At 43.9% G+C, this 126,042-nt stretch overlaps 5 protein-coding genes, 1 long non-coding RNA gene and 1 other non-coding gene across 18 annotated transcripts; 5 read left to right on the forward strand and 2 right to left on the reverse strand.

Annotated features, from left to right (window-relative positions):
• Nucleotides 1-678: 678 nt before the first annotated feature.
• On the forward strand, nucleotides 679-10,409 carry rnf115b (ring finger protein 115b). 3 transcript variants are annotated; one of them, XM_029735817.1, is made up of 10 exons: nucleotides 679-782; nucleotides 1,451-1,509; nucleotides 1,777-1,837; nucleotides 1,941-2,173; nucleotides 7,897-7,965; nucleotides 8,066-8,138; nucleotides 8,244-8,337; nucleotides 8,638-8,753; nucleotides 9,070-9,202; nucleotides 9,403-10,409. In XM_029735817.1, the coding sequence occupies exons 1-9, from the start codon at nucleotides 705-707 to the stop codon at nucleotides 9,193-9,195; spliced, it is 909 nt and encodes a 302-aa protein (XP_029591677.1). In that variant the 5' UTR covers nucleotides 679-704; the 3' UTR covers nucleotides 9,196-9,202; nucleotides 9,403-10,409. The 3 variants fall into 3 exon arrangements, with proteins under 3 accessions (XP_029591677.1, XP_029591676.1, XP_029591675.1); XM_029735816.1 differs by having other exon boundaries at nucleotides 9,070-9,196; XM_029735815.1 differs by having other exon boundaries at nucleotides 9,070-10,409.
• A 1,517-nt stretch (nucleotides 10,410-11,926) lies between these two features.
• LOC115176059 (histone-lysine N-methyltransferase ASH1L) lies at nucleotides 11,927-58,164 on the forward strand. Of its 4 annotated transcripts, none has more exons than XM_029735819.1 (27): nucleotides 11,927-12,106; nucleotides 13,082-13,175; nucleotides 17,803-18,577; nucleotides 19,363-24,097; nucleotides 25,838-26,510; nucleotides 26,690-26,863; nucleotides 26,997-27,091; nucleotides 27,217-27,290; nucleotides 27,550-27,595; nucleotides 27,729-27,837; nucleotides 28,074-28,280; nucleotides 38,137-38,283; nucleotides 39,761-39,869; nucleotides 40,197-40,400; nucleotides 40,706-40,776; nucleotides 40,955-41,118; nucleotides 43,574-43,726; nucleotides 44,115-44,169; nucleotides 44,388-44,520; nucleotides 45,305-45,580; nucleotides 46,095-46,181; nucleotides 54,592-54,682; nucleotides 54,973-55,111; nucleotides 55,225-55,397; nucleotides 55,504-55,670; nucleotides 56,034-56,478; nucleotides 56,619-58,164. In XM_029735819.1, exons 3-27 carry the CDS (start codon nucleotides 18,014-18,016, stop codon nucleotides 56,708-56,710), a joined length of 9,183 nt encoding a protein of 3,060 aa, XP_029591679.1. In that variant the 5' UTR covers nucleotides 11,927-12,106; nucleotides 13,082-13,175; nucleotides 17,803-18,013; the 3' UTR covers nucleotides 56,711-58,164. The 4 variants fall into 4 exon arrangements, with proteins under 4 accessions (XP_029591679.1, XP_029591681.1, XP_029591682.1 ...); XM_029735821.1 differs by having other exon boundaries at nucleotides 40,197-40,352; XM_029735822.1 differs by having other exon boundaries at nucleotides 40,197-40,346.
• Nucleotides 58,165-64,730: 6,566 nt separating this feature from the next.
• On the reverse strand, nucleotides 64,731-86,298 carry lrrc71 (leucine rich repeat containing 71). 7 transcript variants are annotated; one of them, XM_029735825.1, is made up of 19 exons: nucleotides 86,229-86,298; nucleotides 85,958-86,052; nucleotides 85,511-85,611; nucleotides 85,291-85,329; nucleotides 84,854-84,988; nucleotides 84,010-84,129; nucleotides 83,614-83,689; nucleotides 83,306-83,380; nucleotides 81,403-81,471; nucleotides 81,151-81,310; nucleotides 80,910-80,993; nucleotides 80,605-80,679; nucleotides 80,135-80,239; nucleotides 76,993-77,080; nucleotides 76,830-76,909; nucleotides 76,713-76,739; nucleotides 74,192-74,303; nucleotides 65,863-65,954; nucleotides 64,731-65,684 (listed from the first exon to the last, which is right to left on the reverse strand). In XM_029735825.1, the coding sequence occupies exons 3-19, from the start codon at nucleotides 85,584-85,586 to the stop codon at nucleotides 65,562-65,564; spliced, it is 1,536 nt and encodes a 511-aa protein (XP_029591685.1). In that variant the 5' UTR covers nucleotides 85,587-85,611; nucleotides 85,958-86,052; nucleotides 86,229-86,298; the 3' UTR covers nucleotides 64,731-65,561. The 7 variants fall into 7 exon arrangements, with proteins under 7 accessions (XP_029591685.1, XP_029591686.1, XP_029591689.1 ...); XM_029735826.1 differs by lacking the exon at nucleotides 86,229-86,298 and having other exon boundaries at nucleotides 85,958-86,053; XM_029735829.1 differs by lacking the exons at nucleotides 85,291-85,329; nucleotides 85,511-85,611 and having other exon boundaries at nucleotides 86,229-86,297.
• A 12,469-nt stretch (nucleotides 86,299-98,767) lies between these two features.
• rps27.1 (ribosomal protein S27) lies at nucleotides 98,768-101,252 on the forward strand (the record flags this gene model as incomplete). Its single annotated transcript, XM_029735976.1, has 4 exons — nucleotides 98,768-98,827; nucleotides 99,838-99,946; nucleotides 100,198-100,308; nucleotides 100,991-101,252. Coding segments are annotated over 4 exons (309 nt in total), but the record flags the coding sequence as incomplete, so codon positions are not given.
• LOC115176331 (small nucleolar RNA SNORA35) lies at nucleotides 100,570-100,702 on the forward strand. Its single transcript, XR_003872226.1, has one exon. It is a non-coding gene; the product is annotated as a small nucleolar RNA SNORA35 (small nucleolar RNA).
• A 338-nt stretch (nucleotides 101,253-101,590) lies between the features above and the next one.
• On the reverse strand, nucleotides 101,591-114,900 carry LOC115176062 (small conductance calcium-activated potassium channel protein 3-like). Its single transcript, XM_029735832.1, has 9 exons — nucleotides 114,367-114,900; nucleotides 113,746-113,841; nucleotides 113,161-113,442; nucleotides 112,298-112,419; nucleotides 104,020-104,161; nucleotides 103,267-103,377; nucleotides 102,913-103,040; nucleotides 102,591-102,660; nucleotides 101,591-102,275 (listed from the first exon to the last, which is right to left on the reverse strand). Exons 1-9 carry the CDS (start codon nucleotides 114,820-114,822, stop codon nucleotides 102,045-102,047), a joined length of 1,638 nt encoding a protein of 545 aa, XP_029591692.1. The 5' UTR covers nucleotides 114,823-114,900; the 3' UTR covers nucleotides 101,591-102,044.
• Nucleotides 102,610-103,424, forward strand: LOC115176063 (uncharacterized). Its single transcript, XR_003872148.1, has 2 exons — nucleotides 102,610-102,718; nucleotides 103,327-103,424. It is a non-coding gene; the product is annotated as an uncharacterized LOC115176063 (long non-coding RNA).
• Nucleotides 114,901-126,042: the final 11,142 nt, after the last annotated feature.

Consider the following 126,042-nt stretch of genomic DNA (forward strand, 5'->3'; position numbering starts at 1 on the left):
TTAAGGGCCAGTTTACCCGATGCCTAATCCTGGACTAAAAAGAATGCTCAATGGACAATCTCCATTTTAAATAATTTTTTAGTCCATCACTACTAGGCTTAATCAGTGACAGGTAAAACCATTTTTTAGATTACCAGTATATTCTGTTGTTTTGGATAGTCACCTTGTTGTAGCCTACAATTGCAGATTTTGCCTCAACTATTTATTTCTAGGTTCAGTCCTGTTGGTAATTTGCAATAACTGAAATCGTTCAGTTTACACAGTAAGGCACTAAACCTATTGAGCTATTTATTTGTTACATTAGTCATACTATGTACATTTTGATAGGGAATCATAGCCCCATTACTCCAATATCAACCAAGTGTTGCAATTTTAGATAATTGCAGCAGTCTACTAATCAATGTATAGGTTAGAAGATCGCTGCAATAATCTTAAACAGCAGCGCTTGGTTGAAATTGGAGTGGTATGCATTTATAACCTCGGCGAATTATGATTAGAGCAATAAGAAATAACCATTTGTTCAATAGCAGATACATTATTTTCAAATCAGGAAAATATATTGAATACATGTTTTTCTTATTTAAAGTAAAAAGGTGCCTATAGCCAATGGGGGACTGACATGACCCTTTAGACAAGCGCCGCTACGCCTTCCGTTGGCTTGAGCGACAATACCGAAGTCAGTGACTGACTATGCTACCGTGAAGATGGCGGAGGCAGCAGCGGCACAGCAACACCGCTTTTTCTGTCACTGCTGTAAAGGTGAAATCGACCCTAAATTCCCAGTGAGTTGGTTCAAGTGCTTTTCTTACTTATTTTCCCGTCCGGTTCTGGACCGACGTTTCTGTATCATAAGTTGGCCTAGCTAGCAACGCCCCCCGAAATACATTCTAAGAAAATACAACATTTGTATCTGAAACTGAATGTGACTGATATACTGGAATATTTTCGTTATTAGAATAAGACTTTATAATTGGTATTGCATGGAGAGCGCGCCGTTAGATTCATTGTTGCGAAGAAATATGGTGATCAAAGTTTCGGGTTTGAGTCTTTGCCATATTTAGAAGCGCTACTTTGTCGCCAACTGCATGTGAGAAACATTATTGCTGCATTCATGTGCTAGTGGGAACTAGGAAACTCGAAAACGTACGACTTGCTAACTGGTTGAACGCGGCACGTGTAAGTCTACTGTAACCAGTTAGCAAGTCGGAAATGTCCGGGTTTCCTAGTTCCGACTGTTATATGAACGTGGCATATGCATGAAAAGGGGATGGGTGCTTTGGCAGGGTGTCCCTTGTCCGCACACCACTTGAGCGATTGACGAGCAGATGATACAAAATAAATAAAAAGAATTGACATTGACTTGAACGCGCATCTTAAAGTTAGTGGACAAGTATGTTCCTTTGTATTTTCATGTCATAATGATTTGAAATATGCATGTTTCCCCCTCAAGGAATTCACGTGCCCCAGGTGTGAGTCCGATTTCATTGAGGAGTTGACAGAAGACTCCAGGTAAAATGTTAAAATATGTTACGTTTGTTTGCATGCTGTTCTGCTTATAGTGGGCCTATACTGGAATTGCAATGCCATAACTGGAGTGTTTTAGGTATATTATTATGTGCAGTTGCTGATACATCTGATATAATATACATTATATATATTAAATTATAACACGTTTCAATAAAAAAATATTGTATTTGCATTTCTCTTAATGTGTTAATTTACAATAATTCAAATAACTCTTACATTTATGAGATTTATTATGTCTTTGTCCTTCAGTATCTTGGAGAACAGCCGCGTTGCAGAGGCCAATGATGATGCAGGCGCACTATTTTCAGAGGTACCTACCTATATGTCCTCCCAAGTTCTCTTGCTCTTTTTCTATCCTTTTCCTTATCTTCAACTTTAATCTGAATTGACTGGTCTGCTCTCCTTCCTCCAAGCTGTGGCAGCTGCTGTTTATGGAACGCTCTGCCCTTCTCTCGGACCCCTCCGCCTATGAGTCTGACCAGAGCCACCTACAGGCTGCCGCAGCCAGTGATGCAGTGGAGGAAGAACTGGAGGGCCCTTCTGTGGACCCTGTGGGAGGCACAGAGCCTTTGGAGCCTGAACCGGAACGCCCCTCTCACCCGCCTAGCCAGGGGAGGCGACCGTCCCGCGCGCCAGCAGTGGAGGGGTTAGTGGAGATGCCCAATTGCCCATCACTGATCTTGATCTGTCTACAGTGTGACGTTATTACCTTTATCCACTCACTCTCTGTTATGGGTTTGCCCCATGCTACAAGGTCCAGGCAGGTATAGCTGATGGCTTTTATTTCAGTTGGACCTAAAGCCACCTTCGTGGCAACGACCACCGATTTTTCACAGTTATCTGCCATGGCAGTTTTTAGGAAGCTATTCTCACTCTACTCAAGAGCCTGTATTGATACTGTTGTATAATAACATCTCATAACACCAATTCACAACTGGTGTTATATAATCACAGTTGTCCAAAATAAAATCATTCCTTTCAGTTTATCACACACTATCATTTCACATATTAACAGCAATATACTGTATTTCAAACACTAATATACTATTTTGTCGTAAACATTTATTACACTGTAATAACATAAGGGGATCCCAAACGTTTTTGGCCCACAACCCCATTTTGATATCTGAAAATTCTCACAACCCCAATCGTGAAAAAAAAAAAAATACATTTAATGTGGGGCTATGGCAGTCAATTGAAAAACATTCTTACAGTATTTCTGATTGTCTTCTCAACTCACCATCACATACTTTTAATGTGGGGCTATGACAGTCAATTGCTAATTAGTCTGACATAATGTATCTTATCTCACCACCACTAATTAGATGGGTGTGCTTGATGCATGTCGACAGTGCGCACCTCATCGCTGCAGTCACATCCAACCTGGATCGATATTTGGTTTTAATGCAGACGAGAGCACTGAATCCAGCTTCACACAGATATGAGCTCGCGAAGGGTACCACGAGTTTTATGGTGCTTTTAACACAACTGGAAACTCAGAAAAATACGAGGTCAAATCATGACGTCAGTGATCTTCAGGTTGGGAAGTTTGAGCTCTAGAAACAGACCAGAGTTCCTGAGTTGGAAGTCTGAGTTGGATGAGCGTTGAAAATAATTTCCCCCGTCGGAGCTCATTTTTTCCCCCCATTTCCCAGTTGTCTTGAACGCTCGGAAGTCGTAGATTTCCCAGTTCCGAGTTCCCAATTGTTTTGTGCACGGCATTAATGCTCAGAGGGAGATGGCAGGGTATTCCCTTTAAGTCGAATCCCCGAGCTGACAAGGTACAAATCTGTCGTTCTGCCCCTGTACAAGGCCGTTAACCCACTGTTCCTAGGCCGTCATTGTAAATATGAATTGGTTATTAACTGACTTGCCTAGTTAAATAAAGGTTAAATAAAAAATAAATAATTTAAGTCTGGAACCAAAACTCCTCCATAGTGACCCGTGAATGCTTTCGGTCACTTGACAACTCGATTTCACTTACCAGCATGTCAACTGAGCCAGGATCACAGTCAAACGGATTGGGAAGTAGGTCCCAAAGTGCTCTTCCAAGCGTTGGAGGTGAGCAGTCATCACTCGTGTGGGACTCTTACTGATGCTGTTTTCTGTTTAGAAACATGCACAGCCGAGGATAGGGGGCATGGTTTGCTTTTCTTCTAAATCCACTGATTCAGGCACTCATCTGTAGATTGTTTTTGTATTTCCCCTGCATGCTTGCGTTCAGTTCGTTCAGTTTTCAAAATATGTCTGCTACATAGGCAAGGAGACACACTTCCTTCTCATTACACAGAAAGTCAACAAAGTCTTTCCAACACTCCCCCTCGGAAATCATCAAGCCTCATGTGAAATAGAATATTGTCATCCTCTGATCCCATATCTCCACATAGTTTTGCGAACAGGCGTGCACACAGTGGATGTGGGTTGATGTAGTTTACAGGGGTGATTTTTAGCATGTACATCTTGGTGGGGCAAACTCCCCCAAAAAGTTTACATGCATGCCAGCAAAGCCACTATACAACACAACACTAAACAATGCATTAATTGCACTATAACAGTGACAAATGGTATCCACAAACTGTTAGGGCATACATAAAGCTGTCCCAACAGCAGAGTCCTAACACCTTACCACTGCTACACCTGGCTATCAGCGGAGCCTTGTCTGGCAGCGAAACAGTTCATTCAGCCTCATTTATTGCCTTTAAAAAACATTGCTGACATGGCTGACTTGCTTAAACAAATGTGCTTTCTACTGACAATTGAGATATACAAATTGGCATAAGGGTACAACGAACGGATAAGAGGCAATCCGTAATTTCGATTAAGACACTAATGAGCGAGCTAGGACGGACGTAGTCAATATATCTATTTGTTCAGCACTTTTGAAATGTACAGAGACAGAATTCAGAACATGGGCCGTTCTTACAGTGTTCTCCCTAAAAAAAACAAGTCAGAACCGTAGGATAAATAAAGGGGGCATATAAGCAGACAATGAAAGCTCTTAGAATATTCAATGATGACATTTCCCTAAAACAGGCTATAGGCTAAATGTGCACCACCAAGTCAGAACAGTAGGCTAAGTTATGAGGGGGAAAGGGAGCACATTTTTTGGGTGAGGCACATGGGCTACTAACATCTTACTACACAACATACACTGAGTATTACTTTCTTAGCTACAGTATACATATCTCCCTGGCATACTGCATTTATGCAGCAGCATACAATACATTTTGGACTCAACTTGTTGTGCTGTGCTCATTTGAACAGGAAGGTGGCGCGGAGGTCCTTCATGGCAAATTTTGTCATAAAACTTTGGCATCAAAGTCTGGCATTCTCTGGTTTTATAGTGCTTTCAAGACATCTGTGAACTCTGAAAAAAACAAGGTCAAATCATGACGTCAGTGATCTTCAGGTCAAAGCTCTAGAAAGAGGCCAGATTTCCCCACTTGGAAATATGAGTTGGATGACCGTTCAAAACTTATTTTCCCAGTCAGAGGTAGTTTTTTTTCAGAGTTCCCAGTTGTCTTGAACTAACTGAAGTCTGAGATTTCCCAGTTCCGAGTTTCCAGTTGTTTCAAACTCGGCAGAAATCATGCTGGATTGACAGCATGGCCAATGTTGAATGTTTATCCTTTTAAGCTTGGAAAAGACACCATTAAACCCAAACTTGGACCACACATCCACTCCACTGAATTGCAGGCTAGTGGTTGCTTTGCAATGCTTGCAGTTAGCTACTGATTCTTTACAAACCACTCATTGTTGAATTTGTGATTTTCAACTTGTTGTGTAATGTTTATGTCCAGTGCTTGATGAGCACCGATATATTTAATCTATAATTTATCTGTGACCAATGACCTTGAGCCTTCTTGGTTGGGCACTTCAAATAAAATGTTATTGGTCACATACACATGGTTAGCAGATGTTAATGCGAGTGTAGCGAAATGCTTGTGCTTCTAGTACCCGACAGTGCAGTAATATCTAACAAGTAACAAGTAACAGTTCCACAACAACTACCTAATACACACAAATCTGAAGGGATGGAATAAGAATATGTCCATATAAATATATGGATGAGGCGATGGCTGAGCGGCATAGGCAAGATGCAATAGATGGTATAAGGTACAGTATATACATATGAGATGAGTAATGTAAGATATGTAAACATTATTAAAGTGGAATTATTTAAAGTGACTAGTGATCCATTTATTAAAGTTGCCAATGATTTGAGTCTGTATGTAGGCAGCAGCCTCTGAGTTAGTGATTGCTGTTTAACAGTCTGATGGTCTTGAGATAGAAGCTGTTTTTCAGTTTCTCAGTCCCAGCTTTGATGCACCTGTACTGACCTCGCCTTCTGGATGGTAGCGTGATGAACAGGCAGTGGCTCGGGTGGTTGTTGTCCTTGATGATCTTTTTGGCCTTCCTGTGACATCGAGTGCTGTAGGTGTCCTGGAGGGCAGGTAGTTTGCCCTTGGTGATGCGTTCTGCACACCGCACCACCCTCTGGAGAGCCTTGCGGTTAAGGGCGGTGCAGTTGTCGTACCAGGCTGTGATACAGCCCGACAGGATGATCTCAATTGTGCATCTGTAAAAGTTTGTCAGGGTTTTAGGTGACAAGCCACATTTCTTCAGCCTCCTTTTCCACACTGTCTGTGTGGGTGGAGCATTTCAGTTTGCCTGTGATGTGTACGCCGAAGAACTTAACTTTCCACCTTCTCCACTACTGTCCCGTGGATGGGCGGGTGCTCCCTCTGCTGTTTCCTGAAGTCCCCAATCATTTCCTTTGTTTGTTGATGTTGAGTGAGAGGTTGTTTTCCTGACACCACACTTCGAGTGCCTTCACCTCCTCCCTGTAGGCTGTCTCGTCGTTGTTGGTAATCAAGCCCACTACTGTTGTGTTGTCTGCAAACTTGATGATTGAGTTGGAGGTGTGCATGGCCATGCAGTCATGGGTGAACAGGGAGTACAGGAGGGGGCTGAGCACGCACCCTTGTGGGGCTCCAGTGTTGAGGGTCAGCGAAGTGGAGATGTTGTTTCCTACCTTTACCACCTGGGGGCGGCCCTTCAGAAAGTCCAGGACCCAATTGCACAGGGCGGGGTTGAGACCCAGGGCCTCAAGCTTAATGATGAGCTTGGAGGGTACTATGGTGTTGAATGCTGAGCTGTAGTCAATGAACAACATTCTTACAAAGGTATTCCTCTTTTCGAAATGGGATAGGGCAGTGTGATGGCGATTGCATCGTTTGTGGATCTATTGGGGCGGTATGCAAACTGAAGTGGGTCTAGGGTGGCAGGTAAGGTGGAGGTGATATGATCCTTGACTACTCTCTCAAAGAACTTCATGATGACAGAAGTGAGTGCTACGGGGCGATAGTCATTTAGTTCAGTTATCTTTGCCTTCTTGGGTACAGGAACAATGGTAGCCATCTTGAAGCATGTGGGGGCAGCAGACTGGGATAGGGAGTGATTGAATATGTACGTAAACACACTAGTCAGCTGGTCTGCAATGTTCTGAGGACGCAGCTAGGGATGCTGTCTGGGCCAGCAGCCTTGTGACGTTTAACACGTTTATTTTTTCTTACTCACGTTGGCCAAAGGAGACAGGGGGCCCGCAGTCCTTGGTAGTGGGTCGTGTCGGTGGCATTGTATTATCATCAAAGTGGGCAAAGAAGGTGTTTAGTTTGTTTGGGAGCAAGACGTCGGTGTCCGTGACATGGCTGGTTTTCTTTTTGTAGTTCGTAATTGCCTGTAGACCGTGCCACATACGTCTCGTGTCTGAGCCGTTGAATTGCGACTCCACTTTGTCCCTATACCGACATTTCCCTTGTTTGATTGCCTTGTGGAGGGAATAACTGCACTGTTTATATTGAAACATTATTTTTATCCTAAAGACTCCCTAGTCCTTGCCAATGACAAGCATGATGCAGCCACCACCATGCTTGAAAATATGAATAGTGGTATTCAGTGATGTGTTGTTGGATTTGTACAGAGATGAGCTAGTTGTTAATAAATCATGTTAAACACTATTATTGCACACAGAATGAGTCCATGCAACTTATTATGTGACTTGTTAAGCACATATTTTTTACTTCTGGACTTATTTAGGCTTGCCATAACAAAGGGGTTGAATACTTATTGACTCAGGACATTTAAGATTTTCATTTTTAAAAATTAATTTCTAAAAATGTCTAAAAACATAATTCCCCTTTGACATTATGGGGTTTTGTGTGTAGGCTAGTGACACAAAATCTCAATTTCATCTATTTTAAATGTTCAGGCTATAACACAAATTGTGGAAAAAGTCAATAGGTGTGAATACTTTCTAAAGGCACTGTAGGTGCAAAAAAGATTGAATCTCTTTTCCCTTTTCTACAGTATTGTGCAGCAGTTTTTGGCTGGTCTGTTTGCCAACAATGGAAATCCAGGCGTCGCACCAGCTGCACTGTAAATAAGTATTTTCTTTACCTCCATAATAATTTTTTTCATTACTTTGACTCTTAATTAAGTAATTCTAAACATCTCTCTCTCTCTCATTCACTCTCAGGTCTGGCATGTTCCATTCAAATCCAGGGGACTATGCCTGGGGTCAGGGAGGTCTAGACGCAGTTATCACAGAGGTCAGTGATGTCACCAGGCGCAAAATCTTAGATTGCGACTCAGCGTGCTGGCATGATTAAAGCCATCTCTGTTTCTTCATTTCTCAATTCCCTCCACTCCTCTAGTTGTTAGGTCAGTTTGAGTGCACAGGTCCGCCTCCTGCAGAGAAGGAGATGATCTCCTCCCTCCCCACAGTCAACATCTCTCAAGAACAGACAGGTGGGTTTCAACCAAGCCGTAACAACAAACCCATAGGCTACCAGTTACAGCATCTATGGGAGAAGAGGGTGTGTATCTTGCTGGGTAGTAGTGTGCGGTATACCACCTGTCAACTAGATTCTCAAATTTGTGACAATATTTTGTTGCATTCTGAAAAAGAAAAGGTGATGGCTTATTTGTTTTTTTCCTAAGGTGGTCTTTACCCAGATCAGGCACCAATGCGGGCACTACTAGTCAATGTTCTCTCTCTTTATTCTAAAATGTACACAATCAATGAACCCCCGCGTACCTCTTCCTCAGACAGCAGACTGGAGTGTCCAGTATGTAGGGAGGAGTACTCCGTGGGAGAGTCTGTCAAACAGCTGCCCTGCCTCCATTATTTCCACAGTGACTGCATAGTGCCATGGCTCAAACTGGTAAGCAGGGGGAGTGTTGGCTGCCAGTCAATAGGGGTTACAACACCACTATTTAATTTGCCATGGAAGGTAGGTTAGTTATTTTTTAATTGGGGTCACATATCTTGACTTGAGGTAGGGTATTTGGTTATATTGCTCTGGATGTAACTTTGTGCCACACACAGGGGCGGTTTCCTGGACACAGATTAAGCCTAATCCTGGACTAAAAAGCAAGATCAATAGAAAATCTCCATTGAAAGCACTTGTTAGTCCAGTACTAGGCTTAATCTGTTAAGCATGTTTTTCCAAGTCTCATTTTTGTGTATATCTCCCACAGCACGATACCTGTCCTGTGTGTCGTAAAAGCCTTGACGGCGTCGACCAGAGCATCCAGCCCCCACCAGAACCCCCAGAGCCCCCCTCCATCAGGACAGACACTCAGGAGGAGAGACGGGCTATTTGAGGTTTAGGTCTCCCTCTCTTCTACCTCTCTGGCATCTCTTCTTCCCTTTTTTCTCCTGAACAAGGCTCACCTCTCCTCATGCCTCATCATCCATCGCTCCTTCTTTGACCACGCATTTATTGAAGAGACAGATTTCAATTCAACTGTGCCTCATTGTCAAAATTATACTTGCTTCGAAAAATCACCTCACAATGCTTTCACCCACAGATCACTATACATTTCCTGGGGAACTTTGATTGAGGTGAGAAAGAATCACTATGCCTGCAATATAACCTCACCTGCAAATGGTTCCAACTGTTTTCTGCCAAAATGTTATGGATTCAATTTGTCGCTTTGTAGAGGCATTTCCCCTGTTCTGATTGGCTTTCATGTTTTATTAAAACCAAATGAACTGACATCCTTGAGCCAAAAGGACGTGACAAATGTGATGAAATTAGGAGAGTTTTGGAAAATACTGAAAGGTGAGCTGAACTCACTCTCTTGCATTGTTGATCTGGGTAAGAGAGTTTCCCTACTCTGTTCTCTCTATCTCTTTGGTTGCATCGCAATAATCTCTGCTTTCTCCTGAAGGGTGCACTTGTTCACATCATGGATTTGAAAGGAAATTACTGGTAAATGGAAACTCCTAGGCCATGCCTATACCAATCCAAAGCTTTTACATTTGTGGAGAGTAGTGAACGAATGCAAACTTCGGGAGGAAGGAGAGGTTATTGGGAATGCAACCACAGGGAGAATCTCAATTGCATACTTGCGTCCTCTCTACTTCTCAAAATCCGTTGGAGGAGAGGATCAGAGGGGCGGGACCTCTGGCTTTCTCTTCCAATGGGTTTTGAGAAGGAGGCGAGGAGTATGCAATTGAAACTCTCCCGTCTCCCACTTCCTCTTATTCGTTAATAATGTCCACCTCTCTTTATGGCCCCTATTAAAGCCTAATGCTGTGTTCTTCACACTATCCACCTCCTTCCTGTTATAACATTATGCGCTTTCCTAATGCATTAGTCTTTTACCTCTTTCTATCATTTTATTTTGAATAATAAGTACAAGTCACAGCAAAAAACAAACATGTTTTTAATATTGAATATATTATGATTCACCTATATATGTATATATGTATAGGTATGTATATACATGTAAATGTTTGTTAACGAATATATCTGCTTGGCAATGAGGTGATAAGATTGAAGATAATAATAAAAAATTGTCAAATTCATAAAGCAGGAGTGAAAATCAGTGTCATTGAATGACAAAATGTCCAATTGAGCACCTTGTCACATATTATGTCCCAAATGGCACCCTATTCCCTTCAACAGTGCACTACGTTTGACCAAGATCCATATAAGGAATAGGATGCCATTTGAGACGCACACCCAGACTCTCAAGTAGATCATTTGGAAAAAACCCTGCATCCTTGGCCATTTGATATTCTGCCAACTTTCTGCTCATGTTCTCATTTAAAGACATATTGTACATTCAATAGATAGACAGGTTAGATTTGCCTAATACTCATAAGGGCTATCTACCATTCCCGCCTATTTTAAGACAATGACCAATTTATGCAAGAGTTTGCATGATATAACTAAATTGACAAATTCAATTGGAGTTACAAACGTTTCCTGAATTTTAAACAAAGGCAATTGTATTATAATTCTGAAGACAGATTTACATCCCGTCTGTCAATTTTATTCCCACAGGAGTCTAGATCCTTAACATAGCCACGATCACACACAAACACATTCGTTTTCTCGTGTAAGGTTGTCCATTATGCATAATAATAGGCTATTACACAGAGAGCATGAAAGTTGAATCTCTTCTGCCAGTTCATGTAGTGCAATGCTACGCCTTTGTTGCAGCAGTTCTTCATTTCACTTCCAGTATCAAAAGACAACAATAAGCTAATAATAGGGCATTTTGTGTAACACCTACTGAAGAAAGTGTCCAGTAACCTACCATACGACATCTGCCTCCTCCCCCCGGGTTCCCACTAGATAACACGGGCACAAAGTCAAAATTGTCTGTATTGTAAAAAATCATGAAAAAAACAATTATATTTTTGGTATACATTTAAGGTTAGGGTTAGAAGTGTGGTTAAGGTTAGGTTTAAATTCAGATTTTAAGAATATCAATTGTAGAAATGTATATTTATAGGTGGAGTTTATGACTGCGGCTGTCTTAACTAGTGATTACCCCCTCTCTCTCCCCTCCCCTTCTCTCCTCCCCTCCCCTTCTCTCTCCCCCCCTCCCTTCTCTCTCCCCTCCCCCCCTCCCTTCTCTCTCCCCTCTCCCCCCCTTCTCTCTCCCCTCCTCCCCTACCTTCTCTCTCCCCTCCTCCCCTACCTTCTCTCTCCCCTCCCCTCCCCTTCTCTCTCCCCTCCCCCCCCCTTCTCTCTCCCCTCCCTCCCCCCTTCTCTCTCCCCCCCTCCCCCCCTTCTCTCCCCCCCCTCCCCCCCCCTTCTCTCCCCCCCCCCTCCCTTCTCTCTTCCCCCCCCTCCCTTCTCTCTCCCCCCTCTCCCCCCCTTCTCTCTCCCCTCCCCTCCCCTTCTCTCTCCCCTCCCCTTCTGTCTCCCCTCCCTTCTCTCTCCCCTCCCCTTCTCTCTCTCCTCCCCCCCTTCTCTCTCCCCCTCCCCCCCTTCTCTCTCCCCCTCCCCCCCTTCTCTCTCCCCCCTCCCCCCTTCTCTCTCCCCCCTCCCTTCTCTCTCCCCCCTCCCTTCTCTCTCCCCCCTCCCTTCTCTCTCCCCTCCCCTCCCCTCGTGTGACTGAGAATGCCCGTGTTGAACTGACAGAGACGATACGGGCTTAGCAGACATGGAGGCCCGATTAATGACCGAGCCCCATTACGACACGTCTCGGCTCAGCTAACGTTGTCTTGGAGAAGAGTCCATTCGTGTTTGGAGATATCAAGGATACCATTGCTGTGAGGAAAAAAAAACAGGGCGAGGGACAAGAAATAGAGAGATCCATTTCGGGGCTCTGTTGATTCAACGCAGCCGCCATTTTGTTGACAGTTCGTCTTTTTTAAATAACGCTGCATCTATTTTATTTAAATATCTGCTTCCTTAAATTTTGCTATTGCATTTGTCTCTACTCCTTCGATAGCTAGTTCAGCCATGCCTTAGAATACTCTTCTAACTCGCTAGCTTGCCTGCTAAATAATATTGCATCGTTAGCCGTCATAGTTTAGCTTTAGCTACAAAGCTAGCACGAGTCGCTAGGCGAAAATGACAGGTTATTCCGTTATTTGGTTTAGTTTGTATTTTCTTATTTGTGAACATTATGCAAATAAACGCAGACTATCAACTTATGTAAAGCTGTCAGATGGATACATTTCCCACAAGTACGGCCACGTTGCTGGAAATGTAAGTTATCCCAGCAAGGCAGCACAAATGATGGCTTGCTAGCGAGCAGCATTGATACAATGTAGCATAGGTTGTTATTGGACGACCCATAGTTTGTTACAAAATAAACACCGTCCTCCTATGAATTAATACATTGTATATAGTCGCTACCGCACCGGCGATATTTTGTTGCCTCGTTCCAAAAATGCTAATTCTAGAATTGGCAACAATGTAATAATTTACTTCTTTTTGGCGTCTGTCTAACTTTCTGTTTTTCGTTATATTTCTCTCGTAAGCAATATTATCGTGTTAGGACGTCGGTTGGGGTCACTGCTAAACTATAACGTTAACTAAAATATGAATGAGCAGTTTAGCTATAGCTGACCACTGCTTATAACAGCAGTACTATTATCAAGTCAAATAGTCAGTTGATGCAAAATACTTCTAAATGGGTACTTTTTTGGGACATGTCAGAATTCGTAATTGAAATTCCAAAATCGGAATGGATGTATAATTTTGAAATTTCTCTAATCTTTGCGTTTTTGGCAAATCAGCAGTGGGGCATATACTGTGGCGACCATGTTGATATGCACGAAGGGGGGATTTCGATCCACATAATGTGAACACCGTTTTTGGACTCCTACCGAGGTGAGTGGATGCATAATCTGAAAGATATACGCACTATTGTAGCTGTTGATATTGTCAATCTTTATTATGAAATGTATTTTGATGGATATATCTTGTGCTCACTATGCCCTGCATCCATCATTACAATGCATGACGATCAAACGTTCTCGCATGAGGTGATTTGATATTGTAAAGAGATGTTGTTCTCCAGCGCCAAACCAGTTTCTACATACACTACGTGACCAAAAGTACATGGACACCTGTTCGTTGAACATCTGATTTGAAAATCATGGGCATTAATATGGAGTTGATCCCCTTTTTGCTGCTATAACAGCATTGACTCTTCTGGGAAGGCTTTGCACTAGATGTTGGGACATTGCTGCTGGGACTTACATTTACATTTTTGTCATTTAGCAGATGCTCTTATCCAGAGCGACTTATAGTAGTGAATGCATACATTTCACACTTTTTTTTTCGTACTGGTCCCCCATGGGATTCGAACCCACAACCCTGGCGTTGAAAACACCATGCTCTACCAACTGAGCCACACGGCACCATTTCTCCCATTGTTCTTTGCAGATCCTCTCAAGCTCTGACTTAATTTTATTCAGCCACAAGAGCATTAGTGAGGTTGGGCACTGATGTTGGGCGATTAGGCCTGGCTCGCAGTCAGTGTTCCAATTCATCCCAAAGATGTTCGATGGGGTTGAGGTCAGAGCTCTGTGCAGGCCAGTCAAGTTCTTCCACACCGATCTTGACAAACCATTTCTGTATGTATCTCGCTTTGTGCATGGGGGCATTGTCATGCTGAAACAGGAAAAGGCTTTCCCCAAACTGTTGCCACAGTTGGAAGCACAGAATCGTCTAGAAAGTCATTGTATGCTGTAGTGTTAAGATATACCTTCACTGGAACTAAGGGGCCTAGCCGTCCACCAAACTTGACACTATGCATTCGGGCAGGTAGCTTTCTCCTGGCATCTGCCAAACCCAGATTCGTCCATCGGACTGCCAGATGGTGAAGCGTGATTCATCACTCCAGAGAACACGTTTCCTCTGCTCCAGAGTCCAATAGCGGTTAGCTTTACACTACTCGAGCAGACGCTTGGCATTGCCAATGGTGATTTTAGGCTTGTGTGCAGCTGTTCGGCCATGAAAACCCAGTTCATGATGCTCCTGAAGTTTAGTTATTGTGCTGATGTTGCTTCCAGAGGCAGTTTGGAACTCCGTAGTGAGGGTTGAAACCGAGGACAGATGATTTTTACGCGTTACGCGCTTGTGTGTCCTACCACTACGTGGCTGAGCTGTTGTTGCTCCTTGACATTTCCACTTCACAATAACAGCACTTACAGTTGACCGGGGCAGCTCTAGCAGAGCAGATATTTGACCGACTGACTTGTTGGAAAGGTGGCATCCTATGATAGTGCCACGTTGAAAGTCAATGATCTCTTCAGTAAGGCCGTTCTACTGCGAATGTTTCACTATGGAAATTGCATGGTTGTGCTCAATTTTATTAACACCTGTCCGCAACGGTTGTGGCTAAAATAGCCAAATCCACTAATTTGATGGGGTGTCGACATACTTTTGTGTATATATAGTGTATGTGAAAATGGTGGGAATCTATTGTCTGTGGTTAAAGACAAGGTAAAAAAAAAAATGCTTCTCTTACATCACAGGCTTGGATTAAAAGTAGAGATTTTCAAAACCTGTGACTAGTTGGTTGCCCAAGGGACGGTATTTTCTTGCTCCCCATGTCCCTGCAAATCTGTGTTTGCACTGTTTTTAAAAGGTTTTAACTTTTGATGTCATCGGCTAGAACTTTTTAACTTCATATTTTTTGTTACAAAATATAGAAATGTGCCTTTCACATATGTTTACACTGGTTTTGTGCTGGCGATAAAGAAATGAGGTTGGTAAGTGGTAGAGTTGCCCTTTAAGTTAGGGCAATACAGCTGTTTGGGACCTGATTTATTATGGTTCTTGAGACAAATCAGAAACTGTAGCTTATTTAGTTTTGTCACGTCAATCAGTAGTTGTTGCGAGTTTAGGAAGCAAGCAGTCTAGCTACAACACATGGGTAAAGATCGAATCACCTGTGGTTGAGGCTTTGGTCTCTTAATGTTATATATATATATATTTTTTTTTAATTGAACCTTTTATTAAACTAGACAAGTCAGTTAAGAAAAAAAATCGTATTTTCCAATGACTGCCTACACCGGCCAAACCCGGACAAGGCTGGGCCTATTGTGCGCCGCCCAATGGGACTCCCAATCACGGCCGGTTGTGGTACAGCTTGGAATTGAACCAGAGTGTCTGTAGGGGCGCCTCTATCACTGAGATGCAGTGCCTTAGACTGTTGCGACTCTCGGGAGCCCCCGAGTCAGTTATAACTGATACTAATAACAGTTTGAAAAGATTTTCAATAATTGAGTCAGCGGCCTATGATGGTTTCGTAATGAAAACGTTTTAAGATCAGTCCTCCTATCCTGAGCATGCTATTGAGGCTGCTTTAAGTACGAATCTATTGAGAAATCAGAAGTTTGGAACAACGTGTGCAAAAGTTAAACGATTATTTGATCTCCAACTTCTCCTTTTTTTTGAGTCGGAATATTCCCCACATGACTTTACCAAACCTCTTTATGTACATATGACATTGGCTCTACATTGAAATGTAACCTAATAGAAATAATGTGACATTTCCTTCTGTAACCTCAGGAGTATTCTCTCTGAATGTTAATTGTATCTCTTGAGTAGTAGGCTAACGCATTATTTCACTGTCCTGAGAATAACTCTCCCACTGACTTGAGAATGACCATGAGTGTCGGGGCAGACGAGGACGCTTTAGAGCTGCTCTCCATCAGCGTTTTGATATATTGAGATGTAGCCCTGATATGGAGGAAGAAAAAAATAGTACAATCTTTGGTCAGTTTGTTTGGAAATATTGAACGAGGTAATTGGCATAGTGTCATTCTGTTCAAGCGAAACACCTTTTTAGACTGGGAGAGATGTTTTGACTCAATGTCCTGCTTAACTCTAGTCTTGTGTCAGTAGCCATTTACATCCCTTGCTACTACAGCCAATTACTTTTGGCATACCAGCACTCAGATCAGCGGAAGCTACACAATTAATTTGCACACACACTAACACTTTAAGCAGTGAGTATAGAAGAAATAGGGGAATGTTTGTCACAGAGTGAAACAAGGACATGGGGAAAGGAGAGAGAGAGAGGGAGAAGGGTGGGGGGAAATAAATGTGTTTTCGATTAGTAGGAAACCAGTGACTAGTTTGTCCTCTGTTCCTAGAGCTTTCCAAGTGAGTAAAAGAGAGGCGAGGGATGGAAAGGGAGAGAGAAGGTAGAAAGAAGAGTGGGGCAGAAAGGAGGGAGGTGTGATTTGAGTGGTATGTGTAACGGGGGGAGCATGGTGGAAGTTAGAGGCGAAGTGGAGTGAGTAATTGAAGTAAACATGGAGAAGTGGGCGTGGGGAAGCACAGGCAAGACTCCCAAGTTCTGGCCCACAGTTGTGATTCTGCAGAAAAAGCTTGCCTCCCCCAAGCCCTAGAGGCTACAAGGAAAACAATCCAGAACAAGTATTCTCTCAAGCTTCCGAACATGGTTGATTTTAGCACTCTGACTGCTTTATCGGATGACTTGGATGACTTTCCTTAGGCACGCTCTGGCTCCACTAAATTAATCTGTTAGTGCTTTCTGCCACAGTAGGGCAGGCACAGAGAAACCGTCAGCATGCTGCTCTCTCATTGGCTGCTCCGGAGTGGCTGGGAACAGCGGCTGGATCCTCTGTCCCCCAGAGGGCCCAATGTGCTGAGGTCACAGTTCTGAATCGCCTCCAAATGACTTCACCCAGAGAAAGCACCTGCTTTGGGCGAGCCCGCATTAAGTCATTCAGTGGCCGTAGGGAGCCGGAGCGGACCATTTCTTTCATACGAACACGTCCGTCCTTCGAGAACACAATTTGGAACCTTGCCGCAGCGCTAAGCTCGGAGAAATCTGAGAGACATTTTCACAAAAACTAATGAGAGATCCATGGGGGGTTGGTTCATTTAGCAGCTTATCACAAATCACCTGGGTGCTGGGGTCTGTAGCATGATGCACTACAGTAGCCATAATGCTCTGTAACCATATCTGAGGGTCAGAGCTCAGAGTGCTGTTCTACGATCAGGTTCCCACTGTCGACGTATTCTTATTCGTTGTGATCTAAAAGGCAGAACTGATCCTAAACCAGTACTCTTACTCAGACACTTGATAGGGACATTATAGACCCTGTACCTTGGACCTGGAGGGTTATTGGGAATTGTAGTTCTCAGGTGGATGGATGTTATTGAGTCCTTGAGCATCAGAACTACACCTCTTGTCAAATACACACCCAGCTGTGTCAATAGGTCACAGATTGAAGGAAGCTGTAAGGATGAACACATAAAAAGTCAGAGGAAAGCCGCTAAGCATATAGATGTTACAAATATTTCACCTCTTGTCTCCTCGCTCATTTACTATGCTAAAGGATGCCTCGCAGTGATTAGTAAAGTCAGTGTTTTTGTTCAGTTGACTGACTAATATCAAACTTTTGTATTTTCTCTTTGCTATTCCCCACCTTGTTCTACCCCCTCACATCTCTACTTGTAATTCTCTCTACAGCTTGAAGGACGGAGAAAGAGGGCTGGGCAGCCAGGACGGGAGAAAAGACACAGAGCAAGGATTGCTTTTTAGCTTCCCCAATATCCCCATCCCCCTTCACCCCTATCCCGTCTCTTCCTGGACCGCTTCCTGGACCGCTGCCTTTTCCTAGAAACTGTACCTGCCGTCCAAAACATCCCTCCCTAGTCACCCCTCACCCCCTAAATCTCTGATGGATCAGAGGACTCAGGGGGGGCCTGCTACTCCACCCCCCCTCCCCATCACTGCTCCCCAAGGGGAGCGAGAGAAGGAAGGAGGGGGTGGGAAGAAAGACGAGGAGGAGAAGGAGATAGATGGGTCGCAGAAAGACTCCTCTTCTGCTGCAGGTGGAGAGGGCTCCGGTGACCAGCAGCAGTCACCCCAGTTTTCTGTCAAAGAGACTAGCCTCCATGAGGGCAACGTCAAACTCAAAATTGGCCTGCAGGCCAAACGCATGAAGAAGCCGCCCAAAATCCTGGAGAACTACGTGTGTCGGCCGGCTTTCAGGGCCACTGTGAGACCCAGCGGGCGCGGAGGTGGCCGCGGGAGCCGCGGAGGAGTCGGAGCAGGTGACGGGGTCAATCAGACCCAGAGCCCAACACATGGCAGGGAGAGAGAGCAGAGTCCTGGCATTAAACGACCCACCCCACCGGCTTCATCTCCCTCTGCTGTTGCTGCCCCCACACCTCCTCCACCTGTTTCTTCGTCTTCCACTACTTCACCCAGTCGAGTGAATGGGAGTACTCCAGCTAAACGGGTAAGCAAGGCAAGCATGTACTAGGGTAGGACTTTGATCGAGAAACCATATCCCTGTCAAACAAGGTATCCTAACTAAAGAGGCTGCTAAGAATTCCACAAGACCTGTCTGGCTTTGGACTGTGCCAAAAAGAGGCAAAGCAATACTCTGTTAGTTCACTCATTTCTCTTCCAGCATTGTTTCGCTGGTATGAATTCAGAAGTTATACTTGTAAAGCTGATTTTTGCTTCATATTTTGAACAATCATCTGTTTCTTTGTCTGTATTCTCTTTGTGTCCCACTCTGGCTTGTCTCCCCTTCCAATCATTCCCTGCTTCTCAACTCCTTACTCTCTCTCCTCTGTCCCAGTCTGACCCTAATAAGTGTTATTGAGTCTAGAGGATCTTTTCCTCGAGGCAGAATTGGGAAGCAGTATCGGACAGAAAATCCCATCAATGAAGTGCAATTTACATGGGAATAAACAAAACCTGATTGGATTCCATGTACACCGTCTAGGTTGACTTATTGACAGGGTTGTGCTTTAAGCCTGCTTTATGTGGTTGTCAAATGCTTCTTTCAGAGCTTCATTTTCTTCTAATAGGTTTTCTACTCTAGGTAATTACCAGAAAGCATAGCCTGGGTTTGGATACATATCAGAAGATTACAAATGTCAAAATAGTTATTCTAGAAAACAGATTATTTTGTGTAACACGACCATACCTTTCTAGGAGCTACCTTTCTGGTAGGCCTTATCATTCTGCAATCAATGTTTTTTTTATATTTTAATATTTGTATCCTCTTCACAGGGTCCTCCAAAGCTGGCCTGCAAGTCAGACAAGTCGGAGGCAATGTCGGACGGGAAATCCGCCATCTCGACGGAGAGACCCCTGAATCTTCACCGCCCTTCTGCAGATGGCAAAATGCACCACGCCTCTGGGAAGAAGATGCCCATGCCCCAAACCAAGTCTCCGACCTCCTCGCCCTCCCCTCTTGAGACCCTATCACAGGAACCCAGCGATGAAGGCGTTACCAATCCTCCTGGGTACATTTATAGCAGTGAGGGTCTGGAGGAGAAGGACCGGGGCGTTCCTAGTTGGGGCGCTCCTACTGTTACTGAGAAACTAGCGCAACTCATCGCCATCTGCCCTCCTTCAAAGTCCACCAAGGTGAAACCCCCCAAAACAACTCCCTCTCCCACCACCCACACCACTTCTAACTTTATGGCCCCCACCCCAAAGCAGCGAGACCGCGCTATGGTCAACAGGGCAACCTATTCTAGAGCAGTCCACCTAGCTCCACCCCCTCCTGTCTCGCGCCCTCCTGGCCGCCCCTATGGCTCCAGGAACAATAAAGACTGTGTTTCGGAGAAATCACCTACCCCACGTGGGAAAGAGGAGGCAGATGGAGCCGGCAAGTCTGGCAGCAGTAACAACAGCAACAGCAGTCGCAGCAGCAGCCCTGTGCTAACCTACGCCGGCGGCAACAGCCGCTTGGCAACAACTTCAAAGGACAACAACGACAGCAACAGTAATGGCGCGACGCCGCCACAGTCCCGTCTCACTCACTGCCCACCACCCCACTCAGTCTCCTCCTCTTCTTCCTCCTCACCCTCTTGTTTGTCATCCTGCTCCTCATCAGAGAAGAGGACAGTGAGCCTGTCATGTCGCCAGGGCTCCCAAGCCTCTCAAGGACACCACTCCAGAGACCGAGAGAGTCCCTCCCAGGCAGAGGAGAGGGACAGCAGTGAGAGGGACAGCAGTGAGAGGGACAGCAGTGAGAGGGACAGCAGTGAGCGTGACCGGCACTGCCCCAGAGACATATCCAAATGCCCCCCTCCTTCAGCATCCGGCAAGCAGGAGTCCAAGACTAAGGGGGCTAATCAGTCACTCAGAGGGGAGAGAAGCAAGAGCTTGAGCCCCAGTAAACACAGTCCCAACCCCAGTAAACGCAGTCCCAACCCTAGTAAACGCAGTCCCAACCCCAGTAAGCGCAGTCCCAACCCCAGTAAGCGCAGTCCCAACCCCAGTATGCGCAGTCCCAACCCCAGTATGCGCAGTCCCAACCCCAGTATGCGCAGTCCCAACCCCAGTATGCGCAGTCCCAACCCCAGTATGCGCAGTCCCAACCCCAGTATGCGCAGTCCCAACCCCAGTATGCGCAGTCCCAACCCCAGTATGCGCAGTCCCAACCCCAGTATGCGCAGTCCCAACCCCAGTATGCGCAGTCCCAACCCCAGTATGCGCAGTCCCAACAGGGAAAGGGATGGTCGCACCAGCGGGATCTTCAGTCCTCTGGAGGCTGTGAGACGGACTGCCTCGCCGCCAGAGCCCGCCGGCGACCGTTCACCCCCTCCTCTCAGAGACGAGTCACCTGGAGAAGAGTCACCGGGCTCGCCTCCAGGGCAGGACAACAAACCCCTGAAGAAGCGGCGAGGCAGAAAGCCCCGCTGGACCAGAATAGTGAACCGGTCACAGAGGGCGGGCCAGGGCAGCCCAGTTGACCAGCGCGAAACCTTTGTGCCTTCATCCTCAGGCCTTGATACTCCCCCACCTATACGCAGGCCTGTAGGACGGCCGCCTAACCCCAATAAGGTCAAGCCTTCCGCCGTGTCTCAACTCTTTCCACAGCCAGCCAGGAAAAGGGGACGGCCCAAGTCTAAAATGCCCAGGCTGGATGCCCCCACTCGGGGACGTCCCCCTCACAAACTGGTCCCCTCCAAGGTCTTTTCTTCACACAAGTCGAAAGAGGAGCAGGACCCCCCTGTTCTCCACCCGGAGGTGGACCTAAATCCTCCCAAACCTATGCCGAGGAAGCGGGGGCGACCCAAACGCCTGCCCCCCACCTTGCCGCAGGAGGGTCAACCCCCCACTCTGGCACCGGAAGGGGGGGATGGGAAACAGTTCCGGTCCAAGGGCAACGGGCAGCTCATCATGAAAACCATCATAGGCAAGATCAATAAGATGAAGAGTGTGAAACGCAAACGGTTCCTCAGCCAGATCCTATTGGGACCAGGGTCTGGACCAGAGCAGGAGCCCCCCAGAGGAACTGCCAGTGGGGTGGTGGGCCAGGTAGCAGCTGCAACCCAGTCTCTATCTTCCTTGGCTGCTTCTTTCGGTGGCAAACTGGGACCCCAGATCAACGTAAGCAAAAAGGGGACAATATACATGGGGAAAAGGAGAGGGCGCAAACCTAAAGCATCAACAAACCCCTCATTGGCAGCTTCAACACCACCCCCGGAGAGGCCTTTCCTGTCCCCAAACACCACATCGCCCCTCCACCACCATCAGTCCCAGTCTCAGCAGCAGCACCACCATCTCCCCACTGCTGAGGTGTTCCCCTCCCCCTCGCTCTCCCAGTCCAGTGGAGGCCAGAGCCCCATCAGTGATGCCTGCTTTGTGGAGCCAGGGGCAGTGCACTTCCTGACACACCCACACTTCCACTCCCACCACGTCCACCACTCGTTCCCCTTCCCTCCCCCGACGTTCTCAGCCCCCTCCCCTCGCGCTCTGGTCTCCTCGGCTGCCGTGGCCTCCCAGAAGAAGTCGTGCCGTGGCTACCATCACCACCACCACCATTACAGGCAGCACTACCACTACCGTAAGCTATCCCCTCCCAGGCCTCTCCACCCCACATCCCCTGCACCTCTGAGTGAACTGAAGGAAGCCACCCCCTCACCCGTCAGTGAGTCTCATAGCGAGGAGACTGTACCCAGCGACAGCGGCATAGGAACAGACAACAACAGTACTTCTGACCGGGGAGAGAAGGCCTGCGGTGTGGGGATGCCACCTGGGATGGCCAGTGGGCTGCTAATGCCAGGGGTGATGGGCTCAGCTGTGGGGGTAGGAGTTGGGCAGAACTCTCATGGTGGACTAAGACACTCGTCCTCAGTGCTGCTGGAGCACCCCTCATCCTCTCCGTCACCGCTGGGGGTGAGGTCCTCACCCGACCCCCGCAGGCCCCACCCGGCAGCCCCTCCCTCTGCACTAGTGGGCCACAAAGAGAAACACAAGCACAAATGCAAGCGCCGGAGCCACGGTTGCCCGGGCTACGACAAGCTAAAGAGGCAGAAGCGCAAACGCAAGAAGAAGTACCTGCAGCTGCGCTCCCGGCGCCAGGACCCCGACTTCCTGGCCGAGCTGGATGAGATTGTGTTGAGGCTGAGTGAGATCCGGATAGCGCACCGCACCCCCGCTCACAGACTGGGCAGTGGGCTGGGGATGCCCCCGGGAGCTGCAGGAGCGAGCAGAGTACCAGGGTCGGGTGGCAGGGCCGCTGGGACCATGGGAGGCGCTGGTGGCCCCCCTCCGCATCACTACCTGCACAGAGACCTGCTCCCCACAATTTTCAGGATCAACTTCAGCGGCTACTACTCCCCCCACCCCTCGTACCCCTGTGACTCTCTGCACTACGTCCGCAAGCCAGACCTGAAGAAGAAACGCGGGCGCCCTCCCAAGCTGCGGGAGTCATTGTCAGACGTACCCTTTGTTCACGGGTTGGGATTCCCGCTATCTAGCGGCGGGTTCTACCACCCATCCTACAGTGTTCCCTACTCCTCTGGTCCCCTTGGTCTGGGCTACTACAGGGGATACCCCCCAGCCAGCGCCCTGTACCCGCATCACCAGAACCCCCTTTCTGCCCCGTCCCACCACTCCCATCATTCCCCCTCCTTCCACCCGCCGCCTCCCCCTTCCTACGTGCACCACCACCACCCATCACACCTCCTGCTCAACCCCTCCAAATTTCACAAAAAGAAACATAAGCTGCTGAGGCAGGAGTTCCTGGGTGGGGGCCGGTCTCCCGTGCTCTACCCTACTATGTCCTCAGAGCTGTCTTTCGGCTGGCATCACAAACACAAACACAGACACAAACACAGAGAGCGCTGTGCCGAGGAGGACGGGGAAGAGGGAGGAGGAGGGAGCCGAGGCGGAGTGGGAATGACCGAGAGCCCGGGATCGGGAAGAGGAGAACACGGAGCCAGCGGCGCTGGAATGGCCGAATCTCTGCAGCGCTGCCGCTTTGGAAGAGACTCCACCCCTACTACCACCAGTGCCAACAACCAGGCCACGGCCAACTCCCCTTCCTCGTCTTCCTCTTCCTCAGCCGAGAGGTACAAGCGCAAGGAGACATCCCTGTCCTGCCTGGGGCCCTCTCGCCTGACCCAGGGCAGTGCCGGGCCCCGGGGCCACCATCCCGTAGAGTCCTGGTTCAGGATGGGAAGCTCTGAGGCAGACTATGCTAAGCTCTCCCGGATCCCTGCAGGGGCTGACCAGGGTCCGTTCACAGAAGGCCAGGGAGAAGACCCGGCGGGCTGCTCAGACAGTGAGGAGGAGGATGAGGAGCCCCTCACGCCCACAGATGAGATGGACCCCAACTCCCAGGACCCCCCGCACCATACCAACCTGTTCGCCACCGCCCTGACCAGCACATCGCTGAGGGGAGTTGGAGGCAGGAAGGGAGTGGCAGCGGAGAGTGCGAACTTCTCCCGGATGGAGCTGATGCTGAAAAAGGACCACTCCACTTCAGCAGAGAGGAGAGAGTTGGGTGAGTCACTGTAACAGGGCGTTCTGTTAGAGAGGGATGTTAGCCTACAGGATCAGTGTCTAGAGCCTGAGCCTACAGTACCAGTGTCTTGCTGAAATCTAGTGTGAATGAGTCCTCAGCAGTTTTTAGGCTATTTGCTTTGATGGAAATTACTTTTTTGAGAGCATTCAAAATCCCTGTGCTATTTATAGCGCCGACTGTGATTTCTGCACCAAAATGTATCTTTGTACTACTTCGGAATTCGACCCAAATTGAATCTGACATTGTGAAGGTTATTTAATTGTGCACCAAGTTCACTTCCAAAAATAGTTCCGCTGCTGGTGCTTCAAGAATTCAGCGGTTTCTGTTTGGATTGAATGATGTCGCTTAGCTTAATTTCTTGGCAATAAATAGTGAAATTGGCCTGGTATGCACAGCCATTAGTGGCAGTATTGATTCCAGGGTTATGTGTCCGTGCAGTGACCCCTTTACAAACCACCATATGGCATAGTGAGCACTGAGCACTCTGTCCCAAATTTCACCCTATTCCCTTTATAGTGCACTACTTCTGACCAGAGCCTTGGTTAAAAGTAGTGTGCTATAGAATAGTGTGCCATTTGGGACATGTCCGTTATCTCTGCTGAATCGCAGCGTTCAATGACTCAATATACCCTTTAGAAATCCCTTGGCGGGACACAATGCCATCCCTTGTACGTACGTCTACCCTCCACCGGCCCTGACATTAGATAGCCCTAACCTGTTATTAAGGACTTGGCAGAAAAAACCCATAATTACATAAACGAGCCCTGCTTTGTGTGTGGTTGTCATTGTAGCCTTGTACAATATACAGCCTGATGTTTTGTCCGTAACAATGGTAAGAAAAGTCTTGTCTTGATAGTTGAGCTGGATGTTTTGTTACAGGCTATATTTGGTAGGCTTCCTTCCCCATCAAAGCTGTCAAACTGAAAGGCTGCTTCTGTCTGTCTTAGATCCCTGTGTACACAGCTAATATAGCTGGACAGGTAAGTCTGAGTGCTTTGGGTAATGATTCTGCTTCATCAAGCTGCCTTTGACTGAGAGATGGGTGGGTTACTGTGCATGTGTGAGGAGGCCAGGCCCGCTTGGGTGGAAGGCTCCTGGTGAGGTAAGCAGGCAGCATGGTGTAGTTTGAACCCAGCCAGGGTAATCCAGGATTAGAGCTCAGGACACAGGGTCGTCCAGCGGTCAGACTGCACCACCACCATGGAGGTAGCCTAGTCGGCAGGGAGGTGGAGGGTGGAAGAACCTCGCACAGGAGTGTGAACCAGAGGAGAGAAACGTGGGGAGAAGCAGCAGAGGGGATGGGGAGCGGTGGAGTGCCCAGGTGCTGATTGGGCAAACTGACACTTTCCCCTTTTAGTGAACGGTGCTACTATAAGTAATGTGAGTGGACTAAATGCAATAAGCTGAAAAAGTCTGACTTCATTGTTCATTACGTGACGTTGCGTTTCAGTTTGGTGAGGTGGGCCTAGCCTATGTGTCTATCTGTAATAAACGGCATTTTGGTGAGGGATTTGGCAGTGGATGTGAAAGATTTAAGATTTAAGCCTTGATAATTTTTAGGCAGCATTAAAAGACGGAGGCTAGTTATCGGCCTAACAGTGGAAGTAAGCTAGGACTTGGAATAAATACAAGTTCAAGTGTCACGTTGCAGCTTATTCCTATGTTTATCATCTACTTCTCCCCCCCCCCCCTTCTCTGTCCTTGTCTGTTTATGTGCAGGCAATACATCAGGTGTCCAGACCCGAGGCGACCACTCTGCCCCTGAGGACCACCTCATGCAGCACCACAACCACCACCCTCTGTTCCACTCCCTTTCTTCCTCCTCCGCCTGCCTCTCCCACTGCAGCCACGACTCACCCTCCCAAGGCTGCTGCCTGGACAAGGATGCCTCCCCGCAGCACCACTCCCACCGGGCCCAGCCCTCCAAACACAGCCTGCACCACGTCAACAAGATCCTCCGCGCCAAGAAGCTCCAGAGACAGGCGAGGACAGGCAACAACGTGGTCAAGAAGAGGGGCCCCGGGCGCCCCAGGAAGCATCCCCTGCCCTCCCCACCCCCATCGCCACCCCCTCCGGCTGAAGTGACCCAGACCAGGCACCGGGACCGAGGAGGAGGGTCAGGGGGAGGAGCGTGCAATGAGGACACGGTGACAGACGCGATCGAGTCGGTGGTCCAGGGCCAGCGCAGGAAAGGCCAGAAGAGGAACCACTGGGAGAGAGATGAGGATGAAGAGAAGGAGGAGGAAGGGGAGGGTGAGGAGGTAGGGGAGGGTGAGGAGGTGGAGGAACGAGCGCTGGACAGGGAGGTGAACCTGGGAGGCCTGGGGATGAGGTCCAGAGCTGGGGGAGGAAGAGACTGGCTCACCCAAGAGGAGCTGCAGCGCTTTCGCAGGTAAAACCACCACCACCGCAGGCCAACACGTGATTGCAGCCTCAACAGTGAGCACTGTGATCATGATGCTGCTTACTTTCATAGGCAGTGCTAATCTTAGATCATAGCAGCTGTGTGTATATATAGGAGAGTCTATCAAGCCAGTCATTACTTTAAAGTGAGTCTTGATTCTATTTCAGTGCTTTGGAGGGGAAACCAGATGGCCCCTCCTCCCCGGAACCTCCAGGCACCGTCTCCATGGAACAAGCTCCACCCATGCCTATAACCAGCCTACGGGAGAAGAGGGCAGCCAGGCCTCCAAAGAAAAAGTACCAAAAAGCGGGGCTCTACTCTGATGTGTACAAGACTGCGGAGTGGGTCCCATAATTGTGCCAGACTTAAAATTTGGATAACCTGTTTGCTTACCAAAGGTCAAACCAGTAATATTTAGTGCATTTATGGACATCTCACTCGCTCTTATTTCTTTTGTCCCTGTTTCTCTTTCAGTCCTCGCAGTCAGATCCTGCAACTGAAGAAAGAGAAACTGGAGTACACACCTGGGGAACACGAGTACGGCCTTTTTCCTGCCCCCATCCATGTCGGTGAGTGTCCTTTGCACGCAAAAACACACATTTTGTCATGACATGTTACTGTGTCTTAAAATCAACTCCCTCGTTCCCCTCACGCATTCTGTTGTTTTCTGACCCCCCCACCCACCCTCTTTCAGGAAAGTACCTAAGACAGAAGCGCATTGATTTCCAGTTGCCTTACGACATCTTGTGGCTGTGGAAACATGACCAGGTGATCACTTATGTTCACTGCTAAGTGTTGTTCCTTCAGAGTCGACAAACTATAATAGGAATTTGTTCAATCTATGTAAGGGTTTGTCTCTTTTACGACGTAAGGCCTGCGATAGACTAGCGTCCTGTCCAGCAGGTGTACTTGAACATCAAGCTTCCTCACTCTACAAAAACAGGAGATAGGCTCCTGGATTATGGGCAGTTCTGGCTCGGACAAGGCTACTTATGATGTAATAACCTACATTTCTTGGTCATTTTAGCTCTACGAGAAGCCTGACGTCCCCCTTTATAAAAAGATCAGATCAAGTGAGTTCACACTCTTTCAAAGGTCCAGTCAATAATAACGTAACCGAACACTATTTCATGCTGAGCATTAAGGCAGCTGTAATCTGGTCAAGCTATTGTGTATCTGACCTTGTGTAACCTGTGTCCGCTGTAGATGTCTATGTGGATGTGAAGCCTGTCTCAGGTTATGAAGCCACCACCTGTAACTGCAGGCCTTCCGGGGAAGCCATAGACAGAGGCTGCCTTGACGAATGCCTCAACAGGTATAAACACTGGCATTGGAGATAAAAATAGACCCGCACACTGGTATATGCTCCATGAAGTGCTATGTTTATCTACAAGGAAAACTATTTCAAACCTGCGTGGGTTTTCAATTTACATCAATATTCAGACACCTGCCTTGGAATAGCATCTCACGATGTGAATTGAATTCAGTATGATTAAAGAATCTTGGTGTCTCGCACTTAGCAGTAATAATTATTTTCTTCGATTCCCTCAGGATGAGCTTTGCCGAGTGCTCCCCCGGCACCTGTCCCTGCGCGGAGCAGTGCGACAATCAGCACATCCAGAGGCATGAGTGGGTGCAGTGCCTGGAGCGCTTCCGTGCCGAGGGCAAGGGTTGGGGCATCCGCACCAAGGAGCCCCTCCGCTCAGGCCAGTTCATCATCGAGTACCTGGGAGAGGTCGTCAGCGAGCACGAGTTCAGGTGAGATAGATTTGAATGCATGTATTAATACACTATATATCCAAAAGTATGTGGACATCCCTTGAAATTAGTGGATTCGTCAATTTCAGTCACACCCGTTGCTGACGTGTATAAAATCGAGCACACAGACATGCAATCTCCATAGACAAACATTGGCAGTAGAATGGCCTTACTGAAGAGCTCAGTGACTTTCCACGTGACACTGTTATAGGATGCCAACTTTCCAACAAGTCAGTTTGTACAATTTCTGCCCTGCTAGAGCTGCCCTAGTCGCAGTTTAAGTGCTGTTATTCTGAAGTGGAAACGTCTAGGAGCAGCAACGGCTCAGCCGCAACATGGTAGGCCACAAAAGCTTATAGAACGGGGCCGCCGAGTAGCGGAGCGCTTATAAATCGTCCTCGGTTGTAACACTCAATACTAAGTTCCAGACTGCCTCTGGAAGAAACGTCAGTCCAAGAACTGTTTGTTGGGAGCTTTATGAAATGGGTTTTCATGGCCGAGCAGCCGCACACAAGCCTAAGCTCACCATGCGCAATGCCAAGCATCGGCCGGAGTGGTGTAAAGCTCATCGCCATTGGACTCTGGAGCAGTGGAAAAGTATTCTCTAGAGTGATGAGTTCAATAATTACGCTTCAATTAATCTGGGTTTGGCGGATGCCAAGAGAACCCTACCTGCCCCAATGCATAGTGCCAACTGTAAAGTTTGGTGGAGGAATAGTGGTCTGGGGCTGTATTTCATGGGTGGGGCTAGGCCCCTTAGTTCCAGTGAAGGGATATCTTAACGCTACAGCATACAATAACATTCTAGATGATCCTGTGCTTCCAACTTTGGCAACAGTTTGGGGAGGGTCCTTTTCCTGTTTCAGCATGACAAAGTGAGGTCCGTATAGAAATGGTTTGTCAAGATCGGTGTGGAAGAACTTGAGCCCTGACCTCAAACCCATCGAACTCTTTTGGGATTAATTAGATGCCGACTGCGTGCCAAGCCTAATCGCCCAACATCAGTGCCCGCCCTCGCTAATGCTTTTGTGGCTGAATGGAAGCAAGTCCACACAGCGACGGTCCAACATCTTGTGGAAAGCTTTCCTAAAAGAGTGGAGACTTGTAGCAGCGAAGGGGTGATGAACTCCATATTAACGGCCATGAATTTCAAATTAGATGTTGACATACTTTTGGCCATGTAGTGTATGTGTGTATGCATTAAGGGACAAATCCTAACTTCCACAAGTCACATTTTCACTTTGTGCTCTATTTTATTAACAAACATAACGCAATGGTAAATCTTAGCGCTGGGGGTAGCGCTATGTTCACAACCGGAATTATGAGTGTAGTAGCTGGCGGTGGCGGGTAAGGGCTGGGTTTTGATAAATAAACAAGTTGTAGGTGTGTCGAGGCTTGACCCCTCGCTGACCAATCAGAACATGCTTCATGGCTAAATATGTGGTTGCTTCAAGTTGTGTATTTAGGCATGCCTTAGAAATTAAAGAATGTATGGGCTCCATGATACGACTACAGGCTATTGATGATTTGAGAAAGTGGCTAAAAAAAGCTTGGACTCTGTTCCTTGTCTCAAGCTGCACATGCTGTTCTCTCATCAAGTGATCATATTTTCACCCATCATACTATTCTCAATTTAATTTTCACTTTACTAATATGTAACATTTATTTCGATTTGGAATGGCCCATTATTAAATGGGCAAGACAAAAAGACTTTCGGGATAGTGAATGGAGGCCACTTTCCCGCCAGTACGTTTTTAACTCATGTCTGGTCGTCTACTCCGGTAATTTTGCTGCGTGACAGGGGATATTCCGCCCAAACTCTGTAAGCCATGGGCTCTCCAACCCTGTTCCTGCAGCTACCCAGTGCTTAATTTTGGAAACCAAGTGAAATCTGTTTGGCAACATCGATAGTAACATGTTTTAACAATGAAACATTTCATTAAACTGTTGACAGCCCCCCTCTCTGAGTGCTGAAGAAAGGAATGAAGGAGAGAGGGGAGGAGATGGAAACTCACGGTGGTGAGATATTCTGTAGCTAAAGGTAATGTGTCCGTCTATTAATTATGAAATTACTAAGCTAGTCAAAATAAAATGCACTAATTTGTAGGCTAAATCTGAATTTGTTTAATTTAGGCTAGACCATTATGTACCAAATATCTTAAATAGGTATTTCTTAGTTTTTCTGCCATGTGTAATATGCAGTAGGCTATGTATCATATAATGGCACAATCATTTTAAATCAGCTTTTTTTGGGGGGGGGGGGGGACTTGGGCTCATATATACAGTGTGTTCGGGAAGTATTCAGACCCCTTGACTTTTTCCACATTTTATTACGTTAGACTTATTCAAAAATTGATTAAATAGTTTCCCCCCCCCATCAAGCTACACACAACAACCCATAATGACAAAGCAAGAACAGTTTTTACATTTTTTAAATTATTTTAGCAAATTTGATCAAATAAAAAAACTATCACATTAACATAAGTATTCAGACCATTTACTTAGTACTTTGTTGAAGCACCTTTGGCGGAGATTACAGCCTCGAGGCTTCTTGTGTATGATGCTACAAGCTTGTCATACCTGTATTTGGGTAGTTTTTCACATTCTTCTCTACAGATCCTCTCAAGCGCTGTCAGGTTGGATGGGGAGGGTCGCTGCACAGCTATTTTCAGGTCTCTCCAGAGATGTTCAAGTCTGGGCGGTGGCTGGGCCACTCCAAGGACATTCAGATGACTTGTCCCGAAGCCACTCCTGTGTTGTCTTGGCTGTGTGCTTCGGGTCGCTGTCCTGTTGGAAGGTGAACCTTCCCCCCAGTCTGAGTGCTCTGGAGCAGGTTTTCATCAAGGATATCGCTGTTCATCTTTCCCTCGATCCTGCCTAGTCTCCAAGAGAGATCCTTGATGAAAACCTGCTCCAGAGCACTCAGGACCTCCGACTGGAGCGAAGGTTCACCTTCCAACCGGACAGTGACCATAAGCACACAGCTAAGACATCACAGGAGTGGCTTCGGGACAAGTCATCTGAATGTCCTTGAGTGGCCCAGCCAGAGCCCGAACATCTCTGGAAAGACCTGAAAATAGCTGTGCAGCAACGCTCCCCATCCAACCTGACAGAGCTAGAGAAGATCTGCAAAGAAAAATGGGAGAAACTCTCCAAATAGATAGGTGTGCCAAGCTTGTAGTGTAATACCCAAGGAGACTCAATGCTGTAATCGCTGCCAAAGATGCTTCAACAAAGTACTGAGTAGGTCTGAATACTTATGTAAATGTGATATTTCAGTTTTGAATTTTTTATAAATTAGCAAGCATTTCTAAAAACCTGTTTGCTTTGTCATTATGGGGTAATGTGTAAAGATTGAGGGCGATATTTAAAAAATAAAAATTTGTTTTAGAATAAGGCTGTAACGTAACAAAATGTGGAAAAAGTCAAGGGGTCTGAATACTTTCCGAGGGGCTTTGTATATGTGCCTTAAAAACAATTCACACCCCTTGACCGCATTTTCTTGTTTTTGTCTGAATTTAAAATGGTTTAAGTAGATTTTTTTTTGTGTCACTGGCCTACATGCAATACCCATAATGTTAAACTTGATTAACTAAAAATGAGAAGCTGAAATGTCTTGAGTGTATAATTATTCAACCCCTTCGTTATGGGAAGCCGGAATATGTTCAAGAGTAAACAGTAGTAGTAATATCTTACATAAATTGCATGGACTCCATGTGAAATAAGTGTTTAACATGATTTTCTTAAATGACTACCTCATCTTTCTACCCCACACACAATTGTGTGTGTGTGTGTGTGTGTGTGTGTGTGTGTGTGTGTGTGTGTATATATGTGTATATATATGTATGTGTGTGTATATCTGAATGAAAGAAATCTTATTAAATACTTTTCTTTACATAGTTGAATGTGCTGACAACAAAATCACACAAAAATAATCAATGGAAATCCAATTTATCAACCCATGGAGGTCTGGATTTGGAGTCACTCAAAATTAAAGTGGAAAACCACACTACAGGCTGATCCAACTTTGATGTAATGTCCTTATAACAAGTCAAAATGAGGCTCAGTAGTGTGTGTGGCCTCCACGTGCCTGTATGACCTCCCTACAACGCCTGGGTATGCCCCTGATGAGGTGGCGGATGGTCTCCTGAGGGATCTCCTCCCAGACCTGGACTAAAGCATCCGCCAACTCCTGGACAGTCTGTGGTGCAACGTGGCGTTGGTGGATGGAGCGAGACATGATGTCCCAGATGTGCTCAATTGGATTCAGGTCTGGGGAACGGGCGGGCCAGTCCATAGCATCAATGCCTTCCCCTTGCAGGAACTGCTGACACACTCCAGCCACATGAGGTCTAGCATTGTCTTGCATTAGGAGGAACCCAGGGCCAACCGCACCAGCATATGGTCTCACAAGAGGTCTGAGGATCTCATCTCGGTACCTAATGGCAGTCAGGCTACCTCTGGCGAGCACATGGAGGGCTGTGCGGCCCCCCCAAAGAAATGCCACCCCACACCATGACTGACCCACCGCCAAACCGGTCATGCTGGAGGATGTTGCAGGCAGCAGAACGTTCTCCACGGCGTCTCCAGACTCTGTCACGTCTGTCACGTGCTCAGTGTGAACCTGCTTTCATCTGTGAAGAGCACAGGGCGCCAGTGGCGAATTTGCCTATCTTGGTGCAAATGCCAAACGTCCTGCACGGTGTTGGGCTGTAAGCACAACCCCCACCTGTGGACGTCGGGCCCTCATACCACCCTCATGGAGTCTGTTTCTGACCGTTTGAGCAGACACATGCACGTTTGTGGCCTGCTGGAGGTCATTTTGCAGGGCTCTGGCAGTGCTCCTTCTGCTCCTACTTGCACAAAGGCGGAGGTAGCGGTCCTGCTGCTGGGTTGTTGCCCTCCTACGGCCTCCTCCACGTCTCCTGATGTACTGGCCTGTCTCCTGGTAGCGCCTCCATGCTCTGGACACTACGCTGACAGACACAGCAAACCTTCTTGCCACAGCTCGCATTGATGTGCCATCCTGGATGAGCTGCACTACCTGAGCCACTTGTGTGGGTTGTAGACTCCGTCTCATGCTACCACTAGAGTGAAAGCACCGCCAGCATTTAAAAGTGACCAAAACATCAGCCAGGAAGCATAGGAACTGAGAAGTGGTCTGTGGTCACCACCTGCAGAACCACTCCTTTATTGGGGGTGTCTTGCTAATTGCCTATAATTTCCACCTGTTGTCTATTCCATTTGCACAACAGCATGTGAAATTTATTGTCAATCAGTGTTGCTTCCTAAGTGGACAGTTTGATTTCACAGAAGTGTGATTGACTTGGAGTTACATTGTGTTGTTTAAGTGTTCCCTTTATTTTTTTGCTTCTAACTTCAATATGCTACACCACTTTTAACAGCACATTGCCCAACACTAGTGAGACTCGTGTCGCTTATGGTAGACCTACAGTATATCGAAAAATGACGTGACTCGCCGCCAATAATTACATAGAGGATTTTAAATTAAAACCAAAAGCCACCTCGTGGGTCTCCTGATGGCGGCCGGCACGGGTATCGAACCTGCATCTGCAGCAATGCATTTTGCACTGCGGGAGTCCCCATCCACTCCGGAAGGTATCAAAATACAGAGAGGTGTTGGTAAAGGTATATTGTCCTGCTAATAGCCCATCATGGGCTATTATAATACTGTATGTACACGGTGTCTAGGTCAGGATAACCAAATAATTTCTTTATTTAAGACTATCAGAAAGAATGTTGGTAGTGAACTATTTTGATCCAAAGCCATGAATGAATGAATGTCACTCAGCTTTATGCAGGTGCCGGCTATATGACCGTGTCATCAACTTGATAATATTTAACTATATTTTGGAGGTTATTTCGTTTTTAAAAAATAGAAGAAAATCTGTCAAACATTTATTTCTGTTTTTAGAGGGAGGGAAACGCTGGGCCAATTGTGCGCCGCCCATAAAGGCCAAAATATAGCCCTGCTAATAGCCATAATGGAGCTGTACAACGTGACCGTGTGTTTGAAAGAGTATTTTCCAGTAAGCAGCGACAATTTATTTCTGTAATTCACTGATACTTATTCCCGTATTAGTTCGTTATGGATTCATAACTAAATAAACATCAGCATTTTGAAAGAGTATTTTTATCTTTATTTTATTAACGAAAGCATAAAGATGTTGAAGAAATACTGTACTGCTGTTTGGAGTTAGTAATGTAACACTTCAGAGTCCTTAAGCATTGAATACATTGCAGGTATAGGGGATGTTCACACCTACAGTAGCCGGGCTATAAAGAGTATTGTCCTGCTAATCGGGCTACAAGTGTTTGAAAAACTGTTTGTCAAAATGCCACCAGCAGTCCATCACTACTCTAAATAAAAACAAAGCGTTTTGTTTACATCTTGTTTACATTCTTTATTGTAACCACAATGTCACAAATAATTTGTATATACCTTTCTAATTACTTTTAGAGTTTGGGATTTATTTGATTAATGTTATGGTGTTTCTATTCCAAGGAAAATGAAAAGCCCTCTGGGTTTCTGGGAACTGAAAATATGGTGCTGTACAACGTGACGCTCGGGAGTACAGTACTGGACTATTTAGCTAAAGAATCCAGTGTCCTGCGGGAGACCGGGGTTCAATTCCCCGATGGGGAGGAAGGAGTAGGCTGCCCTTGTAAATAAGAATTTCTTCACTGACTTGCCTAGTTAAATAAAGGTTACACTAAGAGCATAACATTTCTACACCCTAATTTTATCATTCTAGTCTAACCAATACCCAAACGGAGTTTCGGTGAAAATAAAGGTATCATTGATTTATCAAGACCAGTCTATGCTAAAATAGTTGTAGGCTTTTACTTCTAACATCAATATGCTCTTTAAATAAATAAGACCACCACTTTTAACAGCACATTACTCAACACAAGTGAGACTCATGTCGCCTACAGTATATGGAAAAATATGACGTGACTCTCCGCCAATAATTACATATAGAGGATTGGAGGATATTTCTGTAATTCAGTGATATTTATTCCCATAATTTATGAATCCATAACTAAATAAACATTGGCATTTTGAAAGTGTTTTTATCGTTTTATTAATGAAAGCCTAAAGATGCCATTATTAGTTACATTGTTTTAGTTTGAACGTGCAGACTGGCACTAAGAACAGCAGGAACGTTTCCCTAGTCAGTGCCATTATTAATGCAATGCCCCTTAAATATTTTGGAGATATATATTTTTTTTTATTCAAATAATTTAAAATTAGCAAGAAAAGGGTAATTCTTGAACATGGGGTGAGACATTGTTACTAATTTGTAAATAAAGCCAGTTTATTTCTATTTTTAGAGGGAGAAAAACCTACAGTCATCTCATGGGTCTCCCAGTCAAGACCGGCATGGGTCTTGAACCAGTATCTGTAGCAACACAGCTTGCACTGCTATGCAGTGTCTTAGACCGCTGCGCCCCTCGGGCGCTGTACAACATGACCGGTTGGGAGTGGCCTACAGTAAGAGCAAAATAATCCTAATAAAATAAACTTTAGTGTAACAACAGTTTTAGTAAGTAATACTGAAGTCGTGCACAATTATCATTTTCTATTTAGGTTTATGTCGCCCATTCATTGTCAGAGACACAGTAGGAACCAAAAGCATAATCAGTGCTCAAACTCCCCCTTGCGCTGGTCTGGTGCAATGAAGTGGTGATGCAGGGTCCCGTACTAAACCACAAATTACCTCCTAAATCCCGCGGTGTAAGCTCTCAACTTTTAAAGGAGGAACCACTGTACATAACCAACCCATAATGTAACATCCATATATGGCCAGCTATGTAAACTTTTAACCTTCAATAGATGTCGTTCAATTGGTAACATACATTTTTGTCTTCTAATGCCAAAGGGGAAAGTAATCTAAACGTAACTGAATGTAATCAGTTTAGGTTGGATTACCCAACCTAAAGTTACCAATTTACAATTTTTGATAGGTAACTGGTAAGCGTATCTGATTACATTTAGAAAGTAATTTACCCAACCCTGCACATATATATATTTCCCACAAACCCTACCACCCCTCCCCAAATTGGAGTAAACTAGTAAACAACAGCACTTCGGCTTCTACTTCCAGCTAATACATACTATATACAGTGGGGGGAAAAAAGCATTTGATCCCCTGCTGATTTTGTACGTTTGCCCACTGATAAAGAAAGGATCAGTCTATAATTTTAATGGTAGGTTTATTTGAACAGTGAGAGACAGAATAACAACAAAAAAATCCAGAAAAACGCATGTCAAAAATGTTATAAAATGATTTGCATTTTAATGAGGGAAATAAGTATTTGACCCCCTCTCAATCAAAGATTTCTGGCTCCCAGGTGTCTTTTATACAGATAACGAGCTGAGATTAGGAGCACACTCTTAAAGGGAGTGCTCCTAATCTCAGTTTGTTACCTGTATAAAAGACACCTGTCCACAGAAGCAATCAATCATATTCCAAACTCTCCACCATGGCCAAGACCAAAGAGCTCTCCAAGGATGTCAGGGACATGATTGTAGACCTACACAAGGCTGGAATGGGCTACAAGACCATCGCCAAGCAGCTTGGTGAGAAGGTGACAACATTTGGTGCGATTATTCGCAAATGGAAGAAACACAAAAGAACTGTCAATATCCCTCGGCCTGGGGCTCCATGCAAGATCTCACCTCGTGGGGTTGCAATGATCATGAGAACGGTGAGGAATCAGCCCAGAACTACACGGGCGGATCTTGTCAATGATTTCAAGGCAGCTGGGACCATAGTCACCAAGAAAACAATTGGTAACACACTACGCCGTGAAGGACTGAAATCCTGCAGCGCCCGCAAGGTCCCCCTGCTCAAGAATACATATACATGCCCGTCCCACCCTGCAGCTCCATTAAACCCCTCCCATCTATCTCATAACATTATCCATATTGGATTTCTTTTTGCCATATATTTTAACTGTGTTGTGATGTTTCACAAAAGTTCTGAACCCTTCTATTCTAATAGTTTCTAGAGATTGTAAATGGAAAAAGATTTTTGCTAAAAGTGTTATTAAATTATTGATCAATTGACTGACTTTTCAAATCACCCAGTTTTTCTATCTGCAGAGTTGGCTCCAGGTAAATGTTGCAATTCTTCAGCCATTCCTGGACCTGTGACCAAAAACAAGCTACATATGGACAGTACCAAAATAAATGCTCAAATGACTCTGCCTTTTCGCAGCAAAATCTGCAGAGCTGGGAAGGTTGTATCCCCCATAGAAATAACATTCTATTGGTTGCAAGAATGTTGTATAATCATTTAAATGGAAAAATTCAAAGTTTTGAATACGGCGTTTTGCGTGTCAATAAACCATGTGCCATGGAATCAGTACATAAAAAAAAAAAATATACATTTTGGAGATTTCGTTTTCAAATAACCGAAAGTGAGCGGTTGTAATCGGAATAAATGTTTGCTAGAGAACCAGTTCGGATTTAAGTATAACTTGTGTATGACTGACGCCTTTAATGAGGTCTAATTCTTTAATATTTAATCATTTCTGCCCTCCAAATTCATACTCATTATATAAATAGGCCCTTGCGCTTCCTTAGCGCCAGCCGAATACAGAGCCCTTAGTCTCCCATTGACATCAATTTATGACTAAGAGCAAATTTGACTTAGGTGTAAGTTGGGAAGGATTCGTGGCCAAATGTATTGTATTCTTCCCTGTTAAATCATGATTCTATTTTTGTGCACTTTTGACTGATTCTGTAGTGTCAGTCTGTGTTCCTAAACGCTGTATAGTATTATTATATATTTTAATGTGGCTCTTCCCCACCCTCTGTGTCCTGTAGAAGTCGCATGATGGAGCAGTACTTCGCCCACAGCGGCCAATACTGCCTGAACCTGGACAGCGGCATGGTGATCGACAGCTACCGGATGGGCAACGAGGCCCGCTTCATCAACCACAGCTGTGAACCCAACTGTGAGATGCAGAAGTGGTGAGTTTAGTAGGACAATAATATGCCATTTAGCATGCATATATTTTGGTATGGGTGGCCCGAGCGGGAATAGAACCCACTATCCTTGGCGTTGAAAGCGCCATGCTCTACCAACTGAGCCACACATGACAACTCTAGTAGTGCTTGGGGTTCAGCTAGGGACAGTTTACCGGACACAGAAATGCATCTTCAATGGATATTCTCCCATTAAAAGTGCTTCTTAGTCCTAGACGAGGCTAAATCTGTTTCCAGGAAACTGTCTCTTAAGCTAATGTTGAGGAGCTAATTCTCTAGTACAGAAGACAATCAGTCTGTTAACACACAATAGTATGATTTACTAAGTGTCTACCAAGCTTGTTATTTTTGACAGGGAATAATACATGAAAGGTAGAACACAAGGTACAACCAAGGTTACGAGATGGAATTGAAAGGAAGTAAAACAGACAGTTGTCGCTTAGATTTTCACTGCTGAGAGGTAACTTAATACTGGCGCAGACGCTTTGTAAATCTGCACCTAAAATCCCCTCACCCCCTCCACTTAATGGTCTGCTTCTGTCACGATAACCTGATAAGATCACATCGTCTGGACTATGCCCGAGTTTACCACACTAAACAGTTTAAAGCCCTTTCACTGAGATAAACCAATTGACCAACCTGCAGACTATTACAGGATTGCACACCTCACAGTCAGGATCAAGCACGACAGTTGTAGACCTGGTTAAGCAGGCTTCTGAATCATTGGTTCCTTCTCTAAGATACATAACTATTATCGTTTGTCTGGTTGGGTTGAATGAAAATGCAAATTGGACCTCAACAAGTTCATCCCACCATTTTAAGGGAAGAGGAATTTCAGCAACTCTTGGAGGACAGTTTAAGTAGATCAAATAGCTTTTTCATTGTTGAAAGTATTGTTAAAAACCCCACTATTTAACCCCAAAAGGGCATGAACGCAGACCGTAAAAACCGACTGTTGAGAAAAGACGGTTACCTGTTTTCCTCCTTGCCGTTCGGGAACATCCAGTCGGTAAACTAGGACACACCGATCTAACAACTGTCTCTCTGCTGTGGTGTGGAGCAGGCCTCGAATAAGAGATTCTACAGGGATAGAGAATTTCCAGTGTGAAGCGTGGCCAGTCATCCGTCTTGTCACAGAAGAGCGATTTATACGGCGTGGTAGCTGGGGCCTTGGACATAACTGTACTAGTGCCCAGAGACAATGTGCCGAAACAACTGCTTTTGTCCTCACAGGAAGAAAAATTATACAGCAAAGGGAAAGTGCAGCCTACACGGTTGTACTGTGCAGGGAGATTAAGAAAGAATGCTTCCAAATTGGCACCCTATTCCCTATATAGTGCACTACTTTTGACCAGAACTCTATGCTCAGGCTGTGCCCTATGCTCAAGTTCAAAGCCTGCCTAGGCAAATCTGACCTCTCCCTTCCGCTCACTCTCTTCCCTCCTGTCTGTTGCTCCTGCAGGTCGGTGAATGGGGTGTACAGGATCGGCCTCTTCGCCCTCAGGGACATGAGCAGCGGCACGGAGCTCACCTACGACTACAACTTCCACTCCTTCAACACCGAAGAGCAGGTGGGTGTGGCTGCACATCGACCATCTTCTCCCATCCCCTCCCAGTTACAGACACAACTTAACCTGATTCCAGATCTGTTTTTGCCACGGCAAGCCAGCACAAACAGGTCTGGGACCAGGCTACCCCCATCTCTCTTGGTTATTTTACCATCCAAGAGCGCTCAACTGGGTTTCGATCTTTGATCTAAATTCTCCCCACTGTTCCCTTTTCCTGGCACACACTACACATTCCTCTGTGTCACCTCATACCTTGACCTTCTCTCCCCTTACCTTCTCCCTCCTACTGCTGCTTACTCTCTCTCTCGCCCCCCACCTCTCTCTCTCCAGCAAGTGTGTAAGTGTGGCTCTGAGGGCTGCCGGGGTATCATTGGAGGGAAGAGTCAGCGAATCAACGGGATGCCTGGGAAGACGGGCGGGGCACGGCGGCTGGGTCGACTCAAGGAGAAACGCAAGTCCAAGCACCAGCTGAAAAAACGAGTGCGTGTAAGGGAGAGGGGGAGTGAGACTGGAGGAAATGTCAGAGAAAAAAAGGTTATCAGGTGTCTTGTTACTGCTGCCGTAAATGAGTCTTTTGATATTTACCGTTGTCGGCCGTTTTTACACAGCATACGGTGCATAATGCACAAAGACCTATTCTGATCCTAAATCAGTCCAGTTTTTGCTATTTCTTTAGCTCTGTAACCTAGAGTGCGGTCTCCTACCCGGTTAAGTTTATTTTAAGGGGCAGTGTGTATGTAGGACACTGTGGTTCTTTGTCTCAAAGGATCTTTTTGTGGTGTGGAAGGTTCTATAAAAAAAATTACTTTTATCTCTAACTCTCCCCTTCTTTTCCCAAGGAGGAGGAATCAAGTGACAGCAGCAAGTTTTATCCCCACCTTCTCATGAAACCCATGTCCAATAGAGAGAGGTGTGTACACACACACACACACACACACACACACACACACACACACACACACACACACACACACACACACACACACTGTGCGCATGTGCCAAACAGTCAACCACTCTCCCCATCATGCACACGCCAACACAACACACATACTCACCGCTCTCGCTCGCTCTCTCTCTCCGTGGCTCAGAAACTTTGTGCTGAAACACCGGGTGTTCCTGCTCAGGAACTGGGAGAAGATGAGGGAGAAGCAGGAGCTGCTGAAGAGGGAGGGCGAGAGGGAGGCCAGCGGCGGCCTGTCCATCTACACACGCTGGGGAGGAGTCATCCGCGACGACGGAAACATCAAGTCAGGTCAGTGTGTGAGGAGTCAGAGGCGAGTGTGTGAGAGAGGAAACGGGACCATAGCCATGTGTGCAGAATCACAGAACTAGAATGAATAGAATAATCATTCTATTTCTATATGCAGGAATGTACCAGAGGTTAGTTTTCCAAAAAGCTTTGTAACACTAGCATGATCTTTCCTCCTTTGCTTACAATAGACTTGTGGTGATATTAGTGCCACAACACTTTTGGGGAAACTCTCCCCAGTTTAGTCCTGATTTATAAAACTGGTTGTTTGGATGCTGATTGGCTAAGCAGCGTTCCAAACCGTGCTGTATTTTCCGTCACAGGCACACTATTTCTGCTAACAGTCCAAGTCATCTCTTGTATTTATCTCAACTCGCACATTATTTCTCCTTGCTTCCAGCCTAGCATTTAGTTTTGTACAGTGGGGGTTAATATAAGCTTTGCTGTCTGCCAACCGACCCCGGGACAATTTTTACTCTGGAATTTCTCTCTGTACCATACATAGACTGTGAACGGTGCCTAGACGATACAACTATGCAAAAATTATTAATAACTTGGGTTGCGTCTGTAGAACGAAATAACTAACCAGGTTTGTCTGCACTATATCTTCTGGTGGAATAATTCAATTGTATGAATTTGCTTATGGTTTAAAAAAAAAATATGTACAATATCAGTCAAAAGTTTGAACACACCTACTCATTCAAGGGTTTGTATTTATTTGTACTATTTTCTACATTGTAGAATAATAGTGAAGACATCAAAACTATGAAATAACAAATATGGAATCATGTTGTAACCAAAAAGTGTTAAACAAATGTAAATATATTTTGGATTCTTCAAAGTAACCACCCTTTGCCTTGATGACAGCTTTGCACACTCTTAGCATTCTCTCAACCAGCTTCATGAGGAATGCTTTTTCCAACAATCTTGGAGTTCCCACATATGCTGAGCACTTGTTGGCTGCTTTTCCTTCACTCTGCGTTCCAACTCATACCAAACCATCTCAATTGGGTTGAGGTTGGGTAATTGTGGAGGCCAGGTCATCTGATGCAGCACTCCATCTCTCTCCTTGGTCAAATAGCCCTTACACAGCTTGGAGGTGTGTTTTGGATATTTGTATTGTTGAAAAACAAATGATAGTCCCACTAAGCGCTAAACAGATGGGATGGCATATCGCTGCAGAATGCTGTGGTAGCCATGCTGGTTGTGTGCCTTGAATTCTAAATAAATAACAGACAGTGTCACCAGCATAGCACCATCACACCTCCTCCTCCATGCTTCACGGTGGGAACCACACATGTGGAGATCATCCGTTCACCTACTCTGCGTCTCACAAAGACACGGTGGTTGGAATCAAAAATCTCAAATTAGACCAAAGGACAGATTTCCACCGGTCTAATGTCCATTGCTCGTGTTTCTTGGCCCAAGCAAGTCTCTTATTTTTAGGTGTCCTTTAGTAGTGGTTTCTTTGTAGCAATTCGACCATGAAGGCCTGCTTCACACAGTCTCTTCTGAACAGTTTATGTTGAGATGTCTATTACTTGAACTCTGTGAAGCATGTATTTGGGCTGCAATTTCGAAGGCTGTTAACTTCAACTTATCCTCTGCAGCAGAGGTAACTCTGGGTCTTCCATTCCTGTGGCAGTCCTCATGAGAGCCAATTTCATCATAGCGCTTGATGGTTTTTGCGACTGCACTTGAAAACTTTAAAAGTTCTTGAAATTGTACGTGTTGACTGACCTTCATGTCTTAAAGTAATGATGGACTGTCGCTTATTTGAGCTGTTCTTGCCATAATATGGACTTGGTCTTTTAGCAAATAGGGCTATCTTCTGTATACCACCCCTACCTTGTCACAACACAACTGATTGGCTGAAACGCATTAAGAAGAAAAGAAAATCCACAAATTAACTTTCAACAAGGCACACCTCTTAATTGAAATGCATTCTAGGTGATTACCTCAAGAAGCTGGTTGAGAGAATGCCAGGAGTGTGCAAAGCTGTCATCAAGACAAGGGGTGGCTACTTTAAAGAATCTAAAATGTATTTAGATTGAACACTTTTGTTTACTACATGATTCCATGTGTTATTTTAATGTCTTCACTGTTATTCTACAATATAGTAAAAAATAAAAACCCTTGAATGAGTAGGTGTGTCCAAACTTTTGACTAGAACTGTAATTCGTTGTAATTTTTCTGAAAGCAAAACAGCCTTTATATTTAAGCAATACGGCACATTAGGCAGTGCTGTATTATGAATACAGGTAAATGGGTTGACTGGCCCTCTGCTGTCACATTGGGCCAAACAACGCCATTTACCTGTAACTATTCATGATACAGCGCTGCCTCTTGTGGCTTATTGCTTACATATAATGGGTATGTTTTGTATGTGGTGTCAATGTTTTTGATGGCTTGTTGACTCAATCACTCTGTGTGTGTGTTTGTCACGTTGTCGTCGCAGACGTGTTCCTGACACAGTTCTCGGCGCTGCAGACGTCCCGGTCGGTGCGCACGCGGAGGCTGGCGGCGGCCGAGGAGAACACGGAGGTCACCCGCACTGCCCGCCTGGCACACATCTTCAAAGAGATCTGTGACATGATCACAAGCTACAAGGGTCAGTGATACAAACACACATGCAATACTCACTGACACACACACACACTCGCACACTGAACTCCTTCACATAAACTCCCTAGTCTCTAGACAAACTTTCATTGCCATCTCTGATGTATTCAGAGAGACTGCTGGTCACCGGGTTTTAATTCAAGCAAATGGGAAAGACGGTATAAAGTCAACACTTCTGTGTAATGCAACCCAATCTCAACAGGACTCAGTCCACGTGCTTGTACAGACCACTATAACTGGCTTACCTGTGTGGCTTTTGCCTCTACAAACGTCTACTGATGTACATCTGATTCAAATGAGCAAAGACACATTTTCCCCTGAGTATAACAGTAAAAGGAAATACTCTGTTGAATATAGTAAAACGTCTCTGTCCGTAGACTCAGCTGGTCAGACCCTTGCTGCTCCACTGGTCAACCTACCTTCAAGAAAGCGGTAAGCGTTTGCGTCTTTGTTTTCATTATGCATGCTAGTGCTTTCACCCATGTTTACTGTATGTAAGTGTATTGTACAACACTTTGTCTTATCCAGGTCAGAACGCCCTCAATGTTCTTATCGCTTCCTGCAACCATTACAATCATGTTTGGATTCATGACACGAGGCCCAGTTTTGGCTCTTACCCATGACTCATTGTGGTGTGCGTTTGACCCCAGGAACACGCAGTACTATGAGAAGGTGTCGGACCCGCTGGACCTGAGCACCATTGAGAAGCAGATCACCACAGGGCACTACAAGACTGTGGAGGCCTTCGACACCGACATGCTCAAAGTGTTCCGCAATGCAGAGGTGGGTCTCCCACAATCCTCCTCCCTATGGGATATACACGGCCACGGATCATTTACACACACAGCACAGAGGTATCTTTGATTTACTGTGCAGGATTTAAGTGCCATTCGAATCCTCTGAAGGGTACTCAACGCTAGACAGGTGGGTTGTTTAGCAGCAAAACCGATGTGTGTGCAACCGAGGAGCAAAACAGGCGTTTTTGGTTAAAAGTCAAAGGATTGTTGACACTGTCAATTATATTTCCTCTCCAAATCTTACATTTGCACAATGAGCTCTTGTTGCCGCTCAAATACGTTGTTAAAGTTGTTGGTTAGCTAGGACATTTTTGCCAGGTCAAAACACCTCAAAACAAGACATGGTATCAATAACAAGATAAGAGCTGAGATGAGCCACCTACAATTCCCCACGTGGCAGCTTCTTGCCATTGTTGCTAGCTATCTGACAGTCTAGAATCATAACACACAGACTTCTGCCCCATCGACGTGTGCATTGTTTTCATGACATTGTCAGCTAACCTGTCAATGAAGCAGAAGTTTGAAGTGCACCTTGAAAGTAATTTGACCCCGCTGTCCAGAAGGCCCTCAGTGTCTGCAATGAACCCCAGGGAAAATGTATCCTTGTGCAAGGGTTTAAAAGTCCCAGTGGGATATTGGAAGCCTGGTGAAACTTATTTAGGTAGCTTTGTTATTACTTTCATGTGAGTTGGTCTTTGACTCCACTTTACAACACACACTGTTTCCCAAGTTCTCAACGTTGTTTCCCTGTGCACCTTCCATCCTGACAGAAATACTACGGGCGGAAGTCGTCGGTTGGGAGGGATGTGTGCCGGCTGAGGAAGGCCTACTACGGAGCTCGTCACGAGGCTGCCGTCCAGATCGACGAGATCGTTGGGGAGACGGCCAGCGAAGCGGACAGCTCGGATTCGCTGGAGCGAGACCACGCCCATCACCACCACGGAGGGGGCTGGCCGGGCTCCCATGACAAGGACGATGACATAATCCGCTGCATCTGCGGCATGTACAAAGACGAGGGCCTGATGATCCAGTGTGAGAAGTGCATGGTGAGAGAGCGTCTGGAGAATAGAGTCCCAAATGGTGACCCTATTCCCTACATAGTGCTCTACTTTTGACCAGAGTCCTATGGCCTAGTTTTGTCTCCTATAGCCCCATTGGTCCTTGTGAAAAGTAATGCACTTTATAGTGAATAGGGTGAATTTGAGACACAGACCAACACTGCCGGCTCATTTTTGTGTTGTTGAATGTTGGCCTGGAATCCAAACTGAATATGGATATAACTGAATATCAGTAACTCACTGAATCTGTGAAGTGGAACAATAGTAAAACAAAGCAATATTCAGTTTGGATTCCAGGCTTGTTGAATGCAGTGGTACCTGTCTGATGATTCTGAGTGAATGGTGAGTGTTTGTTATTGTCTGTGGAAGCAATGTTTTGAAAGCAGGAGTTGGTTGTGTGAGAGACTGCTAAGCATGGCACTCTAATATAAATGGTTTGTTAGTTTTGGCTGTGATACTGGGTGAGGGTCAGTGTAAACGGTGATGTCTGTCTGTCTCTCAGGTGTGGCAGCACTTTGACTGCATGCGGCTTGAGGCGGAGGTGGAACACTACCTGTGTGATCAGTGCGACCCCCGACCTGTGGACAGGGTGAGTGTTGTCCTCTTTAACCCAACCTCGACCGCACCCCGTGGTCTAACCCAACCTGGTCAGTGGGTTTCTAATCAGACCATGGGTGTTTCTCTATGCTCGTAGTACTGTGCTCCACACTCATGCTCCGAGTGCATGCTCAGAGGACGTTCTCTTGAGCATGTTCTTGTGAGGACACGAGTGTGAATAAAATATTACATTTGTGAAGCAATCGCACTCCCCCTACTGTTATGGCATGCTGTACCTACCCATTCACTGAACATGATAATCTAGCTAGCCATCTAGTTTAACAGTCATAAACAACTTCAAACTAATGTTATGCAAAGCAGATGACTAGCTGTCCATTTTCCATGGGTAGCTAGCTACCAATTCTTTGTGACTAACTAGCTTGCCAGTTCGCCTTATTGGCTTACTCTGGGCTTGTGATCTACGCACGCTCCAGTGGGGTAGGTATTATAGTCAGGTAAACGTGCAAAAATTAATACAGTATGTATTAACATATCAAGCTAAAATATTGTAGTCAGGCAACTTATGAAATGTGAATGGGCACCATTTAATTCCAAATCCTGAGTTTATTTTCTCTTGCTTGAGCTCAAATAATGGCCGCTATTGATTTCAAGACATTTTAGCATTTTTTTGTGGTTGCGTCATGTTTCTCTGCACACTTTCTGTTGAAGCTTACATCGATGCATGCTTCAAAATATGTACTAACGGAGAACGAAACCCACTGAATAGCGTAGTAGAACAATGACGTTTACCTGCAAGGCAGTAGTAAAAGCTTATATTTTGGGCTCTGATGGGGAACGGCAGTCGAACTAAGCTCCTAAGGCATTTCTGAGTTATATTCTTGAAGAATCAATGGATATATAATCAGTAATTTTCAAGGCCAAAAATGTACAGTATGTACCATTTCGCAGATTGCTGCTTGTAAATGTATCAGGGAATAGGGTGCCATTTGGGACAAAAACATTTTTGTTCCAGGCATGAACATTGTTCGATTAAAAACTAAAGGTGGTGATGTCTAGGGCTGCTATGGTGATTGTATTACTGCCAAGCTCTGATCCTGCTGATGGTCATTAGTAGCCTACCAAACTTGCTGATTAGTACTCCACACTCTATTGTATCTGTATTTATTATGGATCACCATTAGCTGCAAATATATTCAAAATAACAAAAACAGACCTTACTTACATAAGTATTCTAAACCCTTTGCTATGAGACTCGATATTGCGCTCATAACAAAGGGTGGATCCTGTTTCCATTGATCATCATTTAGATGTTTCTACAACTTAATTTGGAGTCCACCTGGGGTAAATTCAATTGATTGGACATGATTTGGAAAGGCACACACCTGTCTATATAAGGTCCCACAGTTGTCAGAGCAAAAACCAAGCCATGAGGTTGAAGGAGTTGTCCGTAGATGCTCCAGGACTCTTCCTAGAGCTGGCCGCCCGGCTATACTGAGCAATCGGGGGAGAAGGTCCTTGGTCAGGGAGGTGACCAAGAACCAGATGGTCACTCTGATAGAGATCCAGAGTTCCTCTGTGGAGATGGGAGAACCTTCTAGAAGGACAACCATCTCTGCAGCACTCCACCAAATCAGGTCTTTATGGTAGAGCGGCCAGACGGAAGCCACTCCTCAGTAAAAGGCACATGAGTTCGCCGAAAGGCACCTAAAAGACTCTGACCATGAGAAACAAGATTTTCTGGTCTGAGGAAACCAAGATTGAACTCTTTGGCCTGAATGCAAAGGGTCATGTCTGGAGAAAACCTGGCACCATCCCTACAGTGAAGCATGGTGGTGGCAGCATCATGCTGTGGGGATGTTTTTCAGCGGCAGGGACTGGGAGACTAGTCAGGATCGAGGGAAAGATGAACGTAGCAAAGTACAGCGAGATCCTTGATGAAAACCTGCTCCAGAGCGATCAGGATCTTAGACTAGGGCGAAGGTTCACCTTCCAACAGGACAACAACCCTAAGCACACAGCCAAGACGACACAAGAGTGACTATCCAAATACAGGTGCCAAGCTTGTAGCGTCATACCCATGAATACTCGTGTCTGTAATCGCTGCCAAAGGTGATTCGACAAAGTGCAGAGTAAAGGGTCTGAATACTTATGTAAATGTGATGTTTAAGTTTTTTATTTTTAATAGGATGTGCAAAAATTCTTATGGGGTATTGTGTGTAGATTGAGGGGGGGGAAATAATTTAATCAATTCTAGAATAAGGCTGTAATGTAAATGTGGAAAAAGTCAAGGGGTCTGAATGCACTGTATAAAATTAAAACAGTACTATACATTCACAACTAAATATCTACAACACAAAATCTGTGTGTATTGTGTGTATGCATGTGTCTGTGCCTATGTTTGTGTTGCTGCTATTGTCCCTCATCACTCTGACATCAATGCAAATATAATCGAATATCAAACACTTAATGACAGCCCATGAGCTCATGCTCATATTAAGCACATTGCTTTGCTTTACAACGGGAGTATAGCCTACCTGGCTGGCATGAAAATAAACCATGGGAAAAGCGCTCCATTTGCTATCTAAGTACATAGATTATGTATTTTTGACAGCTGCATGATAATGGTCCATTCTAAATCAAAACTAATTTCACTCATATATTATTTAGTAAATGTAAAGACAATATTAAATCAAGAATAGTCTGATGGGTGGCAGGATTGGCTTGTCACTTGTGAATGATGTATTATTGCTTGTGAATGATGTCCAGTGTGTGCAGAAAGGCAAGAAACAGCACACGCCTTTTTTTGTGACTTTCAAATCATAGTCGGACACCTCATGTAGCCTAGCCCATAGGCCTATATGTTTGATAAGGTGGTCAAATAACTTCTTAAAACTAAGCACATCAATCTGATATACAACTCTTGTAGAGCCTAACAGGCATACATAGGCAGTGCATGAGTTTCAAGATAAAAATGCACCTTTTTATTAATAAAGCATTAAATGCATAATCACAATGGGGTAATTTTTGAGAAGTGTTTTCCCGCGAATTGATTGCATTTTGGAACATTCACGCTTATAGCCTACTGCCGTGTGTGCATTGCTGCGCTTATAATGTGAAGAAATAGCCTAATCGTTTATCAACATTAAGTTAAGTGTTCTGATCTGTTCCATCAGCCTAATGGCTTTTTCCATTTGTTTCTTTTTTTATGCGAGTGGTTATATTGCGTCGGGGATATTTATTTCTCGCACAGAAGGACAAGTTGCCCAATAGAATAGGTCAACTTTTGTACTATGGGTGACAGTAGATTGACATAGGCTAGTGCTTTTGCTGTTCATTAGGCCTACGTATCTTGTTGGCTGACGAAAGTAGGCTAAATGTGGACAGTTCTTCAATATGGCCTTAGAATTTGATAAGAGTGACACATGCAGTTGCATCCCCGACGTGTGTCTTCACTTATAGCCTACTTCGGCACTGAGATGCCTGTGAGAAGGACCCGATCACTTGAGGGGCATTGGCTAATAAGAATTGAGATCTGAGAGTGACGTGAGTGAGAGGTGCTTCGGAGCACGGCAGCCGGGAGAAGGGAATTATAACTATTATATTCAGCCCAAGGGCCCAACAGCCACTTTGGTTGCAAAAGTCAAGGCTTTTTTAGGGGGCATTATGGCCACACGAGGGATGTCCCTGGGAAATCCGAGGCCTGGTGAGAATATTATCAAGTGCTTGTTAAATTGTGAATGAGATACGGATGAAGTGTGTGCAGTCTGCACAATAAACAAATCAGAGCTCATGTCTTTCATGGAACATTTTTCAAATCAGATGCATCATGCAGCTCAAGAATGTATTAAGAATCCAAACATATAGGCCAACATTTATCACAATTTAAGTTGCATAAATAACTTTAAATTAAGCAAGTTTGTTAACCGCTCAACACAGAATAGCCGCATGTGTGCACTCCCTTGGAAATCATTTGAAGAAAATATCCTTTCTATTTTATTTTCATACTATAAAATAATACAAATGAATGCTATGGAATTCTAAGCAGATCTTGCCTGAAATTATTGTGTAGCCCACAGCCATATCAGCGCTTAACATAAGGACAACTCAAGAGTATGCTTTTCTGTTCTTCTGAACTAGACATTTTGTTCATATCATGTTTCTTTAGACCTGTCTAAAATAATGGATTTAATGTGAAGGTGTAGGCTATATTAAATGGATTTATCAGACTTTTTAATGTAATGTTCCAAAGGTCTGCATCCGTATGTGTGGAAGCCAGGAGATGCGAAATGTGTTTGTTACACTTTTCCAAAATTGTTGACACACGTTTGCTGAATCTCTGGGCCATTTTCCCAAAATTCTAAACACAAAAATGCAAACACTGCATTCAAAACTGTTTTCTCTTGCGTCATATGAATAGATCTGTCTACCAACCAACAACACACTGATGTGCTCAACACAAAACACTACTATGAATATCCCATCAGTATGTTTATGCCTTTTGCATTTTCAGTGTTACACTTTAGCTGGTTGTAAAATATTGTTACAGTAATGTATACCTACTCAAATATACATAAACACACCACATGCAATACAGTAACAAAAACATTGTCATTTATTTCCAAAATGCAGTATTTTTCAACACCTGTTTTGTTTGTAGAACTTTCCATACCCAACAGGAGAGAACCAGGAAAAACATTCAGTAAGATAAAGGGTTTTCTGTACCCCTCCCCAAAAATGTAAGTGGCTCATTCTTTCAAAACTCAGAAGACAAAAACACATGCAAAATGTAAGACAAAATACAGACATTAGGCTGCATCCTGCCTCTTTCGGTCTGGCCACAGCACCTCATCTACATCACAAGCGATGTTCTCCCTGGATAAACGGGAAAGAATCTTCTGGAGTGACGGATCCAGACGCCGAAAGCCCCCACATCAACTTCACCACATGCATCCTCCATTGCCTGCAGAAGAGGCATGCGTGCAAGGGTTGGCGGTCATACACCTTCCGTCGCCATGCCGAAAAAAACTCTAATTGGGTTAAGGAATTGGGAATATGGTGGGAGGTATAGAACATTAAATTGTGGGTGGTCAATGAACCAGTTGCGGACCAGAGCAGCCCGGTGGAAAAGCACGTTGTCCCAGATGACAACATACCTAGGCTGCTCTGGTCCACCCCTCTGCTCAGCTGGAATGAGGATGCCATGTAGTGTGTCCTGGAATGTGATGAGAAGGGCGGTGTTGTAGGGACCAAGGTTGGCATGGTGATGGAGGACGCCTTGCTGGCTAACGGCTGCGCACATGGTGATATTCCCTCCATGCTGTCCAGAGACATTCACAATGGCACGGTGGCCAATAATGTTCCGTCCCTTCTTTTGGTTAGGTTGAAGCCAGCCTCATCAATGTAAATATAAATGTGCTGAATTGCAGCAGCATCCAGTGCCAAGACTGAAACAGACAAGAAAATCAAAGTTTATTTGTCACGTGCGCCAAATACAACAGGTGTAGACCTAACAGTGAAATGCTTACTACAGGCCCTAACCAACAGTGCAATTTTTAAGCAAAAAATAGGTATTAGGTAAACAATAGATAAGTAAAGAAATGAAAATAACAGTATGGAGGCTATATACAGTAGCGAGGCCATATAGAGGCACCGGTTAGTCGGGCTAATTGAGGAAATATGTACATGTAGGTATAGTTAAAGTGAATATGCATAGAAGATAAACAGAGAGAGTAGCAGCAGCGTAAAAAGGGTTTGGGGGGGTGGGACACAATACAAATATGCCGGTTAGCCATTTGATTACCTGTTCAGGAGACTTATGGCTTGGGGGTAAAAGCTGTTGAGAAGCCTTTTGGTCTTAGACTTGGCGCTCCGGTACCGCTTGCCATGCGATAGTAGAGGGAACAGTCTATGACTGGGGTGGCTGGGGTCTTTGACAATTTTTAGGGCCTTCCTCTGACACCGCCTGGTATAGAGGTCCTGGATGGCTGGAAGCTTGGCCCCAGTGATGTACTGGGCCGTACGCACTACCCTCTGTAGTGCCTTGCGGTCAGAGGCTGAGCAGTTGCCGTACCAGGCAGAGATGCAACCAGTCAGGATGCTCTTGATGTTGCAGCTGTAGAATCTTTTGTGGATCTGAGGACCCATGCCAAATCTTTTCAGTCTCCTGAGGGAAAATAGGCTTTGTCGTGCCCTCTTCACGACTGTCTTGGGGTGTTTGGACCGTTCTAGTTTGTTGGTGATGTGAACACCAAGGAACTCGAAGCTCTCAACCTGCTCCACTACAGTCCCTAATTTTTTTCCCCCCTCTGGTTGCGCATTTAACATGCTGATAGAAATGAGGTAAAACTGTTAAGTTTCCCTGCATTAAAGTCCCTGGCCACTAGGAGCGCCGCCTCTGGATGAGCGGTTTCCTGTTTGCTTATTTCCTTATACAGCTGACTGAGTGCGGTCTTAGTGCCAGCATCCGCCTGGTGGTAAAAAAAAAACAGCCACAAAAAGTATAGATGGAAACTCTCTTGGCAAATAGTGTGGTCTACAGCATATCATGAGATACTCTACTTCAGGCGAGCAAAATCTAGATACTTCCTTACAAATATGCACAGACCACCCCCCTCATCTTACTGGAGTGTGCTGTTCTATATAGCCAGTGCAGCGTATATCCCACAAGCTGAATATCCATGTCGTCATTCAGCCACAATTCAGTGTAACAAGAATTTTACAGTTTTTGATGTCCCGTTGGTAGGATATTCGTGGTCGTACCTCTAATTTATTGTCCAATGATTGTACGTTGTCAAGTACTATTGACGGTAAAGGCAGATTTCCCACTTGCCGTCGGCGGATCTTTGAGGCACCCCGCTCTGTGTCCTTTCTCTTGCCAATAATGGGGATTTTGGCTTTGTCGGGTGTCTGAAGTACATCCGTTGCATCCTGCTTGTTGGAGAAAAAGCTGTCTAATCCGAGGTGTGTGCTGTCCTGATATCCAGAAGCTCTTTTTTGCCGTAAGATGCGATGGCAGAAACATTATGTACAAAATAAGTTACAAATAACGGCAAAAAAACCCAGCACAATTGGTTAGGCGCCCGTAAACCAGCTGCCATTTCTTCCGCCGCCATTTTATGTGACAGATGTGCCATAGACCTTGAGCAGTCAATATGGTGAGGCACGATACACTGGATTACAGTACTGTAATGTGTCTATACAGTGCTGATATGATGATAGTAAATTAACAGTATAGTACTTACTTACACATATTCATAGCGCTGTTCTTTAACCCTCTCTGAGTTACGCTCAAATGGCACCCTGTAGACCTGTTTCATCCGGATTCAGTTGCGCTGTAATACACGGTCCAATGTTGACAAGCCCACCTTGTGAATGTTATTGAATATTGTGTTGTCTGCAATTATGTAGTTCTGGATTTCTCGTAGTCTAATGGTATTGTTTGCCACCACAATGTTCACAATAGCGGTCTCCTGTTCTGGTGTGAACAGCCGGTGTCTTCCACCATGGCCTGTCCGTGTCTCAGTTCTGTAGAAGATCCACAAATATATGATTGGTTACAGTAAGCTAAAATAATCTATTTTCTTTAAATATAAATTGACATTGGCCAACAATCACTGAGTAACATAGGCCTACTGATATGTCGGACTGCAGTATGCTACAGTATGCATACATAAAGAGCATAGTGTAGATGGTAGGTAACTTACCAGTTGTCATTTCTGAATGTACAGATGATGGATGCAACCGTGTAGCGGCTCAGGTTGGGCTGAACTCTCTGCCCAGCCTCCCTCATACTCAATCCATGGTTGAGCACATGGTCAACCAATGTGTCCCTGATCTCATCTGAGACGACTGTCCTTCCTCGTCCTTCCTCATCCTCCTCTTACTCTCACTCCTTCACCTCTAACTCTTGCTTCACCATTGACTTCCATTTTCCTACAAAACCGGAGAGCTCATCTGTGGTCTTTTTATAGTGCTAAAGCTCAGATTTTTAAGTGAACAATTCAGCAACTAGTGTGTTCACCTATAAGAAGTGGGTGTTGCTAATTGGTGTATAGAGCTTGGCATTGCTTTCCAAAGGGACAAAATATATTTACATTTTGAATGTTGTGCCTAATGTAGAGAACTGTTTTGCAAAAAGTGTGATAGAATTGAAAACTGAGTGTAAAGCAGGAATTGTGCTTGCAGAATTTCAGACTTGGTTTAGGGATTTGGTACATGAGTTTCAGGTTTCGGTGATTGCGTTTCAAGTTCCAATTTTAGAGCGTAAACAATTGGGAAAAACTGTAATTAACGGTCAATTACAGTGAGACTGTCAAGCAAATAACTGCCAATCTCCGGCTGACACGACTTCATGACTGCCACAGCCCTGGTTATGTCAAAGGAGTGCTTTGTCTGTTTCATCTTCCTGTTTCATCTGATATCCTGTCCCATTGGTGCTCCAGGAGGTGCCAATGCTGCCCCAGCCCAGCTACGCCCAGTCTGGTTCTATCTACCACATCTGTTTACTGCGAGACGAACTCCTGCTGCACCAAGGTATGGAGGGGGACTATAACCATGGTTGTGTGTGAAATGGCACCCAATTCCCTATATAGTGCACTACTTTTAACTAGGGCCCTGCTCAGAAGTATAGGGCTCTGGTCAAAAGTAGGCCACTATATAGGGAATAGAATGACATTTCAGACCCCATGTACTGTATAAGGCCACGTCAGTGTTTTAGTATGATTGTTTGCCACATTGAATAATAGTTGTATAGCACCTTGGGGTGTGTTAAATATGCTTAATAAATAGAAATCATGACAATGTTATGTAACCTGTCTGTCCAGGTGACTGTGTGTACCTGATGAGGGACAGCAGACGCACCCCAGAGGGCCAGCCAGTCAGGCAGTCCTACCGCCTCCTATCCCATGTCAACAGGGACAAGCTGGACATCTTCCGCATCGAGAAACTCTGGAAGAGCGAAAAGTAAGGAATGGGGCAAAGGAAACACCACTTCGAGCCAGCACTGAGCAATATCAGCGATTTCATTGCTGTATTTTTGCCTCTGACTCTCGTCTCATTGTGTGTGTACCCTGTAGGGGTGAGAGGTTTGCCTTTGGCCACCATTACTTCAGGCCCCACGAGACACACCACTCGCCCTCGCGCCGCTTCTACCACAACGAGTTGTTCCGCGTGCCGCTCTACGAGATCATCCCACTGGAGGCCGTGGTTGGGACCTGCTGTGTCCTCGACCTCTACACTTACTGCAAGGGTGAGACACTCACACGCACACACAGTTTGTAAGGGAGATGTATAAACACACGCTGAGCTAACACACATAATTACCTAAACTGACCTGTGGTGTTATTTTCTTTCAGGACGGCCGAAGGGAGTGAAGGAGCAGGACGTGTACATCTGCGACTACCGCCTGGACAAGTCAGCGCACCTCTTCTACAAGATCCACCGCAACCGCTTCCCCGTGTGCACTAAGCCCTACGCCTTCAACCACTTCCCCAAGAGGCTGGCCCCCAAGAGAGACTTCTCGGTAAGAGGGTCCAAGAGGAGGGCTGGGGTTTGTATTGAAGTGTTTTTCTGGAGTTTTAGTGAGGCTAGTTTGAGGTAGTATTGAATTTGGTGTAATCAGAGAAGTGTATCGGAGTTGATTTATCAAAGATGATGGATCGGGCAGTAGTGATGACTGATGTGCCTACCATTCTTTTACTGTGTGCTGTTTTTGCAAACCGTTAGTTATCCTAAGAGAGAAGATGGTGGTCCAGCTTGATAGTTAATTCTGCTCCAATTCGTATCGCTTGTTCATAAAACTAATTGTTAATAATCCCAAAATCTAAGTTGTGCATGAACAACTAAGTCAACTGAAAGAGTCTGTTCCTTCCCAACCTCGCCTTAGCCGCACTACGTTCCCGACAACTACAAGAGGAACGGGGGGCGTTCGGCCTGGAAGAGCGAGCGGCCCAAAGGAGTTGGAGGAGCCTGTGAGGACGATGCTTCCCCATGCGACCAGGGTGACAACTTCCATCCGGAGAGTGAAAACGGAAGAGGGGTAGAGGGGGACATGGATGCTGCCCAAGAAGAAACCACACTCCCTGCGGCTGCTCAACCCCCGCAACCAGTTGGGCCAGGGGAGGGAGAAGAAGAGGAAGGGGGGCAGGAGGTAGAGGAGCATAGGGAGCTGGAGGAAGGTGCAGCAGAGAGAGGAGTAGACATGCTGGAACTCCTCCCTTCCATGTCTTCCTCACCCCTCCATCACTCTGGACTTGGCAGGAGGGAGGCACAAAGGGATCGGCTAAACAAGATTCTGCTGGATCTGCTACACAGAACACCCAATAAGAATGGTGAGCAGGCAATGAGGAAATGGGTATAGAGACACTGGGTGGTTTGATGGAGAGGGAAACTTGACTTGATGAAGGGGAAATATCGGACAGTTAACTTAGTGTCATTGGTGTTTAGTAACTTCTCTCTCTTCTTCCAACAGCCATAGATGTCACTTATCTTCTAGAGGAGGGGTCAGGGCGGCGATTACGTAGAAGGACGCTTGGATTCGGAGACTTTGTGGGTAGAAAATGATGTTGCCACTTACCTGGCAAGCACATTCCCCTTTCATTCACTTGGGAGAGGTGGGGGTGAAATGGAAAACATAGTAAGGGAAGATGACATTTGCAAAGAGAAAGTGACCACAAAGGGCAAGGGTTGGTACCCCTTCCCAGGCGTGTCCCCTCTTCCCCAACCTGTCATCTCAAGTGATGAGACAGCCCAATGACAACCCAACGGTTTGAAGCAGTGCACTCGGCAGTCGTGGTCATTGGTAACGGTTTTGTTGGGGACGCAAGGACTTCTTCTTCCCAGACTTATTGAAGTATGATGCAAATGCATATTTTTTTTTACGTAGGAAAAAGTACCCCATGCACTTAAAAATGCGCATTGAACAAATAATCAAAGACAGCCCTGGTTACTCAGGGCGAAGAGACTATTACATAGGCTTCACATTATCCATACACACGGCTCATCAGTGCAACCTTGAGTCAATTATTTTTTGTGAGCAAAAGAAAGGAACATGTGGTACTGAACATGGCTGTGGCATAGTCATAGACTGAAATATACTTTTTTTTTTACGACATCAAATGAGAATGAGGAGGCTGGAGACCTGCGCCCCCAGTGGGACTAAGTGGTAATGAAACTAAACAGGCCACGAGACCTAAATGTACCAGGATAAGAGGCATAGGAGTGACATAGTGGACTATGCAGTGGACTGTATGAGCAACTTGTAAACATACACTGCTGACGATGAACTAGGAGAGAAGCTGCAGGAACGAGTTTGGTCAACTGCACTTTGGTACCATGGATATTGTTGGCTCTCTAATGTATCAACGAGACACACTAACACTCACACGGTATTGGATGATGCAGTCTGAAAAGCAAGTTAATAATAAGTATTTCTTTTTCTTTCATACTGTAGTAATTCATTAGGAACAGAGAAGGAAGGATGGGATTGTGTTTGTAAAGAATAGCTGGTGGTCTTTGGAAAGATAGAATGTGCGCTTTTGGTCAGTCAAGTGTCTTGTTCAGTTTGTGAGGCAGTCCGCTTCGCCCCTCTTTCACCAGCTTAATGAAGTCAGGCGGCGGGAACACTGACTCTTACTGTAACGCCTTAGAACGCCGTGGTCCCTGACTGCCTTGCGTGAGTGTATGCACATCTGTGTGTCTAATCTGCCAGATTTCTTGAAGAAAAAAAATTACGAAAAAATTAAGGGCTTGATGGCAATTAACATTTTATGGGAAATTATGGAAACCATAGGTAATGTAAAATGTATTGTGACGGTCATATTTTCTTATATTCTGTGAAAAGGGGTATCTGTTGGGAGGGAAGGGATTCTAGCTGTAAATGTTTTCTTCAAATGTGTTTCTGGTTGCCATGGAGAATATTTTAAATCATTTGTGAGATTTGATGAGATTTATTTTTTCCAAATGCTTCTGTTTAAAATGAGACTTAGATCGAGATGTCCCATCAAGATGGACTGGCATAGAGAGTAAGAAAACCGACGGAAAGAGGACAGAAAGTTGTACAGTGCCAAGTTATGTATATACAGACTGGGATAATGTGAGAAGTGTCTCCAAAAGCAATATCTTGATAACGGATTTCGTGTATTGTACAGGACTCAGCCCCATATGTATTATAATTATTATTTCTGTCATTTGTATTACTATAATCGAGACACTTAAGCTTGGGAGAGAAGGTGTTTTTGTCCAGTAAAACGTACAACTGTCCTAATTGAATGACATGAACTTAAACAGAATTTTTGTTGCCTAAACGTTATACTGAACAAAAATATAAATGCAACATGCAACATTTTCAAAGATGTTACTGAGTTACAGTTCATATAAGGAAATCGGTCAATTGAAATAAATTAATTAGGCCCCAATCTATGGATTTCACCGATATGCAACTGTTGGTAAAAGATACCGTGAAAATCCTGAGGCCCATTTTTTAAAGGCATCTCTGTGCATTCAAATTACCATAGATAAAATGCAATTGTGTTCGTTGACATCAGCAAACTACTCACCCACACGACGCCATACACGTGGTCTGTGGTTGTAAGGCCGGCTGGATATACTGCTAAATTCTCTAAAACAATGTTGGAGGCGGCTTATGGTAGAGAAATGAACATTAAATTCTCTGACAACAGTTCTGGTGGACATTCCTGCAGTCACTATGCCAATTGCACGCTCTCTCAACTTCACACATCTGTGGCATTGTGTTGTGACTAAACTGCGCATTTTAGTGGCCTTTCATTGTCCCCAGCACAAGGTGCACCTGTGTAATGATCATGCTGTTTAATCAGCTACTTGATACTCCACACTTGTCAGGTGGATGAATTATCTTGGTCAAGGAGAAATGCTCACTAACAGGGATGTGAACAAATTTGTGCACAATGAGAGAAATAAGCTTTTTATGCATATGGAAAATCTCTGGGATCTTTTAGTTCTGCTCATGAAACATGGGACCAACCCTTTACATGTTGCGTTTATATTTTTGTTCAGTGTGAGAAGAATGTCAAACGAACTTCATATAAAGCATTGGGACATAACAGTGACTCTGAAATTACATCTGTCGCTGTAATAATATTACTTCTGAGGAGAAAATATGCTCCTTGTTTTTGCTGCAAAGTGTTGAACACTAAAAAAACAAACCACCTTAATGTTGATATTTTGAAAGATGTCAGCTCCAATATGTAACCCCCCCCTTGAGAAATTGTTCAGTTTGTGATAGCGGTCATAAATTTGTGATAGCGGTCATAAATATGATGCTTGTACTTGTATTTGTGTGTTTTGTGTGATTTGTTTAGTTATTTTTAGACAATCACAAAATAAGATACAAGCATTGTAAATGGACAGCCTGGCAGACATTTTGTGATGTGTACAGTTTGTCAACTTCTTCCACTCTCGTTAAAAGTTTGTAATTATGATTCTAAAGTTATGAAAATGCTGTTGGTTTTTACTTTTTGTTTTATATTCAATTTGTTTTGTTTGTTTTTTAATAAAAAGCACTACATTATTGTGAATAAATGTTTATTTTGCCTTGCCTTTTTGATCATGTTAAATTGTGCTCTGGATTTCCTTAATGTAATTGAGTTATATTCAGCCGTCTTAGCAGGGATGTAGAAGAGCAGTACAAGGGTCTGCTCCCAGGTTGAGATAGGTGGCTGCCGGTGCATAAGAGCTCATTTAATTATGGAGTTCAGCAGGTACACACAAACCATAAAAAGGAAAATTCAAGGTCAGGATGCAAAAATATACTCAATTAAAATCCATACTACAAAAAGTCCCTGTAGCATTAGTTACTCACTTGCACATAGCACCTTGACATGTATCTCCACTCTGTCCTATTCAGGGCCAGGTCCCAGTCTGATGTGGTTTTGAGTCCCAGGTTGTGTAGGTCGTCCTCCAATTGGTTGGATCATCTGGCTCTCGGTCTTCCTCTTGGGCGTGGCCAGTTGGAGGATGGCTCCTATCTGACCAGGTGACCGAACAGTCAGAGTACTAACCAAAAAAGTTAGATATTTTTTTCAACACTTAATTGCACTTGCACTTTTTGTAGTCTTTTGTATGGAATTGGTTTAAGATGGTCATATGGATCATTTGTTTTGGAATTTTAGAACCCCTTTACGTATAATAAATACAAATATTTGTGAAAATATAACATTTGGCCTTTACTACTATAGCCCAGAGAAATGCATTGAATAACACATTCATAAATGTATCAAAATAAACAAAGTTGAAGTGTTTGTCCTATATCGAGGAGATAAGACTCAGGAATTGTTTTTTTTGGGTGGGGTAGGCACAACTACTTTCACTCAGTTTTTGTAATAGGTACCAGTTACCTTCAAATGTGTCATTGTGGGGGTCATAGAGCAAAAGGAGGATAGTCACCACTGCACTGTCGAATTTCCATAAGCATTTCTCTACAGCTGGCCACGCTTTCCACCTGGCTACCCCTACCCCGGCCAACATCTCAGCACTCCCTGCAGCAACTTGCCCAACCACCCCCCCTCCCTCCCCCACACTTCTCCTTCACCCAAATCCAGACAGCTGATGTTCTGAAAGAACTGCAAAATCTGGATCCCTACAAATCAGCTGGGCTAGACAATCCGGACCCTCTAAAATTATCCGCCGAAATTGTTGCAACCCCTATTACTAGCCTATTCAACCTCTCGTATCATCAAAGATCCAAAAAAATTGGAACGCTGCCGCAGTCATCCCCCAATTTTATAGACATATCGATCCTGCCCTGCCTTTCTAAAATCTTCAAAAGCCAAGTTAATAAACAGATCACCGACCATTTCGAATCCCACCGTACCTTCTCCGCTATGCAATCTGGTTTCCGAGCTGGTCATGGGTGCACTTCAGCCACGCTCAAGGTCCTAAACAATATCATAACCGCCATTGATAAGACAGTACTGTGCAGCCATCTTCATCGACCTGGCCAAGGCTTTCGACTCTGTCAATCACCGCATTCTTATCGCCAGACTCAATAGCCTTGGCTTCTCAAATGACTGCTTCGCCTGGTTCACCAACTACTTCTCAGACAGAGTTCAGTGTGTCAAATCAGAGGGCTAGTTGTCCGAACCTCTGGCAGTCTCTATGGGGGTGCCACAGGGTTCAATTCTCGGGCCGACTTTTTTCTCTGTATATATCAATGATGTTGCTCTTGCTGCTGGTGATTCTCTGATCCACCTCTACGCAGACGACACCATTCTGTATACATCTGGCCCTTCTTTGGACACTGTGCTAACAAACCTCCAAACGAGCTTCAACGCCATACAACACTCCTTCCATGGCCTCCAACTGCTTTTAAATGCTAGTAAAACTAAGTGCATGCTCTTCAACCGATTGCTGCCAGCACCCTCCTGCCCGACTAGCATCACTACTCTGGACGGTTCTGACCTAGAATATGTGGACAACTACAAATACCTAGGTTTCTGGTTAGACTGTAAACTCTCCTTCCAGACTCACATTAAGCATCTCCAATCCAAAATTAAATCTAGAATCGGCCTTCTATTTCGTAACAAAGCCTCCACTCATGCTGCCAAACACACCCTTGTAAAACTGACTATCCTACCGATCCTCGACTTCAGCGACGTCATTTACAAAATGGCCCCCAACACTCTACTCAGACTGCATCCAGTTTGCTATCACAGTGCCGTTCGTTTTATCACCAAAGCCCCATATACTACCCACCACTGCGACCTGTATGATCTCGTTGGCTGCCCTCACTACATATCCGTCGCCAAACCCACTGGCTTCAGGTCATCTATAAGTCTTTGCTAGGTAAACCCCCACCTTATCTCAGCTCACTGGTCACCATAGCAACACCCACCCGTAGCACGCACTCCAGCAGGTGTATTGCACTGGTCCTGTCCTCCCCAAAGCCAACACTTCCTTTGGCCGCCTTTCCTTCCAGTTCTCTGCTGCCAATGACTGGAACGAATTGCAAATATCTCTGAAGCTGGAGTCTTATATCGCCCTCTCTAACTTTAAGCATCAGCTGTCAGAGCAGTTTACCGATCACTGTACCTGTACACAGCCAATCTGTAAATAGCACACCCGACTACCTCATCCCCATATTATTACTTATCCTTTTGCTCTTTTGCGACCCAGTATCTCTACTTGCACATCATCATCTGCACATCTATCACTCCAGTATTAATGCTAAATTGTAATTATTTTCGCCTCTAGTGCCTATTTATTGCCTTCCTCCCTACTCTTCTACATGCACACACTGTACATAGATTTTTCTTTTCTTTTGTGTTGTTTTTGTCACTTTGCTTTATCTTGGCCAGGTGGCAGTTGTAAATGAGAACTTGTTCTTAACCGGCCTACCTGGTTAAATAAAGATGAAATATATATTTTTTTTTAAAGGCCCTAATCTATGGATTTCACATGACTGAGAATACCTTTAAAAAAAAGGAAGGATGTGGATCAGAAAACCAGTCAGTATCTGGTGTGATCACCATTTGCCTCATGTGACATCCGTTGCATAGAATTGATCAGGCTGTTTGTGACCTGTGGAATGTTGTCCCACTCCTCTTGAATGAATGTGCTAAGTTGCTGGATATTGGCGGGAACTGGAACACGCTGTCGTACATGTCGGTCCAGAGCAAACATGCTCAATGTGGGACATTTTCAGCTCCCAGTAACTGTACAGATCCTTGCGACTTGGGGCTTGTACAATATGCTGAAACATGAGGTAATGGCAGCGGATGAATGGCAACAACCATGGGCCTCAACTCATCACGGTACCTCTGTTTATTCAAATTGCCATCGATAAAATGCAATTGTGTTTGTTGTCCGTCTAACCATACCATAACCCGCCACCATGGGGCACTCTGTTCACAATGTTGACATCGGCAAACCGCTCGCCCACAAAATGCCATACACACTGTCTGCCATCTGACCCGTACAGTTGAAACCAGGATAATTCCATGAAGACCACACTTCTCCAGGGTGCCAGTGGCCATCGAAGGTGAGCGTTTGCCCATCCTAGTCAGTCACGACGCCAAACTGCAGTCAGGTCAAGACCCTGGTGAGGACGATGAGAACGCAGATGCGCATGAGACAGTTTGTGCAGAAATGTTTTGGTTGTGCAAACCCAGTTTCATCAGCTTTCCGGGTGGTTGGTCTCAGACGATCCCGCAGGTGAAGAAGCCAGATATGGAGGTCCTGGGGTGGTGAACAAGATGGCGGTCTCCGTTTTGCTTTACGACCCCCACAAGTGTCAGGGGACTCGTCTGAAGTCGGTACTGTTGATGTGCCAACTTCTGTTTGTAGCGTCTGAACCGTTTGGGCTACAAACTAATGTGAAGGCCAGTTGGACGCACTGCCAAATTCCCTGAAATGACATTTGAGGCAGCTTAGGGTAGAGAATTTAACATTAAATTCTCTGGCAACAGCTCTGGTGGACATTCTTGAAGTCAGTAGGCCAATTGTAAGCTCCATCAACTTGAGACATCTGTGACATTGTGTTGTGTGACACAACTGCACATTGTAGAGTGGCCTTTTATTGTCCCCAGCACAAGGTGCACCTGTGTAATGATCATGCTTTTTCATCTTGATCATGCTGTTTAATCTTCTTGATATGCCACACCTGTCAGGTGGATGGATTCTCTTGGCAAAGGAGAAATGCTCACTGACAGGGATGTAAACCAATTTGTGCACAACATTTGAGAGAAATAAGCTTTTTGTGCATATGGATAAGTTCTGGGATCTTTTACTTCAGTTCATGAAACATGGAAACAACACTTTCCATGTTGTGTTTTATATTTTTCTTCAGTGTAGTTCGTAGGTCCAACCGTTTGGACGCTACAGACGGTTTCCTGAGAATACCTATTTTTGGGATGTCTCGTAGTCTGACAAACACCACTCTAGTTGTGCCACCTTTCACCGCAGATGCGGAAGTGCGACGTAGGCGGTAGACGCATCCAAAGCAAAAAACATCTCCAGTTTAAATTGACGGATTTCGAATGGGATTTCTTTATTATATTACTTCGATTAACCGAGGTCCAGTGGTCCGCTCTCAATCACCCACGTGAGTATGTGGTCCTAAAAACCAATGAGAGGCGGGACCAAATGAGAGCGCGTGAAATGTCGCAAATAGAACCTGGTTGTATTTTAGCGACTGGCTACTCAGACGCTCGTTGATACGTGCGAGCAGTGTGGTTGCAATGATTGAATAACATGTGCACATTTATTTTGCAACGCTCGCGCACGCGACGCAAGCATGTTAAGGCAACCTCTTCGCACATGGGGAAAATAGCAAAATGCCGGTCTCCACTCAACATTCTCCCCCCAAGCAGACTTGGGTAGAGGTGGAAGAGGCTGATCATCTTCCTCTGGTTTCAGACAATATGCTGGCCAAATAATCAACTACCAACTTTTGTATTGACGCTGCTGATGCTTTGATAAACTCCTGACTAGCCAATTGTGGAGTATTACTGTTATCAAAAGGGAGCTAATGGGTTTGAATGACCTTAACGTCGTTTCAGCCCCTTTTTATACAGTTTAAAAAGCGTAACGTCACGGTAACACAATACTGTCATCATAACCCCAATTTAATGACGCAACAATTCACGTGTTTTTTTTTTTTTTTTACATTGTTTGCCTGTGTGTCACGCTGGATGGAGCTGAACATTGACACATCAAACAGGTGCTGAGAGTGTAAAAGACTGGCAGGAGTACAAAGGATGTCCCCATCCCATACATTGCAGCTCATTTAAAGTTTAACTAGCAGCTAACAGAGGCATGAAATAAATGTTGTCCAATGAGCCTTCACAAATGTTTCTTGAAATGCATTCACTAGTAGAGACTAGTTTTCTCATCCTGGTGCGTGCTGGCACCTTTCAAGTGACAACTAAAAAGTATGTAAAACAGATCGCTATTTTTGTGCTTTGTTTGGCTTGGTATCGTAAATGTTTTAACTAAATCAGGAGCTTGCTGATATACAAAGACATTTGAATGGAATTCATAAACTACAATGCAGCCAATGTGCACACAAGGATCCATGACTGCATCCTGATTCCTACGACTGTTTATTTTCAGAATTAAAGATTTCACCTCTTATGAAGTGAACAGTTGTGAAGGTGTGTAGTATTTCATGTCAGTGTTTTTGTTTATTGATTGGACTAGAGTAGAGAAGTGACACGTGGAAATATAATTGATGGGGCAATAGCAGGAAAAACTTCAATTTGTAATTCAAATTGAGATACAAATTGGTAGCCTGGGTACCAGACCTGCTATCATGCCAGTTCTTGTCATATGCCAAACAAGGAGTGGCAAGGTGTGGAATGATAGCACAAATTGGTTCTGGTACCCACTTTAACAAATTGGGTAGGGGAGTTAAGATTTTTACTCTGCTATCTATAGTTTATGCTGCCTGCCCCTGTTCGTCATCTACTTGAGCAGGGGCCGTTTTGTTGAGAGGATCCCTGAGTGACATCAGTTCTTTTATCTTGAGGAAGGAATCACAGTCTGGAGGGAAGCGGTTTCTCTGTAGGAAAAATGAGAAGTGGACTGGGGTCACATTCAGTGTTAAAGACACCGACAACAGGAGTAATTAAGTTGTTTAATTATATGAATCTTCAAGCTTTTGAACCCGCAACAAAACACACAAAAAAAGCAGATCAATGCACCACACACACAGAAGAGCTTGAAAAGACAAGACTCACATTGAGACAGAGACGAAGCAGACCTCCCCCTTCAGTCTGCGCCCCCACTGAGGACAGGAAGAGGAGCAGCGACTGCTCTGAAAGCATGTTGCCTACAGGAAGGAGAAATCAGCATAGCTATTACATCCCAATGCAAAGACGATTCAAGTCATTGTAAAAAAAAAAATATTCTAATGTTACAACTACAGCAGTTATTCCCATGTGATGAAAGCTACCTTCACTGAGGATGTTGTTAGTATGTCCCAAATGGCATCCTATTCCCTATAAAGTGCTTTACTTTTGACCAGGACCCATAGGGCTTTGGTCAAATGTACCCATTGGGCTCTGGTCAAAAGTAGTAGGGTGTAATTATGAACGCAGACTGTGTTGTGAAAGTGGCAGAGGTGGGACCAAGTCACTATTATTAGAGTCACAAGGTTTGAGTCTCTAGTCGAGTCAAGTCCAAGTCCTGCATTCTAAGAGCAAGTGAAGTCGAGTCTAGATTTTATTTTACTTGACTTGTAGTTGAACCAGTCATTACACATCTTTATTTATTGAGGCTACAGACAGCTGTTTTCATTAGTCTGCAGCACGTTTTGAAAACAAATGAATTGTTGCATCTTGTTGTGTTGTTGTCCTCCGTTGGCAAGCGAGCTAAATGTTCCCTTTCCTAAATAAGCCATGGATGGAGATATGGATTTGGACTTAATTCTCTGTACTGGCCAATGATTATAACAGTCATTCTGATCCAACCATGAATTCATACATTCTTCATCTGGCCTGAGAGGATGGAAGTTCAATATGTAGCTACATGTAGAAGGCTAATGTTAGCTTGCTGGCTAATTGTTGCCCATGATAGGAAGTTAGGCTAGCGAGCAAACATTTTAGCCAGGTAGCCTAGGCCAACAAAAACTAAAAGCATGTACTGTATGACAGAGTCACAGACTGTTTCGGCACCATGAAAGAGAGGAGGATGGCATTGGCATTTCTCTACAAGTAGGGTGAGTCCACATGTTTTTCCTACTTATGCACGCAAGCGGACACACACACACACACGTACCACACGATATTTAACTTACGTTGACTGGACTAAATAGTTTTGGGAATATTTTAGTTGTCACTGTATTAAACTAAGCACAGTTGATTTGATGATGTTGAAATGGTGATAATTGCAAAAAATTGCAAATTCTGGCTTGGCTTCCCCAGTGATTTCACCCACGCACCGCTACCGCCACACTGAGGTGCGCACACTCCTATTACACACAACCACAGTGTCTGATACAGAGGCTATTTCTTTTGGGCTATTGCCCATGTATATTTGGTCAATCTACTTGTATATTTTGTACGATATGGCGCTTTCACCATTGGAGAGCACTTTGTTCTCTTGTTGAAATGTTTGCTGTTGACACAAACACATGGAGCGCCGACAAACACATGATACCATATATTAAATTAAATTAACAGAACTTCTACTTCATGAGTCGTGTGCACATGAAAGTTCGCAATAAACATCGTGCCCACTCAGAAGGTAAGAAATTGTACACGAAAACATACCTATCAAACATGAAACAGAAATGTCCAAGTGTTGCAATAAACAGTACAGGGATGGAATGATGAAACGCTAGCAATTATTTTAGGATTAGATGGAATATATACACTGAACAAAAATATAAAAACGCAACATGTTAAGTGTTGGTTCCATGTTTCATGAGATTAAATAAAAGATACCGAAATGTTCCATATGCAAATTTTGTGCACAAATGTGTTTACATCACTGCTAGTAAGCATTTCTCCTTTGCCAAGATAATCCATCCACCTGACAGGTGTGACGTATCAAGCTGATTTTTAAAAAAAAGTATTTTATTTCACCTTTATTTAACCAGGTAGGCTAGTTGAGAACAAGTTCTCATTTACAACTGCGACCTGGCCAAGATAAAGCAAAGCAGTGTGACACAGACAAGAACACAGAGTTACACATGGAATAAACAATAAACAAGCCAATGACACAGTAGGATAAAAGAAAGTCTATATACAATGTGTGCAAAACGCATGAGGAGGTAGGTAATAAATAGGCCATAGTTGCGAAGAATTACAATTTAGCAGATTAACACGAGTGATAAATGAGCAGATGATGATGTGCAAGTAGAGATACTGGTGTGCAAAAGAGCAGAAAAGTAAATAAAAACAGTATGGGGAGGAGGTAGGTAGATTGGGTGGACTATTTACAGATGGACTATGTACAGCTGCAGCGATCGGTTAGCTGCTCAGATAGCTGATGTTTAAAGTTGGTGAGGGAAATATAAGTCTCCAGCTTCAGCGATTTTTGCAATTCGTTCCAGTTACTGGCAGCAGAGAACTGGAAGGAAAGGTGTTGGCTTTGGGGATGATCAGTGAGATATACCTGCTGGAACGTGTGCTACGGGTGGGTGTTGTTATCGTGACCAGTGAACTGAGATAAGGCAGAGCTTTACCTAGCATAGACTTATAGATGACCTGGAGCCAGTGGGTCTGGCGACTAGAGCATACAGGTCGCAGTGGTGGGTGGTATAAGGTGATTTGGTAACAAAACGGATGGTACTGTGATAGACTGCATCCAGTTTGCTGAGTAGAGTATTGGAAGCTATTTTGTAGATGACATCGCCGAAGTTCAGGATCGGTAGGATAGTCAGTTTTACTTGGGTAAGTTTGGCGGCGTGAGTAAAGGAGGCTTTGTTGCGAAATAGAAAGTTGATTCTAGATTTGATTTTGGATTGGAGGGAGAGTTTACAGTCTAGCCAGACACCTAGGTATTTATAGTTGTCCACATATTCTAGGTCAGAACCGTCCAGTGTGGTGATGCTAGTCGGGCGGGCGGGTGCGGGCAGCGAACGGTTGAAAAGCATGCATTTGGTTTTACTAGCGTTTAAGAGCAATTGGAGGCCACGGAAGGCGTGTTGTATGGCATTGAAGCTCGTTTGGAGGTTAGTTAGCAGTGTACAAGGAAGGGCCAGAAGTATACAGAATGGTGTCGTCTGCGTAGAGGTGGATCAGGGAATCACCCGCAGCAAGAGCGACATCATTGATGTATACAGAGAAAAGAGTCAGCCCGAGAATTGAACCCAGTGGTACCCCCATAGAGACTGCCGGAGGTCCGGACAACTGGCCCTCCGATTTGACACACTGACTCTGCCTGCAAAGTAGTTGGTGAACCAGGCGAGGCATTCATTAGAGAAACCAAGGCTTTTGAGTCTGCTGATAAGAATACAGTGATTGACAAGAGTCGAAAGCCTTTGCCAGGTCGATGAAGACGGCTGTACAGTACTGTCTTATCGATGGCGGTTATGATATCGTTTAGTACTTTGAGCGTGGCTGAGGTGCACCCGTGACCAGCTCGGAAACCGGAATGCACAGCAGAGAAGGTACGGTGGGATTCGAAATGGTCAGTGATCTGTTTATTAACTTGGCTTTCGAAGACTTTAGAGAGGCAGGGCAGGATAGATATAGGTCTATAGCAGTTTGGGTCTAGAGTGTCACCCCCTTTGAAGAGGGGGATGACCGCGGCAGCTTTCCAATCTTTAGGGATCTTGGACGATACGAAAGAGAGGTTGAACAGGCTGGTAATAGGGGTTGCAACAATGGCGGCGGATAGTTTTAGAAAGAGAGGGTCCAGCTTGTCTAGCCCAGCTGATTTGTACAGGTCCAGGTTTTGCAGCTCTTTCAGAACATCTGCTATCTGGATTTGGGTGAAGGAGAAGCTGGGGAGGCTCGGGCGAGTAGCTGCGGGGGGGGGGGGGGGGGCGGAGCTGTTGGCTGGGGTTGGAGTAGCCAGGAGGAAGGCATGGCCAGCCGTAGAGAAATGCTTATTGAAATTTTCGATTATCATGGATTTATCGGTGGTGACCGTGTTACCTAGCCTCAGTGCATTGGGCAGCTGGGAGGAGGTGCCCTTATTCTCCATGGACTTTACAGTGTCTCAAAACGTTTTGGAGTTAGAGCTACAGGATGCAAATTTCTGCTTGAAAAAGCTAGCCTTTGCTTTCCTGACTGACTGCCCGTGTTTTGGTTCCTGACTTCCCTGAATAGTTGCATATCGCGGGTACTATTTGATGCTATTGCAGTCCGCCACAGGATGTTTTTGTGCTGGTCAAGGGCAGTCAGGTCTGGAGTGAACCAAGTTCTGCATTTTTTGAAAGGGGCATGCTTATCTAAGATGGTGAGGAAATTACTTTTAAAGAACGACCAGGCATCCTCGACTGATGGGATGAGGTCAATATCCTTCCAGGATACCCGGGCCAGGTCGATTAGAAAGGCCTGCTCGCAGAAGTGTTTTAGGGAGCGTTTGACAGTGATGAGGGGTGGTCGTTTGGCCGCGGATACAGGCAATGAGGCAGTGATCGCTGAGATCCTGATTGAAAACAGGAGAGGTGTATTTGGAGGGGGAGTTGGTCAGGATAATGTCGATGATGGTGCCCATGTTTACGGATTTAGGGTTGTACTTGGTGGGTTCCTTGATGATTTGTGTCAGATTGAGGGCATCTAGCTTAGATTGTAGGACTGCCGGGTGTTAAGCATATCCCAGTTTAGGTCACCTAACAGAACAAACTCTGAAGCTAGATGGACGGGGGCGATCAATTCACATATGGTGTCCAGGGCACAGCTGGGAGCGCGGGGGGGGGGGGGGTGGTCGATAACAGTCGGCAACAGTGAGAGACTTATTTCTGGAGTGATTCATTTTTAAAATTAGAAGTTCGAACTGTTTGGGTATAGACCTGGAAAGTATGACAGAACTCTGCAGGCTCTCTCTGCAGTAGATTGCAACTCCCCCCCCATTGGCAGTTCTATCTTGACGGAAAATGTTGTAGTTGGGTATGGAAATCTCAGAATGTTTGGTGGCCTTCCTAAGCCAGGATTCAGACACGGCAAGGACATCAGGGTTGGCGGAGTGTGCTAAAGCAGTGAGTAAAACAAACTTAGGGAGGAGGCTTCTGATGTTAACATGCATGAAACCAAGGCTTTTTCGATCACAGAAGTCAACAAATGAGGGTGTATGGGGACATGCAGGGCCTGGGTTTACCTCCACATCACCCGAGGAACAGAGGAGGAATAGGATGAGGGTACGACTAAAAGCTATCAAAACTGGTTGTCTAGAGCATTGGGGACAAAGAATAAAAGGAGCAGATTTCTGGGCGTGGTAGAATAGATTCAGGGCATAATATGCAGACAGGGGTATGGTGGGGTGCGGGTACAGCGGAGGTAAGCCCAGGCACTGAGTGATGATAAGAGAGGTTGCATCTCTGGACATGCTGGTTATAATGGGTGAGGTCACCACATGTGTGGGAGGTGGGACAAAGGAGGTATGATGAGTGGAACTAGGGGCTCCATTGTAAACTAAAACAATGATAACTAACCTAAACAACAGTATACAAGGAATATTGACATTTGAGAGAGACATAAAGCGAGGCATAAAGCAATCACAGGTGATGATTGGGAGAGCTAGTTAAGACAACAACGAGTAAGACAACAGCTAATCAGCTGAAACAACAACAGGTAAAATGGCAATGAATGGGCAGTTAACTACACACAGAGCCTGAGTTCGCGGCTGGGGCCGACAGATAAACAAAAATAACCAGAATGGAGTACCGTGATTAATGAACATTCCAGCAGGCATCAGCTATGTAGCCAAGTGATCATAGGGTCCAGTGGACAGCAATAGATGGAACAGGGAAGCCGCGGAGTAGTCGCTACTACGCTAGCGACACGGCATTTAAAGTTAGCAGCCCGGGGCTAGTAGAAGCGTCCTCCGATGTCCGACGGAGGACGGTTGAAGGCACAGCAGACGGAGTATTCGTCAGCAGACCAGTCGTGGTGGTGCGGCGGGGCGCCGTGTCGACAAAGGATCCAAGCCAGATGGCAAAAGAGGCATTGTAGTTGTAGTAATATAGTTTCCTAGCCGGGAGATGCGCCTGGCTCACGGCTAACTGGTGCTAGCTTCGGGGCAGGGGCTTTAGCCACTATAGCCACTCGGTAGCAGCGGTGATCCGGTGCCAAGGTCCAGAGCTTACGGCAAGGATCCGGTGGAGTAGTGGATTCTAGCTGTGTTTGGGTGGAGTCCGGGGGAACAACTGAGTAGGCCGGGAGGTGGGCCTGGCCTGGCTCATGCCTAGCTTCGCTACTGGGTCACTCAGTGGCAGCTAGCTAGCTGTGAAGATCAGGAGTAATGGTCCAGGGTTTACGGCAGGAATCCAGTGTTCTAGTGGAGATACTGGTAGGCTGGCAAGTATTATCCAGGCAAAAAAAAGGGCTGGTATCTATGCAGAAGGTAAAGGCCACTAGCAGCGGCTAACGATGACTAAATAGCTTGTAGCTAATTAGCTGGTTAGCTTCTGATGGCTAGGTGGTTCTGGCTATAAGGTCTAAAAATAAAAAATAATAGTGGTTCCGTATCCCATTGGGTGAGGCAGGTTACCGGAAGGTATAATTGATTTAAAATGGAAAAGAGATTGTAAATAAAATTGAAATATATACAAAAAAGGACGAAAAATACAAAAGTACACGAGAGGACGAACAAAACACGTCTGCACTGCTACGCCATCTTGGAACATTGATTGATGCTGATTAAATAGCATGAACATTACACAGGTGTACCTTGTGCTGGGGACAATAAAAGTCCACCCTAAAATGTGCAGGTTGTCACACAACCCAATGTCACAATGTGTCCAGTTTTGAGGGAGCGTGCAATTGGCATGCTGACTGCAGGTATGTCCAACAGAGCTGTTGTCAGAGAAATTAATGTTTATTTCGCTACCATAAGCCGCCTCAATTGTCATTTTAGAGAATTTGGCAGTATGTCCAACCAGCCTCACAACCTCAGACCACGTTTAACCACGCCAGCCCAGGACCTCCACAACCGGCTTCTGAGACCAGCCACCCATCCAGCTGATGAAACTGTGGGTTTGCACAACCAAAGGATTTCTGCACAAACTGTCAAATTATCTCAGGGAAGCTCATCTGCGTGCTAGTCATCCTCACCAAGGTCTTGACTTGGTGAGGATGACTGCATTTCGGCATCGTAACCGACTTCAGTGGGCAAATGCTCACTTTCGATGGCCACTGGCACACTGGAGAAGTGTACTCTTCATGGATGAATACCGGTTTCAACTGTACCGGGAAGATGGCAGACGGCGTCGTGTGGACGAGCGGTTTGCTGATGTCAACGTTGTGAACAGAGTGCCCCATGGTGGGGTTATGGTATGGGCAGGCATAAGCCACAGACAACAAACACAATTGTATTTTATCGATGATAATTTGAATGCACAAAGATACTGTGACGAGATCCTAAAGTCTATTGTCGTGCCATCTGCCGCCATCACCTCATGTTTCTGCATGATAATGCACGTCCCCATGTCGCAAAGATCCGTACACAATTCCTGGAAGCTGAAATGGTCCCAGTTCTTCCATGGCCTGCATACTCACCAGACATGGCACCCATTAAGCATGTTTGGGATGCTTCTCACAGCAATTGAAGAGTGGGACATCATTCCACAAGCCAAAATCAACTCTATGCGGAGATGTTTCGTGCTGCGACATCTCACACCAGATACTGACTGGTTTTCTGATCCACGCCCTACATTTTTTTTAAAGGTATCTGTGACCAACAGATCCATATCTGTATTCCCAGTCATGCGAAATCCATAGATTAGGGCCTAATGAATTTATTTCAATTGACAAATTTCCTTATATGAACTGTAACTCTAAAATGTTTGAAATTGTTACATATTGCATTTATATTTTTGTTCAGTATAGATTTACCACATATGCATTTAAACGTGTGAAAGCAACAGCAAACATTTCAACAAGAGAACAAAGCACTCTCCACTGGCAGGAGTTTGGTGAGAACAAGTGGAAAGACAATTTTTAGAGTTGAATATTTATTTATTATGGCAATCCTGTCTCCTTACATTTTGACATTTGCGCTGCACCCGATCCTATTGCTGTACATCAAATCAGTAATCTGTTCACTAGCTCTCCTGACCTGTGTTGATAATTTGCTGATCCAATCAGTGACAAGTGTGCGTTTCTCTAGCCAATCTGTTGCACGTTTTTTTTGCAAGGGCAATGCTGCGGCTACTATCTCTGGCTGCGTGGAGAGTAATCCACGGAGACTCTGTGCCACAGAGTGACAAAACATTACAAAAACCTGGCCAGATCATTTCAAGTCTCAAGTCAAGTTCCGCGTCTTGAGGCTCAAAGTCCAAATCAAGTCGCAAGTTATTTATTTTCTATCAAGTTGAATCTGAAGTCATCAAATTTGTGACTCGAGTCAAACTCGAGTCCAAGTAATGTGTCTCTGGGAATTGGTGCGGAGTCTGACCTGCTAGGTTGAGGGAGGTGAGGGCTGTGTTCCCAGGCAGAATTACTCGGCCTCCAGTGTGTTGCACTCCCGGCTCCAGCAGGGGGCTCACGGTCTCAACCAACTCTGCTGACTGGTGGAGGGAAACGGGATGAAAAATCTGACCTGTGTCCCATATTGCACCCTATTCCTTTTATAGTGTGCTACTTTTGACCAGGGCAAAAGGGATGCATCCCAGTATCAAAATATTGATGGAGTTTGATTGGACATACAGTGGTAACAATTCTTTAACAGTTGTTAGTTTTATGTACATCATACAGTGCATTTGGAAAGTATTTAGACCTCTTCACTTTTTCCACATTTTCTTACGTTACAGCCTTATTCTAAAATCTATTAAATATTATTCCCCCCCTCATCTACACACAGTACCCCATAATGACAAAGCAAAAACAGGTTAAGACATTTTAGCTAATTTATTAAAATTAAAAAACAGAAATACCTTATTTACATAAGTATTCAGACCCTTTGCTATGAGACTCAAAATTAAGCTCAGGTGCATCCTGTTTCCATTGATAATCCTTGAGATGTTTCTACAACTTGATTGGAGTCCACCTGTGGTAAATTCAATTGATTGGACATGATTTGGAAAGGCACACACCTGTCTATATAAAGTCCCACAGTTCACAGTGCATGTCAGAGCAAAAACCAAGCCGTGAGGTCAAAGGAATTGTCCGTAGAGCTCAGACAGGATTGAGTCGAGGCACAGATCTGGGTAAGGGAACCAATATATTTCTGCAGCATTGTAGGTCCTCAATAACTCTTCCTAGAGCTGGCCGCCCGGCCACACTGAGCAATCGGGGGAGAAGGGCCTTGGTAAGGGAGGTGACCAAGAACCCGATGTTCACTCTGACAGAGCTCCAGAGTTCCTCTGTGGAGATGGGAGAACTTTCAGAAGGACAACCATCTCTGCAGCACTCCACCAATCAGGCCTTTAGGGTAGAGTGGCCAGACGGAAGCCACTCCTCAGTAAAAGGAACATGACAGCCCGCTTGGAGTTTGCCAAAAGGATCCTAAAGGACTCTGACCATGAGAAACTGATCTACAAAAAGAGTCAGAGACTGTACTTTCTCAAAAAGCTGGGCTGTTTTAATGTTAATTATACTATACTGACTCTGTTTTACAAATCTTTCATTGAGTTTTTTCACATTTTGTATCGTTTGTTGGTTTGGCAATTCTACTGTCAGCCAGAGAAATATGCTGAGAAGGATTATCACCACAGCAAGCAAGGTACTTGGAGTTCAACAGACAGGCCTGGATGAGAACTTTAAGGTCAGGGCCCTCCGCAAGGCTCACAAAATCATTTTAGACCCAAGCCACCTCCTGTACCCGGACTTTGAACTACTCCCCTTTGGGTGCAGGTATAAGGCACCCCTCGGCAGGAAAAACAGAACTAGACAATAATTTGTGCCAGGTGTGATATCCCTCCTAAATAGCTTGGGCTAATGTTCCTATCCACCGAGTAAGGCCAGCAGGCTAGTCTCTTTTTAATGGTATGTAACTTATGAAAGTTGTATTGTCAATTTGTTTTGTTGTGTAAATGACACTGCAACAAAATTTCCCCATGGGGACAAAGTCAGTAAAGAAACAAGATTCTCTGGTCTGATGAAACCAAGATTTAACTCTTTGGCCTGAATGCCAAGCGTCACGTCTGGAGGAAACCTGGCACCATCCCTACGGCGAAGCATGGTGGTGGCAGCATCATGCTGTGGGGATGTTTTTCAGCAGCAGGGATTGGGAGAATAGTCGGGATCGAGGGAAAGATGAAAGGAGCAACGTACAGAGATCCTTGATGAAAACCTGCTCCAGAGCGCTCAGGAATTCAGACCTGGGCGATGGTTCACATTCCAACAGGACAACGACCTTAAGCAAACAGCCAAGACAACCCAACTCTGTCCTTGAGCGGCCCAGCCAGAGCCCGGACTTGAACATCTCTGGAGAGACCTGAAAATAGCTATGCAGCGACGCTCCCCATCCAACCTGACAGAGCTTGAGAGGATTTTCAGAGAAGAATGGGATAAACTCCCAACATACAGGTGTGCCAAGCTTGTAGCGTCATACCCAAGAAGACTCGAGGCTGTAATCTCTGCAAAAGGTGCTTCAACAAAGTACTGAGTAAAGGGTCTGAAAACATATGTAAATTGTGATATTTCAGTTTTTTTAAAACTTGTTTTTGCTTTGTCATTATGGGGTATTGTGTGTAGATTGAGGAGCAGGAAAAAAATGATTTCATACATTTTAGAATAAGGCTGTAACGTAACAAAATGTGGAAAAAGTCAAGGGGTCTGAATACTTTCCGAATGCACTGTATATCCACCAAATCCAAACATCGTGCATTTCACAGTCAGCTTTTTCTCTTTGAAAAGAAACACTAATATGGTGTCATCTGTGAGACAAACTGCAATATGCACGCACACACACACACACACACACACACACACACACACACACACACACACACACACACACACACACACACACACACCTTATTCTGTGTAGCATTGGCCTTCTCCTGCAGAAAGACACAGAGGGACATGAGCTCTCCACAATGTACATATTTCCAAGGGGATACAATGCATTTAACCTGAGTCTCTGTTGGTACCTCTTGATCCAACACAGATGGGCGCTTCTCTTTAACCCCTGACTTTCCCCCTTTACCCCGGGGCAACTTGGTGTCAGAGGCTGAAAAAGAGAACAAGAAAAACTAAGGTATAGAAGAGAGAGAAATATTATGGTTATCATAAGGGTTTATGACAATGCTTTACCTTTTCTGGCCAACTTTGGTTCCTCTTTCTTTCCTGCTACCCCTCCAGTCTGGTTTGCTGCTGGCTTCTCATCCTTTTTGGCTGTGTCCTAAAAAAATAAAAATAATCATGGGATTAATCTGAATATGAAGGAACCTTTTTTTCTGTGTGTTTATAAAATAGATCATACTGTATGTGTGTTTTCCCTGACACAGATTAAGCCTAGTCTCGAACAGCGTTTCCCAAACTTGGGATCGCGACCACTGTTATTTTAACAGTGAAGACATATTGAGACCTAGGTGTCATTTACAAATGCGCCTTGTGGATTCGGAAAGTATTCAGACCCTGGACTTTTTCCACATTTTGTTACGTTACAGCCTTATTCTAAAATGTATTAAATGTTTTTTTTTCTGCTCCTCAATCTACACACAATACCCCATAATGACAAAGCAAAAACAGGTTTTTAGAAATTGTTGCAAATGTATAAAAACCTTGAAATAATACATTTACATCAGTATTCGTAACCCTTTACTCAGTACTTTGTTGAAGCACCTTTGGCAGTGATTACAGCCCCGAGTCTTCTAGGGTATGACACCACAAGCTTGGCACACCTGTATTTGGGGAGTTTCTTCATTCTTTTCTGCAGATCCTCTCAAGCTCTGTCAGGTTGAATGGGGAGCGTCACTGCACAGCTATTTTCAGGTCTCTCCAGAGATGTTCGATCGGGTTCAAGTCTGGGTTCTGGCTGGGCCACTCAAGGACATTCGGAGACTTGTCCCGAAGCCACTCCTGCGTTGTCTTGGCTGTGTGCTTAGGATCGTTGTCCTGTTGGAAGGTGAACTTTCGCCCCAGTCTGAGGTCCTAAGCAGGTTTTCATCAAAGAGCTCTCTGTACTATGCTCTGTTCATCATTCCCTCGATCCTGACTAGTCTGCCAGTCCCTGCCCCTCAAGAACATCCCCACAGCATTGATGCTGCCACCACCATTCTCCACCGTAGGGATGGTGCCAGGTTTCCTCCAGACGTAACGCTTGGCATTCAGGCCAAAGAGTTAAAACTTGGTTTCATCATACCAGAGAATGTTGTTTCTCATGGTCAGAGTCCTTTAGGTGCCTTTTGGCAAACTCCATGCGGGCTGTCATGTGCCTTTTACTAAGGAGTGGCTTCAGTCTGGCCACTCTACCATAAAGGCCTGATTTGGTGGAGTGCTGCAGAGATGGTTGTCCTTCTGGAAGGTTCTCCTATCTCCACAGAGGAACTCTAGAGCTCTGTCAGAGTGACCATTGTGATCTTGGTCATCTCCCTGACCAAGGCCCTTCTCCCTCGATTGCTCAGTTTGGCTGGGCGGCCAGCTCTAGGAAGAGTCTTGGTGGTTCCAGACTCTTCCATTTAAGAATGATGTTCTTGTGGACCTTCAATGCTGCAGATATTTTTTGGTACCCTTCCCCAGATCTGTGCCTCGACACAATCCTGTCTCTGAGCTCTACGGGCAATTCGACCTCATGGCTTGGTTTTTGCGCTGACATGCACTGTCAAACTGTGGGACCTTATATAGACAGACAGGCGTGTGCCTTTCCAAAACATGTCCAATCAATTGACTTTACCACAGGTGGACTTCAATCAAGTTATAGAAACAGCTCAAGAATGATCAATGGAAACAGGATGTGCCTGAGCTCAATTTCAAGTCTCATAGCAAAGGGTCTGAATACTTATGTAAATAAGGTATCTGTTTTTTTATACATTTGCAAACATTTCTAAAAACCTGTCTTCACTTTGTCATTATGGGGTATTGTGTGTAGATTGAGGAAAATAAATAATGTAATCAATTTTAGAATAAGGCTGTAACGTAACAAAATGTGGAAAAAGTGAAGGGGTCTGAATACACTGCACACCACTTAATCTCCCTCTCTCCTTCCTTCCTTCCTTCCTTCCTTCCTTCCTTCCTACCTATGTGGCTCTAACTTTTGAAGCTATACGCTGCAGATGACTGCCGAAATAAACTAAACACCAACATAAAGTGTCTCAGTATGTGTGGGGCCAACATGAACCAGAACAGCTTCAATGTGCCTTGGCATAGATTCTACAAGTGTCTGGAACTCTATTGGAGGGATGCGACACCATTCTTCCACGAAGAATTCGATAATTTGGTGTTTTGTTGATGTGGTGGAAAACGCAGTCTCAGGCGCCACTCCAGAATCTCCCAATTGGGTTGAGATCGAGTGACTGACACACTTTTACGCCCTATGCTCCATTGAGACCCCTCTTTAAAAAGTCACAGATCTCTTCTTCTAGTCATGGTAGCCAAAATAATGGGCAACTGGGTATTTTTATACATGGCCCTAAGCATGGTGGGATGTTAATTGCTTAATTAACTCAGGAACCACACGTGAAAGCACCTGCTTTCAATATACTTTGTATCCCTCATTTAGTAAAGCATTTCCTTTATTTTTGCAGTTACCTGTATTAGGACCCCATTCCCGAAAGCCAAGGTCGTCTGCCCCTGCTCTGACGTTGCTGATGCATGCCAGATCTTAAAACGCCTGGATAGCTATTTTACGTATCAGTTAACCACGTCATGTTATAGCAATCTGGTGCCCGACGGCACAGTCGATGACGTGGGACGCATAGGGCTGTGGAGGTCACTAATGACCAGCAGCAGCATCAGTGCCTGGAGAAGCCTAATTACCGTGACTAAACGGTCATGTGGAATTTGACTGCCTTCATGACTGCCGGTGTGGTGGTAATACGGTCATTGCAACAGCCTTAGGCACACAACTATTGCTTGATGCATTCATCGTCTCTGCAGGGGAAACCGACCTAAGACTCTCAGGAACACGTTTGTATCGTCTGTTTCCCTCTACAATGCTCACAAGCCACGCAGGTCTCATTAGAACAGTGAACAGGACCAGGCACCAAATTCAAAACAATGATGGTGTTTTTTTCTACATAGAAGATCATATCCAATTTTTGCCTGATGATCTGAACATCCCAATACCTTTCTGATGCAATTCAGTCACTTCAAACCATAATCGTTTTAGATTGAAGTACTGTCAGACGGATTTGTAATAGGGTCACGAGCCCAAAAAGTTTGGGAACCCCTTTCCTAGACCATGTCTTAGTCCAGGACAGTGTCTGGGAAACTAGCCCCGAGTTCTGATAGGTACCTTTTTCTTGGAGGCAACCTTGGCTCCTTTGCTGACGTTGCGCTCCAGTGAGGAGCTGCTGGGGATGGAGAGAGGTCGTTCACACTTTGAGTCAGCATGAGAGGGCTGGGAAGACAGAGAGAGAAATAAAGCAGGATCAGATTAGTGTGCTTTTGTTTAGTTTGAGTTAGTGTGTAGCTATTGGTGTGTTATTCTTCTATAGAAGTGTGTAGGTGTGTGTGTGGCTTGGGATGGTCTAGCGGTCTAAGCCGCTGCCTCCAGAATACATATCCCAGTGAGAGCGTGGGTTTAAATCCGGCACACTGCTTTTCTAGCACTCTCTCCTCCTACCTTTCCTGTCAGTATTTTATTGTTCTATCTAATTAAAAAAATATGAAAACAAAAATGTATAAAAAGGAGTGGGACTGCCCCAGTCCTAAAAAAATGAATTTAAAAAAAGTAGTGTGTAGGTGTGCTGTCCTCTCTCTCACCGACTGGTCTCTTCTGAGCAGCAGCCTCCTCCTCTCAACAACCTCATCATGGGTCAGAGAAAAGGGACCCAGCACCTAAGGAACCAACACAGAAAGAGAGAGAGAATCACTGGGAGGGTAAAGATACAAAAAAAATAAAAAATTGGATCCCAAATGGCACCCTATTCCACATGTATAACACTACTTCAAACCAGGCCCATAGGGAATGCACTATTTAAGGAATGGAGTGCAATTTGTTATACACCCTTTGAAAACTCTTAGTTTATTTTTAAAGGGGAATCATTTGTAAGCGGTTAAGTACCCACCTCTGCCAGACGAGAGGCTCCTGTGTCTCCAATATGATTATTGGCCAGAGAGAGACACAGCAAAGAGCGATTCAGACGCAAACCCTGGTAGCAAAAATAGGGGAGAAAGAAGTTGATACAACAACAAATATCTGCCACGTATCATTCTTCAAGGCTGGTAAATGTGGAAAACACATTTCTACAATAGTGGGGTAAATGTTTTACATTTGACTAATTTAGCAGATGCTCTCATCCAGAGTACCTGTGCTATATGAGCAGCGCCCGCATCACCAATGGAATTGAAGGCCAGATTGAGTGACAGAAGATTATTGTTGGCAGCCTGGGCTGTAGCGAGGGCTGAGCCAATCAGGCGAGCTCCCTCCTCGCCAATCCGGTTATTACGCAGTGATACATGAGTAAGCCTGTATTGCAGTGATACATCATTATTGAAATGTGTGTGTAAGCATGATTGAAAAAAATGTAAATCAAATAAATAAAAAAAACAGGGACTCACATACTGTCTTCAGATATAAGGAGGTGATAACTCTGCTCTGGTAGTGGGTTTCCCTCCAAAACCACAGTCCTAACCGAGAGACAGAGATCAGAGAACATGAGAAGTTCAGGGGCCGACTGTATCAAGCGACTCAGAGTAGGTGCGCTGCCTGAAGATCAGGTCCCTACTGTCCATGTAATCTTATCATTGTAATCTAAAAGGTAAAACTGATCCTAAATCAGTTCTACTCTGAGACGCTTCATTCATATGGGCCCAGATATTCTTTCATTATGCTCTGCATATCTCCATGACACAGTTAGTGAAGCACATTCAAAGAGAATAGGTACGGTGCCTTCAGAAAGTATTCACACCCTTTGAATTTTTCCGCTTTACAGCCTTAATTTAATAGGGATTAAATAAAGATTTTTTTTTGTCACTGGCCTACACACAATACCCCATAATGTCAAAGTGGAATTATGTTTATTGAAATTTGTACAAATTAATTAAACATTTAAAACTGAAATGTCTTGAGTCAATAAGTATTCAAGCCCTTTGTTATGGCAAGCCTAAATAAGTTCAGTAGTAAAAAAATTGCTTAAAAAGTCCCACAATAAGTTGCATGGACTTTGTGCAATAATAGTGTATTTTAATGACTACCTCATTTCTGTATCCCACACATACAATTTTGTGTAAGGTTCTTCAGTCGAGCAGTGAATTTCTAACCGATTCATCCAGAAAGACCAGGGAGGTTTTCCAATGCCTCGGTAGATGGATAAAAATGTAAAAAAGTAGACATTGAATATCCATTTCCGCATGGTGAAGTTATTACTTACACTTTGGATGGTGCATCAATACACCCAGTCACTACAAAGATACAAGCATCCTTCCTCACTCAGTTGCCAGAGAGGAAGTAAAATGCTCAGGCATTTCAGCATGAGGCCAATGGTGACTTTAAAAATCAGTTACAAAGTTTAATGGCTGTGATAGGAGAAAACTGAGGATGGGTCAACAACATTGTAGTTACTCCACAATACTAACCTAATTGATAGAGGGAAAAGAAGGAAGCCTGCACAGAGTAAAAATATTCCAAAACATGCATCCTGTTTGCAACAAGGCACTAAAATACTGCAAAAAAATGTGGCAAAGCAATTCACTTTTTGTCCTGATTATGTTTGGGGCAAATCTAATACAACACATTACTGAGTACCGCTCTCCATATTTTCAATCATAGTGGTGACTGCATTATGTTATGGTTACGCTTGTAATCGGTAAGGACTGGGGAGTTTTTCAGGATAAAAAAAATAAACTGAATGGAGCTAAGCACAGGCAAATCCTAGAGAAAAACCTGGTTCAGTCTGCTTTCCACCAGAACTGGGAGAATAATTCACCTTTCAGCAGGACAATAGCCTAAAACACAAGACCAAATCTACACTGGAGTTGCTTACCAAGATGACATTGAATTTTCCTGAGTTAAATTTTTTACTTAAATCTACTTGAAGATCTATGGCAAGGCCTGAAAATGGTTGTCTAGCAATGATCAACAACCAATTTGACAGAGCTTGAAGAATTTTGAAAAGACTAAATAGGCAAATGTTGCAATCCAGGTGTGGAAACCTCTTAGAGACTTACCCAGAAAGACTCACAGCTGTAATCACTGCCAAAGGTGCTTCTATAAAGTATTGGCTCAGGGGTGTGAATACTTATGTTAATGAGATATTTCTGTATTTCATATTCAATACATTTGCTAATATTTCTAAAAACATGTTTTCACATTATTTCATTATGGGGTATTGTATGTAGACGAGTGAGAAAATAATACATGTAATACATTTTGAATTCAGGCTGTAACACAAAATGTGGAATAAGTCAAGGGGTATGATGAATACTTTCTGAAGGCACTGTATATGATGAATCATCCAATCACCTTAGGTTTGAGCAGAGAGATATTGTATTCTTCAGGGAGGTCAGAGTTCGCCCCGTCAGACCAGCACGCCACAGACTGCAACACAAAAGATAATATTGCAAGAGCAATGCCTATACCCAAAACATTACACTAACAACCAAGTAACAATAAATGTGGGATATTTTTCTCATTTTCTCCTAGGAAAAGGACATAAGCTGGGGGGAAAAAAACATGCCAAACATACCCAATAGCGCTTAGCTTTGCCTTGGGCAAATACTGTATATCATGAAGTACAGGAAGATACATCTCAATCTAAATACAGTACTCACTGCAGATTCTGTAGGTTGCTTAGGGCTGGAAGTGTCTTGTTAAGCACTCGAGCCATCAGCTCATCCACCTTCCACCCTATGAAGTGACAGAAACAATGGCTCTGACACCGCTTGTTTGCCATTACAAATTATGTTCATAGAATGGCACTACATGGTACTATTTATATTGTCCACTGTGTAAGAGGTGCATATGTAAGAGAAGTGGTACTGTTCAAATGTCAATGTCAGTGTCTCTTGAGAGAAAGCAGTATTGTTTTAAAACAACTCATAACATCTTTAAATGATTTTGTCTGCATGTTGTTTACTATCACAACTACACTACATTTTTTTACTTTAGGAGTATTCTACTGTTGTTCAGACAGTGAAGGATTACGTTTAGTTCAGTTATGCTCTCACCACACACCCTGACCTCCTTAATACTGCGAGGGTCCTCGCTCTCCAGCTCCACTTGGAGGCGTGGTTTAGGGCACCACGTTGTGGTCGCTATACCAGCACCCATCTGGGACTGGCTCTCCTCTGAGGCCACAAGTATGTAAATGATAAACAGCAATAATAAAAAGTGAGACTGAGTCCCAAATGGCACCCTATTCCCTTTATAGTACACTTATGGGCACTGATCAATAGTAGTACACTATAGGGAATAGGGTGCTATTTGGGACACAGACTGAGTGACGATGAGAGAGCTTGGGAATAATGTGTAGTGAAATGTGTGCACACAGAGACACACACAAAATGTATACCGTAAATAAAATATATAAAGTATGTAGAAAATATAAATGGGCCAATATTTTTATTACATAATCTTTGAGAACAAAATCACCAAAAATAAAAGCTAGACAGGTATAATTAAAAATTCCAAAAACAATTAATTTAGCAGTACTGATTTTGTTCTTATGTTTGAGCAAAAGTACACAGCATTAGCCATGGCAAAATGCATAGAATTGACTGGAAATTTGCTTTAAAACTGCAAAAAAAATAATCTCAGCTCCATGGCAGAATATGTAGAATATGTGTAAATTTGCTTTAAAACTGTAAACATTTCTCTCAGCTTCATGGATAATTTTTTTGAAATGCAGGAAATCGACCACGCCCATTGTCACGCCCCCTGCCACGTCAAATACCTAAGCCCCTTTTTGATCTAGAAAAAACCCTGGGCCTAGCAATAGAGAAACAAGTAAGACATGAGGCTTAGCGCCACAGTTTGGTGGTTGATGTGAATGGCTAGTGGACTGTCATTTACCCATGTTGCCTCTCTCTGTGGTAGGAGTGACAGAGGCTGGGGGTCGTGGGGTTACAGCAGGGATCTCCTTCATGCCCAGAAGAGAACACAGCTCAGGGAAGTCCATCTCCAGACTGCCAGAGCACTGATAATCATCTTTTAGAGAGAGGATCAAACCACAGAATGATATCCAGTGATTCCATCTGTCATTATGACTACCCATTAAGTTTTGCAATAATATGTCACTGTACTGAGGTTATTAAAAACAGGAAGTTCAATCTGCAGCAACTAACAAAATGTTAGGTACAGTACTATATATTTGCCAAAATAGTAAAATCTTACCTGAACCAGTATCTGGGCAACTGAGGTATATCTGGGCAGAGGAGGAAGAATATGCCTACTCGTGATATTTATCTTCTCTTCCTCTGCCCAGATAATGTTACTGGTTCAAATCTTACCTATCCTCTGAACTGGACACTTTTCCTGTATATTTAGTCCTAAAGGCCAGAGAAAAGGACAAAGAACAGCGAAGTGCTCAGCTATTTAACAACCGAAATATGACAAAATAAGCCAAACTTCTGCATCTGCACCACGGTCTACGTAAATAACACTTGTCATTAGATACTGGACTTGTCAGGCAAGGCTGGGACTGAATTCCTTCAGCTTCCTTCATCTTACCAGCAATTTTCGAAAACTCATCCTCAACGTTACCAGCTGCCTTCTCTTTCACGACTTTCTCAACCCTCTTTTTCATCCTCAAGGTGATGTAGCTTAGCTAGCTAGTAAGTACAGTAGGCAGGTAACGTTAGCAAGCTAAAATTCACAGTCGTTGACTGTAACTATACTATAGCTACTGTTGTTACAGTCGAACGTTAGTCAAATGAACATTTCCTTACAGCCTCCTAAACGAACCAGAATAATATTTCGCTTGCTATCTAGCGACATATGCTTTTAGCAAGCTGTGTGTCTTTTCTTTCAGTCCAATTTACGCGACTTTCATTTGTTGTCACTTGCTTGACACGTTATCACCATGCCAACCGCCCCGCCTTCCCCAGGGAAACTAGGACGACATATTTTACTTAAAAAAATAAAATTAAAAAAACAACGTATTTTACTTGAATTTACCTGCAATGGATGGATGGGCTTTGGGAACTCTCCTTATCCTTGTTTATGTTCTCTGGGCCACAGTTCGTATAGTTCTTTGATAAACCTACAGGTAACTGCCAAAATAAAAGAAGCACTTGCGTAAACGAGGGATGCCAAGTATATCGAAAGCAGGTGCTTCCTAAGTTAATTAAGCTATTAACATCCCATCATGCTTAGGCTCATGCATAAAAGTGCCCAGTTGTCCATTATTTTGGCTACCGTGGCTAGAATAAAAAAAGATCTCACTGACTTTGAAAGAGGGGTCTCAAGGGAGCATAAGGGGTTTAATTAAAGTATGTGTGGAGCTGCGCCTGAGACAGCGTTTTCCACCAGCATCAACAAAACACTAAATGATGTAATTTATCTTGGAAGAATGGTGTCTTATAGAGTTCCAGACAATTGTAGAATCAATGCCAACACTTTATGTTGATGCTAACTTTATTTTGGCTGTTACCTCCTAGTTCAGTGGTTCATCCAGCTATATATCAGAAATGAACCATTAGTCACGATAACAAAATGACGCAATAAGCCGAAGTCAAATGAATGACAAGATGCACAAGTAACAAATGGACGGTTTTGTTACTGTTTGTTACTCGGGCCTCATTGAGTCGTTAATTTGATTTGGGTTTATTGCGTCATTCTGTTATCGTGACGTCACTGTCCATATTTTATTTTAGGTAATCTAAGTTTGTTTAAAAATACTTCAAGACAACTTATCATTCCTATCTTTTATCTTATTAATAAACATTCTAAGCCGTTGGGGGGGGGGGGGGGGTTCTGACATATGGAATTGTTTTAAGATGGTCATCCTATAGATCATTTAGCTATTTGCTCAAATAATTTAGGGCCTTTTTCGGTATAAAAAATATTAAATAAATAATATTTTGTTAAAATATTGAATTTGGCCTTTACTACTATAGTCCAGGGAAATGCATTGAATAACATATTTAGAAATGGTTAAAAAAAAGACAGTAAAAAAATGTATCATAAGAAACAAGGTTTTGAAGCGTTTGTCCTTTATCTATGAGATATAAGAAATATTTAACCAATTTTTTGGGTAGGCACAAAACTACCTTCACACTTCCATAAAAAAATGTAAACCAGTACCGGTTACCTTCAGACGAGTCCCGTGACACTTGTGTGGGTCACAGAGCAAAACGTAGAACACCATCTTATTTATGTATCCCAAACGGTTCAGACGCTACAAACAGAAGTTGGAAAATGGATGGTACCGACTTCAGACGAGTCCCCTGACACATGGGGTTGTAATAGTTTTGTAGGACAAACCTGTTCGGACGCTACAGAAGTTTTCGTGAGAGGGATGTCTCATGGTTAGACAAACACTATTCTTCCAACTTTCACCACAAATGCAGAAGTGTGACATAGGCGGATGCGGTGGATTGAGACACATCCAATGCAAAAATATATGTCTATCTTAAATTGACGGATTTTGATGGGGATTTTTTTTGGCGTCAATCGACTCTAGGGAGTTAAAGTTTGCTTTAATTAAAATCATGTTGGGAAATAAATTAGCCAATTGCGTTTTGATTCTTGACCCACGAGGCTCAACAATGGGTCAAAACCTTCTTGCTATACCTCAGTGGTCTGGATGGCCAGATAGCTAGCAACAATGACAAGAAACTGCCATCATAAGTGGCTCGTTTCAGATTGTTTGATTTTGGTCTTGATCCCATGACTTGTTTTGACGTGTTTTGACTGACATCACATCTATGCTAATATAGCAAAATTCTAGCTAGCTAACCAACAACTGTAACAATGCATCTGAGACAACAAGTGCTTATTGTGCAACTTTATTTATGTTTTCAATAAACATTGGAGACAAAATTATAGTTATATATACGTTATCAACAATCTAAGCCAATGATTCTGCCCCTTTGAAGCACGTGTATCGTTTTCGAGAAGTTGTCAGCTAACCCATCTATAGAGCCACACAGTGGACTCGTTAAGTAAATATGACATTATTTATTCATCAATGCCATAAACCTGGGACATCGAAGAGCACCATATGAACTATTATTACTATCCGAGAGCACACAGATTCTTCTTCTTTTCCATTTGTCACGTATGCTCCCTTTCTGGCGCTCGAGGTCGCCAGTCTGCTTATTATTACACACACCTTTCACCATCATTACGCGCACCAGCACCTCATCAGACTCACCTGGACTCCATCACCTTCCTGATTATCTTCCCTATATCTGTCACTCCCTTTGGTTCTTTCCCTAGGTGTTATTGACTATGTTTCTGACTATGTTCATTTATTTATTAAATACACTCCCTGAACTTGCTTCCTGACTCCCAGCGTACAAGTTACACCATTTTAGGAATTAGACAGCACAAATAAAACAAAATGTAAAACAGCGTATTTATATTTTTTGGTGGGTAAGTTACAAATGGAGAAACAATTGGATGCGTAAGGTAGGTTTAATATAAAATACTAGGCCAACTCCATTAGAATGTAGACTGGTTTACGTGCTGCTGTGCGGTTTGTTGCTAACCTTACTTTGCTACCTGCCAACTTTGCGGTTTTTACTTTTTAATTATGTTTTATATTTTAATTTTTTTCCTTGCTCAACTTTTTTCATTTAACTTTTTCACCCCGGACGCTTTATCTGGACGTGGTTTGTCAGGAACTCCACCAGCCGAAGCGAAGTAGTAACATTAACATTATGCCTTCTAATTGCAGTCGCTGTACTCATAATATACAGGAGAACGATCACCTTATGGTGAGGATAGCCCTGCTGCAAGCCCAGCTTCAGACGCATCGTTAGGCAAGGGTAATTTAAGTGTAGGAAAGGATGAAACAGCGTCTGTGCCACCAATAAGTACAGATAGTAGTTTAAATCCCCTCGCACAGTCCCCGCAGTCGGACAATTTTCTCATGGCTTCTAAAGGGAATGTTGTAGGAATGCTCAACCGGTGTCGCTCATTCAGCCGACAGAAACTTTCATCCAGTTCTCCCCATTAAGCAAAGGGTCGGAGTCAGAGGCCGAGCCTTCTCTGGGCTCTCCTCCTCCCGTTATGGGGTCTGAGACGCCGAAGCCTCCCACCATTAGCTCTGACAAATTGAAAACCCTAGTCATTGCTGACTCCGCAGTATTAGACTTAAAACGAATCATCCAGCGATCATTCACTGTTTACCAGGGGGCAGGGCTACCAACGTTAAGGCTAATCTGAAGATGGTGCTGGCTAAGGCTAAAACTGGCGAGTGTAGAGAGTATAGGGATATTGTTATCCACGTGGCCACCAATGATGTTAGGATGAAACAGTCAGAGATCACCAAGCGCAACATAGCTTCAGCGTGTAAATCAGCTAGAAAGATGTGTCGGCATCGAGTAATTGTCTCTGGCCCCCTCCCAGTTAGGGGAGTGATGAGCACTACAGCAGTCTCACAACTCAATCGCTGGTAGAAATAAGTTTTCTGCCCCTCCCAAAAGATAGAATTTGTAGATAATTGGCCCTCTTTCTGGGACTCACCCACAAACAGGACCAAGTCTGGCCTGCTGAGGAGTGACGGACTCCATCCTAGATGAAGGGGTGCTCTCATCTTATCTACGAACATAGACCGGGCTCTAACTCCCCTAGCTCCACAATGAGATAGGGTGCAGGCCAGGTAGCAGGCTGTTAGCCAGCCTGCCAGCTTAGTGGAGTCTGCCACTAGCACAGTCAGTGTAGTCAGCTCAGCTATCCCCATTGAGACCGTGTCTGTGCCTCGATCTAGGTTGGGCAAAACTAAACATGGCGGCGTTCGCCTTAGCAGTCTCCCTGGAATTAAAGACCTCCTCCATTCCTGTCATTTTTTAAAGAGATTGTGATATCTCACATCTCAAAATAGGGCTACTTAATGTTAGATCCCTCACTTCAAAGGCAGTTATAGTCAGTGAACTAATGACTGATCAGAATCTTGATGTGATTGGCCGGACTGAAACATGGCTTAAGCCTGATGAACAGGCCTCCTGGCCATATACAGCGTTCCTCACTGAGTTCCCTGAATTCCTATCAGACCTTGTGGTCATGGGAGATAATATTCACATTTTTGGTGACTTTAATATTCACATGGAAAAGTCCACAGACCCACTCCATAAGACTTTTGGAGCCATCATTAACTCAGTGGGTTTTGTCCAGCATGTCTCCGGACCTACTCACTGCTGCAGTCATACTCTGGACCTAGTTTTGACCCGTGGAATAAATGTTGTGGATCTTAATGTTTTTACTCATAATCCTGGACTATCGGACCACCATTTTATTATGTTTTCAATCGCAACAAATAATCTGCTCAGACACCAACCAAGGATCATCAAAAGCTGTGCTATAAATTCTCAGACAACCCAAAGATTCCTAGATGCCCTTCCAGACTCCCTCCACCTACCCAAGGATGTCAGAGTACAAAAATCTGTTAACCACCTAACTGAGGAACTCAAATTAATCTTGAGTAATACCCTAGATGCAGTCACACCCCATTTGTCATAAGAAACTAGCTCCCTGGTATACAGAAAATACCCGAGCTCTGAAGCAAGCTTCCAGAAAATTGGAATGGAAATGGCGCTACACGAAACTGGAAGTCTTCCAACTAGCTTGGAAAGACAGTGCAGCGCAGTATCGAAGAGCCCTAACTGCTGCTCGATCATCCTATTTTCCCAACTTAATTGAGGAAAATAAGAATAATCCAAAATGTATTTTTGATACTGTCGCAAAGCTAACTAAAAAGCCGCATTCCCCAAGAGAGGATGATTTTCACTTCAGCAGTGATACATTCATGAACTTCTTTGACAAAAAGATCATGATCATTAGAAAACAAATTACAGACTCCTCTTTAAATTTGAGTATTCCTCCAAAGCTCAGTTGTCCTGAGTCTGCACAACACTGCCAGGACCTAGGATCAAGTGAGATATACTCAAGTTTTTTAATACTATATCTCTTGACACATTGATGAAAATAATCATTGCCTCTAAATCTTCAATCTGCATACTGGACCCAATTCCAACTAAACTACTGAAAGAGCTGCTTCCTGTGCTTAGCCTCCTATGTTGAACATAATAAATGGCTCTCTAGTCACCGGATGTGTACCAAACTCACTAAAAGTGGCAATAATAAAGCCTCTCTTGAAAAAGCCAAACCTTGACCCCGAAAATATAAAAAACTCTTGACCTATATCGAATCTCCCATTCCTCTCAAAAACAATTGAAAAAGCTGTTGCGCAGCAACTCACTGCCTTCCTGAAGACAAACAATGTATACGAAACGCTTCAGTCTGGTTTTAGACCCCATCATAGCACTGAGACTGCACTTGTGAATGTGGTAAATTACCTTTTAATGGCGTCAGACCGAGACTCTGCATCTGTCCTCCTGCTCCTAGACCTTAGTGCTGCTTTTGATACCATCGATCAACATTCTTTTGGAGAGATTGGAAACCCAAATTGGTCTACACGGACAACTTCTGGCCTGCAATGACAACAAGCTCAGTCCGATGATACTGTGACACACTGCCCCAGACCATGACGATCCCTCCACCTCCAAATCGATCCCGCTCCAGAGTACAGGCCTCGGTGTAACACTCATTCCTTTGACGATAAACGCAACTCTGACCATCACCCCTGGTGAGACAAAACCGCGACTCGTCAGTGAAGAGCACTTTTTGCCAGTCCTGTCTGGCCCGGCAACGGTGGGTTTGTGCCCATAGGCGACGTTGTTGCCGGTGATGTCTGGTGAGGACCTTCCTTACAACAGGCCTACAAGCCCTCAGTCCAGCCCCTCTCAGCCTATTGCGGACAGTTTGAGCACTGATGGAGGGATTGTGCGTTCCTGGTGTAACTCGGGCATCTGTTGTTGCCATTCTGTACCTGTCCCGCAAGTGTGATGTTCAGATGTACCGATCCTGTGCAGGTGTTGTTACACGTGGTCTGCCACTGCGAGGACGATCAGCTGTCCACCCTGTCTCCCTGTAGTGCTGTCTTAGGCATCTCACAGTACGGACATTGCAATTTATTGCCCTGTCCACATCTGCAGTCCTCATGCCTCCTTGCAGCATGCCTAAGGCATGTTCATGCAGATGAGCAGGGACCCTGGGCATCTTTCTTTTGGTGTTTTTCAGTAGAACGGCCTCTTTAGTGTCCTAAGTTTTCATAACTGTGACCTTAATTGCCTACTCTGTAAGCTGTTAGTGTCTTAATGACCGTTCCACAGGTGCATGTTCATTAATTACATTTACATTTAAGTCATTTAGCAGACACTCTTATCCAGAGCGACTTACAAATTGATGCATTCACCTTATGATATCCAGTGGAACAACCACTTTACAATAGTGCATCTAAATCTTTTAAGGGGGGGGGGGGGGGTTAGAAGGATTACTTTATCCTATCCCAGGTTAGGATTGTTCCACCATTGGGGTGCCAGAGCAGCGAACAGTTTGGACTGGGCTGAGCGGGAACCGTGCTTCCTCAGAGGTAGGGGGGCCAGCAGGCCAGAGGTGGATGAACGCAGTGCCCTTGTTTGGGTGTAGGGCCTGATCAGAGCCTGAAGGTATGGAGGTGCCGTTCCCCTCACAGCTCCGTAGGCAAGCACCATGGTCTTGTAGCGGATGCGAGCTTCAACTGGAAGCCAGTGGAGAGAGCGGAGGAGCGGGGTGACGTGAGAGAACTTGGGAAGGTTGAACACCAGACGGGCTGCGGCGTTCTGGATGAGTTGTAGGGGTTTAATGGCACAGGCAGGGAGCCCAGCCAACAGTGAGTTGCAGTAATCCAGACGGGAGATGACAAGTGCCTGGATTAGGACCTGCGTCGCTTCCTGTGTGAGGCAGGGTCGTACTCTGCGAATGTTGTAGAGCATGAACCTACAGGATCGGGTTACCGCCTTGATGTTAGTGGAGAACGACAGGGTGTTGTCCAGGATCACGCCAAGGTTCTTAGCACTCTGGGAGGAGGACACAAGGGAGTTGTCAACCGTGATGGCGAGATCATGGAACGGGCAGTCCTTCCCCGGGAGGAAGAGCAGCTCCGTCTTGCCGAGGTTCAGCTTGAGGTGGTGATCCGTCATCCACACTGATATGTCTGCCAGACATGCAGAGATGCGATTCACCGCCTGGTTATCAGAAGGGGGAAAGGAGAAGATTAATTGTGTGTCGTCTGCATAGCAATGATAGGACCATGTGAGGATATGACAGAGCCAAGTGACTTGGTGTATAGCGAGAATAGGAGAGGGCCTAGAACAGAGCCCTGGGGGACACCAGTGGTGAGAGCGCGTGGTGCGGAGACAGATTCTCGCCACGCCACCTGGTAGGAGCGACCTGTCAGGTAGGACGCAATCCAAGCGTGGGCCGCGCCGGAGATGCCCAACTCGGAGAGGGTGGAGAAGAGGATCTGATGGTTCACAGTATCAAAGGCAGCAGATAGGTCTAGAAGGATGAGAGCAGAGGAGAGAGAGTTAGCTTTAGCAGTGCGGAGAGCCTCCGTGACACAGAGAAGAGCAGTCTCAGTTGAATGCCCAGTCTTGAAACCTGACTGATTAGGATCAAGAAGGTCATTCTGAGAGAGATAGCAGGAGAGCTGGCCAAGGACGGCACGTTCAAGAGTTTTGGAGAGAAAAGAAAGAAGGGATACTGGTCTGTAGTTGTTGACATGGGAGGGATCGAGTGTAGGTTTTTTCAGAAGGGGTGCAACTCTCGCTCTCTTGAAGACGGAAGGGACGTAGCCAGCGGTCAAGGATGAGTTGATGAGCGAGGTGAGGTAGGGGAGAAGGTCTCCGGAAATGGTCTGGAGAAGAGAGGAGGGGATAGGGTCAAGTGGGCAGGTTGTTGGGCGGCCGGCCTTCACAAGACGCGAGATTTCATCTGGAGAGAGAGGGGAGAAAGAGGTCAAAGCACAGGGTAGGGCAGTGTGAGCAGGACCAGCGGTGTCGTTTGACTTAGCAAACGAGGATCGGATATCGTCAACCTTCTTTTCAAAATGGTTGACGAAGTCATCCGCAGAGAGGGAGGAGGGGGGGGAGGGGGAGGAGGATTCAGGAGGGAGGAGAAGGTAGCAAAGAGCTTCCTAGGGTTAGAGGCAGATGCTTGGAATTTAGAGTGGTAGAAAGTGGCTTTAGCAGCAGAGACAGAAGAGGAGAATGTAGAGAGGAGGGAGTGAAAGGATGCCAGGTCCGCAGGGAGGCGAGTTTTCCCCCATTTCCGCTCGGCTGCCCGGAGCCCTGTTCTGTGAGCTCGCAGTGAGTCGTCAAGCCACGGAGCAGGAGGGGAGGACCGAGCCGGCCTGGAGGATAGGGGACAGAGAAAATCAAAGGATGTAGAAAGGGAGGAGAGGAGGGTTGAGGAGGCAGAATCAGGAGATAGGTTGGAGAAGGTTTGAGCAGAGGGAAGAGATGATAGGATGGAAGAGGAGAGAGTAGCGGTAGTAGTAATTGTTACTGGTTCATTGAACAAGCATGGAAAATAGTGTTTAAACCCTTTACAATGAAGATCTGTGAAGTTATTTGGATTTTTACGAATTATCTTTGAAAGACAAGGTCTTTGAAAAAGGGACGTTTCTTTTTTTGCTGAGTTTACATAAATATCATTTAAATAACAGTACACTACACTTCCTATGCATCATGTAAATACTCCAAAACCGGTTCATCTCAATATCTAATTTCCTTAATCTGCATTGAGCTGATAAACACAGGATAGCTGTAGTATTTCATCACATGAGACTTCATTTCAACCAGTAGAGAATGTGAAACGCTTTATTGAAAGAAGTTCATTATCCAAGGGTTCTAAATACATAATACATGAAAGTGGCAGCTCTAGCCTTTAGGTCAGAGCCAATGTTGCCTGTAATCTAAGGCTTCTGTTTGGGATATGTACGTACGGTCACTGTGGGGACGACGTCGTCGATGCACTTTTTGATGAAGCCGGTGACTGAGGTGGTATACTCCTCAATGCCATTGGATGAATCCCGGAACATATTCCAGTATGTGCTGGATGGACCACAGCCTGTCGTTTCCAATGGGAGCAAATGAATCATAGAGGGCAGAACAAGCACAAGCTAGCAAGATTCTATTGGCGTGTTCTAGCATGTGTGAAATGCGCTTGTGCAAATAACTCAATTCGCCCTCTACTTAACTATTTTTAATTTAAATGTTTTACTGTTTTACTCTGTTCCTAAACATATTCTAGTTTTAGGAACAGAACACTGTATTGAGATGTATTGTATTGAAATGTTTCATCGATGAGAACATATGCAGAATGTCGTCCAACAAAGTGTCAATATAATTGTCATTGGAGTACAACTACGACTATAATAATGGTGTCCCAGTTTAATTTAACCTGCTATCCCAGTTTACCAAACACCAACTGAAAATATGGTTTTGGCTTAGTGTACACAAATGGGTGTATAATGCCTTCTGTGAATATATCATCAACATTTGTCATTTTTGTGTGATTAGGAAACATCTTGAGGATTTCAGAAATGCCTCATATGTTGGTATATTGGATAGATGTAGAAAGAGATTACAGAAGACGGAAATGCAAAAAGTGTTCCACTACATAGATTTGCTGTTTTAATACATTTTCATATTTAGGGATGTAAACAGAACAATCAGTATCACAATCACTTATTGTGATGTGTGATCACTCACAATCAGAGCCATGTACTCTCGGTGGACAGTTTATTAGGTACAACCATCTTGTACTGGGTCTCCAGAATAGCCTGCATTCTTCGTGGCATGGAAACATTGCTCAATTGGTATCAACGGACCTAACGTGTGCCAGAAAAACATTCCCCACACCATTACACCACCGCCACTGTAAGGAGTGCGTACTGGCGGCAGAGAAGTCAGACGCAGGAGAGCAAAACTGTGTTTCCAAACGGCGCAGTTTAATAACAAGAAAAACCCACCGGAAAACAGAACAATCAAAATAATGGGTACATAACCCGATGCACACCAGGGCAAGCACTTACAATAAACAATCATTGACAAGGACATGAGGGGGAACAGAGGGTTAAATACACAACATGTAATTGATGGGATTGGAACCAGGTGTGATGGAAGACAAGACAAAACCAAATGAAAATGAAAAGAGGATCAGCGATGGCTAGAAGGTCGGTGACTTCGATCACCGCCCGAACAAGGAGAGGGACCAACTTCAGCGGAAGTCGTGACAGCCACCAGTCTGTACCGTTGGCATCAGGCAGGATGGGGCCATGGACTCATGCTGCTTATGCCAAATTCTGACTCTGCCATCAGCATGCTGCTCCAGGAATCAGGATTTGTCAGACCAGGCGATGCTTTTCCACTGCTCAATTGTCCAGTGTTGGTGATTGCGTGCCCACTGGAGCCACATCTTCTTGTTTTTAGTTGATAGGAGTTTAACCCAGTGTGGTCGTCTGCTACAATAGCCCATCCGTGACTAGGATTGACCCGTTGTGCGTTTTGAGATGCCGTTCTGCACACTACTGGTGTACTGCTCCATTATTTGCCTCTTTGTGGCCCGCCTGTTAGCTTGCATGATTCTTGCCATTCTCCTTTCGACCTCTCATCAATGAGCTGTCTTCGACCATAGGACTGACGCTGACTGGATGTTTTTTGTTTGTCACGCCATTCTCGGTAAACCCTAGACACTGTTGTGGATGAAAAGCTCAGGAGAGTGGACGTTTCTGAGATGCTGGAACCGGCGCGCCTTGCAACAACGATCATACCATGCTCAAAGTCGCTTAGGTCACTCGTTTCGCCCAATCTAACATTCAATCCAACAGTATCTGAATGCCTCAATGTCTGTCTGGCTACTTTATATAGCAAGTCACGGCCACGTGACTCACTGTCTATAGGAGCAAACCATTTTCGTGAATGGGGTGGCGTACCTAATAAACTGGCCTCAGAGTGTATATAAAGAGTTAGGCGAATAGCCATTGCTAAGTGATAATTAACGCGAAGATGTCAGATATGCAATTTGTTGACACTACAACACAGTAAAGACTTGGATATAAATCAATTAATTAAATTCACTGCTCTTTTTTGCTTGTTTACAGCGGTTAATTTCATAGGGAACTGTCTGCGGCACTCTGTATTGTTACATCACCAACATTTCAAGAATAAAGTTGTATATGGGCGCTAGCCATTCTAAAACCTGGCCTAACTCTCTCTATACACTGTATATAGTGCTCTGCTCACATCATTATTGTTAATGTTATGTAGGCTAGCCTATGGATTGTGATGTGTTCTGTAATCCATGGGTCTGGGGATATGACATCTCTAGAGAAGTCTGATAAAAGACAATACATCTGTTGGCTAAATATCTACCTTAATTGAATACTGGTGCAATCTGTCAATCAATCTATAGCTGTGTTCGAAAACCCATGCTAACATACTGTATACTATATGCTTAATGAGTATATACTACATAATATATACTATTAGTTCATTTTAGTATACTAAACGAACTGTATAATTTCAGTTGAGCATACTAGAGCTACGCCTGTCTACTGGAAGTTGGTGTTGCTGTGCAACCTCTTGCTAGCATAACAAATTACTAGCTAGACATTTTACGACTTTTGAGTATGTTATTAAATTCAATCTGGAGTGTCAGAGTGCACTCTGGACGTCCGTAAACCCATAGCTTTGTCAGATTGTCGGTTCATAAATTCAGATAGCACAAGGAGTAGGGTTGGACGCTCTGGCCAAGGAGTAGGGTTGATTTGAGCGTTCACCGGCAGTCAAGCACCCAAGCTAACTGGCTAATGTTTGTTAGACACAAATGAGAGAACACCTCACTCTGACCATTTTTCCTGACATGGGCATAGCTGGTTAGGCTGTTTTCATGTTATCCAGAGCGTTGGTGACTGTAGCTGTGCTGCTGGCAACAATTTAATTATGATTTTTTTTCCAACGTTTACTGACACCAGCCATTTTCAACTGGTGTTGAGCGTTGGTAAATTCATCAGTTATTGGGCGCCCTGGCACACAGACGAGTTCCATTAACTCCATTGAAAAGCAAAACGATTATACATACCACTTAGCTAAGCATGATGTGAATAATCAAGTCAATCAAAGTTGGATAGTTAGTTAGATAGCAGATAGTTAATATACTGCCTGGCAAGTTCGATGTATTACTAGCCAACAAATATTAGGGGCGGCAGGTTGCCTAGTGGTTAGCGTGTTGGGACAGTAACTGAAAGTTTGCTGGATCAAATCCCCGTCCTGTCATGGTAACAAGGCAGCTAAACCACTGTTCCCCGGTGGGCTGTCATTGTAAATAAGAATTTGTTCTTAACGGACTTGCCTAGTTATTTTTTTATTATTAAGTAACTAGTACCAGTGCATACTGCTGTAACGCTAGTTCGTAAGGACAGCGTAGCTAACACGTAACGTAACCAATTTGAACAGTTATTATTTTATTACATTGCTCAACATTTTCTTAGCATTTGTCATAACTAGTTTAAGAAATGAATTTGCATCCGCTCTCGTTAGACTTCTGCTGCATATTTTCTTCAACTTTGAAAACGTTGTGTAGCCACGCCCATTTCTGAAGAATTGTATTATGGGCCTTAAAAGTACGGAAATAGTGTCTACTGCGTGTGTACTTTGTATTTTTGCGAATTTAGTATGACATCCGGGAACTTTTGGCATACTAATTATATCCATACTTTGATCAATAACTATACTATATACTCAATTCACGTCACAAATAGTACGGTTAGTATGAGTATTCGAACACAGCTTATGTGTTTTGACCTTACAAATATGTCCACCAACCTCTTCTAATTCACTCACTTCCTGCCGGTGAACAAAATGAGTGTCAATATGAACCTCCTGTTTCCGGCAATGCCTCCTTTCCGGCAGCGGCTATTTCCTCGCCAACATGCCAGTGAGTACCGGAGCCTGACATAATCACGATTTTAACCGTTCATATGGGGCTTTAGATGCCAATACTGGAGTCAGTAATGCATAATAATGCGAGTACTGACTGTTGTGTGTTTTAGCTCTGTCGGCCTATTCAGTGCCGAGGTGTTGCTATCACAATCGTTCACATACACGCGCATTGTGATACAAGATGGCGCCCTGCATATCGCAAACATAGAGAAGGAGTCACCTGAAAATTTAACATTGTCTAAATATATATACGTGCAATAGCGGCCACTGTTAAACATACTATTGACTTGTGTACTAGCAGATTATGTAGTGCCAGTTACTGCTCAAATCCCAAGTGAACATGTGTTATTATTTTGCCTCGAACAAGGGTCAGCGTTGACGTTACCTAATCCAGTGAGCAAGAGTTCAGGGTGGTAGCTATGAGGTTTTGGATCGCAAATTCATTACAGTTCCTTGGCAGTATCACTCGCAGCAATTTTCCTATTTTGATGTCAATTTCAACCAAGCTTGAGTGGTTATGTGATTCGATTTCAATGTAATTCAACTGGCTGTGAGCCAACACCCATTGTGGGTTGTGTATCTGACATAACTACATCGCAGTATCATCCACTAGTTTTCTCTGGATAAGGGGGTCTGCTATTGACAAATGTTAAATGCACGGTCTGTCACTCGGTCCCGTGTGGCTCAGTTGGTAGAGCATGGTGTTTGCAACGCCAGGGTTGTGGGTTCGATTCCCACGGGGGACCAGTACAGAGGGAAAAAAATGTATTAAATGTATGCATTTAATAATAGTTATATACAGCATCCACCTTCACATCAAATATTTGCTTCTGTAAACAGGATCAGGGTCATAAACATTTAACTCTGATCTCAAGGCTCACACATTCAAACATACAGACTGATAAGAGCGTCTGCTAAATGACTAAAATGTAAAAGTAAACAGTAGTCCTAACTACTCAAACTAAATGTAGTGTTTAAAGCAGTCTTTTGTCCACTCTTCTGCAGCTCGCAAAAGACTTGTTGCACCCATCCCCTGAGGAGGAGAAGAGGAGCCACAAGAAGAAGCGTCTCGTCCAGAGCCCTAACTCCTATTTCATGGATGTTAAGTGCCCAGGTAGATCCAGCTCTTTCCTTCATTAGACTCATGTTTGATGGGCCACCTTGTCTATCTGAATGCACTAGCTTAATGAGTCAGTGCTTACAACATTGTATTCATTAGGAAGCAAATGGGGCGGGACCTATTAGTATTTGTCCAATAAGAAACAACACTCATTTTAGTTTCTTTGCTACTGTGTACACTGAGTACACCCCCAGGCACTAATGTGTGTGTGTGTGTAATGTTTTGTATTTTTCTGTTTCCCTCAGGATGCTACAAGATCACAACTGTGTTCAGCCACGCCCAGACGGTCGTGCTGTGTGTGGGTTGCTCCACAGTTCTGTGTCAGCCCACTGGCGGCAAAGCACGTCTCACAGAGGGTCAGTAGTCTCAGCATTCTGTCTCCCCCTAAATTTTCCAACTCATGTTGGAGAGTGGATAGTCTCTAATAATTTAATGTCTATGGAAAAACAACTCACAGTTAAGTATAGCATGTCAATATTTGTTGATGTAGTTGGTCCTATTGCCAGTTACTATGTTAATGAATAGTAATTTGACTGGCTGATATTGGCACAGATTAATTCAGACTTGTCACATTCACTGTAGATGTTAATGGCTCATATCTTAATCAAATGACCTGACTGCACTGTCAAGTGACTGGACTGCCACCCCAATGGTTGTACTGTCTCATTCCAGTGCCAGATGATAAATCTCAGTTTGCAGAAGGGTAGGGCTAGACCACTGGCTCTCTCCTTTCGAAGGCTGAGAACAAGATGCAAGTTATGCTATGGTGCTACTTATTATTTAGGTGTTGCAGTACACTGGATTCCAACATTGCGTAACCTTACTATGGCTTTAGCAGATTTTAAATTATTGTTTTGGCAGTGAATGCTTTCCTGACATGTAGACTGTTTAGCACTAGATGCTGTAAATATGCAACCAAATGAATAAACACTGTGTCCCGCTACTCTAATCATTCAGATTGTAGTGCGATCAGTGGTCGTGTGTAGCGGTAATGCCCCCATTGCCTGTGGCCTGACTGTCATTTTCTCTCTCCATCAGGGTGCTCATTCAGGAGGAAGCAGCATTAGTTGTACTCCCGATGCCCTGGTAGAGATGTAAGGGAGAGGAGGGGTTGGACAGGTTGATTTCAGCGACTCCAGCCTCGACACAGCAGTCACTGCATCCAAGAAACAGCGGATTGATCTAGAAGTGCTCACGACGTCTGGACACCAGATGGGAGTACTCTATGATAGTCCACTTTGTTGCTGTAACTCAACCCTCCAACCCAGTCTCTTAATAAAATATTGTTTTGGCTAAAGAATTGGGCTGGTTTGAACTTTTGTTCCCTTTTCCATATGATGGCATGGAAATGCTGTTCTATCGCACAGTTACTTGTCAAATTCCTGCCTGACTTCATTGCAGATGTATTTCAGAAATTACAACGCTGGGATCCATATAAGATATCTGCTGAACACATGATTAAGCAATCTGATTCCCAACTGTACATTGGATGACGTGGCACACAACACCTGCGCATGTAGTTGGGCAGACACTCGACCACTGGTATGTGTTTATAGCCTGTTACAGTAAAGTGAGTGCTTGTGTTTTCAAGAAAATACATAAGGAACAATGTCATGTAATTAACTGACTCATGACAAGAAAGATGTAACTTAATTTAATGTTTACTGTAAATTATACAATTCAGTAAAACGGAGATGGTCTTTTATACTGTACACCCCACCACATATCATGCCAATCTACCGATCACTGAAATGACAAATACATTAGTTATGATGCGCAGAACATTCAGTGCACATGCTGGCTAACAATACTTTGTTTAATTTTTAGTGTTAAACTCAAGACTAGTATCAGTTTTGTTTTGACCAGTATGGGTCACTTATCAGTACTGCTTATAGTCGATGTTGGCTCATCGTAATTCTAAAAATGAAGTCAAATCCATCCTTTATTCCTTTGACACATTCTTTACGTACACTTTGAATAGTTATTCCTATAAAGTATCTTTATCCTGATCCCAACTTTTGCCCATCAATTTCTTTCTACCTCTCCCTGTAACAATACACATTGCATACCTCCTCCCATCTCTCTTGCCATCTTACCTATCCTGCCCTGCCATGCTCCATGTCACTGCCTGCTCCTCCCTCTCCCTGAGCAGGTGGCGGATGGAAGCGTTTTGTGTGGCGAGGGTGCTGGAGAGGAGGGGCATTAGGGTCCTAAAGCCTTCTCTCAGCTCCTCCACATTCTGCTGCAGACTGTTTGTGTGTTTTTCCAGGTCCCCTCGACATCCACTCACCTCTGACAGCACGTCATACATCAGATTCTGCATCTACATGGGGAAAAGGGTGCAGAGTGGTCTGAGAATGAGAGGGGGCAATGTGATAACATTTAGAAGATCGTCGATTGCTCCCTTCTCTAGAATATTGGTCATATTTGGTTGTTGCAACAGTAGTGGCCTAACCTGGACTCAGATCTGTTTGTGCTACCATGTCAACTCCTTGTCACTCATTTGGCATGACAAGGAGTTGACATGATAGCACAAACAGATCTGGGTCCAGGCTAGTAGTGACCTAGAATATTGGTCATATTTGGTTGTTGCAACAGTAGTGGGTGAACCTAATGGGTAACCGTGCCTGTCTCTCACCTTGCAGAGATCCACCAGTGTGTTGGCCTGGTCAGCCAATTTCCTCCTTTCCATCTTCACATCACGCAGCCTGGGGTGAACACACAGAGGAAGAAGATTTCTAACATTCAGACATAATCACAGGACAGGTAAAACAAATTGAAAATATAATTCATGATGAACAGAGAATGACCATTTCTGTATTACAGTTGAGGCTTTCACAAGTTCTAGAGTTCTAACACCCCTGTGCATGTAGTGTAAAGTGTAACCTCATTGGCTTTTCAGAGGGCAATATCTAAGCTGGTGGGTTACTTGGGGAAGTGTGTTTTGAATGGTGCTTTACCGGTGGATTGCGAGCAGCAGCTTCCTCTGGTGCATGCGTACTCTGCAGTGGTCTCTCTCCCTGGCCAGCTTGGTGTGTTTGTAGATCATCCAAGTCTCTCTAAGTACATTTGCTGCAGCAATCTTTATCTGGAAGAGAACAATTGTTTCCTCGTCCAACACTCAGTTTTCAATGTTTGCATCCCAAATGGCACCCTATTACCGGTGCACTATATAGGGAATAGGCTGCCATTTGGGACACAGTCCATGATTCATACAACTCTACAGGTCAACGTTGAATGTCTCACATATGTTAAGTCAAGGTTCCAAAGACCACTATTGAATACATTCACATGTTAAGTCAGGTGAGTTTTACCCCTTTTGTAAAGTGGGAATCCATCATAAAGTTGTGGACGTGTTTCTCTGCCCTGGTCAGCTCCAGTTTCCTGGCAACGACGGCAACCACCAGCACTGTGCAACCAGCCCCCTTGTGTGTGTGTGTGACAGAGAGAGAAATAAACAAAACAAAAAAGGTTAAAGGCCCAGCGCAATCAAAAACTAGATGTTCCTGTTTTATTTCCACACTAGGAGTTGGAATAATACTATGAAATTGTGAAAATTATGATAATGCCCTTTTAGTGCAGGAGCTATTTGAAAAGACCACCTGAAATTTCAGCCTGTTTTGGTGGGATGGAGTTTTGGCCTACCCGATGACACCACCAGGCGGTAAATTAGTTAATAGACCAATAAGAAAGAGATTTCCAAACCAATAACAGCTAGTTTTCAGTTTTCCCCTCCCCACTCAGACCACTGCCAGACAGTCCTAGCTAAATTCTTGCTTGGGATATTGGTCTTGCTAAGAAGTCATTTTTGTTTATTTTTCACTATTTTAATTGAGAACAATCACAGTAGGGTATTTAATTGTTAACCAGAAATGATTTGATATTGAGATAAAAATGGCTGCATTGGGCCTTTAAGGAAAAGAAGACAGTATGCTAATGACCACAATTACAATGATTCCCACCCCCTTCTCTTTTCTTTTAAAGATTTCATCAAATTATTCCCAGGTACCTGCAACAAGCCAACTCAGCTGTGCGATTGCCTTTCCTATTTTGCTGAAACTGCTTACCATGATCCCAGTGAGTAGACAGATGCTGCGGCCACAGTAGGTGTGGGGAACAACATCCCCATAACCAATGGACAAGAAGGTGACCGAGACCATCCACAGGGCCTCCATGTAGTTACTGCTCAGGTCCTTATAGTTGTGGTGTCTAGAGGACAAGGGAGGGATGATGGTTCAGTCTTGTCCACTCTTACCATATTAACATTGAACAAAAAACTAGTTTCTGTCTAGGAGTGTGATATTTGACTGTCTTTTTGATATGACTGACTGAACTTATGATGGGCCCATCTGATATTAGTCACAGTACAGGTTGGTCCAAGTCATATAGTCACCAAGGCCGGGATTAAATCGAAGGCACGTCCCAGCACGGCGCACTGCACTACAGAAAATGTGTCTTTTAAATGCCATTTCCCCGACCTTTGCAATGGTAAATGCTGCAGACGTCAGCTGAAGTATTAACTACCTCTAAAAGGCAGTGTAGTGTACACTACACTATCTGTAGTGCAGTGCGCAACACGCCTTTGAATCAGTGTTAATTTTGGCCCTTTTTAAAAATGTAGTCTAGTTTTAGACAAGGATATATTTGTCAAAATTACTTTGTCACATTTTTGTCATTTAAATAATGATTTAGTGTAGTTATTGTCAAAATGACAAAAACAGTGGGCCATTTTAGTCAATTAAATGCCCTTTAATTTTAGTCACATTTTAATACACACAGTGTATTTTTCCACATTTTGTTAAAATGGATTAAAAAAAAATCTTAATCAATCTGCACACAATACCCCATAATGACAAAGCAAAAATGTCTTTTTAGAATTTTTTTCACATAAAAAAAACTTGCGTCTTACATTTACATACAGTTTAAACGCAGTTTTTCACAATTCCTGACATTTAATCCTAGTAAAAAATCCCTGTCTTAGGTCAGTTAGGACCACCACTTTATTTTAAGAATATGAAATGTCAGAATAATAGTAGAGAGAATGATTTATTTAAACTTTTATTTCTTTCATCACATTCCCTGTGGGTCAGAAGATTACATACAGTCAATTAGTATTTGGTAGCATTGACTTTAAATTGTTTAACTTGAGTCAAACGTTTCGGGTAGCCTTCCACAAGTTTCCCACAATAAGTTGTGTGAATTTTGGCTCATTCCTCCTGACAGAGCTGGTGTAACTGAGTCAGGTTTGTAGGCCTCCTTGCTCGCGCACACTTTTTCAGTTCTGCCCACAAATTTTCTATGGGATTGAGGTCAGAGCTTTGTGATGGCCACTCCAATACCTTGACTTTGTTGTCCTTAAGCCATTTTGCCACAACTTTGGAGGTATTCTTGGGGTCATTGTCCATCTGGAAGACCCATTTGCGACCAAGCTTTAACTTCCTGACTGATGTCTTGAGATGTTGATTCAATATATCGACATAATTTTCCTTCCTCGTGTAGCCATCTATTTTGTGAAGTGCATCAGTCCCTCCTGCAGCAAAGCACCCCCACAACATGATGCTGCCACCCCCGTGCATCACGGTTGGGATGGTGTTCTTCGGCTTGCAAGCATCCCCCTTTTTCCTCCAAACATAATGATGGTCATTATGGCCAAACAGTTCTATTTTTATTTCATTAGACCAGAGGACATTTCTCCAAAAAGTAAGATCTTTGTCCCCATGTGCAGTTGCAAACCATAGTCTGGCTTTTTTTTAATGGAGGTTTTGGAGCAGTGGCTTCTTCCTTGCTGAGCGACCTTTCAGGTTATGTCGATATAGGACTCGTTTTACTGTGGATATAGATACTTTTGTACCCGTTTCCTCCAGCATCTTCACAAGGTCTTTTGCTGTCGTTCTGGAATTGATTTGCACTTTTTGCACCAAAGTACGTTCATCTCTGAACCAGACTTGATGATGAACCAGACTTCTGGAGGTATACCAGTTTTTCTGAGGCTGATTTCCATTGATTTCCCCATGATGTCAAGCAAAGAGGCACTGAGTTTGAAGGTAGGCCTTGAAATACATCCACAGGTACACCTCCAATTGACTCAAATTATGTCAATTAGCCTATCAGAAGCTTCTAAAGCCATGACATCATTTTCTGGAATTTTCCAAGCTGTTTAAAGGCACACACAACTTAGTATATGTAAACTTCTGACCCACTGGAATTGTGATACAGTGAATTATAAGTTAAATAATCTGTTTGTAAACAATTGTTGGAAAAATTACTTGTGTCATGCACAGAGTAGATGTCCTAACTGACTTGCCAAAACTATAGTTTGCTAACAAGAAATTTGTGGAGTGGTTGAAAAACGAGTTTTAATGACTCCAACCTAAGTGTATGTAAACTTCTGACTTCAACTGTATGTATTCAGACCCTTTGCTCAGTACTTTGTTGAATCACCTTTGGCAGCAATTGCAGCCTCGAGTCTTCTTGGGTATGACGCTACAAGCTTTGCACACCTGTATTTGAGGAGCTTCTTCTATTGTTCTCTGCAGATCCTCTCAAGCTCTGTCCGGTTGGAAGGTGCACAGCTATTTTCAGGTCTCTCCAGAGATATTAGATCGGTTCAAGTCTGGACTCTGGCTGGGCCACTCAAGGACATTGTCTTGGCTGTGTGCTTAGTGTCGTTGTCCTGTTGGAAGGTGAACCTTCGCCCCAGTCTGAGGTCCTGAGCACTCTGGAGCAGGATTTCATCAAGGATCTCTGTACTTTGCTCTGTTGATCTTTCCCTTCGATCCTGACTAGTCTCCCAATCCCTGCCGCTGAAAAACATCCCCACTGCATGATGCTGCCACCACCATGCTTCACCGTAGGGATGGTATTGGGCAGGTGATGAGCGGTGACTGGTTGCCTCCAGACGTGACGCTTATTCCTTAATGTTCATTTTCTCGACATCTAAAGGCACAACCTAGATTCGAGCCAATGTCTTAAGTAGTTGAACATGTTATTACTCCAATCTCGTAAAAGTGTCAAACTGACATGTTTTCATTTTTGTCAAAAACAACTTTATATATACTTTTATAACCTTTGATTTGATGGCCTTTGTGAAATATATTTTCCACAACCACAAATATTGTATTTTCAGCCGTTTGAAGCTGGTGTATAATACCAAAAGAAATAGTGCACATAGAACAGATCTACCGCTTCTTAGACTTGCTTACAAGGAGCATGACAGATCTATAACTCACATTTCTATGTGAATTTGGTCGGGTCGCCCAAAAAGTTACATATTGCAGCTTTAACTCAAAATAAAGTTATTTACCCCGTCAGATATAGTGTAGTGGCAAGAGGAATTTAGTCAATAAATAGTTTGCTATCCCTTTTCCTTTCTTTCTGTGCCACCAAATGTATTTATTTATTAGAAATTTAGCAGGATGAAATCTCTTGAGATGCACCACCTCGTTTTCAAGAATGTCCAAATCAAAAAACAAACAAACAATACTTAGTAAGGATGGATCAACATTTACGGAATGGTAGCTGGAGGGTCATGCTTTTTCAATTTCGGTCAAGGGGAGGGTTTAGTATTTAATCTAGTCCAGGGGAGTGTCATGTAATTTCTAATTCATGAAAATTAGACATTTCTCAGTGTTTTAGAATTTGTTGCTTATTCGGCTATACAGTGCATTCGGAGAGTATTCAGACCCCTGGACTTTTTCCACATTTTGTTACGTTACAGCCTTATTCTAAAATTAACAAAATTGTTTTTTCCCCCACATCAATCTACACACAATATCCCATAATAACAAAGCAAAAACAGGTTTTTAGAAATGTTTGCAAATGTATATAAAAAAACTGAAATATCACATTTACATTAGTATTCAGACCCTTTACTCAGTACTTTGTTGAAGCACATTTGGCAGCAATTTAGCCTCGAGTCTTCTTGGGTATGATGCTACAAGCTTGGCACACCTGTATTTGGGGAGTTTTTCCCATTCTTCTCTGCAGATCTTCTCAAGCTTTCTCAGGTTGGATGGAGACCATCGCAGCACAGCTATTTTGAGGTCTCTCCAGAGATGTTCGATCTGGTTCAAGTCTGGGCTCTGGCTGGGCCACTCAGGGACATTCAGAGACTTGTCCTGAAGCCACCACTGCGTTGTCTTGGCTGTGTGCTTAGGGTCATTGTCCTGTTGGAATGTGAACCTTCACCCAGGTCTGAGTTCCTGAGAGCTCTGGAGCAGGTTTTCATCAAGAAGCTCTCTGCTTCGTTCATCATTCTCTCGATCCTGACTAGTCTCCCAGTCTCTGAAAAACATCCCCACACCATGATGCTGCCACCACCATGCTTCACCGTAGGGATAGTGACAGGTCTCCTCCAGACGTGACGCTTGGCATTCAGGCCAGACTTTAATCTTGTTTCTCATGGTCTGAGAGTCCTTTAGGTGACTTTTGGCAAACTCCAAGAGGGCTGTCATGTGCCTTTTACTGAGGAGTGGCTTCCGTCTGACCACTCTACCATAAAGGCTTGATTGGTGGAGTGCTGCAAAGATGGTTGTCCTCCTGGAAGGTTCTCCCATCTTCACAGAGGAACTCTGGATCTCTGTCAGAGTGACCATTGGGTTCTTGGTCACATCCCTGACCAAGGCCCTTCTCCCCCGATTGGTCAGTTTGGCCCGGGCGGCCAGCTCTAGGAAGAGCGTTAGTGGTTCCAAACTTCTTGCATTTAAGAATGATGGAGGCCACTGTGTTCTTGGGGACCTTCAATGCAGCAGAAATGTTTTGATACTCTTCCCCAGATCTGTGCTTCTATTTCAGAGCTCTACGGACAATTCCTTCGACCTCATTGCTTGGTTGTTGCTCTGACATGCACTGTCAACTGTGGAACCTTAAATAGACAGGTGTGTGCCTTTCCAAATTATTTCCAATCAATTGAATTTACCACAGGTGGACTCCAATCAACTTGTAGAAACATCTCAAGCATGATCAATGGAAACAGGATGCATCTGAGCTCAATTTCGAGTCTCATAGCAAAGGGTTCGAATACTTATGTAAATAAAGTTTTTTTGTGTTTTTTATGATACGTTTGCAAACATTTCTAAAAACCTGTCTTCACTTGGTCATTATGGGGTATTATTTGTAGATTGATAAGGAACATTTTTTATTTAATCAATTTTTTGAATAAAGCTTTAAAAATCAAGGGTTTAAAAATCAAGGGTTCTGAATGCACTGTATAGCGATGTGTGCCCGGTGCCACCCCTCATCTCTGATTCTCCGCTGGGCGCGCACTATCAAGTACACCTACAGGTTATTTTTGTGGTCTCAATCAAATGATCCATGAAGTGCATGCTCGGAGAAGCACAGAGCAGTTATATTTCTTAGATAGCTGCTGGGATGGTGTAAATACATCTAGGCTGCATTACACACTGCAATGGATATTCGAACCCTGCTCTTGCTGATCAAAAACTGTTTTGTGTGCTGCGTAACCAATGGCTGCGCTGTGTAGGTATAAGGTGGCAGGTCAGGAGGAGTCAAAGGCTTCTTCAGAAAATGATTTATCGCACGCGGACTAGCATATAGCCTGTGTTCTGTTCAGTATCAGAAAGAGAGTGTGAAGATGTAAGCATAATTAATTTCAACCATCTTAATTTTAATTAGACTTTACTAACAATAGAGCTTTGTGTTGGAGCCTATTTCTTCCTATTTAAGAAATAAGAGTTAGGCCTACCTGTTTGCCAGATGAAATCAGGCTATAGGCTGCTTATCCATATATTTGTTCTTCACCCACCATGCACTCTTTAAATAGCCTATCTTCGTGTCAGTGAAAGGCTGTGAAGTTAAAGCCAAGACTCGAATTGGGGGGGTATGAGAAGGTATGCCATAAGCCTACATTTTATGAAAGAACATTTCAAAAAGCACAGGCCAACCACTTGTTAGCTTAAGATTTTGAAGAAACTAAAATGGATCCGATTATATAAAGTCACCTTTAACAGCGCTTTGGTCCGCAATGCTTTCTGCTTAGAAACAAGCTGTAAAATACACGGGAATGACGTGACTCTGATGCATATGGGAATAAATATATCAGTTTTGTTTCTTTGACATTCAGAGGCTGAGCTACAACTTTCTATAGCCAAGGAGACAAACAATGACTTTGCTTGGGAAATAATCTAATTCTGTCACAATCAATTGATTAAGCAATTCATTTTCTGTACAATAGAAGATGTTTAAACCCAGACAAATTTTAGGGAAACACTTGTGAATTTCTCTCGTTGGGTTAAGCCACGGAAGAAGAGTAGCCAGCAGTTCAAGTTTACACATTTCTGCGTCGGTAGGCCTACTCTGTCTGGAGTGGAAAGGTAGACCTAACTTTTGACAGTACCATGCTCAGATTCCTAATGATGTCTCAGATTTAATTATTTGCAAACGGGGACAGTTTATTTGCAAACAAGACACACTGATTTGGCATCGGGGAAATATGATAAGATTAACACATAGGCCTATCTCAACTACGGTCTAATAATAATAACAATAATAAATAAAACATTTAAAACTACTAATAGGCCTAAAACTAATAAAAACTACTGCTGCAACTACTAAATCAACTAATACAATTATCTATTATATATACATGCATGCACAAGTATGATTCTCCCTGTAACACAGCTTGGTCTCATAGAGGTCACATAGTAAATGTAATTCCAGAACACTCAAGCAAGTATGATATGGTAACATAAAACAGACGGTAACTTAAGGTAAAAATGAAAGGATAACGCGAACGTCTAGCAACCCTGTGGGTTACAAGTTTGAATCTCATCACGAACAACTTTAGCATTTTAGCTAATTAGCTACTTTTCAGATACTTTCAACTACTTAACATGTTAGCTAATCCTTCCCCTAACCCTTTTAGTTAGCCCTTCCACCAAACCTTTAACCTGACTCCTAAATTTAATCCTAACCCTAACCCCAGCTAACATTAGCCAACTAATGTTAGCCACCTAGCTAGAATTTGTAACATATCATAGTTTTGGGAATGTGTCACATTTTGTGCATTAAAAAAATTCATAACATATTGTACGTTTTTCAAATTGGTAACATATAATACGTATTGTAATTCATAACATATCATACGAAATGGATGATGTACATCCACAAATTGATACATAGCATACGAAACGTAACATCTCATACTAAATGGAGTGTCTCGGACTTACGTACAGAATAATACGAAATGCTCCGAGACCGGGTTGGTTAGTGAAGCAAACGCTCCGCTATAAATCGGAGGCGGAGCCGGAGCGGAGCCTGTTTGCCCACACTTATCGCTTGCGTCACCGCAGCTCACCAATTGATTTAGGCTGTGTTTGCAGGTCGCGTCCTTCCAACTGCTGAACAAACTGCGCTGTGCTGCTAATATTAATTGTGCTTATCACTGAAAAGCTGTCAATCTCTCCAAAAAATATTGTCTAGTCAATTTAGTAGTCAGATTTTAGTCACAGAGATAATTTTGTCAACTGAAAATATATATTTTTTTGTTTAGTTCTATATTTTTCTGGGTCTATTTAGTCAGTTATAGTCTCATTAATTGCCACTGAAAAATAGTTTTTTGAATAATATTTTAGTCACTGTTTTTGTTGACGAAATTAACACCACTGAATGAATCCCGGGAAAAGTCTATTGCCTATTTCCCTCCTCCTCAATCTCCTCCTTTCCCTTCTTACAGGCTGACTACACCGCTCGCGTCGCATGCGCGGTCGTTGCAAAATAAATGTAGAAATCTATGTTATTCAATTATTCCACCCATACTGCTCACGTGCGTGCCAACGAGTGTCTGCGTTGCCAAGGTCTAAAATATAAGTTAGTTCTATTGCTGACGCAGATCGCGCTGCAAGTCCTGCCTCTCCCATCTCCTCATTGGTTTATAGAAGCAGGTACCCACGTGCCATCTCCTCATTGGTTATACCCACGTGGGTGACTGAAAGACGAACGAGGTCAGTGGCGAAAAAGCCTGGAAGGAGGAGAGATAACTAGAAATTATTCGGTTGACCGTTTTATGTGTGGATTAATTGTCGGAGTAGAGGACCTTGTGCCTTTCAGGTAAAATAAGAACTCAATGTTTATATCCCAGGACAAATTAGCTAGCAACAGCAACTAGCTAAATAGGACAAATTAGCTAGCAAGTGCAAGCTAGCTAGCTAAATTGCCATACATGTTTAATGCTTTTCAACCTGTCCCCAAATTAATATAATCGGTTCAGAGTTTGTTTTGATATTTTAACCTGCGTGTCGTGATCACGTTTGGTGTGGGGGTACAAAATAGATTTATGCACGATGGCGCACGCGCGCAGCCGGTTTAGGTTCCGTGTTAGTCACTCACCTCTCACAGACATGTAGGCCCCATGCAGCGATGAGCCACAGAGAGACGCTGAAGATCATCAACACAGTGCCAGGGTAGATGGTCATCAGCGCTTTGACCACAAAACGGCTGTTGAAGTGGATCTGGATACAAGTAATAATAATATTCATATCCACAGTAAGAATGGAGAGGTTTGCAAAGCCAAGCGGGAAGTTCAAGGTCATCAGTTTGATCAGTGTTAAAAAAGCAATAACAAGGGAAGGAATTACAGAGGGAGGATTTGGTAGAGACTCAGGAGAGTGGGAGAGGGAGGCGGGTTGCGGGACAAAGCAGAATGTAGTGTCCCTGTCATAATAGTGTCCTCAACAAACTCAAGTTGAACAACAACAACAAAAATAATTACAAAAGCATTGTGGAGATACTGCACAATGGTTGTGTAAACATTTTTGTGCAGACAAAATCTCTACATCAGTAGTAAGTATCTTCTCATTCAAGTGGAATTTGGGATATGGCTTGAAAACGTACAGTATCTCAGTCCAAGGATGGAAGGTGTAGCTTTACTTCTAATTATCACATATCGAGAAGAACTTCTGGTTGTTATTAAATGGCCTTTTTTGTTAGCATGCTCAGCTAGCCAATGCTAAAGCAGACCATTGGATTCCATGAAAACGCAACACCTAGCAATGGGGTGAGTAGCTGCTGGAAGTGTTGTGGAATCCAATGGGCAGCTTTAGCATCGTATCGAGGATCTTACTACAGAACTTCAAGTTAAATCCATTTTGGCTAATGTTCAAACTGAGTGTGTACAAGTCCATTAAAGCAAGTAACTAAGATTTGAGGGAGAGGTTGCACCACTTGCATGGTGACCAATGTTGACCTCTGACCTTGTTGAGGGCGCCAATGCTGCGCGAGGCCGTGTCTGTGTAGAGTCGGCTGTGCAGCATCAAGGCACGACCCAGGAGGTAGAGTCGCAGGAACATGGGCAGAGCCAGCACAATCTCGAGCTCCGTCTCTGACAACGTGGGGGACATGGCTTGCCATGACAATGGGAGACCCACTGGGAATGGATGCACCATCGCTACAAACAGCTCCAGGGCGATCAGGGTCACCCGCTCCATTGTCATGGCGATTCGCCAGTCCTCTGCTCCGTTATCGTGGATGTAGAGCTAACAGTGATGGGAGTATGGGTACAAAACCATATCTGAGTTAGAGCATAGACGTAGTACAGTGTCACTGAGAGTGTAGTCAAAGTGTAATAAATGATATAACGAGAGGTACCAGACAAGGTTGCCCTCTGTCACCATCTTCTTTCCCAGTTAGCAATAGAACCTCTACTATACTATAGTCTGGCATATAACAAAAACAATTGTAGAGTAGAATGACTTAAAATAATCTAAGCCAAGGGATCATAGCTTGTTTAAAATAGGGAGATATGGGCAGTATATTAAATAGTCAGACAAGTGAATTACCTGCACCTCACAGATGTGGAAGGCAATGATCAGGCCCAGCAGGATAAGAGAGGACAGGCTGATAATAGACTTCATAGCCACGGAGTATATGGAGCTCTGTAGGGGAAAACATGTAGTGGACTCACTCATCTTAACATACAGTACCCTTCAATTTGGCAAATATGCCTTTTAACATACAGCTGGGATAACAATCATAGGTGCATTGTAGCGCACTTGACATTTAAAGGTAATATCAGGTTGATACAATCTTCGTGAACATGGGAAAATTTCCTTTAAAAGGCACGTTGTCCACAGCGCTCTACAGTACAACGCGCCTCAGACTGCATTTTGGCCACAGTAACCTTCATTCAAATATGCCATCTTCAGCAACAAACACTGAAGACCTTCAAATACATTTCTCTGAGTTAGAACTCATTACTTCTCATTAATTACCCAGGTGTTCCCCGCATTTCAAAAACGTGATCTGTGCCTGGTTGAACTTGCCTGGCTTAGTTAACCTACAGGAAAGACCCAAAACTGCAAACCCCTCCCATCTGGCACTCCAGGCAGACTCAAGCAAATGCTCAAAGTATACAGAAAAAAATGAAGCATTGGAACCCAGATCTGTACCCCAAGGCTGACCTTACTGTAGACGCTCCAGGAGAGCTCTGTCTCGGTGACCATGACCACCACTCCAAACATCCCCACAGCGAGTGCACAGTCATTCAGCCTCTGCCTCCTCTCAAACAGCGCCCTTCGCCGGACCAGCCTATGACCGATGCTCTGGGTCTTCTTGTGAGGGCAGTCATGGGGACCATCCTTGGGCTTTGCACCACTGCTCTCCTCACCTCCACCATAGGTGCCCTTGGCCTCAGACTTGGTGTGATTCTTGTCAGAGCTGGATGTTTGATTGGAGTCCTTTGGCTGGTAGTCGTCTTTGGTTGTAATGATAATCTCGGGTAGACTCTGGCGGACCTGCATCTCCATTGATGTGGCCTCTAGCCTTTGACCTCCTTCACTGGGTGGCCCACTTTCTGTCTCCCTTAAGTCCATACGAGACATGCGGACTCTGTTGTAGGGTGACTGAGTGGATTTCATGTCCTGCTGTCGCCTCTGTGGGCTTGCCTTTTTGGCTTTACTACCCCAAATCCGTTCCTTGTGCCCAGCATTCTGTTCATTTCCTGCTGGCTTCTCGCCTTTCTTTTCCTTTTTCACCTCCTTCCCCCTAACCTTTTCCTTATTGTCTCCCCTTCGGGGTGAGGAGTGGGGTGAGGGTGAGACATATTGGCAGCCATTGTAATATGGGAGTGATGACTGGGTTCCATCGAGCCACACTGAGTAATCTTCCCCTCTTTGACATGAGTGGTTCCTTCTGCACTGGTTGCCAAGAACAGGAGGGAGAGGGACCACTTTTGATTGAAGGAGGGGACGTTGATCCTCCTCATTCTGCATTGTCAAATTCATAGAGGGAGAGGACTCCATCTAGGGATTGATACAGATTGAAATATTTTATGGGGTTTGGAAAGAGACAAAAAGTGAGAATGCAGCCAGTTGGAGTGAAAACAGTAAAAATGTTTGAGAGGGAAGCATATAAAAACACAAACTCTATTGTAAAAGAAATCTGAGGTGGAGTTGATATGCCTGCGGAATGCTAAGAGATTCACAGAAGACATTCATACTATTCACAGTTCACATGTAAACATGAACACAAATCTTCCTCTGTGATAATGGTTGATATTATATTGACATTTCCCTATGGGGTTTCCATTGAAGATAATATGATAAGACAATGGAAACCTGTATCTAGAAACACTAGAATTATTGAAGTTATTGCAGCACCTGGTAATCTTACCATGTCAATCATCAATATTCTTGCCAAATTACTATTAAAACCTAGTTGATTCCACTCAGTCTTACCTCTCCACGTATTTCAGTTACTTCCAAATAAGTTTTCAATTCCACCGTTGTTGGATAAGAATGCCCCTGTTCCTTTTAAATTCCTTAAATTGTCCTTTAGTCAATATCCTCAGTCAACACAAAGGAATTGAAGCATCAGTTAAATATATCCTGGATATTACCTAAGGATAATTAGGTGACAAAACTACAAAAATATATTCAGTTTCTCTAGTCTCTCAGAAATAACTCTATCAAACCAGCTCACCTCCCACAGACACAAGTAAAGGTTATGAACTATAATCCATATAGCAGCATATGAACCATATGTCCATGGATATCAATTGTATTATGACTCCTTTATTTAATTATTTTCCAGTATTAAGTTATGTCCATCATGACATATTAATTTAAACTAGGCTTATGACTGACTAAGATCCACAGTTTCAGTTGTCCCCCAGTTGCATGGCAAAGTATTTGTCATCTAACAGAATTATTCATCAAGTCTGACAGTTCTTTCTCCTCTTTCTCCTTTTGTGTGTGTGTGTGTGTGTGTGTGTGTGTGTGTGTGTGTGTGTGTGTCAAATAAGGGAAGAATAGTTGACATTTAGTTTTATTGAGTGATAAGAATTACTATTTTATTGGGTTTTATGTTTATTATAGTCATGGGAGCTTGCCAAGGTGACAATTTGGATCATTTCCCATTTAATCTAAGAGAGTGCGTGATGGTCCTGTGTATGAATGCCGGGGAGGAGATTATAGAAATATGACAGATTAATCAAATTGGATTGAGAGTCAGAGATCTGATACTTACGGGCTTATGAAATATGTCACCCTTTAGCCTGACAATGTGGAGAGGGAAATGGTTTTGGAATAAAAGTCATAGCAATGACATTCACCATCATTTAATTCCATCTATTAAGGCATGTCAGATGGGGCCCCAGATAACAGAGGAAGTCAAGGTGGGTTGGAAAGAGGAGGATAAAGACAGGTATTGTAAAGACAAAATACAACACATACTCACATCTAGATAGTGGCCTACTAGAAGTATGCAATGAGACAGGTGAAAGGCATTCGTCAAAAGATAATCCATCAGGAAAAGTCTACTTTGAAAATGCCGCAGATACAGTTGAAGTCGGAAGTTTACATACACCTTAGCCAAATACATTTAAACTCAGTTTTTCACAATTCCTGACATTTAATCCTAGTAAAAATCCCGTTTTAGGTCAGTTAGGATCACCACTTTATTTTAAGAATGTGAAATGTCAGAATAATAGTAGAAAGAAGGATTTATTTCAGCTTTTATTTCTTTTATCACATTCCCAGTGGGTCAGAATTTTACATACACTCAATTAGTATTTGGTAGCATTGTCTTTAAATTGTTTAACTTGGGTCAAACATTTCGGGTAGCCTTCCACAAGCTTCCCACAATAAGTTGGCGTGAATTTTGGCCCATTCCTCCTGACAGAGTGTAAGGGGTGCGTACTGGCGGCAGAGAAGTCAGACGCAGGAGAGCAAAAACTGTTTCCAAACAGCGCAGTTTAATAACAAAAAACCCACCGGGAAAACAAAATCAAATAATGGGTACATAACCCGACGTACACCGGGACAGACGTGCACAAGCACTTACAATAAACAATCACCGACAAGGACATGAGGGGGAACAGAGGGTTAAATACACAACATGTAATTGATGGGATTGGAACCAGGTGTGATGGAAGACAAGACAAAACCAAAGGAAAATGAAGAGGATCAGCGATGGCTAGAAGGTCGGTGACTTCGATCGCCGAACGCCGCCCGAACAAGGAGAGGGACCAACTTCGGCGGAAGTCGTGACACAGAGCTGGTGTAGCTGAGTCAGGTTTGTAGGCCTTCTTGCTCGCACACGCTTTTTCAGTTCTGCCCACAAATGTTCTATAGGATTGAGGTCAGAGCTTTGTGATGGCCACTCCAATACCTTGACTTTGTTGTCATTAAGCCATTTTGCCACAACTTTGGAAGTATGCTTGGGGTCATTGTCCATTTGGAAGACCCATTTGTGACCAAGCTTTAACTTCCTGACTGATGTCTTGAGATGTTGCTTCAATATATCCACATAATTTTCCTCCCTCATGATGCCATCTATTTTGTGAAGTGCACCAGTCCCTCCTGCGGCAAAGCACCCCCACAACATGATGCTGCCACCCCTGTGCTTCACGGTTGGGATGGTGTTCTTCGGCTTGCAAGCATCCCCCTTTTTTCTCCAAACATAACGATGGTCATTATGACCAAACAGTTCTATTTTGTTTCATCAGACCAGAGGAAATTTCTCTAAAAAGTATGATCTTTGTCCACATGTGCAGTTGCAAACCGGAGTCTGGCTTTTTTAATGGCGGTTTTGGAGCAGTGGCTTCTTCCTTGCTGAGTGGCCTTTCAGGTTATGTCGATATAGGACTCGTTTTACTGTGGATATAGATACTTTTGTACCCGTTTCCTCCAGCATCTTCACAAGGTCCTTTGCTGTCGTTTTGGGTATGATTTGCACTTTTCGCAATAAAATACGTTCATCTCTAGGAGACAGAACACGTCTCCTTCCTTAGAGGTATGACAGCTGCATGGTCCCATGGTCTTTATACTTGTGCACTATTGTTTGTACAGACAAACGTGGTACCTTCAGGCGTTTGGAAATTGCTCCCAAGGATGAACCAGACTTGTGGAGGTTTACAGTTTTTGTTCTGAGTTCTTGGCTGATTTCTTTTGATTTTCCATGATGTCAAGCTAAGAGGCACTGAGTTTGAAGGTAGGCCTTGAAATACATCCTCCAATTGACTCAAATGATGTCAATTAGCCTATCAGAAGCTTCTAAATCCCTGACATCATTTTCTGGAATCTTCCAAGCTGTTTAAAGGCACAGTCAACTTAGTGTATGCAAACTTATGACCCACTGGAATTGTGATACAGTGAATTATAAGTTAAATAATCTGTCTGTAAACAATTGTTCGAAAAATTACTTGTGTCATGCACAAAGTAGATGTCCTAACCAACTTGCCAAAACTATAGTTTTTTTTTTTTTTTGTAACAGTATTTTTTATTGGAGTTTCACAATTTTCACCCATATTAAGAGATACAACAACAAAGACAAGGCAAAAAAAACAGCACTTGCTTACACATATCCGTATGTATGCACGCACGCACGTACACACACCCACCATTTCCCTCTCCCCGCTTCTCTCACCCCATCCCCCTCATTGCATCCCTCAATACATACATTTTAAACAAACATAAACAGAAAAAAATAACAATAAAGACATAATAAATAAATAAAATAAAATGCTCAGTTTAAACCAAGAAGTTGAGTTCCTCACACGGACCGTACAGTGTAATTCTGGAATACATAGATCACCATTCTAAGATAATCCTTGCAGCATAATAGCTGATACTTCAGGTTCTAGGTAATTTAGGTAAGGTTCCCATACTTTGTAGAACTGATCTGTCTTAGAGTGCAATGTACATGTCAGATATTCCAGCGGGACCCATTCAAATAGTATCTTATGCCAATCTTTAATAGAGGGAACCTTATCACTAATCCACTGTAAAAGTATGTTTTTTCTCGCTGCGAAGGTGAGGATGTTGTAAAGCCTCCTCTTACCCACAGAAGTTACATGCCTACTAGGGAGACCTAACAGTAGAGAAACTGGGTCCAATTCTAGATCGACCCCTAGGATCTTTTCAATCTCTTGCAGAACACCAGACCAATATCTTTGTATTTTGGGACATGACCATAAACAATGTGTTAGGGTGCCTGTATCAGTTTTACATTTGAGACACTGAGGAGAGGAGGAAGCGGGGCTAAATGCATGTCTGCGATTTGGGGATATATGCAATCTGTGTATTATTCTTAATTGAATTGCTCTAGTACGATTACATATAGATATTGTTTTTGCATATTTCCAAATGTCCTCCCACATCTCTTCGTCAATGGTAACAGACAGTTCTTTCTCCCACACTTGTTTCACTCTCTGTGTGTCGACAACGGAAAAGGACCTTAAAGCATCATAAAACAGACTTACAGACATTTTCCTTTGTGGGGAAAAAAGCATTCTTTCAATGACAGACATATCAGGGTTACCAATTAAGGTGGTGCTCTTCAGAATATAGTGTCTTACTTGTAGGAAACGGAAAAAGTCCTGCTTTGGGAGTTGATATTTCTCGACCATCTGCTCAAATGACAATAAAATCTTATCCGCAAATAAGTCATTTAGTCTGCGTATGCCCTTATTAAGCCAAACGTTAAAGCCAGCATCCAGCAATCCTGGGACAAAATCTGGGTTGTTAAGAATTGGGGTAAGAGCAGAGGTTAGTTTGGACCTTCCCAGGAAACGTTGAACTGACCTCCATACTTTGAGTGTGTTAAGTGTAATGGGGTTGTTACAGCGATCTTTTACAGACTTGAAACTTGTGAGAAACAAAAGGTCCTGTAAAGGGTATTTTGAAAGAGAAGTCTCAATGTCTAACCAAATAGAGGAGTCATCGTTTGTGATCCAGTCTGAGATATAACATAGGTGGGCACACCACTGATAGAGCCTGATATTGGGTAGATCCAATCCACCCATATAATTTGGCAGCTGCAATATTGCCATCTTAAGTCTTGGCTTGCGTTTACTCCATATAAAGGAACTTAGCCATCCATTTACATCCTTTATTACCTTATTGGAGAGTAATACTGGGATCATTTGGATTGGGTAAAGTAGCCTAGGTAAAATGTTCATTTTCAAGAGGGATATTCTACCCAACCATGAAATCGGAAGCGAATTCCAGCGCTCCAGATCCTGTCTTATTGTGTCAAACAAGGGAACAAAATTGGCTTTGTACATTTGTTGGAATTTAGGAGTTACAAATATACCCAGATACGTAAAACCTGAGGGAGACCATTTAAAAGGGAAGGGGGGGAGAAGTGTTAGGTACAGAGTGAAGGTTACCAAGTGGCATAGCCTCTGATTTAGTTAGGTTAATCTTGTAGCCTGAGAATTCGCTGAATAACTCAATAGTGTTAATCAGAGATGTGATTGAAGTCTCGGGATTAGAAATAAATATCAGGACATCATCAGCATACAAGCTTATTTTATGGTGAACATCACCAATGAGCAGCCCCTGTATAGCAGGCGTTACCCTGATGGCCTCGGCCAGTGGTTCCATAACAAGTGCAAATAGGAGGGGGGACAGAGGACAGCCCTGTCTGGTACCTCTGTGTATAGAGAAGCTATTTGACCGTAGTCCATTAGTAAGGACAGCAGCCTGAGGATCATCATATAAAACTTTCACCCATTTTATAAAGTTGTCCCCCAGACCAAATTTATTTAGAGCAAAGAATAGGTAAGACCACTCCACACGATCAAATGCTTTCTCAGCATCTAGGGAGAGCACAAGACCATCCATAGCACTTTGTTGGTAGACTTCAATTACATTAAGGAGCCGTCTGACATTGTTACATGACCTACGTCCCTTAATGAAGCCAGTTTGGTCTCCTTTCACAATCAGTGGCAGTGAGTCCTCTAATCTTGTGGCTAGAATTTTAGAAAGCAATTTTCTATCCACATTCAGAAGGGAAATTGGTCTGTACGAGGAACAAGACTCCGGACATTTTCCCTTTTTGAGAATAAGTGATATGTTGGCTTCTCGCAGCGTTTGGGGGAGCTGGTCATTTGAAAATGAGTGGTTAAACATATCACGCAATGGCTCAAGGATCAGGCCATGGAACTCTTTATAGAACTCACTACAAAACCCGTCCGGTCCTGGGGCCTTACCATTTTGCAGATTCTTAATTGCGGACATTATCTCTTCCTCAGTAATAGGGGCATTAAGGAGAGACTTCTGTTCTTCGGAGATAGTAGGGAGCTCAATCTTAGAAAAGAAGTTCTCCATTAACTTGGGTGCGTCATTTGGCAGTTCTGAGGCGTAAAGATTTGCATAAAATGTCTTAAATGAGTCATTTATCAATTTATTTTCATATAAATGATTGCCATCAGAATCAGTAATAGCCGCAATTGACTGTGAGTCAGCTCTCTTTTTAGCTAGGTACGCCAAGTACTTTCCTGGCTTATCGCCATGTTCATATAGCTTTTGCTTGACAAATCTCATTTTCTTTTCAGCGTCCTGTGTTAGGAGGGAGTCCAGCGTTGATCTAATGACTGCTATTTCCTTTAATAGGGCAGGAGTGGGAGTTTTAATGTAGTCCTTCTCTTTAGTTCCCAATTCACCCTCTAGTGTTTTTTGCTTTTCACGCTTTTTCTGCCTCTTAGTGGCTGCGTATGACATAATCAGACCCCTGGCGTACGCCTTACAGGTTTCCCAAAGGAGTGAGGGGTTATCTGTTGATTGAGAGTTAATAGAGAAAAATGCTTTAAACTCTGTAATAAAATATGATGTGAATGTATGGTCTTTAAGAATGGTTGTATTCAACCTCCAATGTCTTGACTGATTGAATGCCCCGTTGAGTTTTATGTCCAGGATCACCTCCGCATGATCAGATATGACTATGCTTCCTATCCGAGCGGATAAAACAGACTGCAGCGACGGCCTGGGCATAAAAAAGTAATCTATTCTAGTCTGACATCCATGAGGTGCAGAGAAAAAAGTGAACTCTCTGTTGGAGGGATGAAAAGCTCTCCAAACATCAGCATACCCCAGATCATCACAAATGGCTGTAAGTGACTTAGCTTGAGGAGAGAGCGAGGCTATACCACTGGGAAGCTTATCAATAAGGGGGTTCAACAAACAATTAAAATCCCCTCCGACCACTGCAGTGTCTGAGTTTAATTCTGAAAAGTCTAGAAATACCTTAGTGAGGAAGTCAGGGGGGTGGGCAGGGGGGAAGTAAATATTCATTATGGAAATGCTCTGCCCTTGTAAAGTACCATTAATTATAACAAAGCGACCCAATTTATCTTTCACACACTTCAAGACCTTAAGTGGCAGGTTCTTTTTCACAAGAATTGCTACACCTCTACTTCTGGATGTAAATGATGAAAAATACACTTGACCAAACCCCCCTTGTTGTAATTTCAGATGCTCCTTATCATTCAAATGGGTTTCTTGTAACAGGGCAATATCAATATTTTCTTTTTTCAAAAAGGATAGTATCTTCTTCCTTTTAATGGGGTTATGGCTCCCTCTAATGTTCCATGTACATACACGTAGTCTGTTACCTGCCATTGCGCTTTGACCATTCAATATCCAGACTGAATCCTACTGTAAAAATGGGGTGGTACCTTTTTCCATGTGTTGAACTCTCCTCTATCTCACTGAGCGTAAACAAACGATATGAACCCTGAACTTGAACTATACAAAACCCAAAAAATAAACATGTAAAAATCCAAAAGGGGGTTTTCCCACTAGCTAACATGCAGGGGATTTCAACTTTCCAATGTAGACTCTTAAGTCCGCATTGCCACTCAATAGCCTCATCCTTTATATATGTGGAAATTAAAATCAATAGAAGAAGATTGAGGCTCTTCCACCTAAAACCAAGCCTGGGCACCAATATAGGTTCACACATATCTCAGTCTGAGCTACGGCGGCAGTTACTTTAGCAAGAAAAATAATACAGATACGAATATTACTGAACAGGAGCACATGAGAACTTACACCACTGTTTCATGATCAGATTCAAAATAAAATAAGACGTTATCCTATGCTGCGGAGGTGCAGCTTAAGGTTATTTACCCGAGAGAGTCAATAAACGCAGCAGCCTCTTCAGATGTGTAGAGTTTTTTAGGCGATCCGTTGACCATAATCTTCAATGTGGCCGGGTACAGCAGTGCGTAGTCGATCTTCATTCTCTTGAGTCGAGCCTTCACCTCATCAAACGCTTTGCGCCTTCGTACAACCGCTGTGGAATAATCATTGAAGAATGAGACCTTTGGACCTTTACGTTGACTACGGTCAGAACCGATGTTTCTAGCCACATCCATGACGCGCTGCTTGTCGGTAAAGTTGTGGAACTTTATAACCACTGGTCGTGGGCGCTGATTGGGACCGGGTATCGGTGCTTGAGAGCGATGTGCTCTGTCTAGCTTCACACGACCAGCCTTAGTGTCCATTTGTAGGTAGCCAGGGATCCATTCCTCAAAAAAATTTACTGAACGTGTCCCTTCAGAATTTTCCGGGAGTCCCACAACACGGATATTGCATCTGCGTCCTCGATTATCCAAGTCGTCAATGTGCTCCGCCATTTCGCGCACCTGCTTCTCAAGTGCTTTTATCTTAGTGTCCATGGATGTAGTTGAAGTTTCCACAGTAGCAATTCTTCCTTCCGCCTCATCAACACGTTTGACAACCCTCTGTAGTTCAGCTGAATGGCCTGCTATTGCTTCCAGGACCGTTCTCATCTTAATATCGATCACTTTAGTAATGTTATCTGTCATCCTTTGAATCACCAGGTCCATTGTGCCTGGATCCGCAATGTTGTTAGATTCGCTAACGTTAGCTAGCTCCTCCTGCACCTCTACAGGGATGACGGTTTTGGTCGACTTCTTAGTAGCTCTGTTGGGCATGTTGTCGGAGATTTTTGAGAAATAGTCGCCAAGACTCATTGTAGGGTAACTTATTTAGCCAATTCTACCACTTTTTCAAGCTAGGAGATTAATGTAAGGATATAAATTTACGAATACCGCGTGAGCTCGCTGAAACACCGTGTTCTCTCTACGGCGCCATTTTGTTCCCCAACTATAGTTTGTTAACAAGAAATTTGTGGAGTGGTTGAAAAATTAGTTTTTATTAATGACTCCAACCTAAGTGTATGTAAATGTCCGACTTCAACTGTATGATAATACACTTGTTGTTAATAATACCCTATTAAGTGGGAGTCGTCAGCGTAGTATAATGCCCTAATCCAATCAAGAGAGTAATTAAAAACACACAGCACAATGACTAATTGCGTGTGTCCCCCAAACGGCACCCTATTCCCTATATTGTGCACTACCTTTGACCAGAGTCCTATGGGCCCTGGTCAAACGTAGTGCACTACATAGGAATTGGGGTGCAATTTGAGATGTAGCCATGGTTCCATTGTGAGAGGCCGGGTAAGCACTCAGTAATCAATGGGATGAACTATTCTTCCCTAGTGGAGTCATCGCCAGCAGCATCCACGTGTTCTTCATCATGATAACCATCGCAATCTTCATAATGAAAATTATTTTATTTATCCAGCTTCCATATCAATTGTTTTACAAACGCCGCTACTGATTGTTTTCATATTCTTTATCATTCTCTTGATCTCCTCCTCCTCCTCATTCCCCTCCTCCTCTCCTCTCACCTCATTACAGGTTGGTCAGAAATAGTTCTCTTTACCCTGAATGTAGTTTTTGTCCAAACCACCAGATGTCACCGACACCCTGCCGGCTGACACGGATATTTTATGAGGCGTCACGGTTTTGATTTTGGCACAATACAATAGTGCGTAATAGGACAGGCACCATATTTGACACCATATTTTAAATCAGACTTTAGTTCATTCTGTACACATTCTAATGATGGAGGTATGTAGATTCAACAGGAATCTTACATGGCCTGTTACAGTTGTGCACCACACAGGTAACTGCTAAAATAAAGGGAATACTTGACAACATCAGAGATACGAGGTATATTGAAAGCAAGTGCTTCCACACAGGTGTGGTTCCTAAGTTAATTAAGCAATTTCAATTAAAACATCCCATCATGCTTAGGGTCATGCCCATTATTTTGGATACCATGGCTAGAAGAAGAGATCTCAGTAACTTTGAAAGAGGGGTCTCAAAAGAGCATAGGGGGTTTACAGGGTGTGTGTGTGTGTGTGTATGTATGTGTGTGTGTGTGTGTGTGTGTGTGTGTGTGTGTGTGTGTCTCAGTCATCAGATCTCAACCCAATTGAAACACTTACGGGAGATTCTGGTGGGGCGCCTGAGACAGCGTTTTCCACCACCAAAACACCAAATAATGGATTTTTTTTGTGGAAGAATGGTGTCGTATGTTTTAAGACACTTGTAGAATCTATGCCAAGGTGCATTGAAGCTGTTCTGGTGGCTCGTCATGGCCCAACACCCTATTAAGACAGTTTATTTTGGTGATTCCTTTATTTTTGCAGTTACCTGTATATCGTTGTTTCATGCTTGGTGCAGTTTTCTTTACTTAACCCATACCGATGCTTTCCTCCCCCCATTCTACGGGCCATTCATCATTGTGTGCACCCATGCGTGAATATGTGCCTCTAGGGCATAGGAGAGGCCTGACAACTCCCCATAAGCCATGGATAGTGAAAGGCAGCAGAAGTAATAGGATATTCTACTCTACAGTCCCTCTCTTTCTCCCTCTTTCTTTCCCTCTGTTTCTCTCCTCTTCCCAGCATCAGCACTACATGAGGACGAATGAGGAGTGGAGTCTAACTACACATTCCTGGGCCCCCATGCAGAG

The sequence above is a fragment of the Salmo trutta genome, chromosome 36, assembly GCF_901001165.1.
Source record: "Salmo trutta chromosome 36, fSalTru1.1, whole genome shotgun sequence".
Lineage (NCBI taxonomy): Eukaryota > Metazoa > Chordata > Actinopteri > Salmoniformes > Salmonidae > Salmo > Salmo trutta.

What these genes read in the sequence shown, in the direction of transcription:
- LOC115176062 (XM_029735832.1), bottom strand. Translation starts at nt 114,822, where the DNA reads ATGAAATCCACTCAGTCACCCTACAACAGAGTCCGCATGTCTCGTATG. An exon ending in GCATTGGCGCCCTCAACAAG is followed by an intron (nt 112,420 to 113,160) that starts GTCAGAGGTCAA and finishes ACTTGTATCCAG; the next exon opens with ATCCACTTCAACAGCCGTTT. An exon ending in GGCCTACATGTCTGTGAGAG is followed by an intron (nt 104,162 to 112,297) that starts GTGAGTGACTAA and finishes CTTGTCCTCTAG; the next exon opens with ACACCACAACTATAAGGACC.
- lrrc71 (XM_029735825.1), bottom strand. Translation starts at nt 85,586, where the DNA reads ATGAAAAAGAGGGTTGAGAAAGTCGTGAAAGAGAAGGCAGCTGGTAAC. An exon ending in TAAGGAGGTCAGGGTGTGTG is followed by an intron (nt 83,690 to 84,009) that starts GTGAGAGCATAA and finishes GTCACTTCATAG; the next exon opens with GGTGGAAGGTGGATGAGCTG. An exon ending in CATCTGTGTTGGATCAAGAG is followed by an intron (nt 76,740 to 76,829) that starts GTACCAACAGAG and finishes GTCTTTCTGCAG; the next exon opens with GAGAAGGCCAATGCTACACA.
- LOC115176059 (XM_029735819.1), top strand. Translation starts at nt 18,014, where the DNA reads ATGGATCAGAGGACTCAGGGGGGGCCTGCTACTCCACCCCCCCTCCCC. An exon ending in GATGTGTACAAGACTGCGGA is followed by an intron (nt 26,864 to 26,996) that starts GTGGGTCCCATA and finishes TTTCTCTTTCAG; the next exon opens with TCCTCGCAGTCAGATCCTGC. An exon ending in CCTTCAACACCGAAGAGCAG is followed by an intron (nt 39,870 to 40,196) that starts GTGGGTGTGGCT and finishes CTCTCTCTCCAG; the next exon opens with CAAGTGTGTAAGTGTGGCTC.
- rnf115b (XM_029735815.1), top strand. Translation starts at nt 705, where the DNA reads ATGGCGGAGGCAGCAGCGGCACAGCAACACCGCTTTTTCTGTCACTGC. An exon ending in CATCTCTCAAGAACAGACAG is followed by an intron (nt 8,338 to 8,637) that starts GTGGGTTTCAAC and finishes CCTCTTCCTCAG; the next exon opens with ACAGCAGACTGGAGTGTCCA. An exon ending in TAGTGCCATGGCTCAAACTG is followed by an intron (nt 8,754 to 9,069) that starts GTAAGCAGGGGG and finishes TATCTCCCACAG; the next exon opens with CACGATACCTGTCCTGTGTG.